At 47.7% G+C, this 143,811-nt stretch overlaps 6 protein-coding genes across 9 annotated transcripts in view; 2 read left to right on the top strand and 4 right to left on the bottom strand.

Annotated features, from left to right (window-relative positions):
• Positions 1 to 7,546: 7,546 nt before the first annotated feature.
• LOC149332952 (BTB/POZ domain-containing protein 6-like) lies at positions 7,547 to 56,381 on the bottom strand. Its single transcript, XM_089558507.1, has 4 exons — positions 56,301 to 56,381; positions 30,118 to 30,335; positions 22,342 to 22,633; positions 7,547 to 8,220 (listed from the first exon to the last, which is right to left on the bottom strand). The coding sequence occupies exons 1-4, from the start codon at positions 56,307 to 56,309 to the stop codon at positions 7,921 to 7,923; spliced, it is 819 nt and encodes a 272-aa protein (XP_089414633.1). The 5' UTR covers positions 56,310 to 56,381; the 3' UTR covers positions 7,547 to 7,920.
• Positions 30,196 to 82,311, bottom strand: LOC149332953 (BTB/POZ domain-containing protein 6-like). 4 transcript variants are annotated; one of them, XM_089558511.1, is made up of 5 exons: positions 79,756 to 79,906; positions 70,048 to 70,265; positions 68,310 to 68,601; positions 65,732 to 65,979; positions 30,196 to 30,335 (listed from the first exon to the last, which is right to left on the bottom strand). In XM_089558511.1, the coding sequence occupies exons 1-5, from the start codon at positions 79,762 to 79,764 to the stop codon at positions 30,311 to 30,313; spliced, it is 792 nt and encodes a 263-aa protein (XP_089414637.1). In that variant the 5' UTR covers positions 79,765 to 79,906; the 3' UTR covers positions 30,196 to 30,310. The 4 variants fall into 4 exon arrangements, with proteins under 4 accessions (XP_089414637.1, XP_089414635.1, XP_089414636.1 ...); XM_089558509.1 differs by lacking the exon at positions 30,196 to 30,335 and adding an exon at positions 82,087 to 82,311 and having other exon boundaries at positions 64,303 to 65,979; positions 79,756 to 79,820; XM_089558510.1 differs by lacking the exon at positions 30,196 to 30,335 and adding an exon at positions 80,313 to 80,767 and having other exon boundaries at positions 64,303 to 65,979; positions 70,048 to 70,253; positions 79,756 to 79,820.
• On the bottom strand, positions 50,525 to 54,582 carry LOC149332954 (uncharacterized). Its single transcript, XM_089555779.1, has 4 exons — positions 53,419 to 54,582; positions 52,810 to 52,869; positions 51,978 to 52,227; positions 50,525 to 51,053 (listed from the first exon to the last, which is right to left on the bottom strand). The coding sequence occupies exons 1-4, from the start codon at positions 54,580 to 54,582 to the stop codon at positions 50,617 to 50,619; spliced, it is 1,911 nt and encodes a 636-aa protein (XP_089411905.1). The 3' UTR covers positions 50,525 to 50,616.
• A 16,465-nt stretch (positions 82,312 to 98,776) lies between the features above and the next one.
• Positions 98,777 to 113,710, top strand: LOC149332955 (uncharacterized). The gene is made up of 5 exons (XM_089557595.1): positions 98,777 to 98,898; positions 102,388 to 102,500; positions 104,309 to 104,476; positions 108,708 to 108,797; positions 113,615 to 113,710. The coding sequence occupies exons 1-5, from the start codon at positions 98,859 to 98,861 to the stop codon at positions 113,708 to 113,710; spliced, it is 507 nt and encodes a 168-aa protein (XP_089413721.1). The 5' UTR covers positions 98,777 to 98,858.
• A 5,268-nt stretch (positions 113,711 to 118,978) lies between these two features.
• On the bottom strand, positions 118,979 to 125,948 carry LOC149332956 (uncharacterized). Its single transcript, XM_089555936.1, has 5 exons — positions 125,834 to 125,948; positions 124,854 to 125,063; positions 122,279 to 122,440; positions 119,857 to 119,946; positions 118,979 to 119,077 (listed from the first exon to the last, which is right to left on the bottom strand). Exons 2-5 carry the CDS (start codon positions 124,965 to 124,967, stop codon positions 119,000 to 119,002), a joined length of 444 nt encoding a protein of 147 aa, XP_089412062.1. The 5' UTR covers positions 124,968 to 125,063; positions 125,834 to 125,948; the 3' UTR covers positions 118,979 to 118,999.
• A 9,910-nt stretch (positions 125,949 to 135,858) lies between these two features.
• Positions 135,859 to 143,811, top strand: part of LOC149332957 (uncharacterized) — a 15,908-nt gene continuing 7,955 nt past the window's right edge. Inside the window, exons 1-5 of the mRNA XM_089557596.1 lie at positions 135,859 to 135,969; positions 136,427 to 136,463; positions 138,985 to 139,085; positions 140,055 to 140,420; positions 142,134 to 143,450. Of these exons, the coding sequence (XP_089413722.1) occupies positions 135,859 to 135,969; positions 136,427 to 136,463; positions 138,985 to 139,085; positions 140,055 to 140,420; positions 142,134 to 143,450 (1,932 nt within the window). The remainder of the gene's footprint in view (positions 135,970 to 136,426; positions 136,464 to 138,984; positions 139,086 to 140,054; positions 140,421 to 142,133; positions 143,451 to 143,811) is intronic.

Genomic DNA, 143,811 nt, shown 5'->3' on the forward strand with positions numbered 1-143,811 from the left:
CTGCTCCAGTTTGTCCAACTCTTTTTCAACTGAATCTCGGAGAGCAAACGGCACCGGCCTGGCCTTCAGAAATTTGGGTTGCGCGTTGTCCAACAACTCCAGTGTGACCGGGGGCCCTTCGTTTCCTGGAATCTCTTCCGAGAATACTCTTTCGTATTTCTCTTGCAGTTGCTCAACCATGTTCTGGCTCGGCGTCTGGTGTATGCCGCATATCATCACGCCTAGTGGAGAAAACCAGTTTCTCCCTAGAAGGCTTGATCCTGTGCCCTTCACAACAAGCAGAGGTAGCGTATGGGTCTGGCCGTTGTAGTTAACCTGCACGTTGGCAGAGCCCAATAGTGGCAGATTCTGTCCTGACCACGTTCGCAGGTGCGTGTCGTCTTGTTGCAGGGCGGGTGCGTCAGATGGCCATGAAGTTCGGAACGTGTCCTCACTGATCAGAGTACAGGCTGCGCCGGAGTCCACCTCGAACTTAATCAGCTGGTGATGTACGCTTACTTCTGTAAAAATCTTCGGTCGCGTGCCGAGATTCATGGTGTTCAGGTCGTACAACACAGATGGTGTTGCTGATGTTGTTCCATGGAGATCAGATAGCGGCGTATTCTCTGAGGCGTTGACGCTGTGATTAGGCTGGGAAGGTGACTTTATCTTGGCAAGTCTCCGTTTCGTAATGCATGCTCTTTCGATATGCCCTCGCTTGTGGCAAAAATTACACGTGGCTGACTGGAATCGACATCCCTGGGGGTTGTGTTGGTCGTCACACCGCCAGCAGCGTTGTGCCTTTTTGACCGATTTTACAACAACAGAAGGCTTGCGCACCTGGTTGCTTGTCTGGTGTACCGGCTCGGTGTTCCGGCGAATCCCTCTCTGCTGGTGACCGGCGCTCTCCGCTCGAACGGCGATGTCGTAAGCTTTGCTGAATGTGAGGTCCTTCTCAGCGAACAGGCGCTGCTGCAGTGACTCGTCACTCAGTCCGCACACAAATCTGTCGCGTAACATCACGTCCAAGGGAAGCATGGTGGTGTTAGCAGAAGAAGCTGCGTCTCCCTCCTGCCCGGTAGCTGTTGTCGACAGCGTTCCAAAATTGCAGTCGGCAGCGAGCTTCTTGAGCGCGGCTACGTAGGCGCTCACAGTTTCTCCTCCCAGTTGATCTCGTCGTTGGAAGCGAGCCCGGCTGTAGACCTCGGATGGCCTTGGGTCGTAGTGCTTTTGCAGCGCTTTTACGATGTCGTCGTAAGACACTGCCGCTGGTGTGCTTGGCTGAATAAGGGCGCAGACAGTATCGTAGGTCTGCTCCCCGCACAGCGTCAGCAGGTTGGCCCTCTTCAAGGCTGGGTCTGTGATGTTGTTAGCTTCAAAGTAGAACTGAAGGCGTCCAACCCACGATGACCACGATGAGCCGTTGAACTCTGGTATCTGATTGGGAAACCCTCGCGTAGCCATGGCTTGTCAATAGCGTTGCGTAGCGCGGGTCGAATCCACTTTCTCGTCGCCACTGTCGTGTCCGGTCGCTGTGTTGAATGCAGCGAAAGACGCACACGGTACTTTAAGACTTCGTTTATTTAAAGCCGATGAGGGTGCGACCAGCGTCGACCGAGGCAGGAGCCGAACTGGCCGCCCGAAGAAAGGAGGGAGCGGAGAAGCGTCCACGGGAGGGAGTGGCTTCCCAAAACAGGAGGAGGATGCGGGGGCGCACCATGGGGGGGCATCTGGCGACAGCGTGCGACGAAGGGCAAGTGGTCGTTAGGAGGAGGATGCGAGTGGTCGTTAGGAGGAGGATGCGGGGGCGCACACACACAAAAGCAATAAGGGGACACAACACTTTTGTTCTTTTCGTGCCTTATACGTACAATATAGCATTAATCGTTTGCGTTATGCATTATCGTATTCTTTAAACCTATAATTTGTATTATATTGTTTTTGATCGTCTGCTTCTTTATTTACTCTGTTGTGTTTATTTATTTTTCCATGTTATAGTTGGCGTGTTGTTGCTTTGCTTGTTAAAGGGATACTGAGGCGGTTTTCGAATCAGCTAACCTTCTAGGGTTTTGAAGTAGTGTCATTGCTGATCACGTCTGTGAAATTATTTTTTCGATTTTGGCTAAAACAGTGGCGCAATCACCAATTAAAAATGCGATGTTTAAATTTCCCGCGCCCCCGCGCGAGCGCCGGAGAGGGGAACAGCGGAGAAGGAAACCTCGTCCATGTCGGCCTGCGTGACGTCATGTTGAGGAGCCGGGGATGCTTCGGCGCACCCGAGCGCGCTTTCAGCGCGCGTTGTTTCTCGTGCTGCATGCGTTGTTCCTCGTACTGCGTGCGTTGTGACGTACAAAGTGTGTCAGCCGACCTTGAGAATCAGATTCAACAGGTACTACTCTGCGTTCGTGTCGACGAACAACTACGTCCGCGACTGTGTCGTCTTCCACTGTTTTCCGCAAGATCACAAGCTCGCAGCGCAACCGCTCGCTGCTGTGATGAAGAATTCAAGTCGACTAAAGCAATCTTACTCTGCTCGAAACACTTTCGTAAGAGCGGCTACAGGCAGAGCTTGTCCTAGTGGGATCTCTGGAGATTTCTGTCGAAAAGACGCGGCTGAACCATGACACAGTTCCATTGATTTCCTCGCGCATAAGATGCGTGTCACCATTCCGAAGAAGCGCCTCTTTTAAAAGTAGAAACATGCTCACTTAGCCCATGAAGAAAACTTATAAAGGCTAAAGCATGTGTCGCTATCCTCAGCTTAGGTGCGGCCAGACCGCCTGAGACGTGCTCAGCAAGGCTCGGTTAGTGATTTTATACTCGGTTCGACGTGTCCAAGCAAGCAAGCAAGCACAATAAAGCAAAGCAAGCAAGCATCGAAGCTCTTCATATGCGGCATCTCGTTTAATCCTAGCTAAGTAATTAAAATGAAAGCGTTCGACGTTGATTTCGGATGCAAATTTATGACAGAAATGAATGCCAACCGAGTTTTTGCAAAAAAACACCGCAACCTTACACGGTTTCTTCATCAAGTTCTGGCAGCGGGCGAGTTGCAGCTAGCTTGGCTTTTAAACACACATATAGTTGGCAACTACTTCACTGAATCTAAACTGCAAATCTAGGAAGGGCGAACGTTTCCGAGGCAGCGATTAATATTTTCTGGCATCTGCTGAACGCGCCAGGAGTGAAGCGTATTTGTGCGCGTATTTGGCTTGGTTTCCAGCGCACCATGATTGCGTCAATATCTTGTGGTCACATGCCTCGCAGTGCTTGGCCACTGCGCTTCGCTAATTTTGACACCAACTTTGTGCTCCTTCATCGTTTCCTTGAAATACTTTCTTGCCCCAACCTGCAACGCCGGGTACTGAGAACGGGATTTTTGGACACAGTTCTTTGGGCTTTTTCTTTAGGATGACGCTCTTCCGGGCGAGCCAGGAGGCGTCCGGTGGTGGTAATTGACTCGAGTATTGTTCGCACCCCTTCCTTTCTGAGAATACGAGCCGAGGTTGTGCTGGCACCTTTTACGCATGGTCTGCATCGCGTCTTTGACGCTGGCGTATGCTTGTGCTAGGCATAGAATTTTTTGCTTGTGTCTTTTTTGGTTTCAGGCGATACGTGGAATGAGCAAACTGTAGTATCCTTTTCTTCGGTGGTCAGTAAAAAAAATAGTCGCCGTATTCGCTTTTACAACGACACGGAAAGTGCGATCTGCCCTCAACGCAGCGCCGGATCCGCATCGGCAGCTTCTCCAGTCCTCAAAGTGACGTCACGACCTCTCTTGACCAATCACGGGCGGCGGAGCGCCGCGCGGCGTGCCCCGCGGCACAGGCCGCATATTTCGGCTAAAAAAGGCAATTCGCGCTTGTTTTTGCCTTATTTGGATGCGATATTCCAGTATACAGCATGAAAAACTATAGGATGCCGCTGCCAGCCCAATTTTCAGAAAAAGTGCTTCAGTCTCCCTTTAATGATGCCCCTTATACATGTTTTTTACACTGAATCCCTTCCCCCCCCCCCCCCCCCCCCCAAGAAAAAACCCGCAACCTATGTAATACCTTCGAATGAGGGCCTTTAGGGAAATGTTGAATAAAAAAATAAAACTCGATTCTAAAGATACCTGATCTGTCTGCAAACATCGGATAAGATAGGGTCTTACACGAAAAGGAAGGTCCCTAGTGTATACGGCGCCGGGCATACCCAACAATTCTGGGAAAAGCGTTCTTGAGCGCGAAACCGTTTACGAACGCAATTTTTTTCATATAATGTAAGATTTCACTATAACAACCAATATATCCGCAGATCACCCGACGAGAGTCTTGTATTTTTTTTTCTATTAGCGTTTTTGCTATCGTCCAAAGCGTTTTATGGTTTTCTATGGCAGTCTTAACTGTTCGTCGCGATCGATGGAAACACTTTAAAAGAAACATTTTGATACATATCAGAAGAATGAGCAATTACATTCACTATTCCCACAACAGTGTCTTACAATTTTTGCAATTTTCAAAATTTTATCCGAGAATGTTGGACATGAAATAAAAGTTTTTAAATTTTCAATGCATCACGGTCCATCTGCGGCACCTGCTGCGAAAGGCGCTGCCAGAGGAGGCGGTCCCGGTGGCGCCATGCGCCTCGAGCGGTGAACCAGAGAATTAAAAAAAGAGAATGTGTGGAAACAAAAAGTGCGGCCTAGATTTACACAGATAAGAAGTTGCGTTTATATTATCTTATTATCTGCATCAACGCATCGCAAAATAATAAATACCTCAAATGCTATCGCTGAATCTCGCGTTATACGGGTAGTACTATCCTGTCGTTTTTGTAGCGAGAGCTACATTACCCGCAGTCTCGCCGTTTCGCTGTGGGCCTTCTGCGCCACTTGTGCGCATGCGCGAGGAGCCGAGAGACGTCACAGCCGCGCAGCTGGAGCGCCACGCCGCTCCGCTCCGACCAAGAGGAGCCGCCAAGTGACGTCACAGGTGCCGACGCCGCTCGCCTCCGCTACCAGACGTAACCAGGGATATACCGTACCTCTTGCTACGTATATCATGCCATAGCTGAGCTAAGTCACTGCATTTTTTATTGCGAAAGCAATACCGCTCGCAGTTTGAGCATTCAGCTTCGCGGGGCGGTGGACACGTTTGACCTTTTCCTTGACCTCGGGTGCGACGTCACACCGGCTGTGAAAACCAGGGCCTCAACTCGTGCCGTCGGCGGAGACCGGCTGTAGACACGGCGGAAAGTGAGCTTCTCGCTTCTCCCACTAGAGGCGCTGCGGTAGGAGTGACGTCACACCATCTGTGGAAGAGAAGGGCCCCAACTCGTGCCGTCGGCGGAGAGCGGCGGTAGACACAGCGGGCGGTGAGCCTCTTGCTTCTCCTGCTAGGAGCGCTGCGGTCGGAGCGACGTCATACCAGTTGTATAAACAGAGCTCCAGCTCAATCTGCCCTCGCTTCGGCGAGCGCGGCTTCGGCCGCTTATTTGTTTTTTGTAGCAGCGTCCGCTCCGGCGGACGCAGTTGTTGCTTCGACGCGCGTCTGTTCTATCTCTTTTCTCTGATCTCTCAACTCTCCTCTATCGGCACGAGGCAGCGGTGGTGGCTTGGCTCGAGCCAGTAGGCAGGCCCGTGCAATTTCCTTCCAATCCTTCTCTCAGTCACAACAACAACCAGCTGTCGGCGCAGAGCGGCGGTAGACACGGCGGATGCGGGCTGAAGAGACGGATGAAGTTGCTTTCGCAATTTCCGGGCTTAACCAAGCTGAGCCTATGCCAATTTTTCGTTTTCGTTGGCAAGAGGGCGCTGCAGATTTATGGCGCAAATATGTGATTCGGTTTTCTTGCATTGCCATGAAAATGCGGCTGGGGAGGACGAAATTCAGACGTTCAGATGCGTTGTTCGCTGGGGTTCGCAGCTGGCGCAGCACATGTCTAATTGAAGGTCATTGGGAGAGGAAAGCAAGCGAGCCGTTGACGGTAAGGACAGTTTTAGCATAGCGTATACCGCCTACCCTCACCGTTTAAGGGGGAGCATGCGCAATATGCCGGTTACGCCTTCGGCGCATGCGCACTTGGGGTAAACGGTATACTAAAACTCTCTAATAGTCTGCCGATTAACTAAACGCACAAGTGCGAATAAATTTTGCAGCACGTCACGTGAAAAACTGTCGGAGCCGCAAACGGGTAAGCAAGTGGCTGTTTATTGAACATTTCGAAATACAGGAAAAACTTGGGCGACACGGTCCGTGTGTCAAGCTTCGAAAGTGGCATGCTTCAAGCATTTTATTGAAAAGCAGCAAAACCACAGTAAGAAAGGAAAAAAGAGAAATGGGGAATCATGCTGGTGGTATCAGCTGCAATTTCCTGGTATTCCCAATGCGCGGAACATGATGTCTTGAAAGTAAAAAAATAGGAGGGCAAACTAGAACTTTTCAGCGTGCGCTTAACCCTTAGTTTATGCAAGAAATAGTAGAAGAAATTCTGAATGTGGCAATCTTGGCTATGACATGAAAACACCAAATAGGCAGTAAAAGCCTGGGCATGTTTTCTTTTTTTTTTCGCCTACGCAGCTAGGTCAGACTGGTCCGCTGTAAAACCAGCTAATATATGTGCATCACAAACGCGCCAGTTATTGTCTTTGTAAGTTACGAAGCAGATCGCTTAACACGCGGCAGGTAGTGTCGAAGATTGAAGCGCCACCCCCTGCATATTAAAGGCCGGAATGTAAATAGTCCAATTGGTTCCATATGGCCGCAGAAGCTTTGCTGAATGGCTCGGAGAAAACGACGGCTATATTTCACGACACGGTGTGCACAACTCGGCAGGGTGTTCTCAAGAGGTTAATCAGTGACCTTTCCCGAAAATGACCGTTCCCCCAGCAGCACACGCAATCGTATTGGGAACGTATTTGCAAATGTCGGGCTTACAACGGGCCAGTGTCAAACTATCCATTTCCAATATTGGGCCGATTAGTTGTGCTGCTTGTACTTCCGTGTTGGGGGGGGGGGGGGGGCTGAAAAGCACAGCTCAAGTTTATGGGTAACCTGGAGGCATCGCTCCTCCACATTTGCCTACGAGCAGGACAGCATGACACTGTTGTCTATCTGCCGTTTTTTCAGTAGAAATATGCGAAGAGAGAAGTTATGGACAATGGAACTTTTGGAATGCTGTGACAGTTGCCCGAGTCACCGGCACCAACAATGTGGCTGAAACGCAGACGCACTACTCACGCAATGGCTTGGTGAGCTAAAATCTTGGTAAAACTTAAGTTAAGGTGGGGTGTGAAGATGAGAGTAAACCAACTGAACGGAGACGGCGCTCTTCCCGCCATAATGCGCTATTGTATATAGGCAGGCACGAAATTGCTCGCACCCTTATAAAAATGGTCTACAGACCGTCTATAAACATCTTATACAGTCTATCGCCTTCCTATCGATCTTTGTATTTGTCTATTCGTAGTCTATAGACTGTCAATAGATAAAAGTCTACTAAAACTGTATGGCTCTAAATGTATAGATTGTATTTGTATCTCTAAGATTTGTCTTTAGTCTATAGACTTTATATACACAAGTCTATAGACAGTCTATAGACTGTCTAAAAAGTTATTGTAAGGGCAAGAAAACAAGTCTAAATCGTTCACGCTGCGCTTCTCAGAGTAACGGGTTTAAGCTTGTTTTGTACATGTCAAAATGCTGGTGTCCTTTTACAACCACTCCACCAAATTTTAATCGCATTAATCACTGTAAAACGTCTTGCCTTACATTAAAATCACTGTCACATGAGACCACGTGTGTACGCAAATAAAGTGTCGCATCAACAGAAACCCCAGATTAAAGGCACTAATCTGTACCTCGTTAATGCCTCAATATTTCGCGAATAGTGCAGCAAAAAAGTCTTCAAAACCTCGAATCCGAACGAATAAAACAAACTTTTCTGTAGCAAAATGAACTAACGAGACGTTTTCTCCCGGCAAACCCACGACGGCAGCTCGACGGCCTCCTTGCCGACCAACACGCATATGATGGCGGAAGCATCGTCCTTTGCTACGACGCTACCAGCTCCCATCGAAGTCATGAAGGTCAGGAACTCCTCTACAGTCAGGGCCAGAAATCTCAACTTGGGCAGGAACGGAGCCATGACGGTCTTGACATCGGCTGGCTTCTCGTCCGCAGTGGCCCTTCTCAGGCAGTAGTCTTGGGCCCATCGGTATACGGCCAGGAGGACGCACATCTCAGGCACGTTCGTCACCTGCGGTTGCGGTTCAGCAGTTAGCGAAACGTCCTTCTTGCTACACACAAAATGCCTCCTCAAAATGATGTGCGTCTCATAGCGTTCTTTTGTGTCTTGTCCCGTACGGAAATGTCATATCTGGTTTGATATGAAAAAATCCAGATATGAACAAATAGGGAATTGGGCATATAAGGTCCTATATGAGTATACGGGCGTATATGTCCTGATATGCCCAATTCCCTATATATCCATATCATGACTGAACTCATATATGACAATATATGAATATATCTGGCATATATGGCCTGATATGCCCAATTCCCTATATAATCATATCATGATTGAACTCATATAAGGATATATCTGGCATATATGGCCTTATATGCCCAATTCCCTATATATCCATATCATGATTGAACTCATATATGGATATATCTGGCATATATGGCCTGATATGCCCCATTCCCTATATATCCATATCTTGATTGAACTCATATATGGATATATCTGGCATATATAGCCTGATATGCCCAATTCCCTATATATTCATATATGGATTGAACTTATATATGGAAATATATGTATATATGGTCCTTATATAGCCAGATATGTCCTATCCTTATATGACCATATCTGATGGAGCCCATATATGGGATTTCTATATATGGTCTTTATATACCCAGATACGGCCAAATCCGTATATAGCCATATCTGCGAACAGTCATATATGGATGAATATACTTATATGGGCCATATATGGCCAAATATAGATAAATCTGTAATGTACATATTTGGCTGGAGCTTATATATGGAGCTAGTTCTATATACGAACATATACTGACAGATCTGCACATAACCTTATATACTTTTGTTTAAATGTTGAGAGGAAATTTCCCCTAGGCAGAGCAGACTTCCATTAAGGTATTAATTACTTATTCGCATCCATCCAAGCACAGTCATACACCATGTCCCCAGACCAGGACGAATCTTTTTACGAAAGAGCAAAAGTTTCTGTGGAAGCTGTGTCGGGTCCCTTTGTAGCCGTGGTACTGCTTGGCGGAATGAAAATGAGTGATTACTCCCTTATTAAAACCTTATAAGCTTTAAAATGGAAATAGATAATAAATGACAGCCTATGTATATGTGCCCTCATACGGCGAGATCTACCGAAGGAGACGGTACAAAAAAAATTGAAGAAATCCAACGATTTGCGGCGCGCTTCATCTGCAATCTCTGCAAGCACTTAAGGCAGACAGCTGGGCTAGTTGGTGTTTAGATTGAGAGGACATAGTAGTAGCGCTTAAAAAACAAGGACGACAGGGTAGCGCCTGTGCTGTCTTTCTCTACCCTGTCGTCCTTGTTTTTTAAGCGCTACTACATGTCCTCTCAATCTGCAAGCACCTAGGCTCCCCTTCTCCAATGTTGCAGGCTGCTACTATCACATTAGCCAATAAAGAGTGAACCTGGGGCGTGGCGTCTCCAAACAGTGATGGAGGGCGGCCAAACAAAAGATGTAATGAAATTAGTTACAACCATTGCAGAATGCTGTCATACATATGCCGTTATCGCCACATGCAGACGTAAGCGACTGTGCAGTACGTCCTTACCGCTACTACTTCAGATATGTAATACAGCTTAAATTTTTGACGTAGATTTTTATTTTAAAACTTTGAGAGATACGTTGGTGCTGTGTAGGGGGTTATACAGGATGGTTAACATTATGTAAGCGATAAACCTGATTTAATAGACGATTAATTAACTAACATTAACTAATGAACATTTTATTTTGATTCTAAGGGGCAATATTATGTTGCGAAATTAAAGGCCGTCATCGTAAAAGGTGAGCCCAGTTTCTAACTTTTTTTTTAATTGGTATAGGAGTTTGAAATATCGAGCGCCAGATTTTGCGCATTTCAAAGCTCGCTGAGTTGGTTTACCCGCATTGAAAATGTATAAAACTGTCGGTCACTTTTTTTATGCATCAAACACGGACACCGTTTGTGTATTTTATGATGTAGAAAAAGTTTCTTTCAATTCGGCGATGATACGACGCGCAGCGACGCGTTTATGAATATGCGAAGCGGACAAGGCAATTCACTGAGCTTGCAAGTGTATGTTCAGTATTTCGAACCACATTAACGATTACGAAAATTTAAAAGCTAAGGTTATCTTTCTTTACTGACGGCCTTCATTTTCGCGATACAGACTTACGCGCCGAAATCAAAATTATGAAAGCTGATTAGTTAAATATAATTAATCATTTTTCAGATTATTGAGCTCTATTACGTACATAATGCCCGTCTTGCTGTACGGTCCACCTTCACTGACCAAACCAACATATCTCTCGCACTTTGTAAAATAAAAATCTGTAAACGTTAAAAAATGTCATCCAATACATCTCTAAGTGCTGCTTTAAATTGAAAAACCACTCGGTTTTACACTGCTCTAAAGCTCCTGATAATCATATAGCATAGGTAACACAAGTAACACTACTACCACACAGAAATTGCGCAGGAAATTTTATTGGGGTACATTTAATGCTCTTGTGGTTCTATAGTTCTGTATGCTTCTTATCGTCGATGTTTTTCTTTCTCGCTCCTTATTTCGCTGAGTTTAGTGCCCACGGCCAGCAACAGCAGCTTTCCGGAGAGCTCCCGCCCCTTCTTGGTCGGCAGGGCCGTTGTGTAGGCTGCGTGGGAGATAATTTAGAGCGATCATGATATAAATCTGCGCAGAATTATGCACTGAATCCGAGACAGCCTACCGTAAAATCCATTGTGGGCTATTAAAGGTGCCCTGCGACGTACATAAAGCATGGGTTCTTTAATCTTTGTATGCAGAGTAAGGGACATTGTGAGTCCTGAACGCGCAATGAGATCACCGAAATCATAATATAATCTTCGCTAGAAATGCTTGTTTCGAGCCGATGGTGTCGCAACGCGGCGGCCATTTGCGGCAGCGGAAATGAGTTGGCATCTAGATAGGGTGCTGCCTTTCTCATTGATTGGGCGTCCAGTTTGCATATTGTTCCTTCATACTTGCGAAATGGATCCAAAATATTATGTCTCTGAGTACTGCAAGCTTTTTCGCATGCCACAAAAACTGTAAAGAAGCAGGGAAAGCGAACGAAAACTAACAAGAATACAGCAAGGGGCGACACTTTCCATTCCGCTTCAAACCTTCATGGCGGCCAGCGCTGTTCAAAAAACGTTGGCTCAGACCAGAAAGCGCGCGCGTCGAGACAGGTCGAGACCGGCCGTGACCATACCAAGACGGCAGCAAAAAAAAAGCCAGTCGACACACCTTGCCCAAAATGTGAAGAGAAAGGCCGGACAGGAGACGGGAGTCGAGTTTGGGGGGGAGGGGGGCTACCGCTGACAGCCTTACAGTCCGACTAAAAAAGAAAATTCGGGGAGCTTCCTTTGTCGTTAGTCACCCCTGCCCTTACTACAGCGTCGCGTACACGGGGGGAAGACGCCGTCAAAATGCGCGGCTGTCTACAGCCCCGACAAAGCAACAACTGCATGCACGCTTTCGCTGCGTGGGCGCTAGGCGCGGTTCTGATTGGTAGCGCCCAATGTCGGCACTGGGTGAGTGAAATGGGAGAGTGAAATGCGTTTTCGTCTGAGCTTTTCATTTCGAATTTTCAGAGTGGAATAACTTTCGCTTGCATACCCCGATTTCAATAATTCTTTTTGATCTGGTCTCTGGAACGCATGATGAATCTATTTAATAATATTGACTGGTACAGAGCAAATCATCGCGATGGCCCTTTTTCGGGCTTTATCATTAAAGTTTCCTGGCACAACCGCGAACAGAAACAGGTATACGCCAATTGTTTCTGAAACACGTTCGTTCGCTCTAGCCACCCGAAATAAAACGCGTACCAGCTCTTCATTCCACTGCTCCTGCTTAGCTGTAGAGCGCAAGCCTTGTGGAAAATGTAATGGGGCCATTGTAACCTAATTGGATACGCAGAACGCAGCAATGCTGATCCCGTGTTAAAATAGAATTAGCACTATTACTTACGACAATGAAAAGGGTTCAGTTCCTGATACGTGCATATGAGAGAATCCATTACAGCTTGCTGTCTACGTCTCGTTACTTAGAAAATACATCCCTAACTAGCCCCGCAATGTGCTTAGTGAGGTTAGTCTATGTTTTTTGCGTTACACAATTCATATCATGCACTTGAACTACCGCTGGCAGGAACGCAACTCGGTGGCGGTAAAAATTTCGCTACTGAAAAATGAGAGATTACTCTCCGACTGCACATAGCCCAGCTTACAAATAAATCATGCATTATGATACCATTTAGCTTAATTTATAGCCCTATCATCGAAAACTGCCGACAGCATTGGCAAAGGTAAACAACAAAGCAATACGGGAAAAACAGTAAATGGTTGTTCACGCTTACCTGAAATATTGATGATTGCAGGTTCACAAAAACCTTGGTAATTCCCGCTCACTTGCACCCTGGATCCTTCCGATGGCTCATCATCCCATGCATGCTTGGCGCAGGTCATTTTAACGACGTCAAAAGTGTCTTCTTCCTCAAAACGCACAAGTGTGGCGCTGTACCATGATTTCAAAGGGAAAACAAGTGGATGCAACAACGGGTATAACCGGAAATTGCTCGCCCGGCACGAAAGTGCGTAGCACACTGCAGAGTCCGGCTTCTAGCTCTGTGCAACAGACGACAGTCAAGGGTGGCGCCACCAATGCCTTCCTTAGCAGATATCTGTGCATATCTGTGCATGTCCGATATCGGCACCTGCGCACGGGCGCTCACGCGCGCGTCAGAAGCGGGGTCCGGTTTACAACAATGGGAGGACCGCGGGGGCCCTCGGGGACTCTTTTTCTTCATGGCTTGAAGCTCTTTCAGCCTCCCCTAAATTTTCTTGGAATCCTTGCAGATCCCCAACCATCTCTTGTTCACGGCTTGACATTTTTTTCAGTCGGCTCCCGAGGGGGAGCGAGCCAGCACCAGGAGCATGGAGGTTCATGCCACTTTTCGACGCCCGTCACGGCGCGTGCTGGGCGCGCAGGCGTGTATCTTTATCAAAATAAATATAACTAACGATACCCCTGCTGCGTCGTTGCTTGAAATCCCGTCGAACCGATCGCCACTCGAGTCGACGGAGCTTTGCGGAAATTGAGAAAAAGATATCTTAGCGGAAAGTTGAGCACTCTTCGGCGTCCGGCCGACATTCGACGGTTTCAAATGCTTACGAAATGCGAACAGAGACCGCCTCCGTCATTGGCGGTGGCCGTTATCTTGCCTCAGAGCCGCGTCCTGCAACTGTTTCGGCCCTGTTGATTTCGACATCTGCTGCTCACTTGTTTCTTCTCCTCTTTCTTTAGCACACTGCTTGCGTTGTCGCTAATTTAGTGCTTCAAGTTAATGACTCGTCATTCAGCATTTACAGCGTGCGCGTGAAATTTCAGCGGCAATACACAAATGTCGCCTGCACTGCAGTACCACCGTTGTCTGCATACCTGTGATCGTTTGTATGGCATAAAACGCAAGCTATGTTAAATATTCCCTTTCTGATGCGCGGATTGTAACTGTACTTGTTTACAGAGCATGATCACTGCAAGAAGACCGGATGTTTGCGACGAAACACTTGATAGCCGGAGAACTGGCGCTTTCCGGTCGTGGTAGATCCGCTTTCTTCCATACCACAAATATTCGGTGCTGAACTGCTTTATCCAGAAGCATGTTCGACGATTAATCGCATCGACGAAAATGATCTCATTTGTTATCCACGAGCGGCGCCAGTGGTCGACTGTTGACGGCTCCCTAAAGCAATGCTCGGCATGCCGGGTGACACCGGTGCTTCCCGCTCGTTCTATTCGTCCTGCGATATCAGCAATCCTCCGCTAAGGGTTGCAGTTTCGAAAACTTCACTTATGACCATTTGCATTCGCCAAACTTGTGTATTCGCTCTCCACAAAAGCCGAGACTACATACGCGAACAATGCCGACTAGCGCTTATTCGTCGAAAGCAAGGGTCTCATCGAAGCAGCTAATGACGGCGCTGGAGAGCTCGGAAAGCGCCGTGATATGGTCTGGTTGTGTGCACAATGGAGTTCAATTCTAGAGACAAAAGCTATCTTTCTCTGATTTAGTATTTTTTGCAGTAATATGGGGAGTCATCATACTAAGAAGCAAACAGAAGGATTGTGAGCGTCAGGTTCATTATAAGGTTCAGGCTGTACAATCCAGCCGGAATGAAACGCGAACACGCATATCGCCTTCTTTTTCTACATTGCAGAGAGGTGTTCACTTGCAGCCAGTTTAAAAATATGTACTTCGGTAGACCCTTCACCCAGACACAGGAATCAGGCTAGTTCTGCACTACAGTTGAAAGTAGACAGGCAAAATATTTTGTTTTTTTCACATGCGCTGTTCGCTTGCCATGCTGTAGACGGAACTAAATGGGCTATTAACATGTGACCAGTAAATAATTTACATTGCATTTTTTTGCTCTCATGGTGTTTCGAATGGGGTTTTAATAGCCGGCTGGGATGTCGAAGTTAAGTATAGCCACCATGCGCTGCAGTTTGGCGAGCACGAGTGACGTCATCTGGGTAACAGGGAAGGGGGGGGGGGGGGGGGAGGTGGACGTTGCTCTCTCGTTCAGTTTGCAGTCAGCTAGGAGAGCGCCAAGATATTCCCTCCGAAACCGTAAACAAACTTCGCTAATGATGGGAGGCTCGACCTACTGCTGTGTTTATATATCAAAATTAAAATTTCATCTCTTTTCATGGAGGCCATGCATGCTTGCGCATGCATATGAGGGTCCACTGGAACGGAGTCTATTTTGGAGCTAAATTCATGAGTGCAAACTGGGAGCGGATTTACATAATCTGGGGTGTTTTCAAGGTGCCATCACTGGTAGGAGTCCTAGGAGTTGTTTTGTTTCTTTGTCTAAAGAGAGGGAATGCGCTGAGTAGTAGGCAGTGGTTTTTGGGGGCGTTCTTGGAGAGGACATCTTTAGTTTTAGACTACGGTTTTTTATACATCTGTGTGGTTCAGCGGGTTAGGGCAGTTTTTTTTACATGCGTGCGTGCGCGTTGTGGGTACGATGTAGTTTTTCTGAGCGTGCTTATGCAGTTTTTCACGATGTTTCGCTTATAAGTTTTTCTGTCTGGGTTTGTATCACGTTGCATAGAGCGGATTTAAAATTTTTATATTGATATCGGTGAATTACCGCCATCTAAAACCCTTTTCTGGATCAATAGAAAAAAAAACTAGAAAATACATTACATTTTGTAACGTAATTTATTGAATTTTACATCGCTAAACCCTTCCTGAAGTTTACCATCACAATGCGATACATCACGGCCAAATTCCTTTGCTGTCCCTAATTAAATTAATGCCCTGAGGAAATACCTAACACAAAAGTCCTGTAACATACTAAGCAAGAAATGCTTAGTTTTTTTGTTTACTTACACCAATGCTAAATTCTCTGAGCGGAATACATGTACATAAAACAAAGCAGTGTTCATCCTGACGACATCTAGTATATAGCACTACCATTGTCTGTGTGTAGTAACGATGCGTTTTTCGCAATTCCAGCCGACCATGTTATGCAAAGCGGAAAGTTGGGCAAGTTGGGTAACGTTCATGATGTAAAAAATAGCGCACAGGGAACACACGGGACGGAAAGTAAACGACGCAGACAAGCGCTAACTCGCAACTGAGGTTTATTGCTGACGCGCGCAATATAAGGTAGTCACTTTAAAAACATAAAAAAAAAACAACCACAAACAGTCCCTCCTGGAAAGACCAAGTCAGAGGAAAAAATTGAAATTGAAGCATCAGGCGCCACTCATCGCTGTGGAAGATCAGTTAAAAAAACCTGCGTCGTTTACTTTCCGTCCCGTGTGTTCCCTGTGCGCTATTTTTTACATCATGACCATGTTATGTATGTGGATGTTAGGTATGCGGCTGATTTCATTATGTGAGTGAATTAGACACCTGTCCTTCAATCTGTAAGGGCACTTAAAGGAGTATGGACACCTAACTTTTGGGTGCGTGTTTTCTTCTTTGTAATGATGCGTGAGGCATTATTATACATGGAGTACCACGTGGTGTTCCTACAACTGCTAAATAATTTATTATCGATTTTTTCTCTTGCTGTTTAAAGTTCAATAACTCAACTATGAGTGGGACGTCAGTGAGTGAGGCATGAAAAACTGCGATATAATCGCTGCGTCCTCGTTTTAATTCACTACAATGCTGAAACCAGTCAGCCAGCTTCACTATCCGGACTTGTAACGAATGTAAAACAGCGGTTATATTGCACTTTTTTCATGCCTGCTTGTCATTTCCATTTTCGAAATTCTGAGTGGGCACGTCGCCGGCGGAGCGCATGGAGTCAGCAACGCCTCGACTGGTACCCGTGCTGCTCGCGCTGCTGACACTCTCTTTCATTGTGAGCACGTGCCGTCCTGCTCGTGGGTGCACAAAAGAGGGGTTGCCGCTCGTTGTGAGTCATGACTGGAATGCCGCGACGTTGAGGGAGTGAAGAAACGTATTGTTGTGTCGGGTGCTGCCACAATAGTTCTCACAACATCAACGGCCAAGAGCAGCCCGTGGAACTCTATAGATTTCCTGGACATATGTCCCACATTCCTGAAAAAAAAATTCAATACTCGAAATTTGTAATCTACTGCCGAGGAAATTTTGGAGGTAATAGTGAATCTTTTCGATGTGTAGTAAAATCTTGCAGAACTTTTCCATCGCTCGCATCGAGCGATAACAAAAACATTAATTGCAAGAAAGAAAAAAACAAAAACAATGCAAGCATGTCGACGGGAGGTTGGTATAGTGAAATCTTCCAGTGTATAAAAAAAATGCGTTCATACACTTTTTCCCATTCAAAAATGGTTTTCTCGGAATTGTTGTCTGTGAAATGATTGAGAACGAGAGACGGCAAGCCTGGATAACTTCTGTGCGCAAGCTGAAGTAGGCGGTTTTCTCTTCCTAAATTGGTTTGGTATGTTTTTGAGCGTGTGTATTATTTCTGACGAATTTTCATTGTAATTCACTAAGCATGCAGTGTTTAGTCGTACAACTCGCGCTAAGGAAACAATTTTTTTTTTTGCAGTAAAGCCCTCCGCCGGTTAGGTAACTCAAACAAATATTTTGGAGGCTGACATCAACAGCTGCGTTAGGCAGACGCGTGTGAGGCAAGGTCAGTGATCGCCTCATTGTTCCTTTGTGTGACGCCCGGCTCAATTTCCGAAGTTATTTTGCTAGATGTAAAAAATGTCTCAAAGTAAAAGTAGTAAAGATATTAGCTTGCACATGAGCGAGCGTTTGAATATGAGAGATGGCTCTGTAAATAAATTGTTTTGGTAATGCACGTGCGCTGCAATCGGCATTACATTAAATGTACCAACCACTGCGTAGTGATTGACCAAACTAGAGCATTTTTTCTGTTAGCCGTAAGCCAGCATCTGGTAAACGCATTTCGCGCGTGTTTTGTTTTTCTTTTCAGCCTCGCCTATCTTTATTTTACGTCCAAATAAACACATACTCGTTATTATTCAGCGAAAAACGTAATGAAATTCCAACTATTTGGCAAAGAAAGTTGCGTACATCGAACTGCTCAGCTACCCAACAAAATTAAGTATTTTGCGAAAATGACCGTGCCATAAAAAAAAAAAAAGGTATTAAGCTCGAATTCCACGTCTTAAATGAACTTGCCATTTACTTGCGACATACATGTCGGCGCAACGGTGACGGCGGTTTCGTCAAATATCTGCTCCACGAAGTGGACCTGATGCACTGTCAGTTCTCTTTTTTTTTCAGGTTCGGCGCAGAAAAAAAAATCGCTGACCACTCTTCCTTGAAACCTACACCTGAGAGGGTACTGTCGCGATAGAAGGAAATGCGAACAGCGCGGCGCCTAATTCGAACATAAGTACGCTACAGACATGAATTCCAGTTTCGCAGTGCGTAGGCAACATGCTGTTCATATTATTTTCTATCGCCCTTGTACATTTTTCTAGTCCTCTTAATTTCGTCAGCGTTCTAGCACGAAGGAAAAAGCAAGCGTCAGCGCAAACAGATTTCCAGGCAGTCCAACACGTTAAAGCATGTGCGGAACTGGTCTTTTTTCAAAAGAAAGGGCTCAATAGGAGGGGTGACAGGTCTGCCCGGTCAATTGTGGGGAGTCGCGGGAGACGCTGCTTTTCACTCGCGCTTGTAGGGCCCATCTGCCAAGCTCTGGTTCCCTCGGCGTGCCTTCCGGAGCGAAAGAAAGAGAGAAAGTGACACGGAGCTGGACTAGCCACCCGCCAGCTATCTTCTAACTGAGCACTGCCGAAGGCGGCAATGTGTCGCTTTTCTGCTGTTCTGGGAGGGGGGGGGGGGGGGGGTTCTCGAGGGTCCGCTTTTTCACCGCCTCAGCAGCGCCATCTCTCGCTCAGTAGGGTAAGGAACATTTTGCCGTGAGTGGTGGCTGACCGTGGACACAGCGGCGACTCATTTATTACGCAAATAAAGTATGTCTTGCTTCCCCGTGACTGCCGGTCTCAGAACTGGCATCTGAATATCGGCCGGCAGGGGAGGGTGGATTATGAAGGGAAGAAAAAGTTGAGGTGAAAAGAAACAGACCAACGCGCATAGTATCAAAAACTATTTGCAGAAGATTTTTTACAAACTGTTCAGCTGTGGCACAACAGTCGGAGTAGAATGGCGAGCTTGGTCAGTACACCACGGAGACTCGGCGGCGCGGAACAGGCGATGGGTAAAAGATTTGCGTGCAGCTGTGGAGTTTTTCTCGTCTGCATTGTAAACGTTTTGCTGGCAACTCTAGATAGATGAATTTCCAAACATTTTGTATTTTTTCTCTGACAATTATACTAGAGGGTTTTAATCTTCATCCCTGTGCCGCAAGCAGCGATGTGTTATTTAGGCTCCTGGACAAGAAATGCCTGTATGCTGCAGCGGTTTTGCAAACGTTTATTGTATGGCATTACCGCAAACAATGCAGGTTTCCCCTTCCTTAAGAACGACATAGTTTTGGGGAACAGCGCCCAAAGAAGGAACGTACACCGCACCACCGGCTTGATGGTTTGAGTATTCATCACGTTTGCGAAAGGGCTGAGTTCGATCCCCAAGCGCTTGTTGTACGTTCGGGACTCTATAATCTATCAATGTTCCTAGAAACTATGATTTCGATCGCAACCAACTCGCTGGACTTGTAATCCGCTTATTTAGACCCAGTCAGGAAGGTTCAGTTCGTCAGGAAGGTTCGAAGTCCACCAAAGATAGAAAGCGCATATATGCATGTATTAGTGCATTTAAATCATAGCAAAGTTTAATGTGATTTATAGCACTGTACTTTAATTCACATTAATTAAACACCACTACGTAATAGCAGTTTAATTTGATTGAAGCCGCAATCATAAAAAGCTTAGTATCTTGTTGTGCGGTGTGTTTCACCATCTTAATTAACCAATAATATCATGTTTGACACAAAGTTAATTATTTAAGTTCGGAAGTATATGGCACAAGAATCCCATATATGAGGTCTGATATGTTCCATATATGCGAGATTGTTTCCATATAAGGATTTGAAGGTCCCCATATAAAGAAAGAGCATCTATATAAGGACGCAAATACGACTATATATAGCAGTATATGCCACTATATAAGGTACCTTATGGCCGTATCTGCCCGTATTTGTGGTCTTATACACCCATATATAGCCGTATATTGCGGCATATCAGGTTTCCCATGGTCATATCTGGCCGTATATACGACCATATATGGACCTATTTAACTGTATATGATCCCATATATGAGTATATACAGCCATATATAAAATATATCTGGCCCATATCTGCCATTTTCGTAAGGGGTCCTCCCCTGTGGTTGTCGTTTTTGCGCTGTCTTCCTACCAAGTATGAATAACCAACTAGCCCAGCACCATGTTTTAAACCGAAAGCTTTACTACTTGCACTTTGAAGCCTTTGCCGTGCGACGGCGGTGCACATGAAATGACCTTTCGCATGACCTCTGTGTGACGTCACGCCGAAGAGCTGGGTGACCATCTCGCGCCGTCTGCGAGTAGTGGCGGTGCCACCACCGGCGGCCTTAGATTGGATTAGATTAGATTGGATTAGATTACATTAGATTAGATTCGACTGCATTGCATTGCGATTGCATTGAATTGTTTTGCATTGGATGGGATTGTATTAGATTGAATTAGATTACATTGGATTGAATTGGATTAGATTACATTGGATTGGATTAGGTTGGGTTAGATTACATTGGATTGGATTAGATTGGATTAGATTACATTGGATTGGATTGGATTGTATAACCGATGCATCACCACAAGTCTAACCACAAGCACCACCACCAGCTACACTACCAGCTGAACCATGGCATAGGTACGGATATTGCTTTCGCAATTACCGGGCTTAACCAAGCTAAGCCACAGCAAATTTTTATTAAGGCGGAAGCCTTTAATGCCTAATCGTTGTAAGCAGGAGTTGTCGACAGAAATGTCACGCTTTTCAATTGGTCGAAACGGTCGTGACGTCACAGTGCGCGAATTTCAAACGAGGTCAATTGTACTTTGGCTAGCAACCATGCAACAAATTAAAGGGCTCGTATAGTGATGCTCCAAGTAAGTGGGACTGAGTTTAGTTAATTGCTTAATTACCCAACTAGCCTAATTACCCTTTCTAGTCAGGTCAGAAAAATAAAACCGAGTAGGAAACTAGTCGAGCTCGGGAATCGAACCCCGCTCTCCGGAGTGCGAGACGAGCATGCTAACTACTCCGCCATGCGAGCCGATTGAAGTTCATAGCTTTTGTCGCTTTTGAACTTTAAATCCCATAAAATCAAAATCAACCTCCTCAAGTTTACGCCACCGACTTGCCCCGAGTCGTGGTCGATGAACTGCGAAGCATTCAGTTTAACAAACGTGCTTTCTATTCTGACGTAAGTACTGCTGCCAGTCATATAACTTACGTATGCACAGCTCTTGTGTAGTTTGAGACTAGGCTACCTCAGGAAACTGTGCCTAACACGGCACAACGCCACTGACACACCAATCTGCACCCGGCTCTAAACTCGAAAGTCAGATGCACAACTGCGTATTAAAGGACGAAGGATCACGCGCGACTCGTGGTCTCGATGGTAAAACGGACTCCACGGGGACCCCATTAATCAAGTGGCGGGTTCGGTTAGCTTCCGAAATCCGCTACCAAAACAGAGCTGTCACGCTTTTATTGCGAAAGCAATACTACTCCCAAAAATGGCCCTTCGCGTAGCGGCGCCCACTTGCCACGTTTGACCTTTAGAATTACCGATGACGTCATACCATGCCTAGTGACATTACAGCGTGACGTCATGCCAGGAGCGAGAGACGGGCTACCAACTCGGCTCGTCGGGTAACGGCGGCCGCTTGGCACGGCGCGCCGCGCTCCTGCCGCTAGAGGCGCTAGTGACTTTATAGCATGACGTCATACCAGGAGCGAGATACGGGCTCCGGAAAGCCGGCCGCTTTATCTTAAGCAGTAAGCTGGTTAATTATTTCCTAATAATTAAGTTTTCAACTATCCCAGCTAAGAAGCGGTTGCAATTAGATATTTGTAGCCGGTCGTTAGTTAGCCAGATCAGTTTTTAGAATTTCGAGAACGCGATTATCCTCGGCTCTGTGACTCGACAAAATATAGCTACATCGTGCCGAGATACATGCGCTTTAGAAAAGCGCGCAAGCAAAGCAAGCTTTCCAACGCAAGTAACAAGAAAAAAAGCCAAATTTTTCCGAACCACATCGCCGAGGGTAATCGCATTTCCTAAATTCAATAAACTGATATGGCTAATACTAACGACCGGCTATAAATATCTAATCACAACTAGGCGCCTAACTCTACTAGTTAAGAAGTTAGTTAACCAGCTTACTATTTAAGACGATTCGTCGGTTTTCTGGTGTCCATCAACACCAGTAATGTCATGCTGAAAAAGCAAAATTTTTCTCAGAAAACCTATTTTTGAGAATTACTTAAAGTCTTCCCTGAAACACCACGTATATTACGCGGCTTCCTGCCTTGTCAACGCAGCTGGCAGAAGGGCCCACCATGACCCCAGCAGCCGCCACTCACCGTGTCGACGACATAGTGCACTGTTTGTTCCAGACAGTTCGTGAAGCCGTCGGATGAGAGCACCGCCTCAGGGTCTGCCTTGATGACGAGGTCAACCGCGTCGTCCATGTTTCCGCCACCACTCAAGATACAGCAGTCGATAACGCTGCATACATGTTCGGCTTTCATGTGGGCCTTGATGTAGAGCGTACAGGCCAGCTCCAGCTCCGGAACTAAGTATTTACGGGCAGCGGCTCGTGTGTATGCGGCTTCCTGAACGCTGTTGATGTTGTGTTTTCCCTTGTAAAGATATCTGAAAAAGAAGTGTTATTGTTGGTAAATTAAAATTCTGAGAGATAAGGAGGTCACCTACCCATGGCTCAGCATAAAATATTAGTTTCACGGTGCCATTACGTGCCGAAATTCTTTTTCGGCTATAATAAGGTATATTCACACCTGACGAGTAATATACCGTATTTACTCGCATTATGAAGAAATTTTTATTTCTGAAATTTTTAAAAGCTTGGAGGTGCGTTCACTACCCGAAGACAAATAATCAGAACACTCAGAAGTTAGTAAAAATGTGGTACAAAAAGCAGGCTGATGGAATTCATACTTCGAACAGTACGACTTGCCTTCTAAACACAACTACTATTCAACACGGTTTCCTCGCTCGAAAGCGTAGTCGGTAATTGTTTTTCTTAAACCCGCACGTAAGGTACCGTATGAGGGCCAATAATGCCGTCCGGAGAGTGCACAAGTAGAGTTCACTTTGGCACAACTGGCAGCGCTCTCGCACCTCAGCCGCAGTGTTTCCAGCAAACACAGTGGCATGAATTGGGCCGTTTCATTCATGTGTTTATACTCAGTCGTTTCCTGTACACAGTCCCATACCTCCGACTCCGACAAGAAGAAATCACCACCCGTGATGCTATGCTCCGCAAAGCTTACAAGGTGGCCCTACACTTTCCCCCTAGCACCCAAACTACTATACTTCTCCAGCTTGTCCTCCACAACACTAGGCACGAACTCAGAGGCCCACAGACAAGCACAATGAACTCGCCTAGCTCAGTCTTTCACAGGACGTGACATACTTGACACCATCCGAATTCGCATAACAGCAGCCGACCCTACACTACTGCCAGTCCCCCGCCCCGTGCACACACAGCTTCTAGTAAAGCCCCTCCCTCGAAACACCCACGCCACCTAATACTCGGCCCGCTGCATAGCCCATGCAAAGGCCCCACAAATACTACGGTCCGTAGGCCGACGCCATATGTTTGGACGCCGCCTCCACGGGCGACGGCGCGCAATTGCAGTCGTTGACCACACACACCCATCGCCACTGTTCACCTTCCTGCCACATGCACCCCGGAGTCCTCGGAAGAGGCGGCAATCGCGCTTGCCCTTGCACACACTAATGCCCGATACATCCTTAGCGACTCAAAAACTGCACTCCTAAATTCCGCACGAGGGCGAGACCACTTTCCGCATGATCAGCTCACTCCCCGTAAACTCGCCCCGTCATGTGGAGCTGATATGGGTGCCTGCGCACTCTGGGAACCCCGGCAACGAAGCCGCCATGGACCACGCCTGAGGTCTTCTCAACCGGGCGGCGGCGGAGTCGGACTCTTCCCGGGAGCGCATGCACTCCATCTGTGAGCTGACCGCTGCATATCGCACCGAACGCCAGCTGTACCCCTCATCCCACCGATCCCTTGACAATTACCACCAAATATTATGGCACCGCCCCCAGACCGGCACCCTTCCTTCCCCTTATCAGCTTTCTTGCATGCAGCCGGGAGCATACACATCCCCTTGTACCCAGTGCACCCACCTTACACTACTCGTAATCACATTATCCTTGAATGCCCTGCGGACCCTCTCTTACGGGGCCCGGGGCTCCTGACCGCTTGGGAGGATGGGAGATCCTGCTGAGCCCGACAGACCCATCCAGGCAGAAGATCGCCACTGACCGGGCCTCCCACGTCATAGAACTCCACGAACTTATGAACATTTAACGCAGTGGGGTCGTGCGGGGACCCAGGGACGTATACGTGTCCCAAATCCCATGGTTAATAAAGTTATTTATTTCTCTCTCTCACTTACACTTATGTCCACTGGCACTCACATTCACTAGCACTTGTACTCACAGACGTGTGAGTGAGGCGATATGAGAGCGCTCATGAGTGAGCGTGCCGACCTATGGCAGGAGGTGCGGGGTTCGATGAACTCCGATCTGTAACATCGCCGGGTGCCAACCAGTTTATCGATGGTTCCAAGCTTTCATCTGGCCAGGTACACGTTTTTGTAGCGATAGCTACACTACGGTAGCTACGCCAGCCGCTTCGCCTCTTCGGCATGGGCGCACATTCGCCGTGGTCGTACCTTTGCCGCGATTGCACCTCGGCCATAGTCGCACCGACCTTGAGCCGTTGCCTAGCAACCGCCGCGGTGGACACCCCAACCGCACTGTACAGGAATGGAGGAAGTGGGAGTGAAATAAGAAAGAGAAAGGGGGGGGGGACGTAATGAAGAAAATGAAAATTGTATTTAGAGAAAGGAAATTGCGCAGTAATTGTCTCGCATATCTCAGTGGTCACCCGTTATTCGTTTTGTAGAGGAAGGGAGGAAGTGAGAGTGAAAGAAGGAACAGAAAAAGGGGCCGTAATGAAGAAAATCAATTTGAGGAAAGGAAATTGCGGTAACTGTCTCACATAACTCGACGTCAGAGATTACTCAGTAAACCATCAGTAGCATTACATCGCTTAACCACGGGAGTCTAAGCGTAGCCATGGCCTGTAGCCCCCTAATGACGCAGTAATTTTTATTTTTTATTTATTTATTTATTCATACTGTTAACCCTCTGCATGAGGGTCATTACAGGGAGGGAAACATATACAGACACAAGTGCAATTCTCCTCGCTAAAAAAAGAAATACTCAAATGCACAGAATTACAGATTTGCACAGCAATCTTCCAGGAAAGCGTTCACACCTATCACAAATTTGTCTACATCTGTTTGGTCCACAACGTCACTTGGCAGTTGATTCCAAATTTCTACAGCATCGGGAAAAAAGGAGTAGCGATAGACATCAGTACGTGTAATAATAGGTTGTAATACTTTACTGTGATTTTTCCGAGGGCAACGCTTCAGGGGAGGTGCAACATAGTGATGTTTATTAACTTTGACTTTATCATTCATTATCAGAAAAAAAAGTTTCAATTTCTGCTTTGTTCTTCTTACTTCTAGTGATTCTGACACTCTTTTAGCATTGCTGTGACTGAATCAGTGCGGCGGTATTTAGAGCATATAAAACGTGCTGACATCCTTTGCAATCTTTCCAGTTTCCGTTTTAAACCCTTTTGATGAGGACTCCACACTGCACTTGCGTACTCTATTATTGGCCGCACGAACGTCTTGTACGCAATCAATTTAATTTCTCTAGTCGCATTCGGCAACTTCCTCCTCAGGAAACAGACCTTCTGGTAGGCTTTTAAATAGACATTTTCAATATGGGTGCGCCAGTCAAGATTATTTGTTAATGTCACTCCCAAGTACTTGAGACACTTTACTTGATCTAAGGAATTTTCACCGATATTGTATCGAAACATCATAACATTCTGCTTCCTTGTTACTTGCATGTAATTAGATTTTTGGTAGTTTATTTCCATACCCCATTTCAGGCACCACGAGTTTAACGACTGAAGACATCTATTTATGTTCATCTGATCTGCCGGGGAAGCCACAGGAGAGTAAATTAAACAATCATCGGCAAAAAGTTTCATTCTGACAGGCGATTCGACGATAGCAGAAATATCATTTATATACAATAAAAACAAAAGCGGACCTAAAACGGAGCCCTGTGGCACCCCCGACAGAACTTCACGCCTATTCGATACGGCACTTTCTATTTTGAAGACTTGACAGCGGTTACTTAGATAGGCCTGAATCCATAGTACTATATTTTCAGCGATTCCTAATCTCTGTCATCTCGGTGGACACCCGAAACAAACCGGAAAGGAGGGAGTGAACGAAGAAAGAGGGGCATTAATGAAGTCAATGGAAATTGTATTTGAGGAAAGGAAATGAAGCAATGGACACCCGTCATCCGTTTGTAGAGGAATGGAGGAGGAGGAGAAAAGCATTTATTTATTTTATTTTTTATTTATTTATGGCATACTGCAGGCCGTGAGGCCCAAGCAGGAGTGGATACAGAACAGAACACAAATTGAGCAATAATACCAAAGTGCAAACAGAAAACGAGCAGCGCGAAATGACGTGGAAAAGAAAAAGAAACTAACAAAACAAACTAAAAACAAACTAACAATGGTTAATTATCAGGTCAAGAGACCGTACACACGAAGCTGGTAAGCTGTTCCAGTCACTGATGGTTTGGGGAAAGAAAGAGTGCTGAAATAAGTTAGTCTTTGCAAAGTACGGGGTCAGAGAAAGGGGGTGGGAGTGTCGGGTTTGTCTGGTGTTCTGTAGATTAAGATACGGCGAAGAATTAATTCCAAGTTTATGGTTAAATAACAAAAATAAGAATTTCAACCGAAGAAACTTGCGCCGGGACTGAAGGGTTGGTATTGAATTCGACTGCATTAATGCAGAGACAGAAGCAGTTCTATTGTATTGCGAAAACATGAATCGCACAGCTTTTCTTTGGATCCGCTCAAGTGCTTTTATGTTAGTGAGAGTATACGGGTCCCATACAATGCACGCATATTCCAATTTAGTCCTGATAAAGGTTTCATATGCTAGCCTCTTAACCTGAAGTGGTGAATCTTTTAGTTTATGGCGCAACAAGCAAAGTTTTCGTAAGGCAGACGAGCAAGTGTTAGAAATGTGAGTGTTCCAGCTTAAGTTGTTTGTTAATGTAACACCAAGATATTTATATTCAGTTACTTCGGTAATTTCTCCTGAACCCAGAAAAAAGGAGCGTTTAAATGGATTAAGTTTTCTTGTAACACGTAGTAGGACAGTCTTTTCGAAGTTAAGTTTCATGCCCCATCGTTTACACCATGCGTGGATACTATTAAGGGACGTATTTAGTATTGCCTGATCGTCAGCTGATCGGATCTCATTGAAAATAATACAGTCATCAGCGTACATGCGAATCTGTACAGGTTCATTAACCACATCTACAATATCGTTACAATATATCAAAAACAACAGTGGCCCAAGCACACTGCCCTGAGGGACACCAGATGTGACCGGAAGAGCGCAAGAATCATCTCCATTAATAGTTACGTACTGTTTGCGTTGTATTAAGTACCTCGATACCCAAGCAATAATAAAATCTGGCAGCCCTATCAGTTCAAGTTTCTCAATTAATTTATTATGGGGTACTAGGTCGAAAGCCTTGCTGAAATCCAAGAAAATTAAGTCTACCTGGCCAGCCCTATCCACGACGGAAGCAAGGAAGTGAAATATGGTGACTAACTGAGTAGTTGTAGAAAACCCTTTCCTGAAGCCGTGCTGGTGTTGCGACAGAATGTTATTTTCTTGAAGAAATTTTGAAATGAGGTTAGACACAATGTGCTCCATGAACTTACAAGAAGAACATAATATAGATATGGGGCGGTAGTTAGATAAAGAAAGCGGGTCACCCTTCTTTAGGAGGGGCACCACACGTGCAGTCTTCCAATCGTCAGGTATGGACGCAGTACTAATGGAAGCTTGAAATATAACTACGAGGAACTTGCTCAGTGTTTCAGCGTAACGGCGAAGGAACGCGCCAGGTATACCATCAGGTCCAGGTGAAGATTTAACTTTCAGTCGGAGCAGCATGTTAAGTACTCCCTCATGCGAAATCAAATCAGAGACATTCGGAAAATGAGACTGGAATGTTGAAAATGAAGGTTCAGCGGGCATGGAGAAAACGCTGTGAAAATATTGGTTAAAATGTTGTGCAATAATCTTGGGGTTAGTGACTACTGCACCGTTATGAGATATTTGTTGCACATGCCTTTTGCTTTCCTTCATAAAGTTCCAGAAGCCTTGAGGATCCTCAGAAATGAAGTTCGGGAGAGTAGTGTTAAAATAAAAAGACTTTGCACGCATAATGGCGTCGGAAAGAGCTGCGCGAGCTTCGCTGAAAGCATGAGATGCTGTTCTTTTCTTACGTAAGCGTTTGGCCTTCCGTTTTAGATGTATTATATGCCTGTTCATCCAAGGCGTATGTTTCGCCGTTTTCTTTATTTTGTCCGGAACAAAATTACTCAAACAAAAGTGGCATAAATTCTTAAATTTGTTCCAAAGAACAGCAGCATCATCATCATCAGAGAAGTTAGCAAACTGAGAATCTAAGTAATCTAAAATGGCATCATCGTCAGCTCGCTCAATATCTTTCACTGTTTTAACAACTGCACCATTTTTTACAGATTTGGGAGCAAGTGCTAGGCAAACAGATACCATTTTATGATCAGATAAGCCGGAATCCACAGACACTTCATAATCATCAAAAGCGCGATGAAGAAAAACTAAATCAAGAATGGAACTAGACGTATTGCCTACACGTGTAGGCTTACTGACAATTTGAACAAGATTATTCTCAAACATGATATCAAACATAGTATTGGAATCAATTGCAGAGTCGGCACTGGAAAGCAAACGGTCCCAGTCAATGCATGGAAAGTTGAAGTCCCCAACAACTATCATCTTAAATTTGCTGTAATGCGCCATATGATCCCTTAGTTTCATTATTTGGTAATGTACAGAGAGGTGCTCGGGGAGAGGCCCCTAGTGGGTCTCACCCCTTACAATACTAGTCGGAGTCCCTCATTCCGGGATCCCGTTGGTCGAGACCGCTACACAAGTCCGCCGAACCAGGGCCTGCTGGGCCGATAGTTCCTGGCAGCTGAGTAGGGCCGCCTCCCAGTCCTCTCGGGTAGGGGAAGGGGTGATTGGGGGGAGAGAAGGATTTTTTCTGCATGCCCAAGCCATGTGGAAGGTGTCGGCCACCTCCCCACAGAATGAGCAGCGGCCGTCAAAAGAAGGATTAAAGTGCTTGAGAACCGCCGGGCACAGCAGGGTGTTTGTAAAGAGCCTGAGGAGAATTCGTTCGCCAGCTTTACCCAGTCCTTTCATAGGAACTGGGTATCGCCGGTGTTCGCCACGATAGTGCTCAGTAATTTCTTTAAAAGAAAGGAGAGGGCTGTGATCTGGGTTAAGCTCCTCCCAAGGGACGCCTGGTGCCCGGTGAGTGAGTGCGCGGGCTGCCTCATGGGCGGCTTCGTTACCTGGCATGCCTTGGTGGCCGGGGACCCATATGATTGAGCGATGAGTTGGATCGCCGTCGCGAGTACTGCGGTGCGAAATTTGGTGAGCGAGTGGAGTGATCCAACCGAACTCAAAGTTACGTCAGGCTCCTCGAGAGTCTGTGAGGATGAATTTAGAGTCGGGATGGGAGGCTGCGAGGGCGATCGCCACCTCCTCCGCATGCGTTGAGTTGGGCGCTCTGAACGAGAGGCCGTCCACCTGTTTTCCCTCGTGTATGACTGCAGCCGTGTACCAGTGGGAGTGAAAGAAGAAACAGAAAGAGAGGCTTAGTGAAGAAAATGAGTTTGAGGAAAGGAAATTACACAGTAACTGTGAATTCACGTCCAGGGAGAACGCTCAGCGAAGAGCAGCGGCCAAAGACTGACTTTGCAATTCGACTCAGCGCGTTCCATTATCGCGTCACTCCAGGTTTAACCAGCCATTTTTTTTTGGAGTGAAATCTCTTAGCAGACAGGTGTTGACCCGCTTTCTTGCAGGGTCAAACACATTAGCAGACGACTGCCGTGAACTCACTTTAGTAAGCCGTAGAAACCGTCCGGATGGAGGTCCTTAATCACCACGGTGCCTGTCTCAGCGAGCGGCCCGTAGAACATAGCGCCGAACACTTCGTTCCTCAGGGCCAGAAGTTGCCTGTGGCCCTTGAATGTCTTCGAGACTGCGTACTTCTCCGGCGTCACTGCGAACTCGACGTCGGCGTACTGGCCGCTTAGCAGGAATTTCTTGAAGTTGAACTAGCCCACGTGACAGGCGTCGGGAACATGAAAGACAAAACAAAATTAGTGCCTCCCTTAAGTGCATGTTTATTTTTTTTTCTTTGTCGTGCTAATTTATATCTTGCGCTCATTCTCTACCCTGTTTTTTACTAATCATAAGCGGTTCCACTGCAGCTGTGTACTGAGGCACTTCTATTTGCCCCGCCGCGGTGCTCAGTGGTTACGGTGCTCGACTGCTGGCCCGAAAGACGCGGGTTCGATCCCGGCCGCGGCGTCCGAATTTCTATGGAGGCGAAATTCTAGAGGCCCGTGTACTGTGCGATGTCAGTGCACGTTAAAGAACCCCAGGTGGGCGAAATTTCCGGAGCCCTTCACTACGGCGTCCCTCATAGCCTGAGTCGCTTTGGGACGTAAAACCCCAATAAACCTTAACCTTAAACCTCTATTTGCAAATACTTTGTGGGTTCATTCTGTATTTCATTCTTATTAATAAATTAAACAGGAATATAAAATGCTCGTTTGCACAACTATAAAGGCTTGTCAGCGGATGCACCACAGCTTATAAAAAAATCGTCTCGTCATGAAGTACAACACTGGAGGTGACCCTTAAGCTCAAGGATGGCATGGCTGAAGATTTCCACGAACCATAGTTGGACATAAATTTCCATCCAAAGTGACTCAAGAAGCAAACAAACCGCGATAGTCCAATAATCGTCCAATCCCAACACAGCACCTGTCATCCCTGTCTGAGTGCAGCGATTGCGTTACGGTGCAAGCAGGACAGTTCTGGCTACATCGCACCACAATACATGCGTTTTCGAGAAGATGGCAGGCATAACAACCTCTCCAGTGCACGCAACTTGTCAAAATAGTCAAAATTTGTTGGGCCATAGCGCCGAGGATAACAATGTTCCCGAAATTCTAAAACAAGATATGTATATTAATTGCGGTTAATTGCGCCTTTAACAATCAAGGAGCCTCACTGTAATAGTTAACAAGTTAACTATTCAATATTTGTTAACCAGCTTGCTTGTTAGCACATCTTAGCTGTATTCTGATGGATTAGACCGCTGTCAGTGCTATGCCGAAAATAAGTGCTCTTCTAAGTCGAAACGGCTATTTTAAACAAACTGTGTAAAGTCTTAGGTGAAACACCCGGTATAATTTCTGGCGTTGATCAATGGCAGAATAATAGATTATTTTTTAAACATAATTTATTAGAAAGCCGAAAAAAAAGAAAAGCACATGTCGCTGGTGGGACCCGAACCCACGACCTCCGAATTGCTAGCGAAAGTTCCCGAAAGAACTGACACAGATACATAGACAGTGACAACAACAGTGAGGATTATCATGCTACCGCATTACGCTCATAAGGTGACTTAAGCGTCGCAATAGTTTTCATTCCACCATAAACAGCGGGAAACGTCGAGACCGACGGAATAAAACTGTACAGTGCGTATAATCAGGGAAAATACAGGTGCACCCTATATAGTCCCGTTGGGATATAGGGCCCTGCACACCACGAAGCATCTGCGATCACCGCACCATCATATTTATTTTATTTATTCATTTACATATACTGCAGCCCCGATGGGGCTATTGCAGGAGTGGGAGGAAGAAAAAAATAAAAAAGAAAATGCAGAGAGGGACAACATATTCAGAAGTGAACACCATTAAAATACAGAACAGCAATTCAACAGACTAATCACAGATTTGCAACAGCGTTGAAAAATATTTTTGATTCCAGGGAGCGTATATCACCGGGTAAAGAATTCCATCGTTCGATAACACGAGGAAAAAACTAAATTTGAAGATATCAGTGCGCGCGTGAATGGGTGTTACATTCAATGGGTGAAAAGCTCCTTGTAAATGAAGATGCTGAAAAATGCAAATACTCAGACAATGAAGCAAAGCGGGATGAATTAACAATGCCATGAAAATATTTTAAACACTCATTGTCGCGGCGAGTACACAGGAGGAGAAGGCCTATGGCAGGAAGAGTAGATGACGGTGAAAAATTTCTGTTATACCGTCGGCAAATAAACCGTACTGCTTTCCTTTGGACGGATTCCAGCTTACTGATATCGCACTGTTTATGAGGATTCCAGATTATTGACCCATACTCCAAAAGTGGACGAATTAAAGCTTTGTATGTTACCAATTTAGTTTCTTGGGGGGCAACACAAAGTGTACGTTTTAGATACCTGAGCCTCCGCATTGCATTATTGGATATTGTGTTAATATGCTTTGACCAGGACAAGTTAGAAGAAAAAAGAAGACCTAAATATTTGTACTCGGACACTTGATTCAGAGAGTTATCTTTGAATGAGTAGGTGTACTAAGATGGCATTGTGCGATCACAGAATGACATGCATACAGATTTACGAAAGTTTATTTGCATTTGCCATGTTTCACACCATGACCAGAATCACACGAATGACTGATTTAGTTGCTCGTGATCATCAGGGGTGTTAATTGAACTGTATATCACACAATCGTCTGCGTATAGCCGAATTTTAGAAATAATATTTTCTGGCAAATTATTAATGTATAATAAGAATAACAGTGGCCCGAGCACGGATCCTTGTGGTACACCGGATGATGCATTAAAAGGGTAACAGGCGTTCTCAATAAGTGAAATCTGTAACTTGATAAAGGGTAGAAAAGAAGTGCAACCGGAACAGGGCGTGGGAAGAAAAGTGGACAGAACGAGCGGCTATCCTGTCTACTTCTCTTCACATGGCCTGTTCCTGTCGCAGTTCTTTTCGACTCTTTGACACTTCGGACCAACTGGCCCAGAACTTCGCCGTGCTGAATCTGCAACTTGAATAATGACCTTTGTGAACGTGCCCACAAGTCTTCAGTCGAATACCGCGGATTAACACCCTCCATCTCACAATTCATTGCCACTGAAGAAGTAACTGCAGCTGGCATCAGCAAATTAGAAATCACACGCTCAGTATTGATCGCGCGTTGTAACAGCCTCAGGGTGGTCGGCGCATTGGCTGTCATGTACCGGGCTGTCACGATGGCCGATTTCACGGGAGCCAGCCATTCAGAGAACGTGTGGGTTTCTAAGTGGACACAGGCCACCACCCACCGCGGGTTCGAGCTTCGCGCGAGCCAAGGGCCCCGATCAGCCGTCACCACACACACACTGGGACACCGATGCAGTGCACTCAACCTCCGCTGGGAGGAGAGCGATTCGCAGCAAAGAAATAGGCCTCCAAGTTCACAAAGGAGACGTTTATTCACGTCGTCCTTCAGCAGTACACACACACTCAATCGTCACCCCGTCCCGGGGGCGCGCGAGGAGCAAGGCTCCGCTGCGCGCACGAAGCGACTCGAGCAATGCGCGCCGCTAGCACGCCGCTGCAGGAGAATGTCCCCGCGGCAGGGCTGTGATCTCTCTCTCGTGTCGACCGTTGGGCCGGTTGCGAGAGAGAGTGGGCAATCAACGCAAGGTACGCCTGTCTGAGGTCGCTGGACCCCGAGTGACAGGCTCGAGCCGCTGCAGGTCAGAGGACACGTGCGGGCGAGCTCGAGTAAGCACTGGTCCGAACGGCAACGGCCGGCACGGACAAAACAGTAGCATACGCACCTTACGCTGTCTCGGAGGGATCTCTCTCTCTGGGCCCCGCTCGGACGGTCGCGGGATGCGCGGCCGCCAAAACGGGTCCCGGATTCCCGCCAAAAGGCGCCAATGGCAAAGGCCCTTGGGGAGCCGGGGCGGAGCTGTGGCTAAATGACAGTGATTAGTCACCCAGCCGCCTCTCCACCGCCTAAGGCGGGAGCAAGGGAAAGAGGAGAAACAACGCGGGCGGCCGGCACAGCCGCGCAAAGGCGACGGCGGAAAGCCAGGATTCCCACATCCCCCTCTCCTTAAATGCCTTCCTACCCATCGGCAAAGCACGCGGCCAAAAATAAAGAAATCAGTACACAAAAAAAATAAGCTACACTTCAGTTCCAAAATAAAGAAATGAATACGAAAAAAAAAACTAGCTACACTTCAGTTTCAGCCAGAACAACGTAAAGAAAACAAAGGAAAAACAAGGCAAACAACACTTGCATACGCTTCAGTAAATCAAAACAGCTTGCAGATTATATACACGGTACACAAGGCGATGTGAATTCAACTGTACAACTATGTGACAGGTGGATGTCAGCCCCAAAGTTCGATGGCGCGGCCCAGTGGGCCGGTCGGCGACTCACCGCTCGCAGAAGCACAGCGGCACAACTCACAGGCGTCGCCTTGGCTCATGGTTACGCGCGCACACAGTCACAGCCACAACCACGCATACACCGGCACGTGCGCGGACGCTGGTCGGCGACAACGATCCCCTCATCAGAAGCGTCCAGAGGCGCCGCGGCGAGGGTCAAAGGGTGCACTTTCCGCCCCCCCATCGCCCCAAACGTCCCGCCAACTTCCCCTCCATACGGGCCGCACAAAACTCGCACCGCGACACACGGCTCCTTAACGAGCCAACCACCCACAGTCGGGCCGGAAATGAGAAAAGGCGCGCTGTGCAAACGACACCTAATCCAATCTATTCCTTCTAGAAGATAAGAGCAAGCACGAGCGGGCTGAAGTTTGCCTATGTACATCTCGGTACGTTCCCTTACGAAAATGGCAGATATGGGCCAGATATATTTTATATATGGCTGTATATACTCATATATGGGATCATATACAGTTAAATAGGTCCATATATGGTCGTATATACGGCCAGATATGACCATGGGAAACCTGATATGCCGCAATATACGGCTATATATGGGTGTATAAGACCACAAATACGGGCAGATACGGCCATAAGGTACCTTATATAGTGGCATATACTGCTATATATAGTCGTATTTGCGTCCTTATATAGATGCTCTTTCTTTATATGGGGACCTTCAAATCCTTATATGGAAACAATCTCGCATATATGGAACATATCAGACCTCATATATGGGATTCTTGTGCCATATACTTCCGAACTTAAATAATTAACTTTGTGTCAAACATGATATTATTGGTTAATTAAGATGGTGAAACACACCGCACAACAAGATACTAAGCTTTTTATGATTGCGGCTTCAATCAAATTAAACTGCTATTACGTAGTGGTGTTTAATTAATGTGAATTAAAGTACAGTGCTATAAATCACATTAAACTTTGCTATGATTTAAATGCACTAATACATGCATATATGCGCTTTCTATCTTTGGTGGACTTCGAACCTTCCTGACGAACTGAACCTTCCTGACTGGGTCTAAATAAGCGGATTACAAGTCCAGCGAGTTGGTTGCGATCGAAATCATAGTTTCTAGGAACATTGATAGATTATAGAGTCCCGAACGTACAACAAGCGCTTGGGGATCGAACTCAGCCCTTTCGCAAACGTGATGAATACTCAAACCATCAAGCCGGTGGTGCGGTGTACGTTCCTTCTTTGGGCGCTGTTCCCCAAAACTATGTCGTTCTTAAGGAAGGGGAAACCTGCATTGTTTGCGGTAATGCCATACAATAAACGTTTGCAAAACCGCTGCAGCATACAGGCATTTCTTGTCCAGGAGCCTAAATAACACATCGCTGCTTGCGGCACAGGGATGAAGATTAAAACCCTCTAGTATAATTGTCAGAGAAAAAATACAAAATGTTTGGAAATTCATCTATCTAGAGTTGCCAGCAAAACGTTTACAATGCAGACGAGAAAAACTCCACAGCTGCACGCAAATCTTTTACCCATCGCCTGTTCCGCGCCGCCGAGTCTCCGTGGTGTACTGACCAAGCTCGCCATTCTACTCCGACTGTTGTGCCACAGCTGAACAGTTTGTAAAAAATCTTCTGCAAATAGTTTTTGATACTATGCGCGTTGGTCTGTTTCTTTTCACCTCAACTTTTTCTTCCCTTCATAATCCACCCTCCCCTGCCGGCCGATATTCAGATGCCAGTTCTGAGACCGGCAGTCACGGGGAAGCAAGACATACTTTATTTGCGTAATAAATGAGTCGCCGCTGTGTCCACGGTCAGCCACCACTCACGGCAAAATGTTCCTTACCCTACTGAGCGAGAGATGGCGCTGCTGAGGCGGTGAAAAAGCGGACCCTCGAGAACCCCCCCCCCCCCCCCCTCCCAGAACAGCAGAAAAGCGACACATTGCCGCCTTCGGCAGTGCTCAGTTAGAAGATAGCTGGCGGGTGGCTAGTCCAGCTCCGTGTCACTTTCTCTCTTTCTTTCGCTCCGGAAGGCACGCCGAGGGAACCAGAGCTTGGCAGATGGGCCCTACAAGCGCGAGTGAAAAGCAGCGTCTCCCGCGACTCCCCACAATTGACCGGGCAGACCTGTCACCCCTCCTATTGAGCCCTTTCTTTTGAAAAAAGACCAGTTCCGCACATGCTTTAACGTGTTGGACTGCCTGGAAATCTGTTTGCGCTGACGCTTGCTTTTTCCTTCGTGCTAGAACGCTGACGAAATTAAGAGGACTAGAAAAATGTACAAGGGCGATAGAAAATAATATGAACAGCATGTTGCCTACGCACTGCGAAACTGGAATTCATGTCTGTAGCGTACTTATGTTCGAATTAGGCGCCGCGCTGTTCGCATTTCCTTCTATCGCGACAGTACCCTCTCAGGTGTAGGTTTCAAGGAAGAGTGGTCAGCGATTTTTTTTTCTGCGCCGAACCTGAAAAAAAAAGAGAACTGACAGTGCATCAGGTCCACTTCGTGGAGCAGATATTTGACGAAACCGCCGTCACCGTTGCGCCGACATGTATGTCGCAAGTAAATGGCAAGTTCATTTAAGACGTGGAATTCGAGCTTAATACCTTTTTTTTTTTTATGGCACGGTCATTTTCGCAAAATACTTAATTTTGTTGGGTAGCTGAGCAGTTCGATGTACGCAACTTTCTTTGCCAAATAGTTGGAATTTCATTACGTTTTTCGCTGAATAATAACTAGTATGTGTTTATTTGGACGTAAAATAAAGATAGGCGAGGCTGAAAAGAAAAACAAAACACGCGCGAAATGCGTTTACCAGATGCTGGCTTACGGCTAACAGAAAAAATGCTCTAGTTTGGTCAATCACTACGCAGTGGTTGGTACATTTAATGTAATGCCGATTGCAGCGCACGTGCATTACCAAAACAATTTATTTACAGAGCCATCTCTCATATTCAAACGCTCGCTCATGTGCAAGCTAATATCTTTACTACTTTTACTTTGAGACATTTTTTACATCTAGCAAAATAACTTCGGAAATTGAGCCGGGCGTCACACAAAGGAACAATGAGGCGATCACTGACCTTGCCTCACACGCGTCTGCCTAACGCAGCTGTTGATGTCAGCCTCCAAAATATTTGTTTGAGTTACCTAACCGGCGGAGGGCTTTACTGCAAAAAAAAAAAATTGTTTCCTTAGCGCGAGTTGTACGACTAAACACTGCATGCTTAGTGAATTACAATGAAAATTCGTCAGAAATAATACACACGCTCAAAAACATACCAAACCAATTTAGGAAGAGAAAACCGCCTACTTCAGCTTGCGCACAGAAGTTATCCAGGCTTGCCGTCTCTCGTTCTCAATCATTTCACAGACAACAATTCCGAGAAAACCATTTTTGAATGGGAAAAAGTGTATGAACGCATTTTTTTTATACACTGGAAGATTTCACTATACCAACCTCCCGTCGACATGCTTGCATTGTTTTTGTTTTTTTCTTTCTTGCAATTAATGTTTTTGTTATCGCTCGATGCGAGCGATGGAAAAGTTCTGCAAGATTTTACTACACATCGAAAAGATTCACTATTACCTCCAAAATTTCCTCGGCAGTAGATTACAAATTTCGAGTATTGAATTTTTTTTTCAGGAATGTGGGACATATGTCCAGGAAATCTATAGAGTTCCACGGGCTGCTCTTGGCCGTTGATGTTGTGAGAACTATTGTGGCAGCACCCGACACAACAATACGTTTCTTCACTCCCTCAACGTCGCGGCATTCCAGTCATGACTCACAACGAGCGGCAACCCCTCTTTTGTGCACCCACGAGCAGGACGGCACGTGCTCACAATGAAAGAGAGTGTCAGCAGCGCGAGCAGCACGGGTACCAGTCGAGGCGTTGCTGACTCCATGCGCTCCGCCGGCGACGTGCCCACTCAGAATTTCGAAAATGGAAATGACAAGCAGGCATGAAAAAAGTGCAATATAACCGCTGTTTTACATTCGTTACAAGTCCGGATAGTGAAGCTGGCTGACTGGTTTCAGCATTGTAGTGAATTAAAACGAGGACGCAGCGATTATATCGCAGTTTTTCATGCCTCACTCACTGACGTCCCACTCATAGTTGAGTTATTGAACTTTAAACAGCAAGAGAAAAAATCGATAATAAATTATTTAGCAGTTGTAGGAACACCACGTGGTACTCCATGTATAATAATGCCTCACGCATCATTACAAAGAAGAAAACACGCACCCAAAAGTTAGGTGTCCATACTCCTTTAAGTGCCCTTACAGATTGAAGGACAGGTGTCTAATTCACTCACATAATGAAATCAGCCGCATACCTAACATCCACATACATAACATGGTCATGATGTAAAAAATAGCGCACAGGGAACACACGGGACGGAAAGTAAACGACGCAGGTTTTTTTAACTGATCTTCCACAGCGATGAGTGGCGCCTGATGCTTCAATTTCAATTTTTTCCTCTGACTTGGTCTTTCCAGGAGGGACTGTTTGTGGTTGTTTTTTTTTTATGTTTTTAAAGTGACTACCTTATATTGCGCGCGTCAGCAATAAACCTCAGTTGCGAGTTAGCGCTTGTCTGCGTCGTTTACTTTCCGTCCCGTGTGTTCCCTGTGCGCTATTTTTTACATCATGAACGTTACCCAACTTGCCCAACTTTCCGCTTTGCATAACATGGTCGGCTCGAATTGCGAAAAACGCATCGTTACTACACACAGACAATGGTAGTGCTATATACTAGATGTCGTCAGGATGAACACTGCTTTGTTTTATGTACATGTATTCCGCTCAGAGAATTTAGCATTGGTGTAAGTAAACAAAAAAACTAAGCATTTCTTGCTTAGTATGTTACAGGACTTTTGTGTTAGGTATTTCCTCAGGGCATTAATTTAATTAGGGACAGCAAAGGAATTTGGCCGTGATGTATCGCATTGTGATGGTAAACTTCAGGAAGGGTTTAGCGATGTAAAATTCAATAAATTACGTTACAAAATGTAATGTATTTTCTAGTTTTTTTTTCTATTGATCCAGAAAAGGGTTTTAGATGGCGGTAATTCACCGATATCAATATAAAAATTTTAAATCCGCTCTATGCAACGTGATACAAACCCAGACAGAAAAACTTATAAGCGAAACATCGTGAAAAACTGCATAAGCACGCTCAGAAAAACTACATCGTACCCACAACGCGCACGCACGCATGTAAAAAAAACTGCCCTAACCCGCTGAACCACACAGATGTATAAAAAACCGTAGTCTAAAACTAAAGATGTCCTCTCCAAGAACGCCCCCAAAAACCACTGCCTACTACTCAGCGCATTCCCTCTCTTTAGACAAAGAAACAAAACAACTCCTAGGACTCCTACCAGTGATGGCACCTTGAAAACACCCCAGATTATGTAAATCCGCTCCCAGTTTGCACTCATGAATTTAGCTCCAAAATAGACTCCGTTCCAGTGGACCCTCATATGCATGCGCAAGCATGCATGGCCTCCATGAAAAGAGATGAAATTTTAATTTTGATATATAAACACAGCAGTAGGTCGAGCCTCCCATCATTAGCGAAGTTTGTTTACGGTTTCGGAGGGAATATCTTGGCGCTCTCCTAGCTGACTGCAAACTGAACGAGAGAGCAACGTCCACCTCCCCCCCCCCCCCCCCCTTCCCTGTTACCCAGATGACGTCACTCGTGCTCGCCAAACTGCAGCGCATGGTGGCTATACTTAACTTCGACATCCCAGCCGGCTATTAAAACCCCATTCGAAACACCATGAGAGCAAAAAAATGCAATGTAAATTATTTACTGGTCACATGTTAATAGCCCATTTAGTTCCGTCTACAGCATGGCAAGCGAACAGCGCATGTGAAAAAAACAAAATATTTTGCCTGTCTACTTTCAACTGTAGTGCAGAACTAGCCTGATTCCTGTGTCTGGGTGAAGGGTCTACCGAAGTACATATTTTTAAACTGGCTGCAAGTGAACACCTCTCTGCAATGTAGAAAAAGAAGGCGATATGCGTGTTCGCGTTTCATTCCGGCTGGATTGTACAGCCTGAACCTTATAATGAACCTGACGCTCACAATCCTTCTGTTTGCTTCTTAGTATGATGACTCCCCATATTACTGCAAAAAATACTAAATCAGAGAAAGATAGCTTTTGTCTCTAGAATTGAACTCCATTGTGCACACAACCAGACCATATCACGGCGCTTTCCGAGCTCTCCAGCGCCGTCATTAGCTGCTTCGATGAGACCCTTGCTTTCGACGAATAAGCGCTAGTCGGCATTGTTCGCGTATGTAGTCTCGGCTTTTGTGGAGAGCGAATACACAAGTTTGGCGAATGCAAATGGTCATAAGTGAAGTTTTCGAAACTGCAACCCTTAGCGGAGGATTGCTGATATCGCAGGACGAATAGAACGAGCGGGAAGCACCGGTGTCACCCGGCATGCCGAGCATTGCTTTAGGGAGCCGTCAACAGTCGACCACTGGCGCCGCTCGTGGATAACAAATGAGATCATTTTCGTCGATGCGATTAATCGTCGAACATGCTTCTGGATAAAGCAGTTCAGCACCGAATATTTGTGGTATGGAAGAAAGCGGATCTACCACGACCGGAAAGCGCCAGTTCTCCGGCTATCAAGTGTTTCGTCGCAAACATCCGGTCTTCTTGCAGTGATCATGCTCTGTAAACAAGTACAGTTACAATCCGCGCATCAGAAAGGGAATATTTAACATAGCTTGCGTTTTATGCCATACAAACGATCACAGGTATGCAGACAACGGTGGTACTGCAGTGCAGGCGACATTTGTGTATTGCCGCTGAAATTTCACGCGCACGCTGTAAATGCTGAATGACGAGTCATTAACTTGAAGCACTAAATTAGCGACAACGCAAGCAGTGTGCTAAAGAAAGAGGAGAAGAAACAAGTGAGCAGCAGATGTCGAAATCAACAGGGCCGAAACAGTTGCAGGACGCGGCTCTGAGGCAAGATAACGGCCACCGCCAATGACGGAGGCGGTCTCTGTTCGCATTTCGTAAGCATTTGAAACCGTCGAATGTCGGCCGGACGCCGAAGAGTGCTCAACTTTCCGCTAAGATATCTTTTTCTCAATTTCCGCAAAGCTCCGTCGACTCGAGTGGCGATCGGTTCGACGGGATTTCAAGCAACGACGCAGCAGGGGTATCGTTAGTTATATTTATTTTGATAAAGATACACGCCTGCGCGCCCAGCACGCGCCGTGACGGGCGTCGAAAAGTGGCATGAACCTCCATGCTCCTGGTGCTGGCTCGCTCCCCCTCGGGAGCCGACTGAAAAAAATGTCAAGCCGTGAACAAGAGATGGTTGGGGATCTGCAAGGATTCCAAGAAAATTTAGGGGAGGCTGAAAGAGCTTCAAGCCATGAAGAAAAAGAGTCCCCGAGGGCCCCCGCGGTCCTCCCATTGTTGTAAACCGGACCCCGCTTCTGACGCGCGCGTGAGCGCCCGTGCGCAGGTGCCGATATCGGACATGCACAGATATGCACAGATATCTGCTAAGGAAGGCATTGGTGGCGCCACCCTTGACTGTCGTCTGTTGCACAGAGCTAGAAGCCGGACTCTGCAGTGTGCTACGCACTTTCGTGCCGGGCGAGCAATTTCCGGTTATACCCGTTGTTGCATCCACTTGTTTTCCCTTTGAAATCATGGTACAGCGCCACACTTGTGCGTTTTGAGGAAGAAGACACTTTTGACGTCGTTAAAATGACCTGCGCCAAGCATGCATGGGATGATGAGCCATCGGAAGGATCCAGGGTGCAAGTGAGCGGGAATTACCAAGGTTTTTGTGAACCTGCAATCATCAATATTTCAGGTAAGCGTGAACAACCATTTACTGTTTTTCCCGTATTGCTTTGTTGTTTACCTTTGCCAATGCTGTCGGCAGTTTTCGATGATAGGGCTATAAATTAAGCTAAATGGTATCATAATGCATGATTTATTTGTAAGCTGGGCTATGTGCAGTCGGAGAGTAATCTCTCATTTTTCAGTAGCGAAATTTTTACCGCCACCGAGTTGCGTTCCTGCCAGCGGTAGTTCAAGTGCATGATATGAATTGTGTAACGCAAAAAACATAGACTAACCTCACTAAGCACATTGCGGGGCTAGTTAGGGATGTATTTTCTAAGTAACGAGACGTAGACAGCAAGCTGTAATGGATTCTCTCATATGCACGTATCAGGAACTGAACCCTTTTCATTGTCGTAAGTAATAGTGCTAATTCTATTTTAACACGGGATCAGCATTGCTGCGTTCTGCGTATCCAATTAGGTTACAATGGCCCCATTACATTTTCCACAAGGCTTGCGCTCTACAGCTAAGCAGGAGCAGTGGAATGAAGAGCTGGTACGCGTTTTATTTCGGGTGGCTAGAGCGAACGAACGTGTTTCAGAAACAATTGGCGTATACCTGTTTCTGTTCGCGGTTGTGCCAGGAAACTTTAATGATAAAGCCCGAAAAAGGGCCATCGCGATGATTTGCTCTGTACCAGTCAATATTATTAAATAGATTCATCATGCGTTCCAGAGACCAGATCAAAAAGAATTATTGAAATCGGGGTATGCAAGCGAAAGTTATTCCACTCTGAAAATTCGAAATGAAAAGCTCAGACGAAAACGCATTTCACTCTCCCATTTCACTCACCCAGTGCCGACATTGGGCGCTACCAATCAGAACCGCGCCTAGCGCCCACGCAGCGAAAGCGTGCATGCAGTTGTTGCTTTGTCGGGGCTGTAGACAGCCGCGCATTTTGACGGCGTCTTCCCCCCGTGTACGCGACGCTGTAGTAAGGGCAGGGGTGACTAACGACAAAGGAAGCTCCCCGAATTTTCTTTTTTAGTCGGACTGTAAGGCTGTCAGCGGTAGCCCCCCTCCCCCCCAAACTCGACTCCCGTCTCCTGTCCGGCCTTTCTCTTCACATTTTGGGCAAGGTGTGTCGACTGGCTTTTTTTTTGCTGCCGTCTTGGTATGGTCACGGCCGGTCTCGACCTGTCTCGACGCGCGCGCTTTCTGGTCTGAGCCAACGTTTTTTGAACAGCGCTGGCCGCCATGAAGGTTTGAAGCGGAATGGAAAGTGTCGCCCCTTGCTGTATTCTTGTTAGTTTTCGTTCGCTTTCCCTGCTTCTTTACAGTTTTTGTGGCATGCGAAAAAGCTTGCAGTACTCAGAGACATAATATTTTGGATCCATTTCGCAAGTATGAAGGAACAATATGCAAACTGGACGCCCAATCAATGAGAAAGGCAGCACCCTATCTAGATGCCAACTCATTTCCGCTGCCGCAAATGGCCGCCGCGTTGCGACACCATCGGCTCGAAACAAGCATTTCTAGCGAAGATTATATTATGATTTCGGTGATCTCATTGCGCGTTCAGGACTCACAATGTCCCTTACTCTGCATACAAAGATTAAAGAACCCATGCTTTATGTACGTCGCAGGGCACCTTTAATAGCCCACAATGGATTTTACGGTAGGCTGTCTCGGATTCAGTGCATAATTCTGCGCAGATTTATATCATGATCGCTCTAAATTATCTCCCACGCAGCCTACACAACGGCCCTGCCGACCAAGAAGGGGCGGGAGCTCTCCGGAAAGCTGCTGTTGCTGGCCGTGGGCACTAAACTCAGCGAAATAAGGAGCGAGAAAGAAAAACATCGACGATAAGAAGCATACAGAACTATAGAACCACAAGAGCATTAAATGTACCCCAATAAAATTTCCTGCGCAATTTCTGTGTGGTAGTAGTGTTACTTGTGTTACCTATGCTATATGATTATCAGGAGCTTTAGAGCAGTGTAAAACCGAGTGGTTTTTCAATTTAAAGCAGCACTTAGAGATGTATTGGATGACATTTTTTAACGTTTACAGATTTTTATTTTACAAAGTGCGAGAGATATGTTGGTTTGGTCAGTGAAGGTGGACCGTACAGCAAGACGGGCATTATGTACGTAATAGAGCTCAATAATCTGAAAAATGATTAATTATATTTAACTAATCAGCTTTCATAATTTTGATTTCGGCGCGTAAGTCTGTATCGCGAAAATGAAGGCCGTCAGTAAAGAAAGATAACCTTAGCTTTTAAATTTTCGTAATCGTTAATGTGGTTCGAAATACTGAACATACACTTGCAAGCTCAGTGAATTGCCTTGTCCGCTTCGCATATTCATAAACGCGTCGCTGCGCGTCGTATCATCGCCGAATTGAAAGAAACTTTTTCTACATCATAAAATACACAAACGGTGTCCGTGTTTGATGCATAAAAAAAGTGACCGACAGTTTTATACATTTTCAATGCGGGTAAACCAACTCAGCGAGCTTTGAAATGCGCAAAATCTGGCGCTCGATATTTCAAACTCCTATACCAATTAAAAAAAAAGTTAGAAACTGGGCTCACCTTTTACGATGACGGCCTTTAATTTCGCAACATAATATTGCCCCTTAGAATCAAAATAAAATGTTCATTAGTTAATGTTAGTTAATTAATCGTCTATTAAATCAGGTTTATCGCTTACATAATGTTAACCATCCTGTATAACCCCCTACACAGCACCAACGTATCTCTCAAAGTTTTAAAATAAAAATCTACGTCAAAAATTTAAGCTGTATTACATATCTGAAGTAGTAGCGGTAAGGACGTACTGCACAGTCGCTTACGTCTGCATGTGGCGATAACGGCATATGTATGACAGCATTCTGCAATGGTTGTAACTAATTTCATTACATCTTTTGTTTGGCCGCCCTCCATCACTGTTTGGAGACGCCACGCCCCAGGTTCACTCTTTATTGGCTAATGTGATAGTAGCAGCCTGCAACATTGGAGAAGGGGAGCCTAGGTGCTTGCAGATTGAGAGGACATGTAGTAGCGCTTAAAAAACAAGGACGACAGGGTAGAGAAAGACAGCACAGGCGCTACCCTGTCGTCCTTGTTTTTTAAGCGCTACTACTATGTCCTCTCAATCTAAACACCAACTAGCCCAGCTGTCTGCCTTAAGTGCTTGCAGAGATTGCAGATGAAGCGCGCCGCAAATCGTTGGATTTCTTCAATTTTTTTTGTACCGTCTCCTTCGGTAGATCTCGCCGTATGAGGGCACATATACATAGGCTGTCATTTATTATCTATTTCCATTTTAAAGCTTATAAGGTTTTAATAAGGGAGTAATCACTCATTTTCATTCCGCCAAGCAGTACCACGGCTACAAAGGGACCCGACACAGCTTCCACAGAAACTTTTGCTCTTTCGTAAAAAGATTCGTCCTGGTCTGGGGACATGGTGTATGACTGTGCTTGGATGGATGCGAATAAGTAATTAATACCTTAATGGAAGTCTGCTCTGCCTAGGGGAAATTTCCTCTCAACATTTAAACAAAAGTATATAAGGTTATGTGCAGATCTGTCAGTATATGTTCGTATATAGAACTAGCTCCATATATAAGCTCCAGCCAAATATGTACATTACAGATTTATCTATATTTGGCCATATATGGCCCATATAAGTATATTCATCCATATATGACTGTTCGCAGATATGGCTATATACGGATTTGGCCGTATCTGGGTATATAAAGACCATATATAGAAATCCCATATATGGGCTCCATCAGATATGGTCATATAAGGATAGGACATATCTGGCTATATAAGGACCATATATACATATATTTCCATATATAAGTTCAATCCATATATGAATATATAGGGAATTGGGCATATCAGGCTATATATGCCAGATATATCCATATATGAGTTCAATCAAGATATGGATATATAGGGAATGGGGCATATCAGGCCATATATGCCAGATATATCCATATATGAGTTCAATCATGATATGGATATATAGGGAATTGGGCATATAAGGCCATATATGCCAGATATATCCTTATATGAGTTCAATCATGATATGATTATATAGGGAATTGGGCATATCAGGCCATATATGCCAGATATATTCATATATTGTCATATATGAGTTCAGTCATGATATGGATATATAGGGAATTGGGCATATCAGGACATATACGCCCGTATACTCATATAGGACCTTATATGCCCAATTCCCTATTTGTTCATATCTGGATTTTTTCATATCAAACCAGATATGACATTTCCGTACGGGTTAGAACGAAAACAGACGTACAAGCGGGGAAACGAAAGTGGCTAGAAACTGACTAAAAAAAACAAATAAATAAACTGATAAACACACAAGGCTGGAACTGATCATGCTGCCAAAACAACAACAACAAAAAAATAACACACCGTGCTTCGCCTGGGTAGGGCCTGACGAGAAAGCTCGCCAGCTAGCTGAGGTTGCGTGCCTTCGGTTGCGGAAAAGTCCGCCGTCCGGCATCAATCACACCGGTGACCGTCGCCTCAGATTGTACCGATGCTCCGTACGCTAGCGTTCCGCAGCACCAGTTGTGCCTTTGCGCTTGCCTTTGATACCAATGGGTACCGGCGCAAGCTCGTCAGACCATGACGCGTAGGCCTTCAGGTCTATGAACCCTGCTTGCTCCTGGGGAAAGGCCCCATCAAATCGCAGGTGGCCATCTGCCACGGACGCACACTGTCAATCGGTTTCATCATTCCAGGCGGCTTGCCGCCCCGTGACTTCACCGCTTGACAGACATGGCAGGAACGGCAATAGCGGAAAATGTCACGCTTCATGCCGGGCCACGTCACCGAATGACTCAGTTTTGCAAAAACTTTGGAGCCACTCAGATGACCGGCCAGTGGCTCGTCATTAGAGAATCGCAAAAGTGCGCCTCTTAGACTTTTGGGGATAACCACCTAGAACGGGTCGATGGACTCGTCATCGGTGGCTATGTACTTCAGCACGAGCCCGTCATGGTCCAGCAAATATGAATCCCCGGGGTTCGCCGCGACACACGCTGGCTTCTGCCCCCCTGCGCCCGCTACAATACCAGTAGCGTCACGGCGCTCCGTCTCCCCGAGACCGTCGCTCATTACGCGACAAAAGGGGTCATTTTGCTGGGCTTTCAGAAGCTCTTACGGCTGAAAACGATTCCAGTCATCCCAGAGGGGAGCATGGTCTCGTCCCCACTCAGGTTTGCAGCCAAAATTTCCGTTCGCGTCGGCAACTCCGAGGCGCTCACGAAGATCTTTGCCTCTCGTCCGCTTTGCGAAGCGCTGCTTGCCTGGTTAGCGGAATGGGTTAACCCGTTTGCGGGTTCCCCCTCCTTGCCGCCCGGCGACTCGTCCGCTGTTTCGCCCCCTCCGCCTACAGGCGTCAAGGCGCCGCTGGCGAGTGCGGCACGGGATAGCGCGTCAGCTACCACGTTTGTGCTCCCCTTTCGATACTGCACCGAAAAGTCGTAATGCTGTATCAGGAGAGCCCAGCGCGCCAGCCGACCCGCAGGCTCGCGGAGCCGCATCAGCCAACTGAGCGCACTGTGGTCTGTCTGCACCACGAATTGCGTTCTATCAAGGTAGACGTCGAATTTGCGCAGTGCAAACACGATGGCGAGGCACTCCTTCTCGGTCACGGAATAATTCCTCTCCGAGGGCAGCAAGGAGCGGCTGGCAAAGGCCAGCGGTTGCAGCACGCCATCGAATTCCTGTAGGAGAACTGCTCCTAAACCCAGATCGCTCGCGTCAGTCTGGACTACGAACTGTCTGGTCAGGTCGGGTAGCCTGAGCTGCGCTGTCTCGGCAATGGCACTAGACAGGAGGCGAAAGGATCGCTCTTGCTCGGGCTCCCATCGCCACGCGGCAGTCTTTCCCAAGAGCTCGGTCAAGGGTGCCTGCACGCGGGCACAGGACGATAAAAGTTGGCCATTCCCACACAACGGCGCAGGCCGCGTACGTCCTTGGGCGCGGGAAATTCGAGTATGGCTCGAAGTTTCTCCGCATCTGGCTCAATAGAGCCCCGGCCTCAGCGACTGCGCCCCTGCCTCAGTGGAGGCTTGGGCGGGCTGCACGAACGAGGGAGGCAAGGCTCCTAGTTCGATGAGCGGCGCGGTTTCCGCAGGGAACCGGGCCAGCGCCTCGCCGTTCCCAGAGCAGAATTGACTGCTCGCGGGGCACGGCTGCTGCTGTTCGAAACTGCCGGTTGCGGCAGCGTGACACAAACTGCTTTCGCACTGGGCGGAAAGCATGCATAGCTGAGGCATGTGACCAGCGGATGCACCGCAGGGTGCTCCCGGTACAGCTCCAATGGGAGCCGCTTGGTCGACATTTTGGGTTGTACCGCCGTAAACCCCAATGGGGGCCGCGGCCAACCACGGTGTCTAGCTATTCGGAGGAACAGCAGCCAGCGGATCAAACGACGCTACAACTCCGTAGGGAGCCGACATGTAGCTGCCGAGTGCCCCGCTGGGGGTGGTAGACATGGTGCGCAAGCGTGATCGGCAAGGTGACCTGCTCGGCTAATGTGCCATCAAAGGCGTAAGCGCCAATGACTTAGCACGTTGGGCGCCAGTTGTGGGTTTCTAAGTGGACACAGGCCACCACCCACCGCGGGTTCGAGCTTCGCGCGAGCCAAGGGCCCCGATCAGCCGTCACCACACACACACTGGGACACCGATGCAGTGCACTCAACCTCCGCTGGGAGGAGAGCGATTCGCCGCAAAGAAATAGGCCTCCAAGTTCACAAAGGAGACGTTTATTCACGTCGTCCTTCAGCAGTACACACACACTCAATCGTCACCCCGTCCCGGGGGCGCGCGAGGAGCAAGGCTCCGCTGCGCGCACGAAGCGACTCGAGCAATGCGCGCCGCTAGCACGCCGCTGCAGGAGAATGTCCCCGCGGCAGGGCTGTGATCTCTCTCTCGTGTCGACCGTTGGGCCGGTTGCGAGAGAGAGTGGGCAATCAACGCAAGGTACGCCTATCTGAGGTCGCTGGACCCCGAGTGACAGGCTCGAGCCGCTGCAGGTCAGAGGACACGTGCGGGCGAGCTCGAGTAAGCACTGGTCCGAACGGCAACGGCCGGCACGGACAAAACAGTAGCATACGCACCTTACGCTGTCTCGGAGGGATCTCTCTCTCTCTGGGCCCCGCTCGGACGGTCGCGGGATGCGCGGCCGCCAAAACGGGTCCCGGATTCCCGCCAAAAGGCGCCAATGGCAAAGGCCCTTGGGGAGCCGGGGCGGAGCTGTGGCTAAATGACAGTGATTAGTCACCCAGCCGCCTCTCCACCGCCTGAGGCGGGAGCAAGGGAAAGAGGAGAAACAACGCGGGCGGCCGGCACAGCCGCGCAAAGGCGACGGCGGAAAGCCAGGATTCCCACTAACGTTATCGCGTCAAGAAAAGTTTCAGCCTTTAATTTCCTTTTCTCTAGCGCCTGTTTTAAAGCGATAGCATTAAACGCCCTGTTACCCAGAAGATCCAGTGTCAATCAATCAATCAATCAATTAATCAATCAGTCAGTCTTTATTTTCGCATAACATTGTACAGCGAAAAAAGGTGAATGGAGAAAAAGCCGCTTCGTTGCGGCTTGACCGAGCTGCAGTCACCCATCACCCATTAGCAGCGACGAACGATGCACTTGCATGCGGTAACAAAAACTGGTTTGCGACATAGTGGGGAGAAAAATAAACATGCTAAATACAGAGGAAACAAACAAAAATGCACACATCAGAAATACCATAACTGGAAAACAAACTTGGGATAAGACATTAATACATTATGTAATGATGGTAATAAACCACTTTTCGGTAATACGTTTATGAGATAGTTGTGCAACATCAATTTGTAGTGTATCACAGTGATTAAGTATTGTTGGTAACGTGTGTTGAGTCATCATTATGCCGTAATTAGTTCGTGATGCTGAAACCAACCAAGGTGACTGATTACGAAGACAGTAATTACTCAAAGGAGGTTTTAGTTGTGTAGTGAATCGACAAGTGGTTGGCGAAGAAGAAGGAACAAGCTTTATTAGCGGTTAGTAGTTTTATAGCCTCTTGGCTAGTGACGTCACCGGGACCACTGCCGATAACAGATGGCTTGGTCGATGGGCCTCATAAGATAAGCACGGCACGTGTCAGTAGCGCATTCGGTTCACAACAATTCTTCCCCCTTAAGGAGCGAAGCGGTCCGGGGGCCGACGCTGCCGTTTTGACCTAAGAGGTGCGTCAGCGCCGTCTGTTCCCTGTGCTTCGTTTGTACAGTCTTCGGCTTGCGCGTCTGGCGTCGTTTGACTGTCCGGTCCTGGTTGGGACCCACTCTCCCCACTGCCGTGACCTTGAGGCTGCGAGTCCACCGATGCTCTTGCGCTGTCCTCAGCCATTGATGCTTCCGTGGGTGCCTGGGGCTTAACGTCAGCCCCTTCCACACTGGTCCTCCTGGTCTTTAGTTGGTCGAGGTGGCGGCGATGTTGCTCCCCATCTGCTGTCCTTACGGTTGTCATGCGTGAGCCCTCGGTGGACTCTACCACGCCTGGTTTCCATTTGTCGCCCACTCCGTAGTTCTTGAACCAGATTTCCTTGCGCAGCGGTTTTTCGGTGTAGTATTCATCTGCAGAAGGAAAGGGTCGTGATACCACATTGTGTAATAAACAGCGTGGCTGATATCCGAGAAGCATGGAAGCCGGAGTCTTCCCGTTGGGAAGGGGAGTGCGCCGATAATGAGAAAGAATGTGGTCCAGGCGAGATTGCAAACTACCTCGCGTGTTTTTGTTTAACCCGTGCTTCACAGTCCGTACTGCCCTTTCCGCCAGACCGTTAGACTGTGGTTTGTAGGGAGCGGTCCGCATATGACTGATGTCATTGCGCTTCATATATGCCCTGAACTCCTCGCTAGTAAACTGCGGCCCGTTGTCCGTCACAAGGGTCCTCGGCAAGCCGAATCGGCTGAACATAGTCTGCAGTGCTTCAATTGTTTTTTCCGAGCTGGCTGTCTTCATTAGAGTGACCTCGATCCATTTGGTATGAGAATCTACCACAATCATCAGCATGTGGCCTTCCACAGGGCCTGCAAAGTCAACATGAATTCTAGACCACGGCTCCGCTGTTTCTGGCCAAGGCACGGGTTGTCGTGCAGGGGGCATGCTGCCCCATTCTATGCACGTTGGACATGCGCTAGCCAGCTTCTCAATGTCTTGATCGAGTCCTGGGTACCAGAATACAGAACGGGCCAATCTCTTCATAACCGCTACTCCTTGATGAGCATCATGCAACATACGCAGCATTGGTAGCCGCGCACTCCTCGGAATTACCGCTCGATGGCCCCAGTACACAATTCCATGGCTGGACGTCAGTTCGTCCTTCCTGTGCATGTATGCGCGTAAAGGCTCCTGAGCAGGTTGCAAGTATCGTGGCCAGCCGTTCTGAATGTAATCGCGGACTTGTGCGAGTTGGCTATCGTCCGCAGTCATCGTAGCCAGATCGCTCGCCGACAGCGGACCGGAGTCTAAGTGATCGGTTAGCAGGACGTACTCACTAGCGTCCTCTTCTGCAGCCTTAGCGTCATGCGCCTGCCGTACAGGCAAACGGCTGAGGGTGTCCGCCGGAATTAACGCCTTCCCTGGCTTAAACTCTATCTTGTAGTTGTAGGCGCCTAGTAGGAGTGACCAACGCTGAATCCGTGCAGCGGCCATGGCTGGCACGGGCTTAACAGGGCTGAAAAGTCCGAGGAGGGGCCTGTGATCTGTGACGAGCGTGAACTGATTCCCGAGTAGATATTCCCGGAACTTTGTAACACCGAAGACCACAGCCAATGTCTCTCTTTCGATTTGCGCGTAATTCCGCTCAGCCGGTGACAGAGTTCGTGATCGGAACCCGATTGGTAGATCTTGCCCATTTACTCTGTGATATAGCACTGCGCCAACGCCACACGAGGATGCATCGGTTTCCAAGATAAGGGACTTATTTGGATCGTAATGCACCAAAAAATTTGCCTCTTGTAGCAGCCGCTGGGTTAATCGGAAAGCGTTATCTTGTCTCACTCCCCACTGCCAGCGTGCGTTCTTTCTTAGCAGTTCATACAGCGGCTCCAAAACAGTAGCCAAATTTCCCAGAAATGCGTGGTAATAGGTTACGAAGCCCAAGAATGCTCGCAGTTCCGCAACACAGTTTGGCTTCGGCATCTTTGCTATCGCGGCCATGTTGTCTGTCTTAGGTAACAATCCGTCCGCACTTATACGATGTCCCAGAAATTCAACTTCTGGTTGCCTGAACTTACATTTCTGCGGATGCAACTTGACACCGTGCTGCCGGAAACGTTCGAAAACTTGACGCAGCGTCTCCGAGTACCCTCGTTTCTCCGCGATTACCACATCGTCCAGGTAAACTTGAACGCCCGGAATGCCTTGCAGGATGCCTTCCATACGTCTCTGAAAAATAGCAGGGGCGGAGGCCACACCAAAAGGAAGTCGATTAAAGCAAAACAGGCCTTTCTGAGTGTTTACGACCAAGAGCTTCCTGGTTTCCTCGTCGAGTGGCAACTGATTGTACGCATCTTTCAAGTCGATGGTGCTGAACACTTCACCCCCGTTTAGGTTAGCAAAAATATCCCGTATTTTTGGCAATGGGTACTTCTCTGTGACACATGCAGCATTCGCGGTGACTTTGAAATCGCCACACAATCGAATGGAGCCATTCTTCTTGATAACGGGAACGAGAGGCGTGGCCCAGTCCGCGCTGTCGATAGGCGATAGAATGCCTTCTTTAACAAGCCGGTCTATTTCCTTAGACACTTTCTCTCGCATTGCATATGGTACAGAACGAGCTTTGCAGAATCGCGGCTGCGCATTTTCATGCAACCGCAAATGAACTGCGGGACCACCAATGCGTCCTAGGCCTGGTGTAAACAGATCGCTAAACTCTTCTAACAGCGCGCTAACCGAAGCTTGCTGTGGAAAATTCCTCTCACCCGTACTTGCCTCGCCGACAACGCTCAGGACAGCCCTTCCGTTGCGTTCAAATGCGCTGATAACGTCGCGTCCGCACAAATTCGGACCGTCACACTGCAGCACGGTTAGCTTCGCTTCCAGAGTTTTACCCGAGTACGAGACAGGAAGCCGGAGCTCCCCCTTCACGGGAAGCTTGCCAAGAAAGCAGGACAACTGCAAAGACGTCTCGCGGAGCGCAGGCCAGGCGTGCCGATGCTTGCAGTATGTCCCCCACGTAATTATGGAGACCGGTGAACCGGTGTCTACTTGCATCTTCAGCGGAATTCCACTCCAGTCGAAGGTGCGAACCACGGGCTTGACCAAGTTAACAGATGCAGTGTACACATTTAGCAGACAAAGCTCGCTCTCGCTCTCTGAAGGATGCTCTTCGCAATGTGCCACTCCTGGTTGTTGCAGTACACACATCTTCGCTAGATGCCCTTTTCGGCGGCAGCGAAAACACTCCGCCCGGCGAAACTTGCATTTCGCTGCTCTGTGCCCAGTGCTACCGCAGCACGAACAAACAACACCATCGCTCGGTCTAGGTGAAGTATGCAGGCGAGTCTTCTGGTAATGCGGTGGACCCTGCAGCTTGCTCTTCACAGCGTGAACGTTGCCTTGACCCTTTGTCTTATCCATGTGATCCACGCTGAGGGCTGCCATCTCTGCCGCTAAAGCTGCCTCCTCTGCTTCTTTGAGTGTCAGCGACGATTTTGACAAGAGTGCTCGCTGAACTCCAGCGTCACGCAGGCCGCAAACTAGTCTGTCTCGTAGCATCCTGTCCCTTGACTCACCGAAGTTGCAACCGCAGGCCATCTTCCGAATTGCGACAATGAAGTCCTTCGTTGTTTCGTCAGGACGCTGATACCTGGTGAAGAACTTGTAAGACTCCGCTATTTCATTGCCCTGCGGCGCAAACTGCTCAGTCAGTAGCTCGACCAGCTTAGCGTAGGTAAGCTCTTGAATCTTGGCCGGCGCGCAACGCCCCGTTATTCTGCCGACTGTTGCTGTACTTAAAGCTGCTGTTAGAAGCGCCCGTCGCTTCTTCGAATCATCGATTCCGTAGGCTTCAAAATAGGACTCCAGACGTACTTGGTATGCTTCCCAACTGTCGTCCACTTCGTCGAAACCCGGCGGTCCAACGTGGGCTGCCATGGAGCAGCCAGTGCCCGGCGGTGGGCCGCTCGTCGCCACTGTAGTGAATCGACAAGTGGTTGGCGAAGAAGAAGGAACAAGCTTTATTAGCGGTGAGTAGTTTTATAGCCTCTTGGCTAGTGACGTCACCGGGACCACTGCCGATAACAGATGGCTTGGTCGGTGGGCCTCATAAGATAAGCACGGCACGTGTCAGTAGCGCATTCGGTTCACAACAAGTTGTGCTAAGCCTAAAAACAAATCTAAGGTGCCTTTAAGGGCCCTTTTGTAAGTGGAAAGTAATTTATATATATATATATATATATATATATATGTCCTTTGTTTTGATGATCATATGTGTAATAAAAAGTGGAGCTGTGTGTTCGAAGAATGCCTAATTTGCAACAGCGCGTAGGGCTCGTTTCTGAAGAACAAAAATTTTCTGCATGTTCGTTGCAATGGTGTTGCCCCATATTAAAACAAAATAACACAAGTGGGAATGGAAAAGAGCATAATAAATAACACGTTTCACTGCAGTTGGACGGAAAAGGCGGCATCGGTTTATCATTCCCACAGCCTTGCTTAATTTTGACGAAAGGTAGTTGATGTGATCATTGATGTGATCACGAAAGCTAGTTGATGTGGCGTAGTGAGCGAAAAATCACGATCATCTCTGTGGCAGGCGGTGCCCAGAGAGCAACCTGGAAGGCAGTTGGGTCATCTATGTCACGTGATCTTCCGGCGTCATCACAACCTCGCCACCGATTAGCGAGCAAACTGCCCACCGTGGCAGGTGGCAGTTAAATTAATGACTGCTCGTTCGGGAAGAGCAACATGGGCCACACAAGGCCTACCGCGGGGAGTACCTGCCATCGCGGGGCAGGGGCGCATCTCTTAACTGCTGCGCCACTGAGCCACGAGGGGTATGATGACTTCCAGGGGTCCATGAATGTAAAGTAGGCAATGACCTTCTGCATATAGGGGAATTAACCCATTACACTATCGCGTCAACCCTTAGACGGAGCTAAGGGTATACCCTATTGAAAAGAGGGTTGTGACTCAGCAGATCCTAGGTCGCTTTGCAACGTCCATCAAAGGTTCAGGCCGAGCGTTCGGACTGCGAGCGAGCTTCATACCTATAGATCATCGTCGTCTTTCACACACAAAGTTCACCACAGTGTGCGAGCGTGGCTGCTACGCTAAACCTGCAATTTTTTGTTCAGGCTATAGTGCCAGCAAACTTCTCTGTCGGTAACGCATTGCCAGAACAACTAAGGGTTATACATGCCGTGCGCCCCGCTGCGGCGGCCGAGTGGTTACGGCGCTCAGTTGCTGGCCCGAAAGAAGCGGGTTCGATCCCGGCCGCGGCGGCTGAATTTTAATGGAGGCGAAATTCTAGAGGCCCGTGTGTACTGCGGAATGTCAGTGCACGTTAAAGAATCCCAGGTGGTCGAAATTTCCGGAGCCCTTCACTACGGCGTCCCTCATAGCCTTAGTTGCTTTGGTACGTTAAACCCCAATAAACCAATTATACATGCCGCGCGACCCCCAAGTGTCCGGCGCCCATTCAGACTAACAAAAACACAGCTGAGCCCGACAAACAGCTGGAAGAAGCAAGCACGCGTCAAAATACGGACTAGTCCCGCTTCCTCTGAAGTGCCCAGGTGGGACGCGATACAGAAAAAAATTCGCTGTGGCTTAACATTTCCAATAAAGGATGCGAAAAAATGAACACTCACGGCGAACATTGTTGTCAGCGTTGAAACACGTTGCCTGCTGCAACAGGTAATGAAGTGGAGCTAGCCTGCGGCATTCAAAATACATATGTAAGGAGGTAGCTGCTACCAACTCTAGGTAATGATGTCCAGCTAGATAATAAGAAAAAAAAATGACAAAACAACAGCCACGCTTTTCCAATATTAGAAGCCCGCCATTCGAAAGAGCACACACCACATGTTGCAATGGGCTATCGCCACCGTTCGGCGGATTAAAATTTCCCCACATCGACATACTAAAGTCGATAAGAAACGGCCAGCACTCTGATGAAATACATGACATGTTAATACTGACGGGGGCGTTAAGGTTGACAGAAAAATGACGATGTTCCCACTAAGAACTCATTCATGCTTTCCAAGCTGATGAACAGCAAAGCACTTCACGCATCGCTCTCTGTGATCTTGTAAATATTCAAGTCCTACCCTTGAAAACTTTGACAGCCTCTCGAGCCCATCTTCATCGAGAAATTATCCTCGAAGTTGCAACGTTTGAACGGCTCGGAAACGTTCAACAAATAACCGCATTCTCTTTGAAGCATTATCCTTTGCATGAACTTCCTGTTTTATATTTTTCCTTGCAGCGCAATAGACGCGCACACAGAGCGGACGCTGCGCGGTCGGCGAACGGCTCGAATTCGCTGCACTCTCCCCACGTCTACCCATTCCCTCTCGCGACCGTAAAAGCGCGCTCTTCCGCCCCGTTTAATCGAACGTCCACAGCCGGCCTATCACCACACCAAATCTGACCAGTTGCGCGCTAAGCGCCCTCATGTGATCCTGATCAGCAGTGGCCCACGCCTTGCGCGTGTGAGGGAGGCACAACTCAACGCACGGCTTCAATAACACTGCTCCAAGTCTGATCCGCGCTTCACCAGTGCAGCCAGAATTCGCCAGCGACTTCACCCCCCCCCCCACCCCCTTTTTATGGCTAACAACACGTGAAAAGCAGCGAAGAGCATATGCGCTCCGAGTCGGCTGCCTCCGATTCTACAACACGAAGAGCGAAAAAGCACTACACACATGACTGCGAAGCCGCGCAACTAAGACATGAAAAGGCTCTCGGCGCAGTTCAAACCAGTGAATCATAAGTAAGCCACCACGCAGAGGCTGCGTGATTTTACGGCATATCGTCTCGCCCATGTAATGAGCGGGCTCGGGGAAGTCGCATTTCACGGCACGTATAAACGGCGTCAGTCAAAAGCGGAAGTTTACGGCGCCTCAGACAACGCATGCGGATACGACTTTCTCGCACGCGCATGGCGCGACGGACGAGCGGTTACACTGCTTAGACACTTGCCTGTTTAGCAGAGGATACTTTTCCGGGGATTCGACGCCTCGGCCACTTTTGCGGCTTCCGGAAGGCAGGAACCACAAGCAGTGAAAACGAAACCACCTCAATTGCCTAAGCAAGGAAGGAGAAGCCTGTTCACAACCGGCGGAACGCGGCCGCTATATTAGCAAGAGGGCGCCACTGTATATCTCAGTGGCGCTGGCACCCTCACCCAACCCTGTTTCGGTTTCGTAAACGGGCATCGAATGATCACAGTAGCGTGCATTTTCGTGTGTGCGTAGGAGGGTGATCGCGTTAGCGGGCTGCTTGTGTTTTCAGTTGCCCGGAAAAATTAGAGGGGGCACTTAATTAAGCTCTGCCTTAAGTGTATGACGCGATAGCGTGATGGGTTAATTACCATATATGCAGAAGGTCATTCTCTATCTTGCATTTATAGATCCCTGGGAGTCCTCATACCCCTCCTTCCACAACGGTGCAGTGGTTAAGCGATGCGCCGCTGCCCTGCGATGGCAGGTGGCCCCACCAGTGGGCCTTGTGCGACCCAGGTTGCTCTTCCGGAGCGACGAATCATTAATTTAACTGCCACCTGCCACGTTGGACAGTTTGCTCACTGACTGGTGGGCAGGTTGTGAAGACGCCGCAAGGTCACGCGACCTAGGTCGCCCACCTTCCTCCTAGGTTGTTCTCTGGGGACCACTTGACAAAGTCATGCTTGCAATTTTTTGCTCACAACACTGACAACAACGACGCCGGATTTCCTTGGTAACGAGGCCTTTAACATTATCGCTTTGAAAATTAATCCTATCCACTGACAGGCACTCTGGCCCCAAATAAAAGGACGATGGACAGACAGACGGTGGAGACGCCGTACAAGGGATGAAAACTGCAGTTCTTTGTTTTTCGTTCAATTTAGACCCCCGCAGTGGCTCAGGACCAGTGGTGTAAGAATGCCGCGCTCAGGTTCCCAGGCCCCTTCACGGCCACAACGGCCACATCCAAAACCGTGCCTTTATTCAGGTTTTCATTTGTTTATTCACTGAATGTATTTTACGTTTAAAGGCCGCATTGTGAGCAAGCGGAGTGTCCGGGGTTGGATCCGTAGTGCCGCCTGGTGCCCACTGGCTTTCCTGGTGGTGAACGTTGTCCCCTCGCCTACTGCTCGACTTGTCGCGTTGCTGCATAAGTAGTTTGGTTTAGTTTTAGTTTATGGGGTTCAACGTCCCAAAACGACTCAGTCTATGAGAGACGCCGTAGTGGAGGGCTCCGGAAATTTCCACCACTAGGGGTCCGTTAACGTGCACGGACATCGCACAGTACACGGGCCTCTAGAATTTCGCCTGCATCCATAAGTAGTGCCCTTTAGTTATGGCACGGTCATCGATGATAAACGACCTTTCCTATTTTTGATCGTCAGTGTTTAGACGTTGCCGCCCCTAACTGGCTACCAGGACGGTATAAGGCAGCAGCGGCGGTAGGAGTGGGTGGCGGCGACTCATAAAGCGGGGAGACAGTGACGAAAGGGCAGTTGCCATGGGACATTTCAACGAAGCACACCGATCTTTCAAGCGCTCTTGTACATAGTATGAGCATTCTGCGCCAAAGGCGATGTCAAGACAATTTTGATTTTGTTGCAAAAGCACTACTTAACGTGGTCTCAACCAAGAATCTTGTGTGAAGCGTCGGAATAAGTAGGTTTATCTCGGGTAGGTTCGGAGGAACGTCGCGCAAGCTGTAGCCAATGGAAGGATGACCGTGGCCAAACCTAGCATAAAAACAGCCCATGCAAAAATAAAATAAATATTACCGCGACTGGGTTTCGAATCCGCTTCAGCGCGAACAGATCAACTTTCTTGGTTACTTCACGAGAGCACTATGCTATTCTCTAAGCCGATAATACCGTGTGTTAGAAGTTCGGAACACTCTCCAATGTGCATATTGCGCATCGTCCTCATCATCAACTTCCATCTGCGCCTTAACCAGATCAGATCATCTTAACCGCGATCAGTACTTCCCTTGAGTCTAATATCGTCGCCAGACGTGCCTACGACCGAACAAAGCAAAGTTATGAGCAAACCAACCCAAACAGACGCTTTCGCACCTCTACAGAGTTTAAAAACTATAAACCCTACCGCCTTTTTGTTGGGCTGTCCACCGCTTAACGAACGCAAGGTCGTGAGCAACATGAGAGGAAAGGAAGTTTTCATGAATATTCATTACTGATTGCTCCATAATTATGCCGTACAAGATCATTTTCTTAATGTTCTGTAACTAGGTTTCCTCTTGGTGTATAATACATCAATTCCGTTCTCCAATTTAGTGAAGAAATAATGAGAAGATGCGCAATTTTGTGCTAAAAGTCTGGTCTCTCATATTCCTCACGACTGCATGTCGTATTAAATTTAGTTATTTCACCGGTGTGGTTTAATAAAATCCTTCAAAATCAACATATTCATCACGCGTCTTTACGTTAAATGCTTGAAAAACAGGACCTTTGAACCCACTTCGAGCAAGCGAAAAATGTACTTCAGTGTCGCTGTTTAGCCAAGTTGCTTTAGCGCCATTAAAAAAAAAGCACGCCGAACTATATGGTATGGAGCCATCATGGCAGATTGTTTAGTTTTTGTAGCACTGGAGATCATGTTACAGATACAAGCAGGATGGCAAGTGAAAAATGAACAACTAAAAATAGGAATTCAGCATCACTGCGCGCTGTCATTATATCAACGAAGTGCACTGTGTTATAGTACACGGAAAGAGGGAAAACTTAAATGTACAAATTCGAGCAAAGTCTGAGGTAAGTGAACCAGGATGATGGTGACATGTGGGGCGAGTAGTCAGAAGTGATACATAGTGTTACGCGGCGGCCAGGCGAAGAATGAGGCGCGATGAACAGTGAACAATAGATGATTTTAATGGCCGCTGGCCTAGCGCGAGCACTACGTCTCGCGCCACGGCCAGCTTCGTCTCCGTCACACTACCCGGGGCCATCGAGCGATCGTCCCGATCTTTGACAGAGATGCGCGAAATTGTGATGGCCTTGAGAGGAGGGTTGAACAGTAAGTAGAAAAGGGTGCAGTCCTGGCCGCCACGATGAGAAAGATGAGAGAATGAGTCCCGGCCCATGAAGCTTGCGGGCGCCGTTACACGTTACCAGGAGCCAACGGCCGAGGCCCCGGGACGCGCCGAACGGCAGGGGAACGGTGTCTTCACGTGTGTGTAGCGTTTAGGGCGAGCCGGCTGGGGCAAGCCGGGCGACGCAGGCTAAGGACTCAGGGCCGACGACTATGGCTCGCATAGGACGTCGAAGCTCCAGGACCAGGATGCCGATGATTACACAGCACCTACACCAAATGTTACGTGGCGGCTAGCCGCGATGAACCAACTTTGCACAAAATACCCCTGTCCTGTGCGTATGCACTGGATTCGCGGGCATGCCCAGGATCCGCATAATATTCATGTGGATGCAATGACACACCTTGACACATCCGATATCCCGCCACCTTCCCCTCTTCCCTCAGATCCGTTCCTGTCCCATGTTTCCGAGAAACAGTCTTTGCGTCAGCGAACACGCGCTCTAATTCCTCCGTGTTCGTACCCTCTCCCCCGGAGTCTCACTCGGGAGGAGGAGGTATCTGTGCGCCGGATTCGAGCAGGAGCGGCTCTGACTCCTTGTGTGCGTCATCGGTGGCGTGACAAACGTTACGAAGTGACAGACAAGTGTCCCCATTGTGGTGCTGCGCCCGACCAGTGTGATGAAAAACACTTGCTGTGGACTTGCCCGGCTACAGCTTCCGTGAGACGACGTTTACTAAGAAAGGTTGGCCTGCGATGGAGCATTGCAGACGACTATACCAAGTGGACTCTAGATAATCGCTATATCACGAACTTTTGCCGCTTTTTAAGCGAGGCTTGTTTGCACTCCTTTTTATAACTCTCTTTCCTTTTTCATTATGCCTGATGGCAAACAGGTCGAATAAAAAAAAAAGCGATGATTTTAATGCCCGCTGGCCTAGCGCGAGCGCTCCCTCCTGCGCCATTGCCAGCTTCAGCTTCGTCGCTATAGGATGCGGGATCAAGTGCCAGTTAGTTAATCCTGAGCAAGGAAAGAAATTGTCCACGCATATTTCTTCTTCTTGCCTCAAGGGGTTCCATACTGTTAGATTCCATTAACTCAGAAGAATAAGGCGGTGAAAATTTGAAGTAACCAAATCTTGCGACTTTCAACTGGATTCTGTCAAGTTTTTTACTGTTGCTTTTAGTATATGGATCCCACACGACGCCGGCATACTCGAGCTTAGGCCTCATCAGTGCATGAATTATAGGCGATTAGTATAATCAGAGAGGGGGCTCTCAAACGTTTGTTCCGTAAAAAAATAGCTCGTGCAGACATGGTACTCATGTGAATTCCAGGAATTCACAGGAATTTCAGTTTACTAGGTATCTGCCGTCAAAGCCGGCGTTGCAGATGGGGGAAGGTGATGAGAGGAGAGGGCAAAATGCTTCCAGGCAGCGCCATTACATAACAGGCTCACATTTGTATACATTACGTTACAACAATCGGTTTACAAAAAAGAATAGAGGAGTTTAATTTGGGGGGAAAAATGGATGCAACACCGGTGCAAAGGCAACCGCATGCAAGATCTTATCGTCAGCTGAGCACGGGGAGAGGGAGCAGCTGTCCAAGTCCTCCGCCACTGCTGCTCCGTCAAAGGTTGAGGCTTCACACACACACACACACACCGGGCTTTTCAGCTTTGCTAGTGTAGTATTTTCGCACTAAGAACAGCCTAGAACCAGAGTAAAAATCGGAGGGTACACTTACCCTCCGGGAATTAACATATGGGAATTAACCCGCTGCGGTATTGCATCATACCGCCTTAAGGGTATGATGCAATACCGCAGCGGGTTAATTCCCATATGTGCACAAGGTCACTTTCAACATTCATAGATCTCTGGGAATCTTCATACCCCTCCTGGCGCAGTGGTGCAGCTGTTAAGCGATGCGCCACTGCCCTGCGATGGCAGGTGCTCGCAGCGGTGGGCCTTGTGCGGCCCAGGTTGCTCTCCCGGAGCGACCAATCATTAATTTAAGTGCTACCTGCCACGGTAGGTGGTTTGCGATGAGACCGAACGGTCTCGTGACCTGGGTGACTCACCTGCTAGAGTCATGGCCCTGAATTTTTGCTCAACGCCGAAGCAGACACCGGAGTTTCTGGTCTACGGGTCCTTTATGCTATCACGTTAAAAATAAACTAACATCACACAAAGTTCGGAGGCAAATTTTCGTCTACAAAAATCTGGCGCGGAAGCCCTAGAATATGTTTACGTATTAAAAACTTCCAACCTTGTCTCTCTACGGCGAGGAAAACGATTGCTATTCCACTCCTCTCTCGCGTCTCACACACTCCTCGAGAACGCCTAATTCTAGATCACCGTGTTCCCGACTCACCTGTGTCCAATGAAATTTCCTAGAGGGCGCACACTACACCTTCCCCGGGCGTTATGCAGCGCCTGACGACCGCCTTGGCGATCTGAAGAAAGCAGCAGTTTTCGCTTTGCGACGTACACCACCGGTACAGTGTACTAGAAGAGGAAGTGCAGCGCGAGGCCAGTATTACGCACTGGAAGCTTGGCTCCGCCACTGGCGAACGAAGCGGCGGCGCTGCACTTACTCACTGTAAGTTCGTCTACGAACAGAATTGACAACTTGCGTTTCGCCGCGCGCTTGGTACACAAAACGACGAAAAATTATGGGGGCACTTTGGCAGCCTAAAGTGCGCTTGGCGAAAGCCTTTGTCGCGCTCCTTCGACTGCCAGTGACTGCCTAGGTTTGTTACGGCTGCACCGCTTGGGAGCCATCCTCCTCCACTAGCTGCCGCACATGGAGGAAAAAAAACTGAGGAGGGAGCGCCCGGCGACAAGCTTGAAGCCTAGTCATTAACAAGTATAGTAAAAAAAAAAGTGTGTCCCCCCCCCCCCTGATCACACCACGTGATAGCGTGCGGTAAAATCTAGCCTCGCTGCGCGCGCGCATGCGCAGATTAGCGCGGCAGACTGACTGTAGATCAACCTCCTTGCTGTAGATGCCCCGCGCCGCGGGTCGCACATACGCGCACACTAAAACATACCAGAATCAAAACATAAAGGGCAGACTCGGAGAGCGAAAAACTGAGGGAGAAAACGGCTTCGTAAACACTCGGCTTGCGAACGCTGGTCGCGTGGCGTCACGCTCCCTCCTTAGTTTTTTTTCCTCCATGCTGCCGCACACCGACTGACGACGGAGCAGCGCTCGACGCTGCCGCGCCGACAGCTCCACCTGTCGACGAAGATGACGTCACCTTTTGGCAGCTGCGCTCGTTGATGAGTCACCCCAGGGCGTTGGATGTAACGCCGGACGAAACGACGGGGGAATGAGCCATTAAAAGCTTTTGCCTTAGTGTTTCTTAGCTGTTGCACAGCCAGTGGACCGACAGTGGTTCAGGGGGCAACATACTACATCAGAAATAACTCGAACGCCGTGTTGGCCCACCCATTTCTGGCGGCGTTGCGATCGAAGACTCCTAAGCGTGCTGCTAGCGGGGATAAACGGACACCCCCATTCGCTGCAGTGTCTATTCTAGCTCACTGCACCACCGGCAAAGTACGGTGAAAGTGATGAGACTGTGACGGAGCCTGTAAAGTTGTTAGAACCACAGAGTTAATCGTGTGGCTGTTTATTGAGCAATTCTTAATACATGAAAAAATCAAGGCCACACAGACCAAGTGTCAGGCCTTGAATCTAGCGTACTTCAATCATTCTGTAGTAGAACGGTATAACACTAAGGTTAAAACGAGAACAGAAAAAAAGAAGAAAAATATTTTCTGAACTCTGCTGCTAGTGGCAACAGTGGATCCCTGAGATTTGAAAACGCCAGAAAATGCCTTCGTGGTGATGAAACACACAGGGGCAGACTGATTTTGGCGATGCGTGCTTGACCACGCCCAACCTTGCACAGGCATTCAGTGGCGAAATCGAACTGTGGTAATCTCCAGTGCTATATAAAACAGCAAAAAAGGCGGTACTGTTCAAGGTAAGTTGTTTGTTTGTACTTAGGGCACCATCAAGAGCATTTTTGTGACAAACAAGTCACCAACAAGTTTATGAAATTTAACGTGTGTCTGGGGTTGCTGTTGAGGCTTTCAATGCTCGCATCTGGACGTTAAATTTAACGGGGGTAATGAAGAGTACAAAGGACTCTCGGGTGGTACAGGAGCTCGGCCACGCGCCTTGGCAACAACGCTGGTCATACTGCAAATTCTGCGCAGTTCTACAGTGTATACTTTCCTGAACAGACCTTATCTAAGTGACCCGGTTCATTTCGTGCGTGCTTTAGACCATCTCCCGCCTACACTAGGTATAGAAGTCTTTCTCCTCCAAATTTCTCCACGACCATCAGAGCAAGAGTATCCATTGATGTGCTATTTCTTCAGCAGAAACTGGTAAAAGAGACTGCTCACGTGCACTTTCTAAGTTCTTAGCGTATGGAACATCTTGGTATGTAACTATGACCACCTAATTTAGCGGTGCAGCAAGAATGGCTGTAAGAATGAATCGTTTATGCAAAACTGCTTAGCATAAATTCTTCAAAATTCAACGAAATAAGTGATTTTGAGCACCAGACCAGTGAAAATCGTGGATTCTTCCCAGTCAGTACGCAGTGCCACGCAGGCGCGCATGAACCCCCTCACACTAAAAGAAAAGACCCAATCATATATGTTTAGGTTGGTCTCCATAGCACACGGCTGTGTTAGTGTTAAAATGACTCCAAATGTTTCAAACTGGAAATTCTGCAATCAGAAAAATGGGTATGTTTGGTATTCTCAAATACTAGAACTTTAAAATCACAACCTTACGTGATCACAATAACACGTTCAAGTAAAGATTTGCGTCAACTGAAACGTAACTCCAGACAGAGAGCTTGACGCTTCATGACTTGCGTAACGTTACGTGGCAGCGTGCCAGACATATCTCAATAAAACCTTCAATTAAACAAATGGGATTTTCTCCTGGAGCGCCTAACGAGGCGTTTTCTCACGGCAAACCCACGACGGCAGCTCGACGTACCCGTTGCCAATCATCACGCTCATGATGTCGAAGGTGTCATCCTTTGCCAACACGCTACCGGCTCCCACGTAAGTGACGAATGACACGAACTCCTCCAGAGTCAGGGCCAGAAATCTCAGCTTGGGCAAGAAAGGAGCGATGACGCTCTTGATATCCGCGGGCTTTCCAGCAGTGGCGCTCCTCTGGCAGTAGGCTTGGGCCCATCGGTGTACGGCAAGGAGGACACAGAACTCTGGAACATTCGTCACCTGCGGTTGAGGTGTGTGCAACGCTTAGAGATGTTGGTTTGGTTTATGGGGTTTAATGTCCCAAAGCGACTAATACCCGTGCCACACGCGCACAAGAAATGGCAGTAAATGCTTAAGGCCATAAGTTTGTTAATGCCATTATTTTCGCAGTTGGTGCTACACGTCCACTTTTAATGCCATTATCGAAAGTGACGATGACGATAACGCTTGCAAGGTAGTCAAAAGTTTCATCTTAATATAAACATTCCTAATGAGCAGAGTATATCGGGAATGATGTTCAAATGTAATGTAAAAACGATTTTCCAGAAAATACGGCTGTTCCTGCTTTACAAGTCGAAAAAGTAGCCATAAACTCGCATGTCAGCACATAAGTCGAGAGTACCAGTCAATAAGGCTGGTTAAAATGGCGCTCTTCGCATCGAAAATGCGGTTTAGGTGCCTCATCTGGCTGAAAGTTAAGAATTAACCATTTTATAGTGGGCTAGGCAGTTGTAACTGACAAAGCTGCATGCTTTTCTGTGTGTGGAATGGGAACGAGAGTACACATTACACGGGCGAATGAGTTGTGGCGAACTCAGTAGGTCGGGAATGGCAGTAAGGCTAATGCCATTAAATTTATGCGTGTGGCACCGCACGAATGCCATTAAAACTTAAGGCAGTAAGCACTTAATGGCATTAAATCTCTCCGTGTGGCACGGGTATAAGCCTATGAGAGACGCCGTAGTGGAGGGCTCCGGAAATTTCGACCACCTGGGGTTCTTTAACGTGCACTGACATCGCACAGTACACGAGCCTCTAGAATTTCTCCTCCAAAGAAATTCAACCGCCGCGGCCGGGATCGAACCCGCGTCGTTCGGGTCAGCAGCCGAGCACCATAACCACTGAGTCACCGCGGCGGCGCTTAGAGATGTCATCACGGCAACGTGCAGAAGCTTAAGAAGATGCGATGTAGCATTGATAGGATGTGATGAGCTCTCGAATTAACCTACATATGAACAGAGACCAAAAAAAGCTTATAAGTGGGAAACACATAGGCGACTTAACAGCAAGAGGGAAAGATGAGGGTATCAAGACGTCGCTGCAGAACCGATATTCCGATTAACCGAGGATAATGACCTTAGCATTCAAGCATTAACCTTGCAAAAATCTTCGGGCCTTCTTGATCACATTCTTAAAGAAGAAAATGAGATAAGATTTGAAGCTGGCCTACTGCAAATATTCCAAAGGACCCCCTAAAATTTGGAAGAAGCCCACCGCAGAATATAGAATAAGGTGGATTAGTTGGCAGATTAAGTGAATTAGCAGGCAGGCTAAGGTGGAAGAGTGGGTCGAGTTGGTATAATCCCATATGATAATCCAAGGGAAGGTACTTGAATATTATAGTCCTCAGATTTGATAATTTGGTGGTGCTGATGACGTCACAACCCCCTCCACCAATAAGAGAATTTTGTTAAGGAGACACCCGGTGGTTTTGCAAGAGGCCAACCCAAATGATATTGCATTAATATTATTGCGGATTGTGCACTAGAAGTGGATGGCAAGACAGCTAAGCGAGACACCGGCAAGGTCTCACGGGAGGCGAACGGTCTGATTTAGTAACGCCTAAGAATGAAAGCCTTGAGCCCTGTCGAGAGGATAGAGCTAGTAAAACTGTCAGAGCTAATCAATAAGCCTAAGGTAACCGACATGAGGAAGTGCAGTATGGAAAGAATTGAACACGCTCTAAAGCACAGAGGTATATATTCACAAAAGCAGCCAAGATAAAACTAGGAATAGACAAAAATCAGATGCATGCAGTAAGAGTCAGGAATGTCGGTGTCATTAGCAATACGGATAAGATTGTTAAAGTAGTCGATGTATCCTACACATAGCTGGACTGCAGGAAAAATAATCAGGTTGCCACTGAAAGAGGCTGTAGTGCAGAGGAAATGCATATTCCTGGGGCAACTAAAGAATTGTAGAAAGGCTTACAGGAAATGCAAAGGGGATCAGCGCCAGAGAAAGACCAAGTAACTGCAGGTTTGTTAAGGACGGTGGCGACATTGTGCTAGAGATACTAGCTACCCTGTATACGCAACGTCTCATGACCTCAAGCTCACCAGACGCCTGGACTAGCATTAAAATTATCTTAATCTACAAGAAATGGGATCTCAAGGACTTGAGAAATTGTAGATCGATGCACAGGATTAACTACGCCCAGAGCTTCATCCTTCTGGCTGATCTCACCACCTTTCCGTTTCTAAGCCTTATTTCATTCAATGAAGTTTTTTGGCGCCTTGGTGCTCCATCTAACAGAACCACCTAGGCCCATGTTAAAGAACACCCCTTGCCTTGTCCAGGACGTAGTGCACTGCCTGCTCATGACAGTCGGTGAAGGCATCCGACAACAGCACCTCCTCAGGTTTCTCCTTCAGCAGAACGTCAACAACGTCGTCGATGCTTCCACCGTCGCTCAACATTAGGCAGTCGATCACGCGACACACTTGTTCGGCTTTCAGGTGGGCCTTGATGTAGAGTGTGCAGGCAAGCTCCAGCTCCGGGACCAAGTATTTCCCGGCGGCGGCTCGCGTGTAGATCGCTTCCTCAACGCTGCTGGTAATGGGTTTTCCCCTGTACAGGTACCTGCAAGAAAAAATGTGAATATGCGTTCACGTAACTTGAAACTAGCTTCAGTGTCAGCTCTTAATACGGTAATGTTGTGTAAGGTAATCATAGTGGCCATGTATGTATATTTTTTGCAAGAGGTGTCCAGCCCCGAGGATTTCCCGTGGAACCCTGTTACCCAAATATCTAGGGGAATCCCCCAAGGTGGAGTAGATTTGTAATAAGGGAGTAATTACTCTTTGACGTCCACCCTGTTACAGGACAACTACGGCATCCCTGTGGTTCCGAATCCGTGGGGGTAAGCAGATTCTTGTTCTTCGTCCTGCGGGGCTCTGGAGGTTCAGTGGCGCCGTTATATGCCTTGTTGCATGGTTCGTAACTAAACTCTGTGTGCTGGATACTTTTGACAAAGGCCAAGTGTACGGAGGTCAGTCATGTTACCTGCGTCTCTTAATGTCAGGCTTATTTTGTCTTGCGTTAAGAGGCAACACTGTGAAAGAAAGTTCTGCAATATTTTTCAAAAGAAACTGTAGAGAGCAACATCTTACCCTATGAAGGTTAAGCACGAAATGCGAAACACGATTTACTCATATTTTTGTGTAAGCAGCTGAAGAAGAATGGAAGCAGGTGGAGACTGTCTTGATGTTTTATAAAGCGGATTATTACTACTCGTACATGACATGACTAAAACATGCTGTTGCCATAGCAGCTTCAGGGAAGTGTAATATAGGGCACTACAACGTTGTACAACCAATTTAATTTATGTGAGAAGTCCTAGATGCTGATCAGTAAAAATGAGGCATCAAGGCGATTGAACCGCTCACCGCATCATGCCGTTGACAAGGCTGCGATGAGGACACATGTATTCGAGTTTTGTCTAAAACGAACATGAAATTTTGATCAATTCTCATTGAAACGGTGTTCAATTATGGTTCATTAGCGTCACACTTGTAACTAATGAGTCGTTGAAGAGAACAATAATTTCCAAACTGTTTTTACAGCCAATTTCCCGAACCCTGTCCAGCTGTCTGAATGGCAGTGCCCTCGTCGATATTCGTTTATATTGCTTGTTACCCGAGCTAACGAATAGAAATAAACACCACTTTTTATATTTAGGTCATTGCTCACAATATCCCGTAATTTGTATAGAAATACTCGAGTTCAAAACATGTTACAAGTCTGCTTTAAAGGGCACACGCACGGGTGATGAAAAACTCGTTGCAAACAATCCGGGTTATGGGGAGTAGCAGCGCAAAAGTGCTATAAATTTGTTTACAAATTATCCCACAGGCGGCAAAACCCCTTTTCGTTCTCTATTCCCGTTAATCCACATCGACCTCCTCCCCTAACACTTATTTGAAGTGCCGCATAGGAACATGACAGTGATTATAGCTTCCTGAATCCAGCAGAGTTTTCCACTTCTGACGAAAAAAAAAGAAGTCGAGTGAAGTGTAATATACCTACTTGAGTAAACCGTAGAAGCCGTCAGGGTGAAGGTCTTCGATCACCACAATGGCTTTTTCAGCGAGCGGGCCGTAAAACATAGCGCCGAACACTTCGTTCTTCATTGCCAGTAATTGTCGGTGGCCCTTGAACGTCTTCGAGACAGGATACTTCTCCGACTTCACGTTGAAGTCCACGTCGGCGTACTGCCCAGTTTCCAGGAACTTCTTGAAATTGAACTGCCCATCACCGTGCAGGTCGGGAACATGAAAGACAGCAGAAAATGTGTCTTCTTCAAGAACAAACAAACTAGAACAAAAAAGGGTTACTGTGATTTGGGAACTTTACAGAAACTGTATCCTTTCCGAAAGGCTTCTTGTGATTTATATCTGTTCTCTTAATTATTCCTGCATAAAGTACAGTCCCGGAGAAAAGTTTGTGGGAGCAGGCCCAGAGAAAAAAAAATTAGGCAGTGTTGAACCACGGTTATACCTAAAGTTCAAGAGATAGCATCTTAGTCCCGGCCGGAGCCAAATTAGGAAGTCGCCATCCTGTCGGGCACGCTCAATTATGGTTTTACATCGTTTTTGTTCGGGCCAAGGTCAAATTGCGGGGGAGGCATGGGACACATTTTGGCAATGGCCCGGGCCAAATTCGGAGGTCACCACTGTGCCGCGGGCATGCTCAGTTATGGCTGGATATCGATTTTCGTCCAAATCGGCCCAGGTCAAATATCGGGGGTGCGGGGAGGGGGAAATTTTGGAACTAACCTGGGTCAAATTTGTAGATGACTGTCGCAAGAGGCGCCCGTGTGCTGTGCGATGTCAGTGCACGTTAAAAATACCCAGGTGGTCGAAATTATTCCGAAGACCTCCACTACGGCACCTCTTTCTCTCTTTCTTCTTTCACTCCTACCTTCCTCCCTTCCCATACGGCGCAGTTCAGGTGTCCGCCGAGATATGTGAGACAGATGCTGCGCCATTTCCTTTCCTCAAAAACCAATTTACGAATTTACTGTCGTGATGCTGATAGTGGAATTGGTCAGGCGATCGATTTTGGTCCCAATTGAAAAAGTCAAGTTTCGGGGGTGGGCCAAATTTAGAAATGGCCCGAGTCAAATTTGGAGACTACCATCGTATGGGGCACATTCGATTAGCCTGGACATCGATTTTGGTCCAAACCAATGACGGTCAAATTTCGGTGGTGGCAAATTTGGGGGGGGGGGGGGGGGGGGATGAGCAGCACTTTGGAAATGACCAGGGACAAATTTAGAGACAGCACTGCATTGCCCATAGTCAAAGTATGCTTCGGCATCTGACTTCAGGCTGTTGCTATGAAATCGCCAAGTCTGAAAGTCATTTCAATGCCATTACGCATACGGACTGAATCTCGAGTTTTGCACAGAGCTATCGCTCAAGTAATTCTGCGCGGCCAGGCAAACCGTAACCGTGCGTATCCGGGGAGCGGGCTACGGACACTACACGAGATGTCCGCGGTGGCACGATTGATCACGTGGACACCTCGTGCACGTTGTCTAAGACGCGAAATGACAAAGTAACGCTGATATGATTTCGAGACACGACTAGTGACTCGAGGCTACTAGTATGAGTATCTTGATGGTTTAGTTTAGTAGTTTATTGGGGTTTAACGTCCCAAAGCAACTAAGGCTATGAGGGACGCCGTACTGAAGGGCTCCGGAAATTTCGACCGCTGACATCGCACAGTACATGGGCCTCTAGAATTTCGCCTTCATCGAAATTCAGCCGCCGCGGCCGTGATTATGAGTATCTTGAAAATTCATCGAGAATGAAAATTCATGAATGAAAATTCAAGAGTGAAAATTCATCAAGAATGAGTTTATGAGTATCATTCAAGAATGAATGAATTAATGAAAATGAATGAATTAATGAAAATTCGAGAATGGAAATTCATTAAGAATTAATTTTTATGAGTATCTTGAAAATTCATTCTTGATGAATTACGCAAAAACGAAAGCTGTTCTGTCCTGCCCTAAATCAACACCATGTAATGTCTGAATCGATTTCCGTTTAAAAGTGATTATCTAATTGCACTTTCTTCTGCCGTTAAATCACGCGCTATTTCGTTCCACTAGTTGATGCTATGGGGCCAGCCTGCTGGTTACTTACTGAGATGTGTACACCTGCTACCAACCCCTCAAAATCCCTAACTCTAAAAGCACTTCGACTCAGACTTGCGTTATACCATGCAGGAAGCTAACAATCACCGGAACCAAGGAGCGCAGGCGATGTTTTTTTTTTACATTTGTCGCGTTCATCAATAAGAAATTAATAGTTATTTATTTTTATTGGTTAAAAGCAATTCATCAGAAAGCAGATGAAAAGAAAAAACAACCACATGCCAATGGTGGGATGCGAACTCAGCAACGCGGTGCCGCGGAAGGGAAATCCTGAAGTCATGGGTCCGGATCCCACCTGTGGCATGTGGTACTTTGGTCTTCTGCTTTCTGATCCCACCATTTCCCATGAACATTTGTTCTACTACACAATGTTTTGAAGCCTGCCTCCAGTGGAAACTTCCCCCAAGAACGAGAAATATACATTTCGTCTGGCCACAGTGACGACGGTGCTATGCTCTGCGGTGAAGAGGAGCAGAGAAACGACACAACCTACGGTGCAACAGCACAACTGCAAAAATTTTTTTTTCTCCTTTTAAACAGAAATCACCTCGATTAAAACTTCATAATTGAAAGACAATACACTGTTCTACTAAACCCGTCGTTTGTATTGTTACTTGGACAACATCCGGATGAAATATACTGGCGCTTATGGTTAAAAACCCACTTTTCTGCAACTTCAGTATCTTATTTCACTTCGACGTATTAAGTTCCATCACGTGCAACATTTTTTTATACTTAATAGACATCTAGGGAAGGAACATGGCCATTTCTTAATTTCCTAGAGGAAGTTGATGTTTAAAAAAATGAAATTGTAAAAAAAAAATGTAGAAAAATTGCAGACACTAAAGCTCCGCCTTAAGAGTATGACGCAATCGCATAATGAATTCCCACATATACAGAATGTCGTTTTCTACTTTAGATTCATAGATCCCTGGGAGTCCTTATACTGCTTCTCCATGGCGCAGTGGTGCAGCGGTTAAGAGATGCGCCATTGCCCAGTGGTGGGCCTTGTGCGATACAGGTTGATCCTCATGAGCGACCAATCACAAATTGAACTGCCACCTGCCATGGCGGGCAGGTTTCTCACTATCCAGTGAGTAGGACTTGTCAAGCTGCCATCGCAGCTTTTTGCCTCGCCTCCCCCATCTTTGATGGAAATCAATGAAATATACCATTCATTCATTCATTTTTCTCACCATCGCAACATGGCTTCCGCAAGACTTATTCATGTGAAACACAACTAGTATCATTCACGCATCAGCTAAACGTCATCCTTGACCGCTGTTCACTTGCCGACTGTATATTTTTAGATTTCTCGAAAGCATTTGATAAAGTATGCCATAACCTTCTAATGTTTAAGTTACATCAACTTAACATTGATCCCAAACTGCTTGCTTGGATCGAATGCTTTCTTTTTAACCGTTCGCAATTTGTTTCTGCTAATGACTCAACCTCGCAGCCAAGTAAAGTACAGTCCGGCGTACCTCAAGGGTCGGTACTTGGTCCTCTACTTTTTTTAATTTACATTAATGATCTACCCTCTTGTGTTTCCTCTAACATTCATTTATTCGCAGATGATTGCGTCATCTACAGGGAAATAATTTGCGACGATGACATATCTTCTCTTCAATCAGACCTTAACGCTATCTGTATTTGGTGCCAATCATGGTCAATGGAATTAAACATCAAAAAATGTAAATTTCTGCGTGTATCAAGAACATCCGGCCAGCTACCTTCCTATCACCTTAATAATGTCCCTCTAGATCCTGTTTCTTCTTACAAATATCTTGGTATCCATATTACTAGCAACCTCACTTGGTCCATTCACACATCTTACGTAATTAATAATGCTAATCGCATGCTGGGATATCTAAAACGTAATTTCTCTAAGGCACCTTCTTCCCTAAAACTACTTCTATATAAGACACTGGTCCGCTCAAAGCTAGAGTATGCTGCAGCAGTGTGGGATCCCTTTCAACAAAACCTAATTCACTCATTAGAAATGGTCCAGAATAATTCTGCTCGTTTTATTGTATGTAATTATAACCGAACTGCCAGCATCTCTGCAATGAAATTAAATCTCAGCCTGCCATCTTTAGCATCTCGCCGTAAAGCCCTTAGACTATCACTTTTTCACAAGATATTTTATCATCCTTCACTTCGCCACGAACTGATCTCCCCTCCCCAATATATTTCATCAAGGCTAGATCACAATAACAAAGTCGGAATTCCATTTTGCAAAACCAATGCCATGTTTCAGTCATTTCTTCCGCGCACATCTGCTGAGTGGAATCACCTTCCTGCATCTACCGCTACCATTACTGACAACCAACGCTTCAAAACAGCATTAGAAAACTTTGTATAAGTAGGAGCATCATCTTCTTTTTTTTTTATTCTATATTCTTGTTGTTTTTTGTACGAGCGTTTTGTTTGTTTGTTTTTCACTGTATTGCTGCGCTGTATTTTGTGTATTATACACTATTAACCAGCACACCAAGAACCCAACAGCTAATAATGTATAACTAGGAGCAATCATTTTTGTATTACTAATTAGTTTGCTGCACTGTACATTTTCTTTCTTAAATTTTTGTAACCACTCCCCTCTATAATGCCTCTGGCCCTGAGGGTACACGAAATAAATAAATAAATACAGGTTGTGATGACGCCATAAGGTCACGTGACCTGGGTGGCCCACCTGCCTTTTGTAGGTTGCACTCCGGGGACCACCTGCCAGAGCCATGCCCGTGATTATTCGCTCACAACGCCAACGCCGGATTCTCTGCGTAACGGGGCATTTAACGCTGTTGCGTTAATATTTACACCTTTGCACCGTCCAAAAAAATACATGATCTCAATCATATGGAAAGCCATAATTTGTGCAGATGTAATTTGGATTTTTTGTAGATTATTTTTCATTTCATTTTCATTTATTGTACCCTTCAGGGCCGGAAGCATTACAGAGGGGGAGTGGCAAAACACAAGAATAAGGTTACAAAATACAGGAAAGAGACAAATTTAAATAACACCTGAGTATACAATGCTAGCTATAGCTTCGCGGAACATGTGTATAATTATTGATATCGGCAATACCTATGGGAAGGTGATTCCAGTCACGCGAAGTACGCAGCAAAATGACTGGGAAAAATATCTGGTATTAGAAGAAACTAAACCGACTTTATGATTATAGTCAGTACGATGGGATACATAAAATGTCTGTGGAATAAGGCGATCGCGCAGTGCAGGATGATGGTACAACTTGTGAAATAAAGCGATACGAGACACTTTTCGACGAAGCGACAGCGATGGGAGAGAAAGGCTAGACTTCATAGTAGTTACACTTGCAGTGCGATTGTAATTAGTGAGGATGAAACGCGCAAAGTTATTCTGAACCATCTCAAGAGCAGTAATATGACTGTCATAAGGAGGGTCCCAGAGTGATGATGCAGTAGTAGTAGTAAAGACTTTTAATCGACCATAATTTACAGGCCGAGCATTTCGACCGCCTGGGCGACCAGAAGCCGCTGTTCTTCTTCCCCTTCAGCGCCAAGCCAGTCGAGCCAGGTGGTGATGGATAGAGAGGGTGGGGGGAAGGAACCCGACTGCTGAGCAGCCGGGCAATAGAAGAGGCAATGGGCCAGGTCCGCATAGATACAGGGGCAGTTGGGACAGGTCCGATCGATAGCGATAGAGGAAGAGGCGGGACGGGGTGATAACTGCATTCATCTGAATGTGCCGAAGAAGGCGAGACTCCGGCACCGTGAGTGATGGATGAGGGGGAGGGTAAAGGCGTTTGTCGAGGCGGAGCTCAAGGTAGACCTCTTTTATGGTGCGGCGAAGGGTGAGTCTCCCACCGTCCTCCGAGGGCTTGGGCCAGGGGATCAACGGTGCCCGGAAAAGTGTGTCGCGGGCGAGCTGATGGGCCAGCTCATTGCCGTCAATCTCTGAATGCCCAGGGACCCAGCGGAGGAAAACGATGGAAGGCTGCAGTGCGGAGACCGCTCGTTCGACCTCCTGTTGGAGAGAAGGGGTCAGGGTGCGTTTCTGTATGTGGTGTATAGCGGCTTGTGAGTCCGAATAGACTGTGTACTCTTGGAGAAAGGGAAGGAGGGAAAATGACTGGAGGGCATGCGCAATGGCGAGGACCTCGAGGGACAATGCGTCTGGAGGGTGTAGATACGTCCCGCTGGTGTGGGTATCAGGAGCAGGGAGATGTGGATGGTACAGGGCGTAGCCGCAGGAACCTCGAGGAGCCACGAAGGAGGCATCCGTGTAAGCTACACCCTGGGTATCAAAGAGAGGGGAATGGTGCTGTGCGGCCGCATGACGACGTCCGGCGTGCAGGACGGGGGACATGTTGGTCGGGAGGGGAAGGATACGAAGATTGGGGGCGGGGGTGGGAATAGGAGAGGTAAACGGGGAGATTGGAATGGGCGAGATACCCGCTTGAGTCAATAACCACTGACCCTGACGGGTAAGGGAAAGCCGGGCAAGCTGCGAGTCACGATGGAGACTGAGAAGAGAACGAAGAGGATGGAAGAGGCCTGTGGCAAAGAGCTTAGTGGTAGAGGTAGTGATAGGGAGGTTGAGAGCTGCCTTGTAGAGGCCCACAAGGGCAGTCTCGAGAGCGTTAAGTTGAGTCTGAGTGAAGGAAGCGTAGGGTGCAAAGTACAAGACCTTGTTGAGGGCCAGCGCGTGGGCAACTCGGCACGCGTGAGCCTCGTGGAGACCTGAGCGTCGAGTGACCACGCGCCGCAGGAGGTGAGTTACAGAGTGGCAGGTGGTGACAGCGCGGTGAAGGGATTGCACATTCTTAGCCGCATGCAAAGGTTTGGTTTGGCTTGGTTTATGGGGTTTAACGTCCCAAAGCGACTAAGGCTATGAGAGACGCCGTAGTGGAGGGCTCCGGAAATTTCGACCACCTGGGGTTCTTTAACGTGCACTGACATCGCACAGTACACGGGCCTCGAATTTCTCCTCCAAAGAAATTCAGCCGCCGCGACCGGGTTCGAACCCGCGTCTTTCGGGCCAGCAGCCGAGCACCATAGCCACTGAGCCACCGCGGCGGCTGTTCATGCAAAGGGAAGCCAAGAACTTTGCACTGTGTGACGACAGGAATGGGAGAGCCAGAAAGGTGGAGAGAGACGAAGTGGTTGTGTGAGCGCTGGTAGGAGGAATGGTTGAGAAGGAGAAGCTCGGATTTCTCAGGAGCAGGAGAGAGGCCAGCGGTGGTGAGAAAGGAGTCGATGAGATCTAGGCCACGTTGCAGGGTGTCCTGTACGTAACCGGGAGAGCCAGATGAACACCAGAGAGTGATGTCATCTGCGTAAAATATATGATGCAGGTCGGGAATTTCAGCTAGCTGGGAGGCGAGAGGGGCCATAGCGAGATTGAAAAGGGTAGGAGAGAGAACAGCACCTTGAGAAGTGCCACGGGTGAGGTGGTGTGGGTTAGACAAGTGGGTATCTACTCGAAAGCGAGCCACACGTTTAGAGAGGAATGAGCGGATATAGGAGTACATGCGGGAGCCACAATCCAAAGAGGCGAGTTGAGAAAGGATGTGATCGTGGCAAACACCGTCAAAGGCCTTGCGAACATCGACGGTCACAAGTGCGTAAATTTGAGTAGGTGTAGGGGACAGGAACGTTTGCTGGAGAATCAGAAAGATGTCCTGTGCACAGACGTGGCGTCGGAAGCCAATGAGAGAATGGGGGAAGAACTCCCGTGCCTCAAGAAAATCAGAGAGGCGAGTCAGAGCCATTCGCTCAATGGTTTTACCAACGCACGACGTCAGGGAGATTGGGCGGAGGTTAGAGAGAGAGGGAGGTTTGTCCGGTTTTGGAATCATAGAAATAAGGGAGGATGTCCAGGAGCTCGGCAAGCAGCCGCTCTCCCAGGCATCATTGTAGGTTTGAAGGAGGAATTCTTTGGCGCAGTCAGGAAGGTTGCGAAGTGTGGTGTATGTAATGGCATCCTCACCGGGAGCCGAGCGTGTAGAATTAGCAGCCAGAGCAGATTCGAGCTCCCGGAGAGTGAAGCATTGGTCCAGATAGGGGTTAGGTCCACCCGAGTACACCGGGTAGGAGGGTGCCAGAGGGGGCGGGAGGTAGAGAGAGGCGAGTTGATCAAAAACTTCGGAGGGAGTCCCCTGAGTGAGGGCTTTAGCTAGAGTGGGAGGAAGGGCAGGCTTAGTGCCAAGGAGGGATTTAAAGAGAGACCATGCGGATCGCGAGTGCAATGCAGAATCAAGGCCATCACAAAGAGCACTCCAACGAGAGTGCTCGAGGGAGGCGCAGTGGGCGACGATCTCGGCCCGCAAAGCAGTGATCCGGGAGGAAAGTTGGGCATTGTGTGGTTGGGAGCGAAAGGAGCGTTGAAGACGTTTACGGCGACGCCATAAACGGAGAAGGTGAGGATCTGGGTCTTGGATTGGGTAACGAGAGCGAACGCGACGGCTACTGGACGTGAGCGCTGCAGAGATGCGCGACGTCCAGTCGTCGTAGGATTGAGAGGAGTCGGAGGCCAGATTAGTGCGAAAAGCATGCCAGTCAGTGTGAATAATCGGATGACAGCGAGGGATGTGGGAGAGAGAGGTGGTGATATGGATGAGAAAGTGGTCACTTAGAAGAGTTTCGGCTGTCACCTGCCAGTGAAAGGAAAGTGAACCCCGAGAGAAAGTGAGGTCGGGTGTCGTAGGGCGTTGTGAGGCAGTGCCCGCTCGAGTAGGAGAGCCAGGAGTATTAAGAAGGGTGAGGTGGCGTTCCTGGGCCGGACAATGGAGGAGGCGGCCGGGTTTGAGGGTTTGTGGGTAGCCCCAGAATGTGTGAGGGGCATTAAAGTCACCACCAAAGAGGAGATGGGAGGTAGAATAAAGAGAGTGAAGGAATTTGCCCAGAGCAGAGAATAAAGAGGAAGTGACAGGGGGGTTGTAAAAAGACAAAAGGACGAGTGAGATGCGGGAAGAAGGGTGGTAATAAACCACACCAACTAAATATTTAAGGAGGGTGGAGGGGATGTCAATTTGCTCTACGAGCACGTCACTGCGTACATAAATAGACGCAAGTGGTGTGGCCGTAGTGGCATGGTAGGCGCGGTAGCCTGGGACGTTGCGGGCCGTACTCCAGCTTGGAACGGTGCTTGCTTTCACGCCTTTTCGAAACGTTAAAAAATACTGAGCTCACCTCGCGAAGAAATTTTTTCGGCAAAAATATTTTAGCTCTGGTTTCGGCACGTTGCGATAAGTTTCCAGGATTTTTTTTAACAAATCGGAGAAGGTCGATCGCAATGTCTTGAACATTTTTTGTGGATTGACCAGAAAGCGTTCACCATTGGCAGAGTTTAAATAGGGTCATCGCTCCAAGGAGCCAGGCCCGGTGAGGGGGGGGGGGGGGGGGGGTGAAGTGGGAAGGGTGAATCCTGTCCATGCATGATGGCTGCTAAAGGGGATTAACCGCGGTTGACCTGCAAAACTGAGAAGTCATCCCTGGATTCTTAGCGTCCATTAAGTGCTAATAATTTAGTACAGTTTGAAATATACACGTTTCCAATAGGAAATGTTGAAAGTGCACACTCACAGCAAACATGGTTGGGCACCTCGTGAAAGGTTACTTCTTGCAGCACGCGTTGAAGCTGAGTGACCCTGCGATAGCCAAAAGTAGTTTCTAGAGCACAAAGCAGACGCACACTCTAGTAATGACACTCAAGCAACTGGAAACCAAAGAAGAAAAAAAAAAATTGGCATGGTTTAGCTTTGGTTAAACCGGGTAAATTGCATAAGCAGTGGTGTCCACGTTCTCCTGGCGATTCTTCGGCGCAATGCGCCGTCCCTGAGCAGTCAGGTGTTGAGATTCATCGGTGACCGAAGACATCGCGATATGCGAGAGAGATACATTTCCTTTCCTCAAAAACAAATTTCCCGTCGAGCAAGGCGCAGAGCCGAATGGGCGATGGCATTCTGTGGACTCCCTGATAGCGTTTCAAGACGCTGTCGCGTTCCACTCGTAGAGGCGATGTTAAGGCTTTCGCCTCACTGCGCTTTAGGTCAACAAAGTGCCCCCCCCCCTCAATTTTATTGCGAAAGCAATACTGCTAGCACTTTTCTGCCGTCAGTGGAGGTCGTTCCTTCGCTCACGTGACAGCGTGACGTCACGACCAGAGGAGAGCAGGGGCCCCAACTCGTCTGTTCGGCCGTAGTCGTTCCTTCGCTCGGCGCGGCGGCTACCACGTGACGGCCTCCTCGGCCCGCCGCGTGAGGGCGCTCGCTAGGAGAGGATACACGGGGCGCCGCAGGCGCGCTCCGCTTAGTCATGTCTGAGGAGTTGTACAAGGCTTCGCTGGAGCGACGTGCTGCGCGCAAACGCCGGCGCCGTGCCGAGGAGACATGAAGAAAGGCAAGAGCGGTTGGCTAAGCAACGCGCCTATGCCGCAGAACGGCGAGCCCGGCGGCGTTCTACAAGTTCTCTTTCTTTCAGTCGCAACAACACGGCATCGCGCCGAACGGGTTGTGGCGTTCCTCCCTTCCTTTACGGTTCGGTTAGGGTGTCCACCGAGATGACAGGGAATTACTGCGCCATTTCCTTTCATCAAAAAGCCGGTAGCCACGCGTGACCTGTAGACGCGGCGCACTGCGTTCCAAGACGCTTTCAGTCGTCGCGCAACGCCGGCCGGTAGCCACGCGTGACCTGTAGACGCGGTGCACTGCGTTCATTCAGTTGTAGGCGCTGCGCGCTTTCGCAACCTACCAGGCGTAACCAAAGCTAAGCCCCCGCCAATTTTTTATGCGTAGCATATTGCAATCACTCAGTTCAGCAATTGGGCGCGGCCGGGCAGCCACCAAACCACGTGACGTCACGTCACCAAACCATGTCAAAGAGAAAAAATAAAAAAAGGGGAAAAAATAAAAAGAAAACCAAAAAAGGAAAACAAAGAAAAAAAGGACGGCTGAGCATGGTGGCGGTTGCCACCGCCCCGTTTCAAAGGGCGCACTCCTATCCATCCATCCATCCATCCATCCATCCATCCATCCATCCATCCATCCATCCATCCATATGTAACGGAGGAAAAGCTGCTGAGAAAATCGAGTGTCGCCAAGCAATACCTCGCGCAAAACGACCGCGCAATATGCAACGCATTCTTGGCTTAACCAAGCTAAGCCTGGGCATCTTTTTTTTTATTGCGAAAGCAATACTACTCCCAAGAACGGCCTTTCGCGTAGCGGCGGCCACTTGGCACGTTTGACCTTTAGAATGACTCCTCACGTGATTCCATGCCTAGTGACGTCACAGCATGACGCCATACCAGGAGCGAGAGACAGGCTACCAACTCTGCGGCTCATCGGGTAACGGCGGCCGCTTGGCACAGCACGCCGCGCTCCTCCCGCTAGAGGGGCTGCATATGCAGTATAAAACACCTGCTTCCGCAACATACCAGGCGTAACCAAAGCAAAGCTAAGCCCCCGCCAATTTTTTTTTGAAAGCCTGAAATATTTTTGGCGAAAAAAAATTTATTCATGAGGTGAGCACAATTTGAATATTTAGAAAAGGCAAGAAATCAGGCACTGCTTAATAATTAATAAACAATTCAAATTTTAATAAGATACTAGAAAACTTTTTTGTCCACATTTGCACAGATTCTTGCTTTCGATATAATTCGGAGCATGCAGCTTTACACGGTATAAATATTTTTAAAAGATCGAAAGAAAATATGACAATGTACCCTTCTGTCGTTTTTTTTTTAACATCATACAAAACCTTGCTCTCCGAAATTCGGAACTAGCCGTTTTGCTTCTCCAGATGTCTAGTGCCTATAACCAATGTTACAGGTGATGAAAATGCGTACATCAAAGTAAAAAAATACTGAAACTTTTTAAAAAGTGAGTTTTTAGATAAAACACTTGTGAATTTTACCATATAAGATGGTCCCAGTAAAAATACGAACAATAGCGGGTTACATAGAACAGTGCACTGCCTCTAATTTGTGAAAATTTTGTCGACGTAATTTTCGTTTAGAGCCAGAAAATAATTTTTCAAGTTCAGCTCTCGCGCCGCATGTTGCACCGCCTCTTAACGCCTCTTCGTCGCAGAGTACGGCACCTTGCATGGCACGACACTTACGCCAATAACCACTTCAGTTTGCTGTCGCTCGCTGTCCCGCATCTTTAGGCGAAAGTCTTTAAAGCCTCATCATTGTGGACAAAACGTTGTCAGCAGAGATGTCACGCTTTTGACGGTGTCCACCGAGATATGTGAGACCCTTACTGCGTAATATCCTTTCCTCAAATGCAATTTTCAGTTTCTTCATTAAGGCCCCTCTTTCTCTTTCTTCCACTCCCACTTCCTCCCTTCCTCTGCAAAGTGATGACGGGTGTCCACCGAGATATGTGAGACAGTTACTGTGTATTTCCTTTCCTCAAAAAGCGTTGCATTCCAAGGGCAAGGCATCGCGCCGAACGGGTGGTGGCGTTTCCGTGGGCTCTCCCCGCAGTTCTACAACGCGCTGTCGCGTTCCAGTACTAAAGGCGAAGCTTATGCGTCATTAATTAGCATTGCCATTAATCAGTAATTAGCCATTAATTAGTAATTTACTATTACTTAATTAGTACATAGTTATGTGTGACCTCATCCAGTGGTGACGTCACCAGTGCCACAGAGGCAGTGAGAGTGATGCGGAAAACGCTTTCGCCTCTACGTAGTTTAGACAAAGCGCCCATGAATTTTTTAGAGCTGCACCTAAAACAAATTGGCAGAGGCTTAGCTTGGTTAAGCCTAGTGGATTGCGAAAGCAAGACTGCCTGGCTGCATGCCGTTTAGCTAAACGTTGTTTCCGCTCTTCATCCGTTTCTTCCGCACGCCGCCGCTTCTTAGCTGCCGCACATCGTTGCAGCATCGCCTTATACACATCATCCGGCATATCGTGGAGGATTCGCTGGGACGACTGCGACGAGCCGAGTTGGGGGGCCGCTTTTCAACAGCTGGCATGACGTCACGTACAGCGAGCGCCTCCCCCACGGCAGCGGCGCGTGGAGGATTCGCTGGGACGATCGCCACGAGCCGAGTTTGGGGGGGCGGGGGGGGGGGGGGGGCGCTTTTCCACGGTTGGCATCAACGTTAATGGAACTAAACTAAGTTGCCAAACTCCGCCTTCTCCTTGCGGCTGAAGCGGCCCGCAAATTTTAGCGCGAGGGGGCGCTGCCGTCGAAACAGGCTCCCGCTGGCCGCCGCTAGCAGACGCCGCAGGCCCGGCCGCCCAGCGTCGTAGCATGCAGCTTTCGGGAATGTTCAGTAACTGGCGTCCCAAATATCGCACTTTACTGATGTATATCGTAAAGACACCAGTCAGTTCTGAACCCTGTGCGGCGAGTATGCCACAAATCTTTGCTTCAGCAACTCGAGTGATAGATCATCGCTGCCTAGCCAATGCCACCGTTGGCCGAAATTGCAGGCGGTCATGATTTTTGAAAGGAACGTGGTTATAAGAGTTTCTTCACCAAAGTAGCATATTAGACATCTACTTTAAAGGTGGAGATCAGATCATCGCAAGGCTCATCGTAAGTTCACTTACCAGCTTTTCTAAACGCGAATGTCTGCCTGCTACTGGGCGCGCATGTCGTAGAGTGCTTTCGCGACGCGATTGCTGCTGTGATCGTTGTCTTTGGGCTACGTGCGCTTGCATGCAGAGTTTCAGGTGTTGTATCTGCCATGCCGACGTGCTGTGTGCCGGGCTCCACGAGCGGTTACAGAAACAACAAGACTGCGAGACATTTTTTCGCGGCTCTTCGTGATGCGGATCTCCGTGCGGCATGGGATCGAGCCATTCCCCGTGTTGACAGAAAACTGTCCGACAAATCACGTGTGTCCGATCTTCATTTTCACGAAGAAGACATACTGAAGACGTACACGCATGTTATTAATGGGGAAGAAGCAAAAATCGAGAGGGGTAAGTGGACCCTCGTAGAAGGATGCGTGCGCAAAATGTGCTGTGAATAAAATGTAAAAGTATCTCTGTATTTGTGTCTAGCTGTAGTGCACTGCGTGAAGGATCGAAAAATATTGTTGGAACGGAAGCGCACGCTAGGTTCAATACACGGAGAGCGGTAAACTTAAAATACTGAAATTTCTTGTCTGGAGTTGGCGTCAGTTATCGTCGCTGTTGCAGGGAAAGAAAAACTGACGACTCGGGAACCCGAGGAAGTTCACTGCCTTCGCAGCTCGGGTTGTAAGCAGCGCGCGGAGTCATTCACGAAGTGAACGCTGTGCGTAAAATTTGCTTATTTCAACTGCCCCACAGAAATTGTAGGTACTTGTGGTCTGCTTTCGAGTGCCATAAATGCGGGACTTTGCGCTCTGAAGCTATTGCTAATTTATGTTTAAAACACACTACACCAATGCCTGCCAGACATTCGCGTTTAGATAAGCTGGTAAGTGAACTTACGATTAATATGCTACTTTTGGTGAAGGAACTCTTATAACCACGCTCCTTTCAAAATGGAAATGAAGATCGCACACACGTGATTTGTCGGACAGTTTTCTGTCAACACGGGGAATAGCTCGATCCCATGCCGCATGGAGATCCGCGTGTCGAGGAGCCGCGAAAAAATGCCTCGCAGTCTTAATGTTTCTGTAACCGCTCGTGCAGCCCGGCACATAGCACGTCGGCATGTCAGATACAGCACCTGAAACTCTGCATGCAAGCGTACGTATAGCACAAAGACAACGATCACAGCAGCAATCGCGTCGCGAAAGCACTCTACGACATGCGCGCACAGTACTAGGAGCACAGCAACTGATCGGACCGGCTGAAGCCTGGTACGACTGCAGCGCCACTCAAAGCAACCAGTGGTGGCGGCGCCGCGAAACCGCTCTCGGTTTGGCAACTGAGTTTAGTTCCATTAACGTTGGTTGGCATGACGTCACGTACAGCGAGCGCCCCTCGCGGCAGCGGCGCGCAGCTGCGGCTTGGAGGATTCGCTGGGACGATCGCGACGAGCCGAGTTGGGGCCCCGCTTTTCCACAGCTGGTATGACGTCACACATAGGTCACGCTAAAGGTCAATGGTGGATTCTCCGGGACGACGGCCAAGAGCGGAAACCTCGAGCAGTATTGCTTTCGCAATAAAATATAAAGCGTGCCATTCGACGGGTCGCTTTCGCTTTCGAAGTTCGAATAGACCAGCTCTGGTGGGGGGCAGCCAAAAGAAGAAAAACGAGGGTATTCAGCGTTCTGTCTCGCATGGAACAGGATGAGGAAGCGACCAGCCGGCGTGGCGGGCGTATCACAAGTGCTTTATTTATATCCGAATAAAATCGCGGAGAGCGCGCGCGCGTCGGAGCGCATGTGACGGTGCGAAGTGCGCTGCGCTGCGGCGAGTACGCTGGCGGTGAACGCGACCCGCTCGCGCGTAGACGCTTCGCCAGCATAGTGGCTCGCCTCCGGTTGTAATGGCGAGATTACTATTTAATCTGGCCACGATGAAGCTCCCTACCCAGTTGGCAGAGGTCGCCGGTGTGCAGGACGCTCTGTATGCGGATGACATCACCCTCTGGGAAACACAACAATCGGTTCGAAACATCGAGACCAACCTGCACCAAGCGGCAGCTATTGTGGACGAATACGCCCGTCGCTGTGGTCTTCCCCGAGCAAATCGGAATTTCTGCACATGGAAAATCTCTCCGATTTGCTGCATCAAAGCCTGGAGAACAATGAGGTAGCATTCACACTTTTTTTGGACGTAAAAAAAGCTTTCAACACGGTAAATCATCAAATTTTGTGTTCTAAACTGTACTCGTATGGATTTAGGGGTCCTTTTTTGTCTTTAATTGAAAACTATCTTCACAATCGTTCTCAAGCAGTCATGTTTGGGCCTATCTGCAGTGACGCTGTAAAAGTGCTGTGTGGTGTCCCGCAAGGGTCCGTTTTATCTCCTTTGTTGTTTAACTTATATGTGAATGACATATGTGACCATGTGAAATGACATATGTGACCATGTGAAATCATCCACCATATTCCTTTACGCCGATGACACTTTACTAGTCTCAAGCAACCCTGATTTTTCATATGCCCTGGCTAACCTCCAGGAGGACGCTATTAAAGTTAGTGATTGGTTTGCCTCAAACTTAATACAAATAAATAACACCAAATCCAGACTAGTCTGTTTTCGTAACCCGCATAAAGATGTACCAAGTGCAGGTTCCATATATTTACACACCTCATACTGCTCTTTGTGTTCTTGTCAACCTATAATTAGCGTCCTGTCGGTTAAGTATCTTGGTATATACATAGACAGTGATTTGGCATGGAATACTCAGATGGCTCACATTTGTAAGAAACTCAGAAGTGTTGCATGCTTGTTGTTTAATTTGCGAACTATGATGCCATTTTCTGTGAGAAAATTAGTCGCCCAGGCTCTGGGGTATAGTGTCTTGAGATACGGTATGTGTTGTTTTTTTAACTGCTCTTTCACATGGAAATGTCGTGTTAATAGGATTTTGAAAAATATTGCTACAAGAGTTCTCTACTTGCCGCAGGAAAATCTGCCCAACAGTGTCTTTACCGCAGCCGGTTTGCCTTCTTTTGACAATCTTTTTAAACAAATTCTAGTACTGAAATATTTTTGGAATAGCGCATACAGACACATAAATACGAAACCGGTACCGTTGAGACATGTTCCTCGCTATCATAAACCGAGAGTGCGCACTCACTACGGCAAAGCAACTAGAAAATATTACGTGCCAGCTATCTTCAACGAATTACCGGATGATTTATTTTCTTTAACCACCCGCAAAAAACTGCGTGTTGCTGTTCAAGCGTTAGAGAATCTTTAACATGTACTAAAATCTTATCAGTGCTTTTTCATTCTTTCCGTGCCAAAATTTTTGTGTTCTTCATGTTTACGTCTTTTAATTTTCTTTTGCCTCTGATGGAGCTCTGATGTAGCGCGAAGATTGCCGCGGCTGCCGGTTGTCGCCGCACAAGCCCACTTGTGGCTTCGGCGCTTCCGTTTCTTTGTATGTTCATATTATGCTGAATAAAGATTATTATTATTATTATTATACGCCCCAACTCAAAGTGCACAACCAAAATTGCCCTTTCCCTACTTAGCGGACCGATACCCGAACACGAGGATATCCGGGTACTGGGGCTTTTCATTCATCATAGGCGCAAGATAGACACTACCCTACATAAGCTACGTAAGGTGGGGGACCAGGTGGGTCGGATGCTCCGCCGGGTATCCAATAAAAGGGGGGAAGGGGGGGGGGGCTACGATGCAAAGATGCCCTGCGGCTGGCCAATGCATTGTTGTTGTCTGTTGCGACTGAGAGAAGGATGAAAAGGAAATTGCACGGGCCTGCCTACTGGCTCGAGCCAAGCCACCACCGCTGCCACGTGAAGATAGAGGAGAGTTAAAAGATCAGAGGAAAGAGAAAAAGGAAAGAAAAGACGCGCGTCGCAGCAACAACTGCGTCCGCCGGAGCGGACGCTGCTCAAAAAACAGATAAGCGGCCGAAGCCGCGCTCGCCGAAGCGAGGACAGATAGGGATACAACCAAGGAGATTCGTAACCAGCCGGATTCGGCTCCCTACCTCCACCTACGCAAATGCGATGAGAACGCCTTAGAAGTAGTTCTCCGGAAGATTTATAAGAGAGCGCTCGACCTCCCCATAATGACGTCCAACAAGCGTCTCCTCAGTCTGGGGATGACCAACACCTTTGGGGAGTTACGAGAAGCTCATCTTAACAATCAATACTTGCGACTGAGCAAAACACCTGCGGGGAGCCGCCTTCTGACCCGCTTACACATATCCTACGCAACACACACAGAAGAACGGGTCCGCATCCCTGAAGCCTGGCGCTTTGCCCCTTCCGAAGAACATGACTGCAGACATCCATGATGGTCGCCGTCTCGCGCGGGCGGAGGCTATTTCTCAACAATATGGCCATAAGCCAGGTGTCTTCTATGTGGATGCGGCCGGCCCACACCATGGGGGTTGGTACACGGCGACCGTCATCCACCAAAACACTACAGTTCAGGGCCTTACTTTCCGTGCCCCGAACATTACATTTGCGGAAGAGATCGCCATTGCACTGGCTGCCGCAGATCCAGAGTCCCGAGTCATTATCACGGACTCCAGGGGCGCCTGCCGCAATATTGAGCAAGGGTATATTCCAGACCGTGCTTTCAAAATCCTCCACGCATGCGAGTACACAGGGTTTCAAACCCATCGTACCATCGTGTGGGTTCCGGCTCATGCGGGTCTTGAGGGGAACGAGGCAGCCGACGCTGCCGCTCGCACGCTTACTCACCGGGCATCGCCTCATCTGCAGCCAGATTCGAAATTCAATTTCAATCCGGCCATCACCTTTAAAGAGATCACCTCTCTTTATCAAAATTTTCATGGTCTCTATCCCCCTCCCTGTAAAGGCCTCACCAGGGTGGAGGAGCGCTGGCTTCTCCGCCTCTAAACCAATACTGTACTGTGCCCGGCAGTACTTAAGCACTTCAATTCTTCTTTCTCGGGCGCGTGCCCACACTGTGAGGAGGAGTTTTCGGACACCTACCATATGGTGTGGGCATGCCCTTCCAATCCTGCCTACCCACCCCACCTCCACCCCACTCGAGAGGACTGGGAAGCTGCCCTGCGCGGCTGCTCCGAACTCCATGCCCAACAGGCATTGGTAGCTAGAGGCGGGGCCGCTGCGGAAGCTACAGGGATCCCGGACTAGGGATCCCTCCTAGTGTTTGTAAGGGGCGGGCACTTCCGGCTCGCGCCATCGACCTCTCACTGTAAATAGAAATAAAAGTTTTGCTCCTCCTCCTCCGGTTGTCGCTGGAGTATTAAGGCGAAAACCTTCAATAGTTCATACTGTCATCCGTTAACAAAGCGTGTCACACCCGTTTAACTCGGAAACTAAGACAGATAGAAAAAAAGCAATCGTTGTTTCACATAGAGGAGGCAAAAATGAACCCGAAAGCCACGTTTGATGACTGTAGATTAATTAGTTAATTAATTATAGGAAAAAATGTCAAAATTGCGTCCAAATAGCGCGGACGTCGATATAGCCACGGAACGGTGTGACTTCACATCCACAGGAAGTCGTCACGGCAGAGTGAAAATTGTCACAGTATGGCCAGAAAAACGCCGGATTCGTGTCAAATTAGATGGATAATGTTTAATTAAGCGTAACTAACACTTAAGATCCCCGAAAGATCTATAATTTGGGTATCGATATAGCCACGGGAGCGGTGTGAAGGCACAACCACCGGAAGTCGTCACGGCATAGTGTTCTCGGCTTTCGCCTCTCAATACTTTAGTTTCCAAAGAGTGTGCTCGTAATTTTTAACGCAGAAATTGCACCGATTAGATCAAATACAACCAAGACATCACATAGGAGAGAACCGGGCATGAGCCTCTGACGACCACAAGGGTCAGGCATACCACGTGGTGCTGCTGCATCGCGGATCGTTTCAACACCTGATCGTTCTGGCCATTTCCAGATCGGCGTCTCACAAGCTCTCATGCTGGTCCTTGCGTATGTCATGGCGGTTGAGGTATTTAGGGGTAGGTGTAGTGCTGTCTTAAATGCTGTTCGAATCATGGCATCCAGGGTGGAGATTTCCCCGGCCTGGAGTTTCAGGTAGGGGAGCGTGAAGATAAAGCGGCTGAGGACGAAGGCATGAATGAGACGACATAGGTCATGCTCCTTCATGCCCCGGTGGTGTGCAGAAACGCGGCGGATTAGGTGGGATGTCGACACAGTTGTCTGAGTTTCCGTATGATGAGTGTGTTTTTCCCGTTATTCTGGATGTGGAGGCCAAGTACCCGGAGAGTGTTTACCTCCGGGATAGGCCGGTTTTCCAGTGTCACGGTGATGGGGGCTGTGGGGCAGTTTCGTGTTGTGGGGCGGATTATGAGGAGCTCCGACTTTTCCGGTGAGCAGGAGAGTCCGATACTCCGCGCATGCGTTTGGGTGAGGATAGCTGCGGACTGTAGGGTGTTCTCTATGTTGTCTTTATCACTGTCATGGGTGGTCTATAGCGTGATATCATCGGCATAGAGTGTATGCCGAAGGTGAGGGATGGTTTGTAGCTTGCGGGCAAGGGGAATGAGAATGACATTGAAGAGGAAAGGGGAGAGGACGGACCCCTGGGGGGTTGCGACCCCACTAACGGTTTAAGGGGGGGGGGGGGGGGGTGGAGATGTGGGGACCGAAGTGAATTTCTGCCGTGCGGTTAGTAAGGAATGTTTGAATATAGGTGTACAGCCGGCCAAATCTTTAGCTAGCGTGCGCGACGGCCGCTTTTTCTGCGCTTCCGCGCTTTGCGAGGAAGCAAACTTGCGGAAAGCTCATTATTAACCACGGGCTTAGTGAGCCTGTGCTTAGATTTGATGTTTTCGAAGGTTTGCTCCGCCATAAGCTGCAGAAGCACGGAAAACGCGGCCGCCGCGCACGCTAGCTAAAGATTTGGTCGGCTGTACATACGTTCACCTATGTTCAAGGGGGAGAGAGCCGCCATGATCGCTTGATGGTCCAGGCGATTAAAGGCCTTGGAGAGATCCAAGGCTAGGAGAGCTTTTGTGTGACCCGGAATGAGGGGGTCGAAAATGTCCTGCGTGAGTTGGAGCATGGCGTCCTGTGCTGACAGATGGGGACGGAAGCCCACCATGCTGTGCGGGTAGAGGTCAACTAGGCCTACACAATACGATAGAGGAGCTTATCGAGGCCCACCGACAGACACAATACATACGTCTCGCGAGAACCACCACCGGGAGACACATCCTACACACCCTCGGTATACGCCTACCAGTCACGGATCCCACACAGCTCCAGGTCCCCCGCCATATTCACCGCGAACTAATTATCAAACCTCCCCCCAAAAACATGCAACCCACATACCACGAACCCCGACGCAGAGCTCGCGCTCGGGCGCACCACAAACACTATGGCGCGGAACCGTTTGCCGTGTGGGTGGATGCTCCATGCACAGGTGAAGACGCGGTTGTAGCCATCACAAACCCCTCCCTCCAATCGACTGCCACTCTTCACATATCCCCCGCTGCCACTTCCGAGGAGGCCGAAGAGGCCGCCATTGCCCTGGTCATCACACGCACGGAGGCTCGATATATACTGTCAGATTCTAAAACTGCTAAACTAAATTTTGCTCGCGGGAGAGTTCACGTCCCTGCATTTCGCACACTGGACTCCCTCGCCGCGCACCCGTCCCGCCATGTGGAGCTGATATGGGTGCCTGCCCACTCCGGGAATCCCGGAAACGAAACCGCCAACGCTTTAGCCCGAGCTTCTCTCAACCGGGCACCGGCGGCCTCCGACCTGGGGTTCTCGCGGGAGCGCATGCACTCATTCAGTGAAATGACGCAGGCCTGCAAAGCCGAGCGCCGGCTCTACTCCCCACCTCATCCCTCCCTAGATAATTACCATCAGACACTTTGGAGGCGGCTCCAAACACGCACTTCGCCCTCCCCTTATATACGCTCGCGATATCACCCAGTCCACACGAACCCTTCCTGTACCCTCTGCCACCACCCCAAAGCCACTCTCGACCATATTCTTTTCCTCTGCCCGGCGGATCCTCCCCCGCGGGGCCTGGAGCACCTTACCACTTGGGAGGCTTGGGAGACCCTACTGCGCTCCGAGACCCGGCCAAGCAAGCCATCGCCACCGGCCGGGCTGCCAGCGTCATGAGCCTCCGGGACATGAACGTTTGAGTGCAGTGGGGCCGTGAGGGGGCCCAAGGACCGACGTGTCCAAAACTCCCTTGTTCAAATAAAGTTTTCATCATCATCATCATCAAGGCGGATACAAGAATGACTGACTGCGGCAGAACCACACCGAACAACTAGCTCGCTGGGGCAAGTGACACAACGGAAGCGTTAAGAAAATCTTTTCCCACGAATACCTGTTCGAATACCCAACGTACCCATGCTTGCGTGCAGTGCAAACCTCACTTGAGAACAAAAACTATGCACTTCGTCAGGCCACAGTGTCGACAGTGTCGTGCTCTGCGGTGAAGAGGCATTAGGACACGGCGCAACTTGCGACCCAGGAGTTCTGCATCAAAAATTCTTTTCTCGCTTTAAACAAAAGTTTAGACCTCGATAGAAATTTTAGAAATGAAAGGCAATAAAAAGTACTACGCAAGACAGTAATAAACAGTACGTAATTCTCTGTAGTTTGTATATTTACTTCGAGCAGCTCCGGGTGAAATTAACGTGTGTTTTTGGCTCAAAACGCACTTTTTTGGGAATTCAGTATTTTTTTTGCTTTGATCAGTGTCATCAACTGTAAAATTGGTTATAGGTACTAGACACGCGGAGAAGCAAAACGGCTATTTCCGAATTTCCGAGAGAAAGTTGCATTTTAAACAAAAAACGACAAAAATGTTGCATTTTCATATTTTCTTTAGATTTAAAAAAAAACACATTTGTGCCATATAAAGCTGCATGCTCCGAATTATACGAGAGGGAGAATCTGTGCAAATTTCAATGAAAAAAATTGCGAAATGTTTTTTTTTAATTTGAGTTTAATTAATTACTGAGCAGTGCCTGCTTTCCCGCCTTTCCTAAGTATTCAAACTGCGCTCACATCACGAATAAATTTTTTTAAGGCGGAAGCCTTTAATGCCTCATCGTTGTAAGCAGGAGTTGTCGACAGAAATGTCACGGTTTTCAATTGGTCGAAATGGCTGTGACGTCAAAGTGCGCGAATTTCAAACGGGGTCAATTGTTATTCGGCTAGTAACCAGCCACCAATCAAAGGGATGGTATAGCGATGCTCCAAGTAAGTGGGACTGAGTTTATTCCCTGGCAGTGTTGCAAGACGCCGTTGCGTTCCACTCTTAGGGGCGAAGCTTAATATCTTAACCACACATCAGTGACACAAGCAGCAACACCGAGCTTAAGGCTTTCGCCTCACATCACTTTAGGCCAACAAAGTGCCCCCCTGAATTTTTTGGCAGAAATATTTCTTGCTTTCATTACGCAAGTTAGGATAAGCATCCGTGAATTTTTTTGAACAAATTGCAGATGGCCGAGCGCAACGTCTGGGGCGTTTGGCGTGGAATCAGTCAGATATGATTAAGAACGCATTCTACCCGCATAACACATACGGAGGGCAACTAAGACTACTCACGTATTGTGAATGCGAGAACATTTCAGTATGATTGTGGGCTACTAGTTAACTAGTTGTGGGCTACTAGTTCCGGGAGCAGTTAATCTTCCCTCTGCTGTAAAACCACTCGCGAATCCGCTGCCCTACTTCAGCCCCCTTTGTCTTCCCTTCCTCGTCCTCCCCTACTCTCTCTCCTATCCCATAATTCCCCGCCCCAAGCACAGCGTCCCTGCGGTGCTCCCTGCCTGACGAGGCAGTTATAGGGCTGCGCAATCCCCCTTTGTCCTGCCCCCCCCCCCCCCCACAATTAATAAAAACTAATAATCGCAACGAGTTAGCGACCAAGGAAACGACAGATGCCACCGTGTCCAAACAACTCGCTGATCCTCTTTACCCGTTTGTTCGACCGTACGGCAAGGCGCCTATGCAGGCTCTTAATGACCTTGACCTTACAGTGGCCTTCAGCTTCGCTAGCAATGATACCTTAAGTGATCCTTTTCGTGCGAAGCTAATCTGAAGGGAGGAAAGCTAGGTCCATGCAAGTTTAAAAATTGCGTCGGCTACACTCTGGATAGACGGCGCATGTAATTTCACCATGCGTACTATGCGCATGTTACACAATACACCGAATTTAAGCTGCGCGTATTAAAGTAACATTCGAGAAAAGCGCAAAGTTCAAAGATGCAGCGTTTAACCTCAGCGCAGGCTGTAAATAACGAACATTGCACGTTTCAATGGTTTACAAACTTCGAACAGACAACCGCATCCGACTTGAAGCATTATCTTCTATTAGGAGCTTTTGCTGACCTTTGCCCGACAACACACGTTCCGAGGAAGCGGGCAGGGAAGCGCTGGTGAGTGCCGCGAATTTGATGCGCTTCTTTGGAATGAGAAGCGTCAGCCCATTCACGAGCTGAAGAAATAAAACTAAACGCGAAACTTCCGAAACGGTGCGCTAAGAACGACCAGGAGGCGACGCGGTAACCCGTTCACCCGGGATTGCCTGCCTACCTTACCAGCCAAACAGAAAGGCAACAGCAACCAGAAAAAATTAATAAAAGAAATGAGTTCGCACCATTTTCCAAACAAAGATGGAAGTATGTTTTCAAACGGTGCCTTCCTATCCTCCCTTCAGAAAATCGTCAAAGTCCGCAAGCCCCACCGCGCGGCACAAATGAAAGCAATGGCACGAGCGCGAAACAGATAGGCTTCATTCAGTTCCACGGAGACAAACAACGAGCACGCGATAACCAGACTGACAAACTCTTCGCGCGGTGGTTACGTGACTTCAAGCCCAGCCGTCCTGGCTGAGTCCCTACGAGTCGCAGCCGGCTTTGGTAACCACGATGAGCGAACAGACAAAAAGTGGTGACCGGCGCGATTTCCACGTGCGCGCGTACAACTCGCCTGGCTGATGCAACGTCAGTCGAAAGCGGAATTGTACGACGCTTCCTGCGCGCACAAATACGACCCGTCGGGCGCACAGGGCGAGCACACTTGCCTGTTTAGTTGGGGATGCGGCGGATATCGTCCAGGGGATCCCGATCACACGGCCACTGGTACTGTATAGCGCCGCGAAGACAGCAAGCGACCACGTGCAAAATCGGAACTACAGAACCTCCAGGCTCCACGCTCCCCTCACTCCCGCCACTTCCACTTCGGGTTTCAGATGGCGGACGACTGCGGCTAAAGAGAGGGAGCCACGACAGGGGGCGCCACTGTCCAGCGGAGTGGCCTTGGGACCCCTCACCCAGCCCTGGTTTCGGTTTCATAAAGCAAGTGTCTAGTACTTTTGCCCGCGCCATAGCGACGTGGGATTGGCTTGGCAATGGAGTCGTGTATTCGGTAAGCCGTAGCAGGAAACGAAGCATTGTGCGCATTGGGAATATTTCGAGCACCCATCACGCAATGGAAGGGCTGATTGCCGAGGAGTTTCCCATTATTTCTATTTGTTTTTTACATGTCACCTCCGCGATTCAGTGGTTTGTGGCTCTCGGCTGCACTTCGCTAGTTTTCAGGTCTGATTTTGGACACAACGAGCTCATTTCGACGGATGTGGACGAATAGTAGAGATGCCATTCTGTGAGGGTTAGTATAGCATAATATTTGTACTTCAATGGCTCCTAATGCAGCGATACAGCACTTCCGAGCAAACGCCCTTAATCCCCGCTTTGGGTTACTTACGTGTGTGCGTATGGTGTTTTATTAGTGCATGATCTGTAACGTCCACGTGACGTTATATCTAGTTATTACAGTTGGCCAGCTAATTTGTTGATGGCGACCGTTTCATTTTGCGTGATTATTTTTCGTTTGAACGCTATTTGCTATTAGTTCGCGTATCTTGTGAATTTTTTTTACCCACGCTTTCTTTCATTACGTGTGACGCATTGTCAGATCACTTTTCTTTACGCCGCCGCGGTGGCTCAGCGGTTATGGTGCTCGGCTGCTGACCCGAAAGACGCGGTTTCGATCCCGGCCGCGGCGGCTGGAATTTCTTTGGAGGAGAAATTCTAGAGGCCCGTGTACTGTGCGATGTCAGTGCACGTTAAAGAACCCCAGGTGGTCGAAATTTCCGGGGCCCTTCACTACGGCGTCTCTCATAGCCTCAGTCGCCTTGGGACGTTAAACCCCATAAACCAAACCAAACCACTTTTCTTTACAATGAGGGAGTCCTTCCGCCGCCACCATCGAGTTTTCGTAGATTTGGAACTGCACATTCGTTAGTAAAACACATTCGCAGTTCGTGTGCTGGAGCATCAGAAATGAAAATTGCTTTTGAGGAAAGGAAAGAGCAGTAACTGTCTCACTTCTCGGTGGACACCCCAGCCGCGCCATGAGGAGTGAAAGAAGAGAGAGAAAGAGGTGCCATAGTGGAGGTCTCCGGAATAATTTCGGCCACCTGGGGATCTTTAACATGCACTGACATCACTGAGCACACGGGCGTCTTTTCATTTTCCCTCCATCAAAGCGCGCGTTCGCTAGGGCAGATATTTTATCCCGCGTCGAGTCGAGTCGAGTTGAAGAAAACCTTTATTATATTAAGGGGATTCCTCGTGGTGAGCAACGAAACTGTGTTGTAGGAGCTTGAGAGTAGACTGAAACTAAGAAAGAAGTGCGCTACTTTGACGAGAGCTCCAAACGTGTCTGTCTTCTTTTCATTAATTCCTTGATACTCCAGTAAACTCAAGCTTAGGCCTATGTGACTGGTCAAGCTTCCATCGTTTCGCAAAACTTGTTTATGGTGTTATATCGACTGCTGTCGATCCCTCAACTGTTTAGATCGCGGTTTCTTCGTCATCCGCAGAGAGGAGTAGCCGGGTGAACAGCTCATCCGACGGCGCCGGGCAGACGACCCTCAAAGGAGGTCCTCCAGGTAATGGCATCGACCGATTTTCATGACATTGCGCTTAGCCCAATTAAACCGTGGTTGTTCACCATTCATCTGCCACTCTCTGTGATTTCACGGTTTAGTCGGACACAAGTCAATAAAAAGCGGCTTTTCCCAGGCAACTTCCAGCCAATGGCGTTGGCCAATTTTCACGACCTTGCTAGCATACGAATGTAGGCATTGTTACGTTTCGCCTCCTTCGTGAGAAAAAAATCGGCGTGGTAGCAGCGGAATGCCGATGAGTCGCGAAAGGCATGCGGGGTAAACGCCTGAATTAGCCACGGAAGCGGCGTCAGTCATCCACCCCGCATCTGGCCAGCCAGCCCTGCAGTACAGAAAGAAGTTAGCTGCCATGTTCGGCAGTACTAGACATTCCAAGGGGCCCGGGTGCCAGCCGGGTCCAGTCATCAAGTTGACAGCAGCAACCATCTTCCAGGAATAAGTGGTCAGCGACCCGCGCACGTGCGACCACATGAAAGGCGCGGGAATGCTCTTCGAGAACCTTCCAGAATCTGCGCGACGCAGATGGCATCCGTCTCTCTCCCAACACGTGACGGGGGCGTGTTCCCTATTGAGAGTGTGTGTGTGTGGGTGCCACAGTGAACTTTCAGGACCCTCCTTTCCCGACAAGCCCGGCCCCCATCTAGGGAGCCCAGGGAAATGAAAGGATATAAAACTCGGCGCCTTGGACAGCCGAGTAGCTCCTGACCATCTGAGCTCATCGTCTTGTAGCTTTGCTCCTTGTTTTGAGACTCTCTTACTGAGACGTTCTCTCAGTTGCTGTTTGTATATATGTAAATTCCCTTGTATAAAGTTCTTCTTCTTGTCTTTCCCTTAAACCTCGTCTCCGACCTTCCTCATCCCCTCTCCGGCACGACCATGCTACCTGATCTTTAATAGCATCGGCAGATCAAAGGGACTGGTCCCCTCTCTGCATTGTCGCGCTACTCACGCTAGCAGGTTCGTGAGAACCGGCCGACACCATTGGCTGGAAGAGGGTCCTTCGACGAGGGAAAAGTCGCTGTTTTCTCTACTCGTATCTGACGATAGCAGGTCAGAAGGAACCGGTCAAGGGTTTGGTTTATTGGGATTTAACGTCCCAAAGCGACTCAGGCTATGAGAGGCGCCGTAGTGAAGGGCTCCGGAAATTTCGACCACCTGGGGTTCTTTAACGTGCACTGACATCGCACAGTACACGGGCCTCTAGAATTTCTCCTCCAAAGAAATTCCAGCCGCCACGGCCGGGATCGAACCCGCGTCTTTCGGGCCAGCAGCCGAGCGCCGTAACCACTGAGCCACCGCAACGCGGCGAACCGGTCAAGGGGGAGAGGAGGGCAGTAAGACAATAGGGAGACTCGCTCGACGCCATCCACCCCTGTTCCAGAGCAATACGCCATAACCCACCTTGATGCAGCTTTGCTTTCCTGATGATGTAGGCCTTGCCGATGAGGGCACAATCCTTTTTGTACCATCTCCCTACACAGACGCGACCACCGGCTTTTCTCGTAACGGGCCATTAAAGCTTTCGCCTTAAAACGAAATGGAAAAATTTTAAACCGCGCTCTTGGAACAGCTATACATGCGAAGTGCAATTAGAACAGAGAAGCAAAGCCTCGCCACGGCAAACCGCCGTATCTCAGCGCTGCGCGAGCCTGCACTTGTTGAAAAGCAGCGGCAAGTGAGCGCGGCAAAGCGGGAGCACCTTGCAATGACACTCGATTTTCGCGCCCACACGGCGTGCGCAGACACCCACGAATATCCGCCCTCTTCCGAAGCGAGCCCCAGCGGCGAAACGGCCGAAAGCCGCACATAGACTTTATCAGGCGCGTTACGTAACAGCTCGAGAGTGAGGGCGAAGGCTGTCGTCACGCGGGGAACTCTCGTAGCAAGCGCCGGTCGGAGACAGCAGCGCCGCGGTGCGGCCCCGCGGCCGCTGCGCCGGCTGAAGCCGTGGTCCGTGTATTTTTGAAAACGACTGTACATCTACAGCCTCAGCAGAGCGAATTAGGGAGGAAGATGATATAACTGTGAATAAAGGTCGAAAGAATCTTGAACGAGGTTGGACATGATCGAGTGAATGTTCTCCCGCTAGGGGGGGGGTTTCAGCGCTGTCAGAAGAAGAAACAGAAGAAGCGAAGGCGCTCCCTACTACGGCTTGGGCGGAGCAATGGCGAACTTCACCGAATTTGCCGATTTTGCTGATCCAGGTACGTACAGTCGGCCTTTACCCGGTTACTTTCCGTTTACGCCTGTAGTTCGCGCTGAAGACAAATGAGACGGGGGCGCAACGCCGCCTCATCAACCGACAGAATGGGAACCTCGCGAGTAACAGGCGTGGACGCTCTACAGCGATAGGCCTCTTTGCTCTCTCCGTGTTGAGCGGCGCATGCGGCAAATGCATAGGTTACTGCTGTATTGTTTAAGGGCTATAACTAACTTACTTACGACAAAGTATATACTTTAACAAACTTCAAACTGGTGCCCGCGAAGAAATGGACAGGTGGCAATAGCATGAGGTGGGTACGCTATCACTAAGCGAAAGAAAAAAGCTTACAGGCGTGAGCTACGCTTATTATCATAAACCATGACACATTTCTCAAGCAGTTTAGTTAAAATTTTGCCAGGTGTTACAATTCGGCACTGATCCCTATATTAGTCATTGTAGTCCGTGGGACGATGCATATTTCGCGGTTCACTTTGAGGCATGGGACGTAGGACTCCTTGTGATGTTGGCATTTGTATTCCTGTCAAATGTACAGTCAGGCCGGAATGAAACGCGAACAGCGCATGTCAGGAAAGAAAAATATTTTACCTGCCTACTTTCAGCTGTAGTGTGCAGCTAGCCTGATTCATGTGTCTGGATAAAGGGTCTGCCGAAGGGCATAATCGTAAATAGGTTGTAAAGGAATATTTCGTTGCAAAATAGAAATGTATGACATATGCGTGTTCGCGTTTCATTCCGGCCTGACTGTACGTAACAGGCATATCGTATGGGCATCTGGATGTGTGGTCAATTAGAACTCTGAGAACTGAACTGCAAATGTTCTTTGTCAGGAAGAGCTGCAAAAATTGAATCTTTTTATGTCTCAGACGGTCCAAGGGTGATTTCTGCCCATTTACAAGCATATGGGACCAATAAATTTATTTTAACATCACAGTGGTACAGTCTTTGTCAAATGTTTAGAGCCCAGGGGGTTCACTTCTATGCTTTATATTGGGACTCCAGGAGCATGCATAGAAGTCCTACCTATTGCAGCAGGCAGTACCAGAAATCTTCGCACGTCCAGGAAATTTGGAGCGCTAGAGATCCATTAAGAACGACACAGTGTGGCTCAAAAGAAAACGCCCTGGGCTCCAAACTTTTGACAAAGGCTGTACATATGCGATGCTGCAGGCGCAGGCAGAGAGCCTTTTGGAGGCTTGACGAGGCCTACACCCTAACCGCGCTTTCACAATGCGTTCAGCAAGCAGCCCTATAAAAGCAGAAAACGCCGTTGCAACCCATGACCTTCGGTGCGAGATGTCTCATGTTGTCGCATCTACAGCATGTGCATATTAGTTGCCTTGGTTGACAGTAGAATGAGGAGTTTCTGGAACATCCCTGGGACATATTGTGCTTTCATTAGGGGTTTCACGCTCTGTTCGTGACAATCCCTCATGAGAGTACCTGCCAGTTTGGCTCAAAGGCTATGGCGAGCTGCGCTGCTCATTGTGTGGGGGCTAATTCGGGTTCCGGGCGTAGACGGTCGTCCATATGGCACCGTTCATTTAAAGTGACGTGTTTCAGCATCCACTTTTACCCCCTCAGGCTGTGTGAGCTGGCGATGGTCATGTACAGCCTTTGGCCAAAAGTTTTGACGCCTGGGGGTGGTAGTGGTTTATTTAAATATAAAAAAGTGAAGCAAAAGAGTGTTGCCGGCCGCGGCAATTGCTATCTAATATCTTAAGCACCCGAGCTGCAGCCGGCGTAAATGAAAGGGGAAGGGAGAGGATAGTGAGGGGAAGTATAGAGCGGAGCGACAGCAAGAAAGGACAGGGGGGAGCTCTGTACACTATTTACAAAATACAAAAGTAATCAAGTTCACGCCGCTCGCGCGCTAATGTCCAAGCATTGTTCGAAAATAAGTGCGCGCGAGCGGCCACTGCGCACAATCACTTGTAAACTCTATGTACATAGACGCGCGCACGTAGTGTCCTGTCTAGGACTAATCGCGCTTGCGGCACACTTAATCCTTGCCATGCGAACCTATGGGAAGCCGTAAATACCGGCATGATGAGAAGAAGCCTCATCCTTACATTTTAGGAAATTTAGTTCTTTGGGGGTGCCGTACGAACTCCACTGTAGGGTTAAAATAAAACTATGCGGCCCTAAGCCTTTCACCTAGAATGGTTTAAAGCACAAATAAATACACGGAGAAGAGAGACGAAACACACACATAAGCGCTTGTGCGTTTATTTCGTTTCTCTTTTCCGTGTCTTTGTTTGCGCTTTAAACCCTTCTAGATCAAGATGAGCTACCAACTCGCCCAACAGGAAGTCTTAACTAAGCCTTTCAGCTAATGCTATGTATATAAAGCAGCTGAGCCTGCGTGTAAAGGGTTTAATGGGTCCTATGATCCACTGACATGAATGGGTGACATGGCCGATGATGACATCACTGGTGATGGTCATTGGTTGACGTAATGTTTTGCAAATGGCGCCATATTCGGACAAGAAGCAACATTTGGACTGTAGTATAGCCAAGTTGGTTGGCATTGGTTCCCAAGCAGCGCAGGTAATCGGGCCAATATTGGGAACGTATTGGCAAATGCCAGTTCTACAAAATACCTAAGTGAAACCATCCATTTGCAATATTGGGCCGATTACCCGTACAGCTTGGGTTTGCACGCTAAAGAATCCCAACTTGTCCAAGTCAATCTGGCGTCGTAATCTCAGCTTGCGTGTCTCACAACTGGATGCAACTTGGGGACGTAAACATCAGCTCTGTACGTTTTAACTACGCCAATTAACTGCAATGCGGAATAGAATGGAACGCTTGGGTGTAGAATGTTATTGCACAAAGTTTTACAGGTGGCACAAAAAACGAAACATAAAAATTCACGGGGCACTTTGGCTCTCTGAAGTGCTGCAAGGGGAAAGCGTTTCCTGGCTCACTGTTTGTTTTTATTTAATTTTTATTTTTCATATTTTGGTTTTTTTTTTGTATATTTTATTTTTGTTCTTGTTATCATTTTCATTGTTTTTATTTTTATTTTTCATATCTTACTGTTATTTTTTTATTTTTGCCTATTTTCTTATTTTTATTTTTTATTGTTCTTTCATTCACTTTATTCCTTTTATTTTATTTATGAAACCCATGCATTCACTAGATGCGCCTTTATTCATGCTAGAACCTTGAGCCTTCGTGGCGGAGTGTTAGCGTCCCCGCTTCAAATGCCAAAGGCTCTGGTTCGATTCCCACCCTCGGCGCAGTTTCTTTTTAATCAGTGACGCCGAAAGGCGGATAAATCTGCCGACGCGTCTGTCGACATCGCTGCCGACGCGTCTGTCGACACGGCTGCCGATAGCGTCTGCTAACGACAGTATGAGGCATTAAAGGCTTTCGCCTTAAAAGGGAAACTAAATAATGCAGCTCCCAGCTCCCGTACTGCCGTCTAACAGTGTGCTCACCTACAGCGTCGTGTATTTCCTCGCAGATTTCGCCACTCTGCAGCCGCCTGTACTGGGACTCAGGAGGCGGCCTGTGTTCAGCATTGGCTTCCACGACTACCTCGAGAGGCCCAACGGCCTACTGAACTTCATGGAGATAGTGAGCCTCGCATCGTACACTTCGACGAAACGGGCCTGGCCTGACCGCTTAATGTGGTCAGCCGATAGCAGAGGCGGATTAAGGTGGGAGATTTCGCACCTGGGGAGTAATTTTGAGCTGGGAAAGCTGCATTGTCCGCATTCATGCCCAACATTTTCGGACAAAATTTTTGAAAATTGAAAAATTGTGAGATACTGCTATTTAAATATTGAAGGTAATTATTAATTCTTATGATATCTAGCAAAATCTTTCTTTTGAATTGTTTCCATCAATCGCATCGAACAGTTAAGACTGCCATAAGAACCAATGCGGGATGCTTTGGACGATAGCAATGATGTTAATGGAAAAAAAAATATAAGACTACAGTCGGGTGATCTGCTGATATGTTGGTTGTTGTAGCGACATCTTACTTTACTTGAGTTTCCGCTAAAAAAATGCTTTGGTTTAACTACGGTTGAACCTGGTTAGAGAGCGAAAGCTGTGGTGTATCGGGCAACTAGACGCGGCTTGGCGTCTAACATTCAGTGCAGTCCGGAGAACTTCGATACTCGTTTAATTGAAACATCTGTAATTTACACGCCCATAAAGAAATTATTCATGAACATTTAAGTACGTAACTCAAATACACGTGTTTAAGACAACTGAGCATTCACTAGACGCACGCCATCTTCTGGACCATTGCTGTACATTGCGTGTTGGGGTTTCAGCGGGTGCCGCATGATGGCGCTATGACTCCACGCCATGCACGAAGAGAATTCACCGGAAGCGTACTTCGCTACTGGCTTCATTGAGATATCGAATTTACATGCTCATAATTAAATTACTCACGCAAGCCTCTGCACATATCTCGAAGATACGTTTCTTAGACACCTGTGCATTCACTAGATGCGCCTCCATTCACTTCGAAGAGTCGAACAGTCGTGACGGTTTCATGTTCGAGTTTCCATGCGATGTATAAGTGCTCATAGGGCTGTTTTAGCCTGCTGTGGAAAAGCCGCATGACGAATCGCCACTCAAAGCCGCCACATTCATTGACGTCTCTGTTCTGAGAGCACTGTGCTATGGTGCGGGGGGTATATGCTGGGCAGGACCGACCTCCTGCCCGGCTCCCTTTCCTCGATGCATGCTTGTGTCTCCCGAAATGTTGATGTGCTGACGAAGTGAGACCTGGATGCTGGTGCGATTGTGTTTGACGGGTTGCGTGATGCGACCTGGTTAAGACAGACTTAAGGAAATAAAAGTCATGGCGGAATGGACGCGTCCCCGTCTCGAATGCAGGACTCCCTGGTTCGGTTCCCACCTACACCACAATTTTCCTCTTTTTCTTTATTAATGCCTCATACTGTCGTTAGCAGACGCTGTCGGCAGCCGTGTCAACAGACGCGCGGCAGATTTGTCCGCCTTTCGGCGTCACTGCTTAAAAAGAAACTGCGCCAAGGGTGGGAATCGAACCAGAGCCTTTGGCATTTAAAGCGGAGACGCTAACACTCCGCCACGAAGGCTCAAGGTTCGAGCATCAATAAAGGCGCATCTAGTGTATGCATGGGCTTCATAAATAAAATAAAATCAATAAAGTGAAGGAAAGGAAAAATAAAAATAAGGATATAAACGAAAATAAAAACAAAATAAAAATAAGGTATGGGAATAAAAATATAAAACAAATAAGAAAAAGAGCAAAAAAAAAACAAAATATGAAAAATAAAAACTAAATAAAAGCAAACAGTGCGCCAGGAAACGCTTTCGCCTTGCAGCACTTTAGAGAGCCAGAATTTTTCGCTCGGTCCTTCCTCCTTATCCCTGTGTCGCAGGTGGGCGGCATCACCCTGTACGTGCTGATGACCACCGGCAAGAGGGACTCGAAGGCGGTGCGCTTCCTCGCCGGCACGGCCTGCACGTTCGGCTTCAACGGCTTCTACATGATGCTGTCCTGCATGATGAGCGCCGCGTCGGCCTACTACCTGCCGCGCCTGTTCTACGTGAGTATGCTTCCGGGGTTACGAACTATTTCCCAGTGGGGGGAAAATATTCAATTTGTTTTTATTTCTGACACGAACGGGCCTAGTTGGCACAAAGAAAAGAAGACTAGAATCTCCCTGATTCAACATGCCGCGGCGACTCAGTGGTTAAGGCACTCGGCTACTGCGCCGTAGTACCCGGGTTCGAACCCGACCGCGGCGGCCGCGTTTCTCATGGAGGCTGAACGCAAAAAACGCCCGTGTGCTGTGCGATGTCAGTGCACGTTAAAAATCCCCAGGTGGTCGAAATTATTCCGGAGACCTCCACTACTGCACCTTTTACTTCCTTTCTTATTTCACCGAGTCCCACCTTCCTCCCTTCCCTTACAGCGCGGTTCGGGTGTCCACCGAGATACACGAGACACATACGGCGCCGTTTCCTTTCTTAGAAAACCAATTTTAATTTTTCGCAACACATGAGGTAGATTTGCATCTCTAAAAATACAGCATGCTTACAGTCGGCAATGGAAACAGATCCACTTTTCTAAACAGTTACCAAGATTTCAACCGATGTTCCAATCACCTCAAATTGCTAACCTTAAGACTTCCGCTGCCATGCTTGAAAGTCTCCTTGGCTAACTGCATCAAGCTGCTATTCTTTTAGGTGGAAAAATGCCTCCATTGCGAGCAGTAAGCATTTCGTACATTTATTGATCGAAACCTACCCCAGGACTTGGGCAGTATGCCCTGTCCCTAAAAGGGAGTGCACTAAAGGACAGTTTACTTCTTTTTGGCCCCTTATGGGGTAATTTATGTTTACAATGTATAGGCGTAAAAAAAGCAAGGCGACATAAACGTGCGGCCTAAAGCGAACGGACACACTGTCACACTGTAGCTTATTTACGCGTTGTTTAAAAGTGAAACTAAAACTGTCTATTGTATGGACGGAACTCTAGCTGCAGTAAATATTCCGTCTGGACGGAACAGCAGCAGCAGCAAATGACACTCCGAAAATACTAAGACGTACACAAACGGTCAACAAGCATTATGCAAACGCACCAGCAAACCCAAGCCAAAAGTCGTTCTATTGCCATTTCTCACTGACTGCTTGCAAAATAAAATGATGCCGCAGAATATCCTGCCACACATTGGGCGGAACAGGATTGCCGCTTTTTTAAATGGACATGCAAAAGTCTGCAAGCAAACTGGTTTCCCAATTCCTAACGCCAGCTTTAATTCCGTCTTGGCATAACTCTTGTGGCAGATAATGCTGGACGGAACTGTATGGTGTCAGATACAGTTCTGTCTCGATGCAACCCCATCGCTACTTGCAGTTCCGTCTGGACGGAACTTTAGCCCAAATTGTAGTTCCGTCCGGACGGAACTCTAGCGCAAATTGCAGTTCCGTCTGGACGGAACTCTAGCCACAGCCTAGTATTTTTCGCGCTACGTCATCTTACAGCACAAATAGCGACAGGGCTTCACATAACTTCGCGAAGAGTTTGTGCACTTTGCTTCTAACAGTGTCATTTTCCCGATCCTGCATACATGCACGGAAGTTATACCTTCGAGGATGTAACTAAGCGCAGTACGCGGACAGATATTTGGTGCCGTATACATGCGTAGAGAGAACATCTGGATACAGCTTTGCCAACTGGTTATTCCAGAGGCAAAGAAATGCTTTATGCGGGCAGAAATCACCCCTTTTTTATAGTATGGACAGTACGGACATTAGACAGTTTTAGTTTTACGTACGTAGAACCTTCACGCACGTAAACGTGAGCAGTCTACGTAGCGTACGCTCGTGTCGCATCGTACAGTTTTAGCTACACGTACGGGACGCAAACTGTGTAGATCTGCCATAGAACCTAAAAAATGCGCTAGCATGTTGTGCCGCGCTATATAGTACAGATAAAGAAAACTAATTTTGTTTAGCCGAGCTGATTGGAGCGGAGCCAGGCCAAGCCACAGTGCGGGCGGTAAATACTTCCCCCTTTCTTCTGACAAACGTTGAGCGATTTCATTCCACCGAACTGTATGTTGCATGTTATCTTCAAAGGGATTGCATTCCTTCACGTCCCGCAGCATATTTAAATCATCGCTTTTCGAGAAGCGAATGCGCGCTGGTGTCCCACTCATTTTGAGGACGTGTGCGTGTGGAGCCACAACGTGCACCGTTTTGCTCTTCCCGCCATGCCTCCTGCTGACTGTGCCGAGGGTCTCGCGATATCCCGCGAGGTTTCGAGCTTCGCGTGGTATCGCGAGACCGTCGGCACACTCGTTGCTATGACGACCACAAACGCTTCTCCGTCAGGCATAGGAGCTGCTGAAACGGATTTCTATCTGGAAAACAAAAGCTAGTTCTCACCTAAAACTTCATGCGAGAGCAAGAATTGACCATCTGAAGGCAAATACAGCAGTTTGCAGCACGATACCTCGCCGAGGGATTAGCGACGAAGCTGTTATCGTTGTGAAGCGGGCGGGCACGGCGCCGCCATTTTGCCAACGCCACGTACGCAAGCAACGTGAAGACCGCAACGCAAAGATCCGAATCTCACGTCACGTCCGTGCGACCCACGCAGACACTTCACGTTCTGCGCATGCGCACTGGTGACCCGTAAGCGCTGTACTTACGTGAAGCTTCTACGTACGTGAAACTAAAACTGTCTGTTGTATGGACGGAACTCTAGCTGCAGTAAATATTCCGTCTGGACGGAACAGCAGCAGCAGCAAATGTTCCGTCTGGACGGTACGTTAGACGCTCCGTAATGTGAACTGATGACGCTGAATTTTTAATGACACAAGGGCAGCTTTAGCCAAAGAGCCCAAAGGAATTTCGCCTACAAAATGTGGAGTCAAAGGCCCATTTTCCAAGTGTTCCGCCCCACGGAAGCCGTGTGCCAGGCTAGCCAGGGGAAATGATGTACCTATTGGAAACCGGTGTGTATACCTGGTGGCAGTGGCAATCGAACCCCTTTGCCGCCGGTTTCCGATGCGCGCAAGATTTCCCCTCGCGTGGTACTCTGCTTCTCTGGGGTGGAAATGCGTGGAAAATGCCCCTTCGACTCCACCTAAGCAGATGCAGGTACTTTATGCCATTGCGCTCTTTGGCCAGTGCTACCCTTGCGTCGTTAAAATTGATTATTATCGCCAAATATTTCAGACCCTTTTTCCTATCAGCAACTAGAAAAATTGGGGAATTAAAAAATTGGCAGTTTCGGTTCTTAAATTTTGCTAAAAGCGCTTACGAAGTTTCTTTTGGCCAAAATTTTTTCGTTCAAATTATCTGACAAAAGGAACGTTGCACGAATGAAACATTGCTGTCTCCGCTGCGGCGCGCCAAATAGAGGTTGAGGTGTATGACGTTTGCTTTCTGCTTATAGGGGATGCGGCTTCTAATTTTCGCGCAGCCCATTCTTTTTTTCTTGTTGTTGTCAGAGCGGACGTGCTTGCGTTCATAGCTCAATAGTGTGCTCCGTTTACCATGTCCGCACATGTACACAGTCGATCACACCTGTCTAGAGCGCTCGAGCGGTGCCGGCCGGTGGAAATAAAGCGAAATTCTCAAGAAGGCATTGACTTTCAGTGATAATACTTGCGCTGGGGAGAAGCCTAGTAGACATGTGCTCCACACAGGCACCGGCGCCTTACCCCCAGCAAAGCAGCTGCGATAAGATTTAACTACATTTGCTCCCCAGCGCACCGCTCGAGCGCTCTAGACAAGAGGGATCGACTCTGTACACGGGAAGGGCGAACCGTGATAGCGAGTGGTTAGCGAAGGAGTGCATAACTGAGCTGTCGTATATCCTCTGGTGGCGTATTTCATTGTTTACTAACAAGGCTGTATTACTCATTGCGCATATAAATAGTGCGCATATAAATAGGTATTGGCTTGGGGGGTTTAAAGTTCCGAACGTGACACATGTGTGAACATAAACTAGGGTTCAAACTAAATAGTCCATGCCTTATATTGCGAGGATAAGGCTATAGCCTTGAGTATGGTGCCTCTTTACATGTTGTCACGCGTAATGTGGCCTGCGGTTGAAAGGAAACAAAAGCGTACTTCGAACGGCCTCTTGAAGTAAACAAGCGGCTAGTTTAACCTAGAGAACAGTTACCATTTCAAGTAAACCGGATCTTAAACATTAAAACAGCGCTGAGGTGTTTGTTTGCGCGGGGTACGCGTTCACGGATACTGGCTCAGTGCAGTCTTTGAATGTTTTGTTGTCTCTCCCCACCGGTCCATTCGCAGTACGTCATCTTTCAAGCAGTCGGTGCCGCGTCCTACCTTGCCAGCTCGCTGTTTATTATCCGAGACACCCATCAGGTGGCGCTGCAGCCTGTGAGTACATACTGACTACAAAACGCTTGAAATATAGGTGTCCAGGCCAGTGCTTGTAGGGTGAATTCTTTTTTAGAGCGAAACCTCTACTCTTCGCACTACAACTCCCAAGGTCATATTTGGTGCGCGTTTGACCTTGATCCGGCAGAGCGGGGGTGGGGAAGGTGACGTAATACCACGTGACTCGCTGTGGAGAGGCGCCGCAGCTGCGCTCTTTCGGAGCCTCGCCTGCAGCACGTGACTAGCGGATGTGTAACAGCTCCATTGCTGGCTCTCGGACGCTCAGACTCGTCATGGATGAGACATGTGCCGGACCGACAACGGCGCCAAACCATGCGTAACCATGTATAATATAGCTTTCGCTCATATGACTAGGTTTAAAAAGCGCTAAATCTCTGCTAGTTTTTTTTTTTCAGCCCAGAGTGAACTCTTCTTCAATCCGAGCCGCGGGCGCTGTGGTTTGCCGATAATCGAACTTAAGTTAAATCAAATTTACTTTTGGAAGCACCCGTCGCAATTTAACCACCCGCCCACACCTAGAGAAAATAGTCACGTTGTATCGCTCCTTGTCTCTGTATCTCAGTAACTGCTTTCTTTTTGTTGTTCTTGAGAATACGTCTCTACTCTTTGTACACCGTTAATGAAAAGCCATCATACCACACGATTTCCTTTTCGTTCCTGCTGTAAGTAGCTCGTGGCGTCCCCGAAGCTCTAAACTTCTCTGGCGCAAAAAGGACCCTCGTCTAGACTTTTTAGTTTTTAGGCGTGTCTTAGGGGCTAGACTGAAGGGTTCAATACAGAATCATGTGGCCCGAAAACTTTTCACCATGACTGTTCATAGGTCGCGGTGCATGCTATCTCGGTTTGAGTTTAGAAGTCCAGCGAACTCGTCGGGCGCCGGAGCAATTTAACACTAATAGTTCAGTCACATTCGAATATATTTTTCCCGTTGTCGCTGGTGCATATTAATCGTACTCCTTATAAACTTTTACAGTAACTAATCGCAGGTTTAGATAGGCTGGATGTTCGGATTGAATGAGTTCACATTAAAGACTATTGACCACATTTTGCTTTTGTGTGCGTACAAAGAAGTGTTAATTGTGACATTGACTATATTACTGCACTGCTACACAGACCTAGCGAAACCTCTTGCGGGTATTATAAACGGCACATCCCTTTCAATGCAAGTAAATGCTAAGTGGTGTGGTTCTCACGTAGTAAAAGCATGAATCTACCAGTATAGTATGAATCTACGAATGATCAGTCATTCGTGTCATTCTGCTCATGGTGTGAAACATGGCAAATGCAAATAAACTTTCGTAAATCTGTATACATGTCATTCTGTAATCGCACAATACCATCTTCTTACACCTACTCATTCAAAGATAACTCTCTGAATCAAGTGTCCGAGTACAAATATTTAGGTCTTCTTTTTTCTTCTAACTTGTCCTGGTCAAAGCATATTAACACAATATCCAATAATGCAATGCGGAGGCTCGGTTATCTAAAACGTACACTAAGTGTTGCCCCACAAGAAACTAAACTGGTAACATACAAAGCTTTAATTCGTCCACTTTTGGAGTATGGGTCAATAATCTGGAATCCTCATAAACAGACCGATATCAGTAAGCTGGAATCCGTCCAAAGGAAAGCAGTACGGTTTATTTGCCGACGGTATGACAGACATTTTTCACCTTCATCCACTCTTCCTGCCATAGGCCTTTCCCTCCTTTGTACCTGCCGCGACAATGAGTGTTTAAAATATTTTCATGGTATTGTTAATTCATCCCGCTTTGCTTCACTGTCTGAGTATTTGCATTTTTCAGCATCTTCATCTACAAGGAGCTACCACCCATTGAATGTAACACCCATTCACGCGCGCACTGATATCTTCAAATTTAGTTTTTTTCCTCGTGTTATCGAACGATGGAATTCTTTACCCGGTGATATACGCTCCCTGGAACCAAACCTATTTTTCAATGTTGTTGCAAATCTGTGATTAGTCTGTTGCATTTCTGTTCTGTAATTTAATGGTGTTCACTTCTGTATATGTTGTCCCTCTCTGCCTTTTTTTTTTCTTCCCCCCACTCCTGCAATAGCCCCATCGGGGCTGCAGTATATGTAAATAAATAAATAAAGTAAATATCAATGCGTTTTTACTGCCATTTACACCGAATAAGCACCTTGGTATTGTTCTGACCCCAAAACAAATTTGGATTAATCATATCAGCCACATTTTCTTGGATGCTGATCGCATTCTGGGAGATTTAAAATTTTCAGCCATCTGTTGCCAAACTGTTGCCAAAAATAGCTTACCAATTTTTGGTTCGTACTAATCTAGAGTATACTTCTTCACTATTGGACGGTCAAATTAACGTACTGTTAGTAGCTTTTGAAGCAAAGCGAAATCACACTCCTTGTTTTATTCTTTCTTATAATGATCGTTCAGCAAGCGGAACGCTCATGAAGCTTACTTTGTCATTACCGCCCCTTCACTGCGCAGTGCGCTATGTTACGACTGCGCCTTTTCTTTAAAACTTATCATTTGAGCGCAAGTCAAAAAAGCTCTATTCACCCATCTTACCTGCATTTCATTCTGCACTGATTATCCCCGCCAAGTCAGCATTCCGTTTTGCAGCACTACTGCTTGCTTCGCATCGTTCAACCCCAGGGCGTCACTGGTAGCTTTTCTTACTACTAATAACATGGCATAATTCAAAAAGTGATTTCGAGCTCATTTTGTAGTAGATTAGGGTATTACCCTGTAGGGCAACAATGCCGATTTCGCACGTATATGCGTTATTCTTGCTGTTCTAAAAAAGAGTAGAGAGACCAAATTTTTGGATGGACATTTTTTTTGTTTGGAGTGATGCCCTAAAAAATGGTATGCATGAGTCATGGCAATAAGTCGTTTATAATTGAATTTTTTCTCGTGTCCTCTCGTTTCCGGTTTGAGAACCTGAACGGCGGCTGTGGCGTACTAGATACGTTTAGGTCACGTCAAGCGTGCAAAAACTGCGATATAATCGCTGTCTGTTCTTTTTTGCCATTTCTGTCTTTGAGCGGGATAACTGCTTAATTACCCAGTTAGCCTAATTAACTGTTCTAGTTAGTCCATATAAATAAATATAACCGATTAGGAAATTGGTCGAGCTCGGAAATCGAACCCCGGTCTTCGGCGTGCGAGACGAGCATGCTATACAGTCCGCCATGCCAGCTCGACGGTTAGGAATGAACAAAGGCGCGTCTAGTGAATACGGTGTCTTCGCTCACTCTCATCCTCCTCCCTTCCCTTCCGGCGAGGTTTAGGTGTCCACCGAGGTATGAGAGACAGATATATTTCCTTTCCTCAAAAACCAATTTACCGACGAGCGAAGCGTAGAACCGAATGGCTGATGGCGTTCTATGGACTCCTTGGCAGCGTTGCAAGACGCTGTCGCGTTCCACTCTTAGGTGCGAAGCTTAACATCTTAACCACACATCAGTGACCACACTTTAGGTAAAAAAAAGTGCCCCCCTGAATTTTGACGGGTGTCCACCGAGATATGCGAGACAGTTACTGCGTAATTTCCTTTCCTCAAATACAATTTGCATTTTCTTCATTACGGGCCCTCTTTGTCTTCTTTCACTCCCACTTCCTCCCTTCCTCTACGGTGCGGATCAGGTGTCCACCGAGATGACAGAGAATTACTGTGCCATTTCCTTTCCTCAAAAAGCGTTGCGTACAAAGGGTAAGGCATCGCGCCGAACGGGTGGTGGCGTTCCGTGGACTCCCTGGCAGCGCTACAACACGCTGTCGCGTTCCACTCCTAAAGGCGAAGCTTAAGCGACATTAATTAGCAGTTAATTAGTATTCAGGCATTAATCAGTAATTAACAACTAATTACTGATTTGTCATCACTTAGTAATTAGTACTCAATTATATGTGACGCCACCAGTGCCACAGAAGCAGCGAAAGTGGTGCGGAAAACGCTTTCGCCTGTACGCACTTTAGGCAGTCAAAGTACCCCCTGAATTTTTTCGTTACTTTTTATATACCACGTGCGTTAGTTTTATTATTATAAATAGCCTTTTCCCGAACATTGTTCTCGTTTACTACATTGTAACTTCTCTTGGCCATTAGGGAACCTGAAATGAATAAACAAATAAAATGTTAGCGTTTCATTTTGGGCGAGTTACTTTTTTTTTAAATAACTGCGCACACATAAGACAGAACATGAAATGGGACACACAAGGCACCTGCGTGTGTCCCTTGTTATGTCGCGTCTTGTGTGTGCGCAGTTATTAAGGCGAAAGCCTTTAATGGCTCATACTGTCGTCCGTTAACAAAGCGTGTCACACGCGTTTAAGTCCGGAACCAAAAAGATAGAAGAAACCCAATGGTTGCTTCAGATAGCGGAGGAAAAAATTAACCTACAAGCCAAGTTTGATGACTGCACATTAATTAGGTAATTAATTATAGGCAAAAATGTCGAAATAGCGCGGACGTCGATATAGCCACGGGAACGGTGGGACGCCACATCCACCGGAAGTCGTCACGGGATAGTGAAAATTGTCACAAAAGGGTTGGAAAAGCGTCGGATTTGTGCCAAATTAGATGGAAAAATGTGTAATTGAGCGTAATTAACAATTAAGATCCCCGAAAAATGTACAATTTGCGTATCGATTTGACGTACGGCAACGGTGTGACGTCACATCCACCGGAAGTCGTCACGGCATAGTGTCCTTGGCTTTCGCCTCTGAACACTTTAGTTGCAAAAGTGTCCCCGCAATTATTTCAAAAAGCAAAATGCGACAGCGGAGTTTTTCCGGCGCAGATGATCGGGTTCGTCACTGGCGGCCTGCATGCCCTGCACTTCGGCTACGCCGCCTACAAGAAGTACTACGTGAAGAGGGACACCGGCTGGTTCTGACGAGTCGGCGCCTCGGCCTCTGGACGCCTCCCGATGGCGTCGTTTGCTCGCGTTCCTTCTCTGTCCAGATTGCGCCTGTGTACAGATATTAATTACTAAATAGAAGCCCTGATACTATATGAGCTATGCGGAGGTATGTTAACGCGCGACCCCTGCATCTACAATACGCGGGCTGCAAAGTGTTCAGTGATTAGGAAGGCTAGTCTTGCAGTAATCTTTTTCTTTTTGTGGCAGAGGTCACGGAGTATGCTTAGTATGCTTCCTAATTTCAGCATACATACATGCATACATACATACATGCATACATACATGCTTGGTTTATTGGTTTGGTTTATTGGTGTTTAAAGTCCCAAAGCGACACAGGCTATGAGGGACGCCGTAGTGGAGGGCTCCAGAAATTTCGACCACCTGGTGTTCTTTAACGTTCACTGACATCGCACAGTACACGGGCCTCTAGAATTTCGCCTTTATCGAAATTCGACCGTCGCGGCTGGGATCGAGCCCGCGTCTTTCGTGCCAGCAGCCGAGTGCCATCACCACTGAGCCACCACGGCGGCAATACATACATACATACCTACATACATACATACATACATACATACATACGTACGTACGTACGTACGTACGTACATACATACATACATACATACATGCATGCATGCATGCATGCATGCATACATACATACATACATACATACATACATACATACATACATACATACATACATACATACATACATACATACATACATACATACATACATACATACATACATACATACATACATACATACATACATACATACATACATACATACATACATACATACATACATACATACATACATACATACATACATAGCCGCCGTGGTGGCTCAGTGGTTATGGTGCTCGGCTGCTGACCCGAAAGACGCGGGCTCGATCCCGGACGCGGCGATTGAATTTCTTTGGAGAAGAAATTCTAGAGGGCTGTGTACTGTACGTGCGATGTCAGTGCACGTTAAAGAACCCCAGGTGGTCGAAATTTCTGGAGCCCTCCACTACGGCGTCTCTCATAACCTGAGACGCTTTGGGACGTTAAACCCCATAAACCAACATACATACATACATACATACATACATACATACATACATACATACATACATACATACATACATACATACATACATACATACATACATACATACATACATACATACATACATACATGCACACATACATACATACATACATACATACATACATACATACATACATACATACATACATACATACATACATACATACATACATACGCCGCCCCGGTGGCTCAGTGGCTATGGTGCTCGGCTGCTGACCCAAAAGACGCGGGTTCGATCCCGGCCGCGGCGGCTGGAATTTCTTTGGAGGAGAAATTCTAGAGGCCCGTGTACTGTGCGATGTCAGTGCACGTTAAAGAACCCCAGGTGGTCGAAATTTCCGGAGCCCTCCACTACGGCGTCTCTCATAGCCTTAGTCGCTTTGGGACGTTAAACCCCATAAAACCAAACCAAACCAAACATACATACATACATACATACGTACGTACGTACGTACGTACATACATACATACATACATACATACATACATACATACATACATACATACATACATACATACATACATACATACATACATACATACATACATACATACATACATACATACATACATACATACACACGCGCGCACGAACGCACACAGACTCACAGCCGCCGCGGTGGCTGTGTTTATGGCACTCGGCTGCTGGTCCGAAAGACGCGGGTTCGATCCCGACCGAGGCGGTCGAATTGCGATGGAGGCGAAATTCTAAAGGCCTGTGTGCTGTGCGATGTCAGTGCACGTTAAAGATTCCCAGGTGGTCGAAATTATTCCATAGCCTTTCGCTATGGCGTCCCCATAGCCTGACTCGCTTTGGGACATCCTTAAACCACACACACACACACACACACACACACACACACACACACACACACACACACACACACACACACACACACACACACACACACACACACACACACACACACACACACACACACACACACACGCACACGCACACGCACGCACGCACGCACGCACGCCATGTCTTCCCAGGAAGCTGGACGAACGGGAGAGAAGTTAAATTGGTTGCACGAAACGATGGAATGAAGAACCTTTATAGCTGTTGGTATGATATTAGGGCATGTATCTGTCTGCTCCGCACATGTCTCGAAGCCAATGTCACCGTATACCATGAGCGGCTGTCGTGACCATGGTTATAGTCTTGAGCGACTGCCAACGGAGGAGCGATTGTTGCCAGGCTGTTCGTGAAGACACCGCCGTTAGTTAAAACAGCGTACGACAACGGCGAATCGGCGGCTATAACAATGTTAATAACGATATTCCGTTACAGTTAGTGCATGAAAAGGGTGCTGAACAAGTACAAGAAAACTGTCCTCACGACAGTTTGACGAAGTGGTAGGGCTCCAAACAAAAAAAGGTAACTTCACAGTCCTGATGGAAAATAACCTTATATAAACTTTCTATATATTTTTCATAGATTTATTATATATCCTGTAGTCTTCCGATATATATTTATTTTCGTGTATTAATAGTCTATCGACAAGGGTCAACTAAACGTGTACGGCCGTAAATTAGTAGAGAGAGAGACTGTAATGAATAAAGGGGAGGTCTGCCTGGTTATGAGCCTTGCATGCTGTCCAGACAAGTGTGAAAGAAGAGGGTGAAAAAGAAAGAAAAAGAAAAAATAAAGGTGACATCAAACATGCTCAACACTCACGCACTCGCAAACACACATGATTATCAAAGGGTGTCCACCAAACCCGTAAGAAAAACTAAATGATTTTGACCCTCGCACAGCCGAAGTCGCATCACTCCAGGGTCCAAGGACATGCTCCAGGTGCACGGGGCCGTCCTGACGGAGTCCTAAAGCATTTAGCAGTGCCTTGCGATGGAGATTACAGATTTGGCAGTGGCAGATCAAGTGCTGAAGAAGTAGATTTTCTAAATATTGCCTATAGTATTTGTCTAATGAAAGTCTATATTGTCTATGGAAAAAAAGTCTAGAGACAGTTAATAGACTTTCTAAAGAAATTCTTGTTATCGAAGACACGAACGAAAGCAGCAAAGGGTTGCTGCTTTGGATTCAAATTTAAATAGAAAACGACAATGGTACGCCGCTTTCATTGTTTGGAAAATGGATCTAACCGAAAAAGGCTAATATAATTGTGATCTACCCCACAGCTTTCTGGCCATTTATCACAACTTAGAAATAGTTCCTAGAAACAATTAACGAAGTGTGGAAACCAGAAAAGCGGTGAAGCAACGGAATCATTTGATTATGTATATGAGTTTCGAGGCACAGGTCCACTGCTTTAGACAGGTGCCAGAAGCAGATCGACAACATCCACCAGCTCGTGATGCTTCAGCTTCTAACGTACCACCTTCTTTCCACAGTCTGCCATCACTCTATTAGAGCCGCTACAAGGTTACGGAGGTTTATTCAGGGGATGTAGGAACGCGTACTGACAACGTATGTGGCCATTATCAAGGGGCCATTGACATAGGGCCATTGTCAAGGAGACATTATGCGCAAGGGTCTCAAAGACTATCATGTTTCGTGAGAGTGGACTACCGAGCAAGAAATGGCTGAGCGGTTATGACTGCCGGTTACAGGGCACTAGGTCGAAGAATCATATCGCTGCCGGGGCGGCTACGATTCATTGGAGGCAGAATGAAAAGATAGAGAAATTAATCTCGAGCACTCCTCTACAGCGACCCTTCCTGTATCAGTTCTTTTGACTTTTTTCTGTACCTGCCCTTACGGCACGGTTGAGATGTCGAATATATCTTCTTTTGACTCATAAACAATTAATGGTTATGCATTTTTAGATATAACTGTCGAGAATTCATTTGTTGATGCCTTCAAACTTTCTCTAAATCCTCGACCTTAGCCCATAGCACGTGACCATCTCGGCCATGTTCTTGATGCGTCACGTTGAATACAGCTGTTTATGGTCTACAGTATAATGGAACGACGCCAGCGATGCCATTTACGGCTTAAAGACACCGTCATGTATCGCTGTGGCTTGAAAAATAAGAGCCAACATACCTTGTCGCGGCTCTTGTAGGTCAGCTCGTCCGTGTATACAGTAGTCGTAGTAGATAATTTACTACCGAAGGGGTTTCCTTCAAAGCCTTGTAGTGGTTGCTCAATAGTTGTGCCCCTAGCACAGATGGAAGATCTAAGCTCCAGCACCCTCACTCACCGTGTACTTCGAGCGGGAGCGACTTTGGTCACCCCTGATCCCTAGTTTCGTGTACATTTTTCACAAATGGCAGTGCTTACTGGTCCCAAAGATGTTAGCACAATTCTCACACCAAGGTGACCGAGAATGTAAAGGCAATATCAAAAAAAAAAAAAACATGGATAAGTTGGAAAATTTAGGTTGCTTGGCCTGTTACGGTGTCTACAGAGTGTGTATTACCTAGGAGGGTAGATGTGTAAGCCAGTTGGTGAGACATGATGGAGATAAACACCGCAGCGGACACGGGACAGAGAAAGAAGACGACGCAGGGCGGTACTTGCAACTAAAATTTTATTTGAAACTTCTTGGCTTTTTAAAGACAGAGGCACGTGTGATCTTACAATCAGGTAAAAAAGAATGAATGAAAAGCAACAGATAACAAGACCTGGCAACAATGCACATGGAAGTTATGCAATGCTCATCATGCGAGTCACAATCTACAGATATAAGAAGTATTAAAACGTTATGCGATGCTCATCATGCTAGTCACAATCTACAGATATCAGGAGTGTTAAAACCGTCGACAGCATGTGGAAGCATGAAAACCACAAGACAAAAGACAAGACCACCACAAGACAACCACAAGACTTCCATGTGCATTGTTGTCAGTTAGCTCTTGTTATCTGTTGCTTTTCACTCATTCTTTTTTACCTGATTGTAAGATCACACGTGCCTCTGTCTTTAAAAAGCCAGGAAGCTTCAAATAAAATTTTAGTTGCAAGTACCGCCCTGTGTCGTCTTCTTTCTCTGTCCCGTGTCCGCTGCGGTGTTTAGCTCCTTCGTGTATGACCATTTGTCACCCTTGCCCCATTTCCTCTTGGCGTCAGGGAAACACCGGAGACGGGTCTCTTCGCGCTACCTTATTTAATCGCGACAAAAAAAAAAAAAAATGAGGCGAAGCGAAGACGAAGAGGGCGCCAGAAGAAGCCACTGTTACGGCAGCGACGCCCGATGGTCCGTCATTTCTCGTAGTAATTCTTGTACGTCGCGTAGGCGCAGTGGAAGGAGTGTATACCTCCGGTCATCAGGCCTAGCGTCTGCGTACGAAAATCAGAGACGCGGGGTAAGGTGTATGACATTGACACTGTGAAATGCCTTAAATTAAACGTGCGTAATGTCTGAGTATACACAGTAATAACGCTTGCTAATTACTTTTAATTCTTTAAAAACAATGTACACTGTTCGCCGCGGTGGCTCAGTGGTTATGGCGCTCGGCTGCTGACCCGAAAGACGCGGGTTCGATCCCGACCGCGGCGGTCGAATTTCGATGGAGGCGAAATTCTAGAGGCGCGTGTACTGTGCGATGTAAGTGCACGTTAAGGAACCCCGGGTGGTACGAATTATTCCGGAGCCCTTCACTACGGCATCCCTCATGGCCGGCCTCAATAAACCAAACCAAAAACAATGTACATCCGATCACACCGGTTCAGATTATTTCTTAATTTCAGGTGTGCGAATATATTTAGAAAATCCCTCGTCGGGAAATATGAATAACACAATTGCAGGCGGCGCTTAAGAAATTACGTGCGAGTAATACAAAAGCATTGCAGTTCTATTCCTTTCCTATCCTAATTATATTCCATTTCATTGTAGCTGGTGCATTTTTTAAGTACTTGGTCTGACTGTTACTGGTTAGAATTTCATATTTCCCTGCATTTGATGACGTCACTTGTTGGATGACTCCAGGTTTTCGTCGCGATGAACTATGTAATGCTTTCGAATTAATAATTCCTGAAAGCTTCGAAAAGCAATAAGATAGAGCCTGTTGCACACAGTGCTTATAAACAGTTGGCCGTAACGGTAGCAGCGCACTTACGGGAGGCCCTCCCACTTCTTTGGAATCTCGGACGATCATGATGCAGGTGCAGATGTACAACAGGGCGCCTGTCCCATGGAACATGACGTACTGCGAACAAGTCAGAAAGCCATCAGAGGGAAGAGCGGAAAAAAGTCACGAAAGAAGGGCAGTACCGTGACATCGAGTTGTTCTAATCGGATAATCACCAGGATTTTCATGCGCCAAAGCTAAGCCTGGGCTCTGAGACCCGCCGCGGAAGATTGCTGCCAGCCAATCTCGGCCACTGGCCTTGAAACAGTTCGAAGCCAACTACGTAAGATCTGGTGACAGAGGGCTCGCAGTTACCGGCCACGCTATCCTGATGAGGCCGTATACGCATCTCATCGGAAGAGTGGGCATTCAATGCACTTCTAGCAACAGTCATTGCCCGGAGCTGAAACCAAAGAGAATCGAGCATCTTGCGACAACGAGTCTCTCGCCGAACAATACATCACATGCCACTTGGATGCAGGGATCGAATCATTGCTCCCTCCGCGACTTCAGTAGATCGACTAACTTTTCTAAGGCGAAAGCCTTTAATATTTCATACTGTCGTCCATTAACAAAATGTGTAACACGCGTTTAACTCGGGAACTAAAAAGAAAGAAGAAAACTAATGGTTGCTTCAGATAGAGCAGGAAAAAAATGAACCTATAAGCCAAGTTTGATGACTGTAGATTAATTGGTTAATTATAGACAAAAATGTCGAAATTGCGTCGAAATAGCGCGAACGTCGACAGAACCACGGGAAAGGTGTGACGTCACACCCACCAGAAGTCGTCACCGCATTGTGAAAATTGTTACATAATGGTTGGAAAAACGTCAGATTTGTGTCAAATTATCTGGATAAATGTGTAATTAAGCGTAATTAACACTTAAGTTCCCCGAAAGATGTACAATTTGGGTATCGATATACCCACGGGAACGATGTGACGTCACATCCACCGGAAGTCGTCACGGCATAGTGTCCTAGGCTTTCGCCTCTCAACACTTTAGTTGTCAAAGTGTCCACGCAATTTTTTTCATTCATTTAACCACCCCCGCCGCGGTGGCTCAGTGGTTACGACGCTCGGCTGCTGGCTCGAAAGACGCGGGTTCGATCCCAGCCACGGCGGCCGAATTTCGATGGAGGCGAAATTCTAGAGGCCCGTGTACTGTGCGATGTCAGTGCACGTTAAAGAACCCCAGGTGGCTGAAATTTCCGGAGCCCTTCACTGCGGCGTCTCTCATAGCCTGAGTCGCTTTGGGACGTTAAACCCCAATAAACAAATTTAACCACCATTTTCCTTATCATACCTTCTTTATGACCTGAGGCAATAAATATCGCTTTAAAAAAACTCCGACGCATCAATTAGCAAGGGCCTAGTTTTTGTATATATTTACCTTTTTTGTACAGACTGCACGTAGACTCTCCTCCTCGCTCATATGCTATTCATCTTCACCTGTATTTTGAGTCTACTGTCGTCAACGCTAGTTGCTGTTCAGGTGCGAGTCCTGAGCCAGTCCAGTTCTGGCAAACGACATCCCCTTCCTACTTCTAGTTGTTCGATAACGCTACCGCTCAGCCTTGGACAGAAAGGCCACAGTGGAAGGCGACAGCTATCCTCCGAGATCCATGCAGCACTGAGCAACTCTCGGGGACCACAGAAAGAACATGGGAACCCGGTGAACGTCTTAAGCTGCGTACGTCCCTTTATAACCGGACGGCAGGGAATTCGCAGTCTCCGGTTACTGTGAGTAGTCCGTGTCTGTCAGCGCTTCCCAATCCCGAAGAAAGCTGAGGGATATGAGAGGTTTGATTCTCTGAGTCCTGCTCCTCATCAAGCGATCTACATCCAGAGTGGGCCGGCTATTGCGGCGAAAGCCTTTAATGTCTTATACTGTCGTCCGTTAGCAAAGGTTGTCGCACCTTCGGCAGCGTTTAACTCGTGTTAACTTGGGAACTAAAAAAAGATGGTTACGAATGGTTACATCATATAGGGGAGGAAAAAATGAACCCAGAAACCGCGTTTGACGACTGTAGAATAATTAATCAATTAATTATAGTCAAAAACTTCAAAATTGCGTCGAAATAACTTAGACGTCGATATAGCCACGGGAATGGTGTGACGTTACATCCACAGGAAGTCGTCACGGCATAGTGAAAATTATCACAGAATGGAAAAATGTGCAATTAAGCGTAATTAACACTTAAGATCCCCGAAAGATGTATAATTTTGGTATCGATATATCCACGGGAACGGTGTGACGTCACATCCAACGGAAGTCGCCACGGCATTGTGTCCTCGGCTTTCGCCTCTCAACACTTCAGTTGCCAAAGTGTCCTCGCAATTCTGCTCCTTCCCTTTCTTCATAACCTCCTCGACCCCCGCTATCGGCGCTGCATCGAGCAGTGACTTACGTAGAAGGTGGTCGGCAGTATGTGGGCGGAAGTGTAGCTCAGGAAGCTCGTTACGATCATGAAGACGCCGTTGAAGGAGTAGGTGTACGCTGTGCCGCCCAGCAACCGCTGCGTGCTGGTCTCGACGTTGCTGAGCATCAAGTAGAGAGCCCAGCCGCCGCACTGCGGAGCCACATTTGTTTTTTGTTCACTGCCACCTATTATAACCGGATATCCTCCCCCTTCCATTCGATGATTTCGTGATGAGAACAGAGTGAGGCCACCACATAGCAATGTCACGTGTCCTCGTTCCGCTCCTTCCTTACAAAAAAAAAGTTTTACACAGTATATAGAGTGTCTATAGACTTCTGTCTATAAAGTCTATAGACAAATCCGAGAGAACAGTCTATAGGTTATACAAATGCCACTGACAGTCTATTGACAACCTATAGAATTATGGCCATGCACTTGTAGTAGACTTTTGTCAATAGACTGTCTATAGACTATGAATAGACAAAAGCAGTATCTATAGGAAGTCAGTAGAGTCAATAAGAAGTCTATAGACTGTCTGTAGCCGGCGCCGAGGGAGAGTCCAACCACGGCCAGAAACACATGCACGGCCATTGAGTCGATGCAGGTGCTTCTGCTCGCGGCTGAACTTTCCCCCCGCGAAAGTCATCCTTCGAAAGGAACTTTTTCATGACACTCTTTATTGCGCATCCTCCTAGCACATACAACTTAATTACTCCTACATTCGTGTCACATTACATTAAGGTCCTTTCAAGCTGTCCTTCGCGAAAATATAACATATATGTACAATGCTTTGAGACCCTTTAGAAATTTTCATCTATTAACTAAAACATACATACCTACACGTTCAATATTTGCAGAACCCTATGCAAATTATTGCATGGTATTAAGTTTTTTCAATTCAGACTGGAGTCCTTTTTTGCGGAAATTGCAGCACTCAAACTAGAATTCAAGACTAAGCCTTTATTATAGAACTTTGTGTCTTTGGCGGAAAGTGTTTGTACACATGGGAAGACTTGTCGCAAGTGCATCTACGGATGGATTTCATTGGGAGTTGATGTGCCACGGGCCTGTGATCACAAGGCAGTGACGCATCGCTTAACCGCTGCACCAGTATACGCTAGGAGGGCTATGAGGAATCCCAAGGCTCTATAAATGTATAGTAGAGAATGAGCTTCTACATTATGGGAATTAACTGAACACGCTATTGCATCATTCCCTCAAGGCGGAGCTTAAGTTTACCCTCCAATTTCTTTTATGATAACAGTGCGAATGCTAAGTCAAATGAAACGCACCAAGGTTTACAGAGCGTCGGTGGAGAAATGGGATCAATGAACTGAAGGGGAAAGGGTTGATGCGGATAGGCCGCGACACGTAGCAGCAGTTGTAGATAAATGGAAGAGGTGTTTGTTCTGCAGTAGGCTCAAGCTGGCTGGTAGTAATGATGATGACTGTGAATTCCAACCCAATGAAGCATTCCTTATGAGGAGTTCCTTAATTCCGTGCGCTGTCCGTATGGGTGATATAGATATCTTAGGCACGATATACAGTCCATAGGGGCTATACGGGCAACGCATGAAGAAAAGTAGAAGTTCATACAGACTCCTTAGATATCAGGAACATCATACGCAAATTACAGAGAGACATGAAAATAATAGGAAAACGGATGGAAATTTGCATATAGATTTCCGCACATATTTCTCCATCAAATGCACTCTGTATTCCCGCTAATTCCACATCCGTTGTTCATATGGAACCTTCAGCAGGGATGAACACATGTGTAGGGTTCTTACAGCACTTTCTTGGACAACTCTGCAACGACTACGCAGCTGTCCGTTGCGCTACAGCCCAACTTCGTCATCGTTTCTTTTTTAGATGAAAACATGTAGAAACAGCGCAATTTCTTAGGGACAAAGCATAAACAGTTGTGAACCCGCTTTGTCCCGACTGAAAGTGTGTCCGTGTATTTCGCGATCCCAAGGAATATTAACGCTAGTAGCTGGGCTAGCCAGCTTTAAAATCTAGCAACAAAGCATAGTGAGCGAGTTGGTATTGCATCTCAAGGAACGAAACAGCGCGACTAAAACAAAGGTACAGAAGAAGAGACATGAACACGCGCTGACTTACAACTGACTGTTTTAATCGGAAAACCACATATAAATAAACTCTAATCGATGCGTCACAGCCTCACGTCATCATCACAAACTACTAACATAAAAGGCAGGGAAATAACCATTACCGAAACGTAAGCACCTACCGGCACCCACGTTGTTCCAATAGACATATCTCGCGCTTAGACAAGGCCATCGAAGTGCTGCTCACACATGAGTCACCTTCTGTGAAGATATGACACGCCTCTACTACTTCCCGTACTAGTTGCTCTTTATGACGATACAGCACGAGAGTGTTATCGAAGTACGGAGTGCACAGGCAGGATTTGTGATGTGCAACCAATTTTGACGAACAGAAACCTCCCAAAGAATTAGCGTGTTACTAATTATAATCTTTAGCCCTAAGCCTGTCATGTGCTCTGCATAAGTTACCAGTATTACAGAGCAAGCCTCACCACTTCGAGGAAATTGAAGAGCCCGTTGACGGTCCCGACGTACTCGTCAAAGGATACCTCGAAGACGCGTCGACTCTTAGCGACCACCTCAAGTACCTCTGCTACTTCAGCCATCCTTGAACGACGAGACGAGGGCAGACTGTTAGGCGTGAAGTAGACGGCTCAAACGGTAGAGCTTGTCGATCAAGCAGGGGGCATCAGGGGGAACAGCTGTAGTACAAGAAACAACCGGACATGCATTTCCGTAAACACTCGAGCAGGGAATAGAAGCGAAGCGGCATGCATGTTAGACGCATCAAATACGACATCGTAAATCATTGTCGTGGCGTTATGTGCCCCTTACTGCTCAGCGGGGCCACCTCAGTGCACTGATTTTCAGACAGTGTGCGGCATCGTCGTTAAGCGGTGGCTCAACATTCATTGCTCGTCACCTGCCTCGGGTCTCTTACGCCGTTTTCATGAACTCGATAGCGTCAGGTCCAGTCGGGGTTCGGGCTGAGCAAGGTCACCCCAACTCGACAACTGCGTGTTTACATGAACACGATTTTAGCGACTCGAGACCGGTTCAACTGCAGCGACACCAAGCGTCGAGCAGCGCAATACGAGCAAGCAGAGGCAGGCTCCAAGATTGCGGCACGGCACCGCTGTCTCGGAGGCTCGACGGCGCATGCGAAAAACTTTCTTCCCTCTCGCTAACCCGACACTTTTAATCGATGGCGTTTACATGCGCATCGGGGCAGGGTCGAGTTGAGTTAATCTACCCCTTGCGGCGGAGTTGACCAGGCCCGACCCCTCGACTCTCGACCCGATTGAGCGCGTTTACATGAACCCAGTAAACGGTTTTTGACCCGACAACTCGACTCAACCCGGCCCTGTCGGGTTCATGTAAACGCCGCTTTAGAAGCGTGGGGCTAACTGCAATTCGAGGCACTGGATAGCCTGCGTGCCGCGGGAAAGAATCGTGCAGCGCACAACCTCACCTTGCGACTTGATCTCGCCCGTCCGGAACAGATTGAGCGCAGCTCGCGGCGACCAACTTCTCCCTCCTCTTCGTCACATACCCACGTGAGGAACACGAAGAAGAAAAAGTGGTAGGGGTTTAACGGAGTGGAAACCGAGTGGACACTTTTAAGCTTTTAAACCACCCGAATACCTGTACCGAATACCTGTACCTGTACAGTGGGACTCCTTTGAAGCTATCAATCGTAAAGCCATGCGCGCCATAACATAATTGCCCCGTTTAACACCCATACCCGTGCTTCAGGATTTCGCCCAACTTAATACTCTCAGTGCACTCATCCACCAGAGGGTGGCAAACAGGGCTTGCAAACAGTCTCTACAACTCCATCGTTTAAACACGCTCCCTCCGTGGTCGTGGTCGTAGTCAGCTCTCAGACAATCGCCCCAATGTTTCCCCGTCCGTATAAGCCGCGTATCTGCCTGAAGGGTGCACATTGTACACCGATGCATCACATAATGCACAGCGGGGAGTTACTGCTGTGTATAGTCCCATACGCATCTCAACTCTCGTGCGACGTACACCGCGGATACATGCACCCACGTGGCACTGGAACTTCAAGCAATTTACAGTGCCATTGCTTCCCTTCCGCCGCCGCGGTGGCTCAGTGGCTATGGTGCTCGGCTGCTGGCCCAAAAGACGCGGGTTCGATCCCGGCCGCGGCGGCTAAATTTCTTTGGAGGAGAAATTCGAGACCCGTGTACTGTGCGATGTCAGTGCACGTTAAAGAACCCCAGGTGGTCGAAATTTCCGGAGCCCTCCACTACGGCGTCTCTCATAGCCTTAGTCGCTTCGGGACGTTAAACCCCATAAACCAACCAAACCAACCAGCTTCCCTTCCGCTCGTTCCCCCTTTCAATGCAGTTCATCTTTACACCGACTCCCTCGCCGCCCTTAAACAGCTTAAGACTGTTCGACGCATATTCCAGATTACAAAATGAATTTATCTGCTCTGCGCAACGTACCCAGGTCCTGTGCGCATACATTGGATTCGCGGCCATGCTCACGATCCACATAACATTCAAGCAGATGCATTAACTCACATTGACACATCAGACGACCCGCCGCCTTCCCATCTTCCCCCAGATCCATTCCTGCCCCATGTCTCCGATTCGCAAGCTCTGCGCCAGCAAACACGTGCTCTAATTCCTCCGTGTTCGCACCCTCTCCCCCGTAGTCTTACTCGGCAGGAGGAGGTATCATAGACGATGCCTAGCTTGTCCTGTGCTTATGGGTGCAACAACTGAGGGAGGCAATGGAAAAAGACTTTTTGTTGTTCCTCCCGGCAAAAACAGCGCGGCTTGCAGCAAGTCTCTCTGCAGTGGATCGGCCTGGAAAACTCCGGTACACAGTAAAAAAATTTCCACCCTTAAAGGTGTAGCGCTCATGGCTGCACCCTTTCCACGCCCTCATTTTTTCTTATTTTTTTGGAAAAGGGTGCGCTGAGAACGTTAGCACCTTTAATGCACCCATGGACCCTTCGAAGCTGCACGGGTGCAAGGGTGTTGTAGCCCCTTCGGGTGCAAGAGTGCGTAAGGGTGTACGGTATTCTTTGACTTGTCGAACAACATTCCAGTAGTTCAATCAAGCGTGCTTTTAAAATGATGCGGGCTATTCGAGTTTTCCATTAAAAGAAAGCTGCAACCATGATGCGAGCAGCTATGACTGGAGTCTGTGTCCCCAGAATGTGATAATTGACTGAATTATTTTAGCTGAAGTGCTAAGCGTCACTGACTCCAAATAGGGGGTCGCTGAAATGACACACATAAACTTTGAGAAAGTTTGAACGGAAGGGTATCTGCTGTTTCAGCCGGCGTCTTCGCTTCGGCGGACGCGGTTGTTGCCACGCGCGTCATTGCAGATCAAGGAGGTTCAGAAACACCGTGAGGCACACATCTGTGTATTATAGTTGGCGATGCTGTAAAGTTAGTGCAAAGTTAGACAGATCGTCAGCAGCTTGTCGTAGGAAATGTTTAGCTTCTATTCAAGAGTTCTCCCCAATAAAGGAATTGATCAGCGCCTTTTAAAGCAATAAAAACATATGAAACTTTAAAGCAGTCGGAAAAAGGGTGCGAAGAGCATACTTTGCTCCCTTTTACGTAGCCAAAAAAAAATAAGGGTGCAGTTGTAACGGTCCCACCCTTGCTATGGGTGCGACGAGCATACTCTGCACCCTTTTGGGAGGGTGTGACTTATAGACACGGAAATGCACCCTTAAGGGTGCAAATGTTTTTACAGTGATAATGCTCTGGATCCGCGCCTATGTGGCCTAAGTGGCCGTTCCTCAGTAGTCAATGGTGTTTTTTTCTCGCAAGATTTAATGTGAAGTCCGAGTAAATGTTCGAGGTGGGTGCCATATCTTTAAGGTCTAAAGACTTGTTAGTCTTGGGGTTGAAATTTACCGCTTCACTAATTAAGCGTATCTCCATTCGCCATCACGGCAGGAGGGATGCAAACACCCATCGTCTCATTCAAGACTTTTGCCTATGCAAAATCACCTACTCCATCTCTTGCCTCCACCTTAAACCCATGGAGACCGAGGAACTCAATAAACTTATCGGCACAGCCTACGAAGCTGCTCTCCTTCTCCCTAAATCAACGTCCAGGGAGAAACTCCTTGAACTGGTGGTGCACAACACCCTGAGAGAGCTGGCCAAAGCCACACCTTGTAAATCCATACCATCGGCTCTCACATACCGAAACAGGCGAAATACTCCTGCGCTGACTCGGAATAATCCCCCCTGGCTATTCCACAGCACGAGGAGAGGTTGCTCGGGAAGACCAACATGGGTCGCAGAATCCCTACCGGTGGCTGTGATAGAAACAGCCACCTGCCAATGCAGTGAAGCATCGCTTAACCGCTGCGCCACTGCGCTGTTCGTGGCATATGAGGACTCGCCGCCATCTATGAATCCCAAGTAGGAATTACCAATTCAAAATACATGGGCATTAAGCCACTAAAGATATCATGCCGCACACCTAAGGCGGAGTTTAAGTTCCCCCTCCTATTGAAGAATGAAGAACTGCTTTCGCACGTCTACTTGGTTTAACTACGCTAAACACCTACCATTTTTGAATACGCCATCTCTGCGTGCAGAATATTTGAGAATGCAGGCGAGGACCTCCGGTAAACATATTTTCGCAGACATATTGTATTCAAGGCTGTCGTTGCTGCATGCCTCTAAATACGCGTGAGAATCTGGCCGGTTGGACGCATCTGGGGTAAAATAATTCACTAACACATTGGCTTGCGAGATGGCCCAGATGATTTTGAACTCTAGACGTTATTAAAGCTGTTATGGTCATGCATATCAGATGTGCACAAGTGTACACATTCTAGCTATAATTATATAATGTAGGTTTCGAGATTGTGTGTATTATATGTTGCCTTTTTTCCTAGAAATATTACCAGTTAACTATTTGATGGATAGTTTGTTCATGTTATTATTTGCTTAGCCTTAATGTCTTTTATTTTTGCATGGCACATAATTGTATTCTAAAACAATGTGTAAATTTCTTTTGAAGTTATAATGAATACTTCGTCAATACTGCTTTCTGGTGTCAACTTCTAAAATGTAATTCTTGTTAACGTATATTTTGCTACTTAGCTATTATCCATGTTTTTAGCCATATATTGTGTATAAAACATATTTCATTCTTCTTCAATACTCTGCATCATCAGGTCATCACCTACTGCCTCGTTGGTGGTTTTGTAGGCCTTTGTCAAGCTGTCAGGAACGCTTTTTGCCTATAAATCCGCCAGAATCTTTCTGGAAAATAATTTGAATTGAAATTGAAATAAGGCGCGCTGCCCTGTTGTGCTTACTTTTTAAAATGTTCATGAAAGGTGAAGCTCGAGATTTTTCTTCCGTGCCTTGCATCGTTACTCATGAGGTTGTCCAATACCAATCTTTGCAATACCAAGAGCACTCTGTCTCCCTCTTTCTGTGTCCTTGTTTTTTACTACAACTCCCAAGGTCAAGTTTGGTGCGCGTTTGACCTTGAGCCGGCGGAGCGGAGGTGTGGGAAGTGACGTCATAACACGTGACTCGCTGCGGGGAGGCGTCGCAGCTGCGCTCACTCGGAGCCTCGCCGCTGCTGTGTCACGTGACTAGCGGGGGGCGGGGGGGGAGGGGGGTGCTCCTTCGCTGGCGCTCGGCCGCTCAGTCTTGACATGAATGAGGCGCGCACCGGACCGACTCGGGCGCCAAGCCATGCGTAACCATGCCTAACAGAGCTTTCGCTCGTATCACTAGGTTTAACAAGCGCTAAACCTCCGCTAGGGTTTTTTTTAGCGCTTTCACAATCTAAACATGGATAATCAACTAGCCCAAACGCTGCCGCTGTTGTGTCTTTAATCATTGTGACAGTTCAGGGTGCTGCGCGTTACGCATGAAAATTACACGACGGAAGCCAATATTCTCTTATGAGCCATTACTGCATATACTAACACAGAGTAATAATCACCTAAACGAACAGCATTCTTGTGAGTCACACAGGGCTGTAGCTTCGTGAAAAACAGTGGTTATAAAGACTTTTTTCGTTGCCGTTAATCAATCAAGCCAATTCATCCTAAATGAAGATTGTTTTCATCACAGCATGTAAAAGTGAGCAAAGAGGGCACCACTTGCCATTCTACCCACAAGCGTTCAGTAACAACCCCCAGTTGGATTCCTTCAACCATAGCCTGCGACGTACCCGAACCGTAGTCACGTCGAAACAATTGCCGAGCTTCCCTGCATTAAAACAAAACAAAAATTGTTACCAGTGGCCAAACTACGCACTGAATATCACAATCTATTTCACGAGCAAATGTGCATTTGAGAGAAAAATATAACATGAAAGGATTACACTGACATCGGTTCATATCAAGCATTGACCGCTCGTCTGCTTATAACAAAGGTAAAAGCTAAATATCCACATCCAGGGGGTATATCGTTGCACTTCCTCTTTCAAGTGAAATTGGGCAATAGGCGGCGTTCGAAAAAATCAAGACCCCGAGGATATTCACTGAAGTGTCGCGAGCTCGCTTGCGCATGCAGATTCTGGTTTGTACACCGCAATCAAAGCGATTGCAGTGCAAAAAGCTTCGATAAAGCAGTGCAATGTGGATCGGGCAGTTATTGGAGTAAACTTTTTTTTATTTCCAATGCCATCATCTCATTTCGACCGAAGCGAAATCCAACAAACAATTCCTCCGGGCATGCAGTCTACTGCGCGCCAAAGGGCGAGCATTGGGAGCGTCTGCTAGCTTCACCCGGGAGGACCCTTAGTAGGAGCGCTGGCATAGGAGGAAGAGATAGATGCCGTTACTTTTACTATACTTTTCATCATCATCATCATTTATTTACTCTTAAGGGCCCTTGGCTTAGGGCATTACAGAAGGGAAGGGAGGCAGCCGTTACATAATACAGTGGTAGGTAACATCAACAAGAAATAAAGGTGCAGCGTTCATGGTCGACATTAACATTATCAACATTATCAAAAGTATCAACTTAAGAAAGACACAGCAGCTCAAGAACGACTTGGAGAAAAATAAGACACACACCAAAATAACTCAGCCCTTGAAATCTGCTGTTAATAACTGCCTGAATTTATTGGGCTCCATTTCAGTAACTAGGAAATCGGGTAGGTCATTCCACAATGTAATGGAGCTAGGTAAAAAAGATTTATGAAAAGATTTTGTGCAGCCGTGTATGAGCTGCAAACTTAGAGTTAGAAAGTAGGCGTGAGGTGCGAAGCGGTGGGTGCAATACAGAGTTTCTTAGCTGTGGGAAGGTGTAGTACAATTTGTGAAATAAGCAAAGCTGTGAAATTTTACGCCGAAGTGCCAGGGGTTGAAGACCAAGGGATTCCCTGATAAGAGTCACACTGTGTCGCCTGTCGTATTGCGATGTGATAAAACAGGCCGCGCGATTTTGGATGGCTTCAAGCTGATGGAATAGATATTTCTGATGGGGATTCCAGATCGTCGAGGCATATTCGAGTTTGGAACGGGCGAATGTTACGTAGGCGAGTTAAGGGACAGAATGGGGTGAAAAAGCAAGGGATCGTCTGTACAAAGTTTTGCAATGTGCTCAGACCAGATTACTTTGTTGTTAATGATGATACCTGTATGATCCTGTTTCGAAGAGTGGCGTGGAACTTAATGAATACGGACAGCTATGGTTATTTCGCTTTCTCGATACACGCATGAACTTACATTTGGAAATGTTGGAAATCTTCGTCGTGCCGAAGACGAAGCACAACATTACCTTGCCGATGCATGCAGAGAGACGAGTAGGCAAGCATTCATTTTTGTTGGCAGTCGGTACTAAATGGAATGCATCGAAGCTGACGGTAATCGCCAAAGGAGGGGCCGAAGGTGCACAAACATTAGCTGACACGGTCACAGAGCGACGTGGTGCAGCCTGAAGATTTTCCTGTGACGTAGAGACTCATGAAGGTGACGGGGGGGAGGGGGGAAACCAGAGACCCCTGCTGCCTCCACGGACTGGTGCAAACTGAGGGCACAGAAAGGAGTGTTCCTCGTCCAGGAAATGCACCGGCCACATTGACGGATTCTGCACCTCAGCTCCCTGACCAGCAAGACTCCGTTCGATCGCCGCAACGAACTAGAAGACCGCCAGTAAGGTATGCGAACGAGTTTGCCTGAGACCGAAGGACTGCAGCGTGTCATGTGCTGTGAAGCATGTATAATTTCATTTCATTGTTGTGTTATTCCCGTTGCGTTGTGTTATGAGGGACAATATGTTGTGAACGTTAGGGGCCGCTACCAGTCATTCATCTCGTCTGTAGCTGCGTCTGGTTATAGACCAGATTTTTTTACCCTCGCACGCAGGCTGCGGGCGCGCTCCTACTCTCGACACCAGTCGCCATCTGTCGGCGCGCGCGGCCCGAGGGACTGCGGGTCGCGCCGGCGCCGCGCGTAGAACGCATGTTTACGTGTTCGCTTCTGCGGTTGCTGTGCTCCATCAGATAACCTATGAGGGTGTGTGCTGGGCGTCACTACTCACATTTTCCCTCTTCCAGACAGTACTGCGGTTATCTTGTGCGCAGTTACTCGTTAACGTGACATCCGAGGGTAGTCGACCAGGTAGTGTACGGACTGGAAACCGGCACTTCTAAGCAGATTTCTGCTCTGTCGTGTCGTTTGTTGTCGCCTTTTACGTGCGATATCATCTATGATAATTTTATGCATCAGAATGTAGATCTATTGATTTGACTCAGTGGAGTAGTAACTGGATAGGCGAGCTGCAGACTGAAGGTTGTCCCGACGGAGCGCGTGTTTTCGATCACCAGTACGTGTTCGGCATCCTTGCGCTGAGCTTGCTCTTGTTCCCATTAAACACATTTCATGCACAGGATTGTAAGCACGACCGCTACCGATTTCAGCTGCTTTTTCCGCACGCATGTCAGAGGTATTTGGGGGGTAAAGGTTTATCTATAGTATCTTTCTGCTGTTGGTATCTACCTTAGTTTGGTTTGGTTTATTAAGGTTTTACGTCCCAAAGCGACTCAGGCTATGAGGGACGCCGTAGTGAAGGACTCCGGAAATTTCGACCACCTGGGGTTCTTTAACGTGCACTGACATCGCACAGTGCACGGGCCTCTAGAATTTCGCCTCCATCGAAATTCGGCCGCCGCGGCCGCGATCGAACCCATGTCTTTTGGGCCGGAGCCGAGAGCCGTAATCACTGAGCCACCGCAGCGGTGCGGTATCTACCTTATTCATAGAAAAATATGCGCGATTTCATCACATTTCCACACTTAGCCAAACGGCCACGCAACGCTCTCACACGCGGCGAGAGCTCCTGAATAAAATAACGCGACTTCGGACCTCAGAATTAGTGAAAGCTGGATTAGCAGCTCATATCTATTCAAGCTTCGATAAATTAATCGAAAGTACGTTTTTATGCACCAGGTTGCATAAGCCATGACAAAATTTGTTTTCTGTTGGCGCTGCGACTCAGTTGAGCTCACAGCGGTAATTTGTTGATAAACTGGCGCGGCGACAAGAAAGCCCTGTTTGTGGAAGGGGGATGGGGGGGGGGGGGGGGGGGCTTTATGGCCGGCCGGCAGGAAGGACTAAGAGTGCATGGGAATTGGAACTGCATGCTAGCCGCACACCTAATGCTTGGTATTGAACAAAAAGTTTCTTTGCGGTGGAGCACCAAGACGGAATTCGATATAAGCACGAGCGCGTTCTAAGCGCCGGCACAATTAGCCTGAATGTCAAACTAAATGTCATTAAAACGCGTCAGTGTTATTGCTGTGATAACGTAAATACTTCCTGCAACACAGCCACGCAGCGGAAGTATGCTCGACAATGTTTTTTTAGCGCCGGAAGCGCGGCTATATGCACGCGCGGCCGCGGAACTGCCGCAGCCCCGCAGTCCCCAAAGAAACACCCGCACCGCGGCGCGCCAGTCGGTGCAAAATGGCCGCGCCCGGGAAAGGCTCAAAATTCTGGTCTATATTTATACTATAGTCTGGTCCTTCGGCTGTTCGCGCCACCAATGTTGTCATTCCGAAATTTGAGATCGGCTGGCGCTGTAGGATCTGCAGATCCGGATCACGAGAGAAATAACTAGAAAAATAAGAATGGAATGGAGCGAATTCGGCAGGTTCTCTCAGGTCATGAATAGCAGTACACCAATATCCCTCTAGAGAACAGTATATAACAGCGGTATCTTACCGGCACTCACTTATGGGGCAGAAACACGGAGACTAAAAAAAATGGCTTATCTTAAGGACTACACGGAGAGCTATCGAAAACAATGATAGGTATATCGATAATCTACAGGAAGAGCGCCGAGAGTGTCAGCGACCAAAGGCTGGCTAATGACATCCTACAGTCGAAACCAAGATCAAGAAATGAGCTTCCTCAAGGCGTGTGATACGAAGTCAAGATAATCGATGTTCATTAATTGTAATGGACTGGGTTTCAAGGAAATGGAAGCGTAGCAGAGGGCGGCAGAAAGTTAGGTGGCCGAACGAGATCAAGAAGTTTGCGGAGATAGGGGGGCTGTAGCTAGCAGAGGACAGGGTTAATTCGAGAGATATGGGAGGGGCCTTTGCACTGCAGTGGGCGTAGACAGGCTGATGATGATTACAAGGCTGCTGTTCATGACTTGAAAGTAGCTGGCAAACACTTCCAACCACCGTTATTCTTCTAGTTCACTCTGAGTTCAAAGATTGCTCCAGAAAGATGTATCCCTTTGCTGCTTGCAATAACTCACTGCATATGCCGTAAACTGTTGTTCTCTTCCTATAGCCTGTTCAACACTGCATTTAGTTTTCTGAACTATAAGTCTTAGTCCCAACGCTCTGCTTTGGTTGTTTAGGTTCCCAAGCTTGCGCAGCATTCTTTCTGTGAGCGTCAGGTGAACGACAAAACAAAAGTTCCCTGGACAATTTTAGACAATTCCGGCGATTTTTCGATTTTCAGTCGTCAATAATATTTGTATTGGAATACAAGCTAAAGCCAGCAGTCACGGAAACCAAGGAGCATACGGGATGTGTTTTATTTTGTGGTGTTGATTAATACGAGACTAATAGTTTTAAAAAAATAATTTGATTAGAGCGCGGAATGAAATATGAATTACTTAGGAGCTATTAATCTCGAATTAACCGACACCACAAAATAATAAAAAAAATTCTTATGCTCTTTGTTTTCGGTGATCGTTGGCTCCCGTCATGTATGTCGTAATGGCTCCAATTTTTTCGTACCTAGTCTGCTCAATTTGTACTCAAAGTTTTTTTGAAGCCAAGAGTGTGTGTGCCGAATGACACGGCAAAAAACAGTTTAGTTTTCTCACAGAATTTTTCGGATAGCCCCCAATTCGTTCAGTGGGCTGTCAAACAGGCCATTTTTAAGAACAATCATGTGCATAATGAAGTTTCACAATGAATGCGTAAAGAATGTGCATGACGAAATGAAATTTTGCGAATGCAGGAAGCTTCAGAGGCATGGTGCCATCCACGATGTCTTCTGAGACAGCCAAGGTGTGGGCCCATGAGGCCGAGCGGAGCACGTCGCTCGCAGCCACGCTAACGCAGCCAGCCCCAACACGCCAGAAGCTGACGCCACACGCGGTACCACGCCGCACTCCAGCAACGAGGGAGCAGCCTGGACGGGCATATACCAATTGCTTCACTTCCGCTTGTTGAGTCGGTCGAATAGGATGTCGAATAGCATGTATTTATGTTGTTTGACAAGAAACTACACTTACAGACGTGCCTAATTTGGTGCTGCCAAATGTACAGAGTTTCAGAAAGGTCCAAAAATATGCGCAAACGCGTCTCAGAATTTCCGAGTTCGGCACGGACAGCCTTCAGGCCAGCATACACAAGAAATTGACAGGTAGTGCTTCTTTCACTTCCCAAGGTTTCACACAGGCAAGTGCTAGTGGTGCTGTGCCCCGGTAAAACGGTATTGTACACATTACCGGTTGCAAGTCGAGGGAGCACAAACTTTTAATAGTCTATTACAATTTGACATCGGAAGACCTCGGCCAATGAGAACAAGCGCTTTTTGTTGCACTCTTTTCAGTTGTCACCAGACTTCTATTTACCATCAGGCGGTTCAGGTGCATTATCATCGCCATCTGTAGCGGTCCCTAGAAAGTGACTGACTGAGTGGTGTAGCACCGTGCTCCGGGAATGACTCGGTTATCCCTACAGCTACCGACAATGCGCTCGTTAGCTTCTCTTTGTCCTTCTCTTTTCACCTGAGTAAGCAATTGAGTAATCAAATTGTCGGCGTGTGTCTCTGTATGGCCGCCGAATGAAGCCCCCCGTGTCTACAGTGAGCCGAGCGTAGCCCAGTGCGAGTACCGTCCATCGACGAGATGCGAGACAGAAAATAAGCATCGGCAGGTGCGGAGAGGTTAGAGTCACTGGAAATTGCGGTAACTCTAGGAGAGGCTGGCTCAACGACGCCCCCTAGTGAGCGGCGAGTGCGGAGAGAGGGAAAGCGGTGCCTGAAGCGAATGCGCGCCATCGGCTGATCCAAAGCGGCGCGCCAAGAAAGGGGAAATGTGCAGTCTTTACCAAAAGTAACCCAGCAACTATGGTTTGTTTCTAAGCGTCGTTGCGAAGCTCCTATGGCAGCTATTAAATTCCGAATCTGTGCAAAGTAAGGTGAAACCTTGTCCCCAGGTTGCGACACCTTTAGGTCTTCAGGGGTGTCGTCAAGGCTCCGTTATACGGTTGAGAAGCAAAGACCTGTTGCTCGGTTACTTTTGGCGAAGGGGGTACATAATGCAACAAATGCGAAAGGACAAAAAGATCTTTAGCGAGCCATAAAGCTAGTCGAAATAAATCAGAGTAAATGCAGCAGTCTAAAGTAGAGAATCATGAAATCCAGTAGAGCCATGAAATCCATGAAGTAGCCATGAGCCATGAAGTAGAGCCATGAAATCCAGCCAAAGCAGAGCGAAATTAGTTGGCGCAACTTACAGGCATTGAGATGCGACAAAAGGGAGAAGCACATCCTGCTCACGTAGTTCATCACCTACGACTATCTGAGTCTTAATTCTTTCCTTCTTTTTCATTAATTCCACATTTCTTCTCACACTTCTCCAACCCACTATTTTTGTCGAGGACGTTTCTTGTGTCCACCCGTTGTAAATAGGCTGCAAGCGCTACATAATTGCATTATCATCTGTGGGGTTGTATACAGTTGAGAGCAAGGAATCGTATGCCACCAACACACCCATCTCTGTGCACTTGTATGCTTCACTTAAAAGGTTGAAATAGCGACGACATATTCAAGGAACCTTGCTTTGATTCTCAAGTAACCGCAAAAGAAGTCTGTGCGAATGAATCTCCTGGCGGCAGCAGTTTAACAGCGAAGAGACTCGAAGCTGCCAAAGCGAAGAGGTCGGAGCTGAGCCGCGGCAAGTTTCTGGCTTGAGCGCCGCAGCCTTGTAGGAGAAGAAAGGGACAGTCTGTATTTTGTAGCGAAATCTACTTTGGCCACGAACTTGCGATTTCGCTGTAGCGGTGCTCCGAGGAGGCACAGAGACCGGCCTTGAGCCGTTGCATAGAAACCGCCGCAGCTGGCGGACACCGCGCGCTCGCCGCGCCATCTGGCATGCCGTCACCCCGCGCGCCTCACTGCGGAGCCGCCGCCGTTTGCTATGACGTCACACCGCTTGCCTCGCGTTGCGCTCGCCTCCACTCGCTTCGCCAGCTGTGTCACATGCCTGCTTTCGCTACGTATATCCTGGCATAGCCGAGCTAAGCCACTGCCAATTTTTTATTGCGAAAGCGATACTACTTTCACTTTCAAGCCTTTGCGGTGCGACGGCGGTGCACATGAAATGCACTTTCGCATGACCTCTGTGTGACGTCAAGCCGAAGAGCTGGGCGACCATCTCGCGCCGTGTGTGTGCGACGGCGGTGCACATGAACGGCGGCCTAACTCCCGCTCTCACCGCCAGGAGCACCACAGGTGCTTTGACGTCACGCCGAAGAGCTGGGCGACTATCTCGCGCCGTGCGTGTGCGACGGCGGTGCACATGAACGGCGGCCTAACTCCCGCTCTCTCCGCCAGGAGCACCACAGGTGTTTTGACGTCACGCCGAAGAGCTGGGCGACCTTTTTCAGAAGCGCTAAAACAAGGACGCAGAGGGAACAGACAGGGCGAGCGCTCGTCCCTGTCTGTTCCCTCTGCGTCCTTGTTGTTTTAGCGCTTCTGAAAATGTCAAAGTGTAACCGATGCATCGCCACAAGTCTAACCACAAGCACCACCACCGGCTACACTACCAGCTGAACTATGGCGTAGGTACGGATATTGCTTTCGCAATTACCGGGCTTAACCAAGCTAAGCCACAGCGAATTTTTTTTATTTGTTTATTTTCCTCGTTCTTCAAAACTGTTTTATATTTACTTTCGTCAGTTATTCTCTTCCAGTTTTTATTAATTTCACTTTATTTACCTCTCCACCTTACGCCAGCTGCCTCTCTTTTCCTCGCAATCCCCCGTATGATTTTCCTTGGCATTCACCACCAAACCCTGGCCAATCGCCCGGCGCGATCATGTGCCATGTGTGCAGTGGACAAGAAGGAGAAGACTAAGAAAAAGCGACCGTCTGCTGTGGAGAAGACGAAGAAGAGAATCCCCCACCGTGGTACGTGCCATTCCTTCTGAGGCAACAACAACGTCGGGCCGCCCGCTTCTGCAACGCAACCATCCCTGTCCACGAGGTATACGGGCACAGGCACCTTTCTCGCTTTATTAGCAGCTATCTATATTCATCGGCAATTTAGGGCCCCCCGTCGTCTCCTTGTGTCCCGAAAGGTAAGCCTAATCCAGGCAGTACGTTAGCCTAACTTGACGTCGTTAAGGGAATTGTCAGCCCCTGGTAACTTGCCACACCTCCGGCCACATATTGTGCGCTGCACACAGCGCTGCCACGAACGATTATTCTCAGAGATGTGCGGCGTGGCTCTTTGCAGGTGCCTCGCGGAAGGTAGCGCGGCAACCTCTTCTGGAGCTCGGGCGTTCGCGTTCCTCCCACGTTCCCTGGCGGATCCTGAACACAAAGCGCAGGTTAGAGAACGGCGCTCCAGTTTCCGACAAGCCGCTGCAGGCTCATCTCTTGATCCATGATTTTCGTCGCTCTTTTACGCCACAGTGATGGTATCTCCTTTGCTATAACATTTCGAACAAGATCAGCGTAATGATTTGGGGCAGCAATTTTCCTTGCATGCGTTCTTCAATTTTTCTAGCAATTTTTTTCTTCCAACACATAAGGCGACTGCAGAACCACACGCTAAGAGAGTTATTTTTTAAACTTTGCGGTGCTGCCTTCTTCTTTCGGAGCTAAAATGACTGCGGTATTTCTCAAAAAAATCTGACCACTTCAGTACAAAGTTAACCAGCATCCCGTAATTCTTGATGCAGTGCAACTGAAACGCTCTTCTTTGTAACACCATTTATACACCAATTTCCATACCTCCTTTCTAAACCTTCTTTCTAACCTAGCTGTTTACACCTAACAGAGAACACAATCCAAGTAACGCAGTGTTCTTCATTCAGACAACTCTGTCCAAGTTTCATATAGTGAATTGTCCTCAAGCTTTCCCTCAGTAGGACTTGACGGATCGTAACTTTTTTGCTTTTCGTGTGCGTCTAAACAGCTACTTCCGCCATCTATAAACTTTCGCGCCCAGGCCATCATGCCCAAACCGAGCACAAGCCACGGCCACAGCGGGAAGCATCGGCAGTCCAGTGGGACGGAGGACGCCACCGCAAAGTCCCCCGTGCCGGGCCGCACGCCCTCGCGGATCACCACGGCCTCCAAGGCGGCGGACGTGAAGCCTGCGGCTGCCGACAAAGCCCGCAAGAAGACGGGCCCGGAAGAGACCGCTGGCCAGCACCCGGGCGAATCCGCTGCATCACCGGCAACGAGGACCCCAGCGAGAGGACACGAACGGCGGCACGGTCCGGTCCAGTCAGTCCCGCGGGACGTGGCGCGACCAGCAGCGGCAGATCATCCGGCGTCACCGTCAGCCGCAACTGCGGGTTCGCAGCCGAAGGTCGGCTTTTCTTCATTTTGGTGTCATATAGGATTAGAGGTCACGTTGAAAAGCCGCCGTCCGTCCATGCGTGTCACAAAAAAAGAAGGTGGTCCACCATTCCACCGGGTTGTCGGCAAACTGCCCACCATGGCACGTGGAAGCTAAATTAATTCAAACTAATTCAGTGCAGATGTCACCTTTCCACTGTGGCACTGCGTATCAGCTTACTGTTGGAGAGATAGCCTCTCGAAGAACCATCTGTGCAGAGATCAGCCTCACGGGGGCTCGCGAATAGCTACCACGGTTCTCACGAGCCACACCGGCGGTAGAGTTTGAAAATGCCACCTATCAGGGCAGTGGCGCATCGCTTAACCTCTGCACCATTGCGCCAGCACTGGTATGAGGACTCCCTGCGATCCATGAATATATACACAGAGGAGGACTACTTGCGCAGGAAGGGTGTCTATTGTGCTATCGCATTGTACCCTTGGGGTTTAAGCGCCGACCAAATTTTTTCCTTCATAAGCTGCCGCTAGGTGTCCCGTGTTTAAATATTAGCCGCCCATAACCCGATTTCATTGTCGGTTGAATTTCACTTAAGTGAAAAAGAAGCACCAAAGCAGGTTGTGCTGTGTACTTGTTCTATCTCCTAACATTAATGGGCCAGAGCGGAAATCATTTCTTACGCTGGATGCGACTTTGGGCGAACTGGCTCACGGCGCAAAAAGATGGGTAACGCAAATGGGACATTCACAAGAGAGGACAAGACGGGACAGGCCTCTTATGCGCCCCATTTGCGCCAAGGATTGAGCGAAGGTGTGGGTAACTGGGTTGCAGCATCGTCTCCCTCATTTGGAGTGAACCTTGTTCTGCGATAGCACAGAACCCTCAATAAAAACTCGGCGTTGTCCATAAAGATAGGATTGGCTAGCTGGCAATGGCGTCAACAGAGAGGAGAGATCCCATTGGCTGGAGGAACGGGATGTCATCAGGCTGGCAGTGAATTACCGGAAATGAACGGAAGTGACGTCACTAGACCAGGAATGCCATTTAATTGGAGGGAAGGGAGGTCACCAGACCGGCGGTGACTTCTCCAGACCAGGTTCGTTTGTGTGAAACTCCCCCTGCCAACCGTAGAAGCTTTTGTACGTTGAAGGCCAACCTGCTTCTTGCAAGGTCCACCTGTCACTTACGGCAAGATCAACAGCTTCGAATGCTGTCGTATTGCCACACGTTATGAAATTAGGCGTCTCTATGTTTCCTTTTATAAGCCGCTTCCACATATCAGCCTTTCCCCATGGTCCTCATTTCTGAACCAACAAGCTCCGGACTGCTGCGCGATGGCGTTACGGATTCTGTTCAGCGGAGGACCCGGTGTCGGGTTCAGCGGAGAACCCGGTTTTGTTGCCGGATTTTTGATGTTTTCTCGCGTCCTTTCTTGCGTTAAATTTGCTGTTTTCGCTACGAAAAAAAATGATAGGAGTGAGGCAGAGCCGTGCGTGCATTTCATTCTTTCCGCCGTGTATGTCTGCGCTGATTTTTAACTATGAAGCGAATCCATCTGTCCCAGCTAAGCATCCTCACGTTCGATGATGTTGCCTTTTAGAGCTTAGTGTTCCGCGCACGACAGATTATAAACCTGAAGCTCAGATAAAGCGATCAATTCAACTGTAATTACAGTTTATAAGCAAATACCGAAAGCTCTAACATCTAAACCCACATTTTCTTCAGGTGACAAGTCCGAAAACCAGCGGAAAGCACGGGCATGGAGAAAAGCGCCACCAACAGTATCGACACTCGACCAAGCCAGAACCCGCCGCAAAGTCCCCGCTTAGTTCTCCAAAGCCCACGACTGGCACCCGCAAGGGCCTTTCAGCCGCAGATGCAACCGCAAAGTCGCATCCGATTGACACCTCGCTAATGCCGACGGCAGGCGCTGAAGCCCCCGAAAGTCTGTCCATCCCTAGCTCTGAAGCAATACCCTTGTCCGGTGGCACTTCTACCATTCCCAACATACGTTCCGCAGCTTCTGCAGGCCTTTCGACCTTCAACGGCGGTGAAACGGTCTCTCCAGAGAGCAAGGCACTCAAGCCCATCGCAGGCAACGAAACGCTCGAAGGCCTTGCGCCCATTACCTCGGAAGCGGTGTCTCCGCTGGGATCTCCAATTCCCACTGCAGCCTGCGAGGGCCGATCGGCACCCAGCGCTCCCGAGAGTTTCCCTCCAGATATCATGGATATAATGCATATGACGGACACTGAAGCGCTAGACGTCCATTTACCCATTATATCAGTCGTGGTGTCTCCAGCTGGTGGCTCGTCTCCAGTCCCCACCGTAATCCCCAAGGGTGCCGCTGTGTCTCGTCCAGGTGGTAGGTCCCAGATGGCCGAGGAAGACCCCGAAGCACCGGACGACCTTTCACCCATTACCTCAGCCGCGGTGTCCCCGCTCGCGTCTCCAATGTCCACCGCAGCCGGCGAGGTCCTTGCTGACGCCAATACTTCCGCGAATTTCCTTCCCGGCGACAAGCCTTCGACGCTCCCTGAAGTCACTGAGCCACACGAAGACCTTCCACCAATTTCCTCCGGAGCGGTTGCTACGCTCCGTGGCGCGCCTTCGGTCCTCACCGTAGCCGGCAAGAGCCTTTCGGGCAGTAACGCTGCGGCAGAGTTCGCTGCTGGTGGCGAATCTGTGATGACCGCGGCAGGATTGGATACACGTGATGGTTTTCCTCAAGTTACCTCGGTCGCGGTATCCCCGCTCGGTGGCGTATCTCCAATCCCCTCCGTTGCCTGCGAGGTCCTTTCGGCAACCGATGCTGTCACTGGCATTCAGCAGCAACCGAGTGCAGTGGATGCCGCTGGCCAACACGAGTACGATGAATCGCTGGGTGCAGCAGCGCCCTCTACGCGGGCCTCAGCTGGACAACAGATGCATAAGCAGCTTGCATCCAGCGCAACCTCTCCACAGCGAGCGACGGCCATAAACAGCGCAAGGGTGAGTGTAGATTCGCCGCCGAGAGTCGTCGCTGCTGTCGGGCCAGATAAGGTAACCCATTTCACTTGGTTAGACACGGTTAGGTTTCTTTCGGCTGAAATAATTGTCTGGGAGGCACAGTTGGAAGGTTAGCTGAATTAGCGAAAAAACAATGGTGAGAACATGGCATCAGGTGCCAAATCTACGCTTAAGTTTCTATGAACGAAGTGTAGATATTGTACTCCACAATGCGGATCGGGCGCGTATAGATGTGGACATGTAGTTGTGATCGCGATAATAAAGCAACTCTCTCAAGGATTTCTTCAGTTTTCAGTTGCGGAAAAAAAGCGTTAAATTCCTTTTATGGAATACTGACACCATATTTTTGGTTACATTTTTTTTATTGCAAGAATGCATGAGGCATTAGTACGCA

Source organism: Amblyomma mixtum, chromosome 8 (genome assembly GCF_055824585.1).
Source record: "Amblyomma mixtum isolate Tamu chromosome 8, ASM5582458v1, whole genome shotgun sequence".
NCBI classification, from domain to species: Eukaryota; Metazoa; Arthropoda; class Arachnida; order Ixodida; family Ixodidae; genus Amblyomma; species Amblyomma mixtum.

Coding starts and splice junctions, on each gene's coding strand:
- LOC149332953 (XM_089558509.1), bottom strand. Junction 68,602..70,047: donor GGCTTCTACGGTTTACTCAA/GTAGGTATATTA, acceptor TTTTTCTTGCAG/GTACCTGTACAGGGGAAAAC. Junction 65,980..68,309: donor TGCACTACGTCCTGGACAAG/GCAAGGGGTGTT, acceptor CCTCAACCGCAG/GTGACGAATGTTCCAGAGTT.
- LOC149332952 (XM_089558507.1), bottom strand. Junction 22,634..30,117: donor GGTTTCTACGGCTTACTAAA/GTGAGTTCACGG, acceptor CTTCTTTTTCAG/ATATCTTTACAAGGGAAAAC. Junction 8,221..22,341: donor TGCACTATGTCGTCGACACG/GTGAGTGGCGGC, acceptor CCGCAACCGCAG/GTGACGAACGTGCCTGAGAT.
- LOC149332956 (XM_089555936.1), bottom strand. CDS start 124,967: ATGGCTGAAGTAGCAGAGGTACTTGAGGTGGTCGCTAAGAGTCGACGC. Junction 122,441..124,853: donor TCTTCAATTTCCTCGAAGTG/GTGAGGCTTGCT, acceptor GTGGCTCCGCAG/TGCGGCGGCTGGGCTCTCTA. Junction 119,947..122,278: donor TACTGCCGACCACCTTCTAC/GTAAGTCACTGC, acceptor ACTTGTTCGCAG/TACGTCATGTTCCATGGGAC.
- LOC149332955 (XM_089557595.1), top strand. CDS start 98,859: ATGGCGAACTTCACCGAATTTGCCGATTTTGCTGATCCAG. Junction 98,899..102,387: donor TGCCGATTTTGCTGATCCAG/GTACGTACAGTC, acceptor ATTTCCTCGCAG/ATTTCGCCACTCTGCAGCCG. Junction 104,477..108,707: donor ACCTGCCGCGCCTGTTCTAC/GTGAGTATGCTT, acceptor GTCCATTCGCAG/TACGTCATCTTTCAAGCAGT.
- LOC149332954 (XM_089555779.1), bottom strand. CDS start 54,582: ATGGCAGCCCACGTTGGACCGCCGGGTTTCGACGAAGTGGACGACAGT. Junction 52,870..53,418: donor TCCTGAGCGTTGTCGGCGAG/GCAAGTACGGGT, acceptor GCTATTTTTCAG/AGACGTATGGAAGGCATCCT. Junction 52,228..52,809: donor AAGTTTACCTGGACGATGTG/GTAATCGCGGAG, acceptor GGTGTTACAAAG/TTCCGGGAATATCTACTCGG.